The following is a 144,179-nucleotide window of genomic DNA, read 5'->3' as shown; positions in this document are numbered from 1 at the left end:
ACTTCTTTTTTGTTATATACAAAGAAACTGCCTTAATTTTTGCAGAAAAGCTGGGGATGTAGTGAGTATGTACATGTGTCTCTTGTATTTTATTTATGAATGATATTAAACACATTTTCACTCTTTCCAAAATCCTTCCTCATCAGAGAAATAAAAATACCAGGGATTCAATCAAACCCCAGGGTTATGTTTGAAAGCTTCATATGCAAATACATCCACATTGTGTATTTCTATATCAGCCTCCTTTCTAGTTCCCAATAGTCTCTTCCTTACCTTTCAGCTCTTTGTTTTTGTTATTTTTTTGTTTGATTTGTTATTTTCCACATGTGAGAGCAAACATGCTATACTGATCTTTTGTGTCTGGACTATGTTGCTTAACAGCATCTCCAGCTACTTCTATTTTCCTGAAATGACATAACTTTATTCTTCTCATGGCAAAATGACTCTATTATGTAGTCATCGTATGTTTACATCACAGATGCTCTCTAGCTAATTACGGTGACTAGTGCTATCAAAAGCACAGCGACTTATCTTTGTGTATGTTCTGACTTCACTTGAGTCACCTATTTGTTCTGAGGAGTGGAACAGCTGGACTACACGGCAATTCTAGTTATATGATAGTGTTTTTTTTTTTTGATAAGCTCACATAATTAATAATACAGACTAGGACAATGTACAATACTGGTGTATACATATAATTTATATTCTAGTGAATAAGAGAAAAGTAAGAAGAAAGACAGTTGCATCATGCAGCAATATATGGACAAGACACATACATCTTTCTTTTTTTTTATGCCCCCCGCCACATACATCTTTCTTAAATTCGGTAATAAGATATTTTGTAAAAATCTAAAAATTAAACGAATGAGAGAAGAGGATAAAATAACAACAGTAAGGATACTTGAAAAATTCACAAGGAATTATAGTATTAACTATCTAACTAAAAATACCTTTAATACACATAACTCAATATATAAATCCACACATATAAACAATATTTCCCATCTGGGCTGACAATGCTCCCGCTAAAATTCAAAGAACATTTAAAAAACCTTAGCAGCTGGCACAAAAAGCTATTTGAGTTGCTGTACAGGGCTGTCTAAGAAACTCCTAAAATAATATACACTATTTGTATTGTCTTTGACTGCTCCCCTAAAGGAGAAAGATGCTTACTACTGAAGACACCATGAACTCCAGACACAGATCCCAGTGGTCCTTTAGCTGGGACTGACCTGAGTGCCTTTTCCCTGAGTAGTAACATTCACGGAACCAGAAGGTGGCACAGGATTTCCAAAGAAGGGAAGTACCTACCAGTCCTACCCAGATATGACACCTATGAATCCCAACAGTGAACAGCCAGGCATGGTTACCCTAAGGATACAGGCGCATATAATTTGGCACATAGTAACCTATAGAGTGTGGGCACATATACCTTGGCAGTAACCAAGAACTCTCAAATTGGACTTAAGACTCACTCAACAAGAAGGAAACTAGACTTGGTACTGGAAACCTGACGAGTTACCCAGAGTTAGTGAAGTCATGGATCTTGGAGGAGAACCTACAACCACCATTTTACTAAGCCAGCATTATCCCTAACTGTATTCTACATTAGTTGTACTCATACACACAGATAAGTGGTCTTCGTTCCTCTTAAGGAAACTCCTCTTTGCAATAGAGAGTGACAGTTACAGAAACCAGAACCAATCAAAATGCAAAGTTGTTCAGCCTAGTCCCCACTGATTTATCTAAACAAACAAACAACAAAAAAAAAAACAAAAAACAAAACAAAAAATGACTCCTTGGGATCGAGGGTCATTTTTAGAAGAGGTGTTGGAAAGCTTAGAAGTGACAGGTTGGGCAAGTTTGCTGTGCGATATGTCTCCTGGTAACTTCAGAAGCTGTACACACAAAGCCTCACCAACAAGACCAGACAGCCTAATACAGGCTGAACACTGCTGACACCAATAGACATGCTAGTACAGACAGAGGAGAGTCCAAGAGGTGTGAAACGAGCACAAAGAACTAGCGCCAACTAAAGAATGCTGAGATCTGGAGAATAGTCCTCTCCAGAGAAAAGCACAACAATAGGTTATCTAATATCAAGTAGTTAGCCCTGAAAACATACACATGCAAGTACCATTATACAGACTGAACAGTAAGTATTTATGTTTAGATATACACATACAAACATACAGACACACACACAGTTTATATATATATATATATAAATTGTTACTATATATAGTATATATATATATAAATTGTTACTATATATATAGTATATATAGTATGTATATATATATACTATATATATATAGTAACAATTAACTGAGACTGTTTAGAGAAAGGAAATAGAGAAATAATGCAATTATATTATAATTATAAAGAAAATTTATGTTAAAAAATAAAGGAAAACAATTTTTGAAAAGTAGAGGAACAAAAAAGGAATTGCATTGAAATGATATCAATTCATGGTGAGAGATGGTGTATAATATATTTCCATCAATTTGCTGAGTTGCTAATAAATTTAAAAAAAAATTCCTTAAGATGATCTATTACTGATTTTGAAGATACACTCATGTATAAAATTTAAATATTTTTCTCCATTATATACTAAAATATACTACCCAGTTATATATGTATGCATCAGAACAACACAGGTAGCAGTGAAATTTCACTTAATTATGTAATCAATATTTCATATTCAATATGGAATAAAGTATTCTATGGTGTATAGTGTTGATTTCTGTACAAAAGTCCTCAAGAAAGCTTTTGTTCTTGCTCATGGTGGTTATAATTTTGTTCTTGCTGATTAAAAGCAAATCCCACTCTTTGCAGATTTGCTATTCTTATCAAGATACAAAATCCTTAAAATCATCAACCACACAGGGTCATGTTGCAGACTGTTTGCAAGATTATAGAAACTGTGAACTCTGTGCAGTCTTGGAGTGTGAATTTACGTGTGCTGTGGTTGCTATGGTAAGTAATTGTGAGTATTCTTTTTTCATATTCAATGAAAAGGAAGTTAAATAATGTGAAGAAGTACATAAAATGGTCACAGAAGAATATTAAAGTGCTGAGGCATAAAAGCATAGTTTGAATAGACATTGATTCACTAGGTTATTTTAACCTGAAGACTCTTTGATGGCTTAAAAAGGAATGAGCACCATGTCCAGCCTGACTATTTATTTAAAATATAGTGACAGCAGAAGTAGAAAAGGCACCTCAGATGTGGCTTCTCTTCAGAAACCTCAGAGTAAATATCCATAGCAGAACTAGTCAGAGAAAATGAAATCACAGAAAAATGAAGTCCTGAGATATAAAATATGACTACACCTTTAGAATGTTTCTAGTATAACCTCGCTTTGCAAAATTTCTTCAGATAATGTGTCACCTTCAATAGACTTTTCAAGGTGGATTTTAGCCCTCACTTACCAACTAATATCAATCCAGGACCATCATGGAGCTTCCAGATTGCAAGTCTCACTTGGCTGCGTGGCACCAATTATTTAGACATGGGCAAGGCCATCTTCTCGAGTGAAAATAGCTTTCTATTATTATGGTCCCATAAAAACAGGAGAGGACAAATGAAAGACAAAAGGGTTACCAGCACACGGTATAAGATGTGTGAAATGAAAATGTACATATGCTAGAGCAAATGACCTTCAAAAATCTTTTCAGTATCAACTTTGCTAATTGTTCCTTTATTTCTCATTATGTACCAGTCAATGTTAACAAGCTTAGATCTGTTTTCTCAACTAGAACTTAATTGTTTAAGTCTCAAGGTAACAAATTCATTGCATTTTGGAGGTAAATAAATAAAATGATTATTATCATGTCTCAGAAATAAGAATTGTAAACTAGGAAATACAGACTTAACCGAAAAGCAATTATGCACAATTTATTTGCAGGCAATTTGTAAGCAAAAACAACATGTTTGAAACTCCGTATTAGTAGGGGCTACAAGTGCCTCAAGAAAAATGATAACTAAAACAAAATGTGTTTAATCTCCTCATAATACTTAAAGGTATTTCCTCAAGTATAAAATTCATTAATTTTAACTGACAATGCTGAAAATATGAAAATATGTAATACAGAATAATATCTACAAATTTGAATGATTTATTTTAAAGTCATAAAAAATGTATAAATCTTATTTATATATGTGTGTGTGTTGCCTGCATGCAATGTATGTCCATCACATGTGTGACTGCTGTTGAGTACCCATGAAGGCCAGATGAGGGTGTCATTTCCCTTGGAACTGGAGTTATAGATGGTGTTAATGCCCTGTCACTTTTGGGACATGTACTTTAGTCCTTTCTTAACTACTAAACTATCCCTGTAGTACAGAAGAATTATGATTTACGGTGATGCTACAGAAAATTACAGGTGCTCCTGAAGCAGAAAATGATAGGAAAGCTTTTGCCATCATAAAAGAAATATGAAAAGAAAAGAAGAAAGAAAAAATTAGGTATCTTCACAAGATGGTTGGATAGAATCCATTAATTGTAGGGAAAGATGTTGATGTGATCTAGATAGTGGGAATGTTCTTTCTGGAAAGAACCTTCCTGAACTGTTGCAGTCATGAAGAAAAATAAAGATAAAATTTAGGGAATTTAATATGCAAAATGCAGAACAACAGTGCAAGATATGGCTTGGTACAATAAAGACTGAGGAGTTCCCCATTTGTGTTTTAAAGGGTCTCTGAGACCTTATTTACCTTAAATTGGCAAATATAATTTATCTGGCCCTTCATTTAGTCCCTTCCTGATAAATCTTGTTGTTATAAGTCATCTTCTAACCACTGATATAGAATTGCAAAAAAAGGAAGTCTTAGTTCCTTTATTAACTTTACAGTATACACTTAAAAAAAACCCATCACAGAAACAAAAGCAAGTACTTAAAGAAATAGAAATTATTTTTGAGCAAAAAATATGTTAGTGTTTGACATTTGCATTTGCGAACATGAAGCAAATCATCATTGCAAAGCCAAAAATAGGCTTCATCATTATAGTTTTAAATAGAGACATAATAAATTTCAAATTCATTGTCTATTAACTGGTTAGGGCCACTAATATTATTTGATTTTCATATCTCTATATGAAAGATATGAAAGATACATTCTTTAGTTACTAAATTTATATTGAACTCTCTCTTTCTCTCTCACTCGCTCTCTCTTTTTCTTGCTCCCTTCCTTTCTCCCTTCCTCCCTCTCTTCCATCCTTTCTTCATTTTTTCTTCTCTGTATCTTTCCTCTTCAAAGTCATATTCTCTGAAGAGACGCTGCAAGCTAATCTCCTGGTGCTCATACAGTCATTTCATGAAAGAAGGGGATAAGATGTGGTAAATGTGATTGATTGAAAGTGACAATCACTAAGAAACCATGTATATTTGATTTAGAGTGAAATACTTAAAAAGTGTTGGCATTTACATTCTCTTGGTAGGAAGACTTCATAAGAAGAGACATTTTATCCATTTCTGGAAACCACATATTTGTCAGTTAATTGGATCCACATTATGATGGATAGATGAAAGGCAATGAATGATTTAGCAACTCCTTGAAGCCAGGAATGCTATTCTTAGCTTTGTTTTTTTTCCCTTAACTATGCATACTTTTCTTTATGTTATTGGTGTACAAACATGGATTATTTCTGATTTTATGTATTTCTTTTTTGTTAGGATATCATAAATGCAGAGAAATGGACAGTTATCAAACGTATTTTGGTAGATTTTTAACATGCACACATTCTTCTACTAAACCAATATCAAGTGAGGTGATGATATTTTTTTGTTTTTGTTCTCATTTGATTTTATTATTTTTTTCAGATTTCTTTTTTCAAAACGCATGAGATGTGACTGTGGTGCAAAGACAACAGATACCTAACTTATTTATTCTTGGTGCCTGTAAATATTGATGCACATGAGATCATTTACATTTGTGTAGCAATTACCAAGATTTGGGAAAAGGTGTGAAGGCACTCAGAGTATAGATTTCAATATCACTAAGAAAGTGTGCATTTTTGATATAATATATTTTTATACCTCAGTAAATTTCAAAAGAAAGTTTTAGGGTCAATAAACAATGTTATAATGCCTCGTTCAACATGATAGAGTCCAAGTTGCTACATGCCCTACCCAAAATACATCTGTTTTTATCAAGTGTAACTCCTATTGGCCCTTCATTTTTTAATGAAGCAGTATAAATTTTTGGTAGCACTTAGTCAATAGTTGTAACAATGATGAATAAATTTTCCATGGTTTTATTAGTCAATATAATATATTCTTTTGTAATATGCTTATTTAATTATCTAGTTTACTTTTGTTTTTAACTCAGTAACATGTTCTCTGCTTGTTTTGATGCTATCATGACAGTTTTTCCACTTAGTGAAGATTAGGTTTACTATATAATTCCTGTTTACATATCTTTAATTAAATTCAATTTCTGAATGCTGTTTTTGATAACATTTTCTTTTATTTTATATGATATTTGACATACGTAATAAGCCTTTCTTTTGACTACCAGCTCCCAAATAATGACATAGAGACTTCTTATTAACTATGAAAGCTTTGCCTTAGTTTGTGCTTGTTCCCAAATAGCTGTAAAAACTTAAATTAGTCCATTTATATTAATTTATTTTCTGTCACATGGCTTGATACCTCTACTTTATACAGTATGTCCAATTTCCTCTACATCGCCCTGACAAATCTACTGCCTCAGATTCTTCCCAGAGTCCTTATTTCGGTCTAGAAGTGCTGCTTATCCTCTTCTGCCCAGCTATTGGCCATTTGACTCTTTATATCAGAAGATTTCTTAAGCATTTGAGGTAAAACAGTGACACATCTTCTTCACATAGTGTGATTAAATATCCTGCAATATTTCCCCCTTTTTGTCTAAATAAAAAAGAAAAGTTTTAACTCTAACACAGTAAAACTATATACATTAAGAACAATTATCAGGTAAAATCATATTCACAATATCCAGTCCATTTTTACTTAGAAATTTGGAGAAAGTACTCTACTATATATTCTATCTTAATGAGTCCAAAGTTCTGTACGTAAATCACTTTCTAACATTACTCATATTACCAGCCTAAAAATATCATTTAGACTTTACAACGTTTTCTTAGGTAAATAACTTAAGATTTTATGTATCTCAAACTTTATAAACTTTAAATCTCTTTTGTGAGATTCTTTTTTGAATTTGGTAACAAAGAAAATGTAAAACTATAACTATCTCACCTTCAACCACATCAACCACTAGTAGATATCTGAGAAGGATAAAATATTACCTGAATAAAAAGGAAGTGCAGAGCAAGCAATTGCCAAAACTGTAAAAATTACAGAGACAGCGGTCTGCCTGGACATTCACCCAATGTTCCTCTGCAACATCAGGGCATCCATCTTCAGCCTACTTGCCTAGAATATCTGACAGACTTTTTGGTGAAGCAGGAATTTTGAAGGACAGTTCTACCTTATCTTAGCAAAGTTCAACAGTCAACTTTGTTTGTTTCTTCCTTGTCCAATTTGGATTGCATACTGTCAGCAATTGAGGCAAGGGTAGTTTCTTGACAATGGGCTCCCTTTTTCAGATTTAAAGGAAACTTCACATGGAGAGTCTTTGATGCCCCTCACCACCTCTGAAGTAGATTAGTGCTGCCATATATCACTGTTATGAAAAGCCTTGTGTTATTAAAATATATTAAATGTCACAGTCTATAGCTCTCTAAAGTTCTTGAATACTATTTATCTGTTTAAAATATAACTCTTTTTTTTTTATTTTGGTTTTTCGAGACAGGGTTTCTCTGTATAGTTTTGCACCTTTCTGGAACTCGCTTTGGAGACCAGGCTAGCCTCGAACTCACAGAGATCCACCTGGCTCTGCCTCCCAAGTGCTGGGACTAAAGGCGTGCGCCACCACAGCCCAGCAAAATATAACTCTTTTTAACATTGAAACCACACCTAACTTGACTACAAGTTTGATTTTTATAGATGACTAACTACTAACCTGTATTTCTTTATCTTAAACAGTTCTTAGTAGTTGCTTTCAAGGACTAGACCTTTACATTTTATTTTTAAATGAGCTGCATAGGTATAATACTTTAAATAAGAGTAGAAATATATCTATAGTATGTTATAACAAAAATGGCCTTAAATTTGTATCAATATACAAAAATCCATACTAATATAAAATATTTGAGACTAGTAGATACTTTTAGTTTAAAAATAGATTCAATAATCAAATCCTTTATCCTATCATTCCTATAGCCTCCCTTTTTTCACTAAATAGGAGAGAAAGAAGGATAAAGGAAAGAAAAAGAAAGGCAGAAAATGAAAGAGACAGGGAGAAAGAGAGAGAGAGTAAGAAATACCTGAATCTAACCTCTATTGTTTATTTTCCTCTATAAGCATAACCAAGAACAACTTTCAACTTACTCCCTAAACAATGACAAACATTACTAACCTACAAAATGACAAAAAAAAATCACTCACCCCCTCTTGGGAATGTGGGTATCATGTTCTTAAAATTACTTCCTGTTGTCTGGGGGCAATGACATCTTTAGGGAACCCTGAGAAAATTGGGGGTAATGAACAAGTCCTGTGAGAGGTAGTTATATAATTTCTTGTCAAGTTTGTGTGTAATGGCAAAACGCAGGGATTAATTGAAGTCTTGGCTAAAATAGTCTTTGAGGCTGGATCATCTTAGCTAGTCACTCACTCTGAAGTTGTTCTGGATATGAATTTTTTAGGACATTGCAACAGAGGTATTTTGAGAGACTGGATCACCTGGGCTACTTGTGTTGTCTTCACTGGTGTTTGGCTCTTTTGTTCAGAAACATACAAACTTTTAAAGGGAAAATATATATCGCCATTAACACAAGTGTGGAATGTGTGGTGTGCAAAAATCAGCTAAAGATGATTTTCTGCTGTATGTTTGAGCAGGTAAAGACATGTGTCAACTTTGTAAGTCTGTTTGGACTTCATATCCAAACTGTAATGTTAATCTCCCTCCATGCTACATGAAAGGATGACATGTAACCATAAGTCGTAAATACTTTTAGCCAATAAGATTTATCAGGTATCATCCAGCCTCAGAGCTGTTCCCATGTAGAGGAATCGACATATACATCACCTGCCTTGTAGTTTTTCTTGGTTTCTTCCTTCATATTTGTAGCAAAGATATTCAGGAGGTCTCCCTCAGTCAAATATGATCTTTATTAATTTTAAAGGAGTCTATAGCCTTTCATTTCCTGTGCAAACAAAGGCATAACCTCTTCCCAAATGCAACACATTTCTTGACTTCCATTCTAAAGTTAAAACATTCTTAAAATATATAAGCTAGTTTAAGTCATCAGTTTATTCCACAATCCAATGTCTTTCAGTAGCTGTTGTTCTTTGTTCATCCATCCACATTTAAAAAAAAAAATTAAAGTTAATAAAGCACTATACAGGGTCCAAACATGCATCCTTATAATAATTGCCATCCTAATGTGGCTAGTTCTTTTTAAATTACTTCATTTCCTCTTTAAAAACTTTATTATTTTCAACTAGTTTTTTTTCTATGACTGTCTATATACATTTTATTTTATTTCTTCAGCAACTCAAGCATACTGTACCTGTTTAGGGGTTTTCTCTGGATGGACCGGTCTTTCTGCACACCATGGCTCAGGGAAATCTTTGCAAAAATGTTGCAAAGCCCTTTTGTAATTCTGCAGCCCCATTCTATGGCTCTGCTTAGGACATGGTACTGGCAGCTGTCTCTGTCTCCCTCCAGTAAGTGAGAGCTGAGCCTTACAACCATGAACACTGCCAGGAGACGCATTTACCTGCCTCAGCTCTGGAAAGTTGCTGGGCCAAGCTGCGCTAGGCATTTCTATGTAGTCTATTGCAGAGTATCATGCTGGCAGCTCATAGAGCCTACACTTGGATATACATGCCTTCATGTTGGATGACAAATGTAGTTGGACTTTCATTGGACTGCCAGCTTCCAAATAATGACATGGAGACTTCTTATTAATTATGAAAGCTTAGCCTTAGCTTAGTCTTATTCCCAGCTAGCTCTTAAAGCTTAGATTAATCTTTTTATTTTAATCTATATCCTGCCAAGTGGTTTGTTAACTCTCCTCAGTATTACATCAGCTTGCTCCACATCTTACTGATGAATCTCCTGCCACGCAGATTCTTCCCGGCATAACTATCTCTGCCCTTATTTCAACCTATCATCTCCTGGCTTGCTATTGGCCATACAGCTCTTTACTAATCCAATCAGAAGACGTCTTGGGCAGGTGAGGTGAAACAGCAACTGTGATGATATTTTGTGTATAATCTAACAAATAAAGCTTGCCTGAAGATCAGAGGGTGAAGCTAGTCACTAGTTAGCCACAGAGGCCAAGCAGTGGTGGCACATACCTTTATTCCCAGGACATGGGATTTCATGTCTTTGCTCCCAGTACTTGGAAGACACATGGGCCTTTAATCCCTGCTGTGGGATGGTCTGTATGTCAAGTGTGTTGCTGATTGGTCAGTAAATAAATCACTGATTGGCCATTGGCTAGGCAGGAAGTATAGGCGGGACAAGGAAAAGAATTCGGGGAAGTGGAAGGCTGAGAGAGGGACACTGCCAGCCGCCATCAGGACAAGGAAGATGTAAAGTACCGGTAAGCCACAAGCCACGTGGCAAAGTAAAGATTAATAGAAATGGGCTAAATATAAGAGTAAGAGCTAGACAATAACAGGCCTGAGCTAATGGCCAAGCAGTTTAAATAATGTAAGAGTCTGTGTGTTTATTTTATAAGTGGGCTCTGAGACTGGCCGGACTCTGGCCGGTGGCGGGAGTTGGAGAGAAATTCTCCAACAACAAATGGCGCCCAACGTGGGGCAAGAGTTTCCACCTAAAAACTTAGAAAAAAGATTCTAAAACGGACCTAAAAACAGCTTCCTAATTGTCTCTCTCAAATGAGCGGCAGCTGCCTGTTTGAGCTACTGGCGGGTTCCTGGCGTGCATGCTCGACCTGCAGTATGGCGGGAATGAGGCCTCTGCAAGTAGCACATTAAACTGTGTGGTGAATTTAGCCTTTGCTAGTACAAAACAAAAAAAGAGGTTTCTGGGCTACACGCTACTTTGGTAAAAGTGTAGACCCACTATTTCTGAGAGTTATGGCTCCCAGAGCTGGCGGAAAGCGGACCGCCGCCATGTTGGGAAGCTGAAGTGGGCGGAGCCAGCAGCCACTGCGCCGTTTCAGGCTTAGAAGGCTGCACTTTAAAACAATAGGCTCAAGCTAATATAAAAAAAAAGCCACGTAAAGATGACTACCACACAGAGAATCTGGATTATGTTCTCTTTGATATTCGTAACTGCAAAAAAACATTTGATTGTAAAAGCTGTTGAGTTATGCCAAAATGTATATTTTAAAGGTACCTTGACTTCAAAATTTGGATATAAGGATATGTTGCTTTGGAAAAGAGTCTCTGCTCTTGTTTCCACAGAAAGCCAGAGACTATGGATTTGTTCCAGATTAAGATACATCAGGTTTGACCAGCCAAGACCCCCTGAAAGGTCTCCAGTGACACCATGGCCCAGATGATTCAACATCCAAAATGGTTTCAAGGCAACTGGCTCAGACGATACAGCCTCATGGACTACTCCATGATCCTAAAATTTTCTTCGTGTCCCCATAAGATACAGCGCCCCCCTCCAGCAGGAAGTAGTAAGAGAAGCTACGCCCAAATTCCCAAATATACCAAGCTGGCTTTAAAGATGGAATTGGCTCACTCCCCCTCTAAACCCAGACATATTGCTCAAAAAAAAAAAATGGTTAAGAGATTCTTGTGTCCCAAATCAGAAGAGCCCTCTGGTGTGGGACAGAGAAAAAACAATATTTTTATTTAAATCAGGTTGATTATAAATACAATCTCTTTCTAAAACAAAAAGGGGGGTAGTTTAGATATGATAGGATGAAAGTAGATTAATGAACCTACTTTTAAAGAGTAACAACTTGTTTAAAATGTTTTACATTGCTATAGATTTTAGTTTATTGATACAAATTTAAACTTAATTTTGTTATACTGTATATATATTTCTATTCTTGTTTGAGGTATTATGTTTATGTAACTCATTTAAAATTATAATGGATAATTAAAAAATAGATTAATAATTAGTCGTCTATGATAATCATATTTGTAGCCATGTTAGTTAAGTCTTCTAGGTATACATAGTTATATTTCAGATAGATAGGTAGTCTTCAAACACTTCAAAGACCTACAGAATATGGCATTTAAAATGTTTTAAAAATTTAGACTTTCTGGACAGTGAGACATGTCTGCTCCTGACAGCACCGATTTACTTCAGAGAGGAGGATGGGCATCGAAGACACTCCATACGGAGTTTATCTTCACCTTGACAAAAATAGCCATTTGGGCAAGAAACTGTTCTTGCCTGGACTGTCTGATCAACTGGACATGCAGGACCCATACAAAGGTGACCACTGAACTTTGCTTGACAAAATGGTCCTTCAGGTTCCTGCTTTGCAGAGAAAACTGCCAGACATTCTACAGGACACAGAGAAAAGTGAATAAGAGACTCTAGGCCTGTGGGCTGAAGACAGATGTCCCAACTTTACGAGAGAACTTTGAATGACTGTCCAGGCTGCCAGCTGTCTCTGTCTACCCTACAAGACTCCTAAAAGTTGCTTATATCCTTCTCTCATTTCTCAGGCAGTATTATATCCTTCTGAGGTCTTTGATGTGGTTAAAGACTAGATACTTACAATTTTCCTTAGTTATAATAAAAGATAAGTTAGATATAAAACCTTAAACTCACAAATATAAGATAGATAGGATCTCTTCTTTAATATTGTAACTGTAATTCTTGCTTGATAATTGTTTTGTTATACGTAATTTTACTATGTTAAAGTTAAAACCTTCCTTTTTAAGAAAAGAAAAGGGGAAGTGCTGTGGGATGGTCTGTATGTCAAGTGTGTTGCTGATTGGTCAGTAAATAAATCACTGATTGGCCATTGGCTAGGCAGGAAGTATAGGCGGGACAAGGAAAAGAATTCGGGGAAGTGGAAGGCTGAGAGAGGGACACTGCCAGCCGCCATCAGGACAAGGAAGATGTAAAGTACCGGTAAGCCACAAGCCACGTGGCAAAGTAAAGATTAATAGAAATGGGCTAAATATAAGAGTAAGAGCTAGACAATAACAGGCCTGAGCTAATGGCCAAGCAGTTTAAATAATGTAAGAGTCTGTGTGTTTATTTTATAAGTGGGCTCTGAGACTGGCCGGACTTGGTGGCGGGAGTTGGAGAGAAATTCTCCAACAACAAATCCCAGCAGTAGAGAGGTTGAGACAGGAAGTGATATGGCTGGGCAGAGAAAGAAATATAAAGCAAGAGGAGAAAGGAGCTCAGTCTGTTCAACTGAGGAGTTAGTGAGGTGAGAGTTGGCTGTGGCTTGTTCCTTTGTCTCTCTGATCTTTCAGCATTTACTCTGATATCTGGCTCCAGGTATTTACTAAGACCAATTAGCATTCATGCTGAAGGTGACACATCTTCACCAAGTGTGATCGAATATACTGCATCAGACTTACATGTATTCTATAAAGACATCCCGCTTCTAGCCTCACTGCCATGTGAAACTACTAAATATTATTTTCAATTCTTGGTTCCAATTTGAATAAATATTTATGTTTGATGAGAAGCAGAGGTTGCTATTTGTCTTTTCTCTCCATATTCCAATATTTTAACTGAATTTCAACAAGAATATTATTCCATGTTGAATATTTTAGACTTTTACATTTTCTTATTACAAATTATTTTTGTTATTTTTAACCATGTGGTGCCCATACATTTGTATCTGTGTACTCACTCATATGTGCAGGTGAGTGCAGAGACCCAATGAAGACAGAGGCATATATTACATATGTTATACATATATGTGTATATATTTTGTTTTATTTATTTATAAATTCATTTGTTGTTAAATGACTTCTTCTATAACATTTTAGTTACATGAGAAAGATTTAGATTTCTTGATGTTCTATCTCAACAAATTTATAACTTTTACTCGAAAATAATAAATTTCATGTAATTGTTGATGCTTGAAAACAATGTGTGATCACATGAATAAGATAATAATGCTAAGATAATAAATTTATTCTATTAATTCTACCAAATACTAAAAAAAAATTACAAATTTCTAGAGATATTGTGAGGTCTTATATATTTATCTCACTATCCATGTGTTTTTATTTCTGTATTTCAAAGATATATTATTGCTACACAGACAAAAAAGACTTCAAATTAAACACTAATCTAGGTTGCAATTAAAAATGGACATTTTTATCTGTATTACTTCTTATGTAGAGGAACTCTAGGTCTTCTATTTATTAATTTTTGTGTTTTTAAAAAAGTATGTGTAATTTCCATTTTCTGTATATGATGAGCCATAAATAAGTTCAATAATTTTATATGCATTCAAAGTTGAATTGTATTGAATTATAAAAGATTATTTACTCCTAAAGGAGAGAGTATGTTCCAAAACTTTTGTGTCATGTTTAGTACACCATTTAAGACTTTACAAGTTCTCCAGTATGTTGAATAAGGAAGTGGTGTTCCCAGTCAGATTTCATCAAATATTATCAGAAAGTAAGGGATATTTTTTTTATCTAATCTCAAAGACATTCACTTACTGTACACCATTAGATGTATGCAGTATGTATAGGTTTAACATATCCTTATCTGTTAGTTAAAACACACTTCTCACATTTTCAAGCACATTTTAATAGTAATTTTGTATATTATACTTTTTTTGATTTTGTGTACTGTTGACAATGTAGTTGTTAATTTAGTGTGGTTTGGTTTTTAGTTCAAGCAGAAAGCATTCTTTTTACTATACTATTACATTATGAATATTATAATTAAAAGTGAAGTCTTAAGTGAAATATGTGTCTGTAGTAAAAGGCACTAAAATAAAGTTATATTATAATGAAAATCATAGTACAGTGGGTTAAATCTAGTAAATAATAAGATACAAGCCTTCATAAAATAAATTGTCTACATGTATTCAATAGGGTTCCAATAATAGACACATAGTTTGATTTCATTGATGCCAAACATGAACAAGAATATTAACAATTGTGGTCATAAATAACATTTTTCTATCAGACATATGATTCCATAAAAGAAGCTAATTATTTTGAAATTAATCAGCCAAAGCTGGTATTTTTAAACAATAGGAAATAACATCAAAATTTTAAAAATCTCTAACTTATAAGGCAGAATATATTTGTTCTCAATTGTTATGTATTTTGGTTAAAAAAATGAGACATATAGATGGCCGCCAATGAATTTTCTGTCATTACAAATAAGTTAATATCGTCCAGAGCTCATTAAAATGAGATGTACAGTGCCCTATGTGGAAAAGTTTCTATCATTGTAGAATAGGCAAAGTCACCTGTTCGGTTCACTTACTAAAAACCCTAGATAGTTTTACTTGAAGTGTGAATCTCTTGAATCCTGAGGTCTTTTTCAAACCTTTTATTTTGTGATCAAAATGTGTGAATATTCTTTTGAAAACATCATTAAAGGTTTGACTCTTCTATTGCATCAAAATAATAAATTACACTGAAATTAAAACAAAATGACAAAAATTGATTTCATTTTTAAAATATCATGTAAGTTATGTTGCTGCAGCAATTCTTCATAGACTTGCATTTTACAGTAAGGTCAGAATCATATTTGGTGCATGCCTATATGCACATCAGCAAACATTTCAAATGTGTGTTCTTTATATTATCCATTTTCTTGAAGTAAGAAAAATGTTGATTTCCAAAATGTGACCAAAATGCAGGGTTTAATGGTAATCACTTTTATTCTTCATGACTAACATTCACCTTCAAGATATTAATGTAAGCTTATAAAGCCTGGAACAGAAAGACAGATATCACAAGGTCTCATGTGCATGTGTTATCTAAAAGTTAATGTTATGAAAATAAAGAGTAGAATTATATGTATTTAATATCTTTGTTAGCTATACTCCTAATAATACTATTTTTGTCCTCTTTACAAAATTGTCAAAAAAAAATCTGCACTTCTTTTTTTCTGAGTTTTTTTAACCAAATTTTAGTTTTAAACAACAGAAAAAAAAGTTTCACTGCTCTTAGTAGCAATTTGAAGGTCATGATAATCTGTGAAGGTCAATTTGTTGAATCACAGTCCAATGCTTCTGCTATGAACTGAGATAAACGGAGTGTTTTACTGCAGCCTATTTCAATCGGGTTGCCTTGTGAATAATCAAGAAATACCTCACAAATACTTCTAGGTCCCACTACCCTAATCCAAAGGTGTGATAGTGTGCAGTCAACCATGGTGATTCAACTTGAAACTGTTATTATCAGACAAAAAACATGATGATCAGCTGAAAGGTGCCGAAACTTTTAAGGGGTCAACTACTCAACCAAATATATGCACTTTTGTTTGTGAATTGGCAAAATAGATAATTTATATTCTTCCACTGAATGCCTGGTGTCAAAGATGAATGGGCACACAAAGAACAGAAGGTAGCCACTCTGTCCCAGTGTTTTTAACTATCCTATTTTATTATCAATATATAAGAGCATTGGCTTTGTTTTTCTTATAGAAACTGTCTACTAGTTTCTCTAACTGAAAATAAAGCTGCATAACCCTTGCATCTAAGGAAAGCAGGACTACAACTCGTGAATTAAAAACAAAACAAACAAACAAGAACAGGAAGAGGAGGGAGAGGGAGATATGGAGTAATGTTATTTTGTATGGAAATGAAATAGCCCCCCAAAAATAAAATATTTGTTTATAAGGTTAGTGTGACTGATGTTCAGGTTCTATAGCTTCATATTTAAGAAGGACTATTTGTTTCACTTTTCTTAGAGACACTAAACTTGGGATAATTATTTATAATTTTGTAAAACAATTCAGTGTACTCAGGTCTCTATGATGTGGCAATTCTTCCCAGATTATTTTTCTCTGTTGGTTTAGCTATTCAGGACTAGAGCATCCACACTGAAGCTGATGGCCAACATTGTGAAATTATATTATCCTATGAAAATGGAAATAAATCATATAATTCTCTATTCTAATTTGTTCTATACAAAGACTATTAGATAATGCATAGACTCAAATATAAGTGAAGAATAAGGCAGTGTTTTGTCACAAATAGACTGCAAATTACATTTGGGGTGGAAGAAAATGTTCTATGTAAATGAGGCTGACTTCGAACCCATGCTCTTTCCACCTATCATGCTGTGGTAGGAATACATCACCATGTATGTACATTCAGTTGTGTTTAAGTAGATAGTGTGTTGCCTAATTTTTATCAACAAACTAGTTTATATGATATAAACTAGAGTCATCTGGGAAGACTGAGCCTCATTTAGACATTTAGAAAATGTCTCTAACAGATTATATTAGGCAACTCTGCAGGTTATTTTCTTAATTAATGATTAATAAGAAGTCCCAGTTCATAGGTTGCTGCTGCTGCTGGGCAAGTGGTCCTTGGGAGAACAAGAAAGAAAGCTGAGCTAGTCATGGATAGCGAGCCCATAAGCAACCTTCTTTTGTAGTGGATGCTTCAGTTATTTCCTCCTGGTTCTTGCCTTCATCTCTGCCTGCTTCCCTCAATGATGGACTGGGATTGGGACTTCTGAGCTGAAATAAATTATTTTTGAATCAGTGCATCTTTCAACCTTTATCAGAGAAGCTTCTTTTGCTGTGGTCCATGGAAATTAATACAAAGAATTACAACTGGTCACAGTATACAGCATAAGAATCAGGATAAAATTGAACACGCATCCCATATCCCTACCACTCCAACCCCAGTTAAGGCTCAGGCACTTCCTGGAAAGATTGTATGAGACAGAAATTCTGGAGGACTGCTTCAAAACAGTGCTTTCTGGACAGGACAGGGCCCTTGCACGCATAAACTCACAGTATAGCACCCATGAGACAACCACAGTATCAAGTCAATCAGAATCCCTTGATGCATGAGGGAAGAGATGATTAAATTCTACACCTAGCTAGGGAGATATTGGCAATTGATGGCTGCTGCGAATGGAAGAGGCAGTTTTCTTTAGGGATGAGGTGGCCGTTTGTTTCCCATGCTCCAGTCAATAGCGCTGTATCCATGCTCTTACTAGGTAGACTCATGTGTTCATAGAAAAGAAGTCCATGAACTTGGGAGGCAAATGTGGTGGTGAGGATATGAGAGAAACTGGAGAAGAGGCAGTGAGAGTTTATTTGCTCGAAACCTGTTATATACATGTACAAAATTTAAAAACAATAGTTAAAAAATAAAATCTTAACATGTAAATTAAGATAATCTGATAATCCTCATAGGCATGTTCAGAGACTCATCACCCACTTGAGAAGATTCTGTCATTGACATCATACCCATCTTAAAGGAAAAGCACGTGACGGGCTGTTATTTCATACTCAAGAGACAAACTCAAAACAAGCAAACAACAACAACAAAAGAAACGCTTGTATTTCCAGTTGACTAGGCCCTTACTTAGCTGTAATCCAAGTCACTATCACGGTACTTTTCCTATTAGCAACTGAACCACTTCTAGTCTAGTATAGCATTAGTAGAAAAATTTCCTCCCAATATATGCTTTAAAAAGAGTTGAACACAGCTTTTGCAAAGCAAAGGATGTGGAATAAGTTGTGAATTCCAATGTGAAGTTAAAAAAATAATTAGTAACATTATTAGCTTCATTTTCAATTTATGAAACTAAGAAATAAAACATAATACTTTCATTTATGAGAAATCATTAAGTATTTACAGAGGGGAATTAAAGTCCAAAACAACATTTTTTTTTCATGTTATAGTTTTCACATTGCATTATATCAGCTCTTACCACATAGAAAATACCTTAAACTTTTCCCTAGTTTCCTTATGATTCTTGAAATTCATTTTAATTCAACATCAAAGGGTATTTTATCCTCTGAGTTTTAAAAAGAACATGAAATAGATTCTATTCCTGTCTGGCCTCCCTAAGTTTAGCTTTCTCTTCTATTAAGTGATTAAAAAATAAATTTAAATAACAAAGAAGCATCAAGTAATTCATCTTTTAAACATGCCAAGGTTCTTTAACACTAAATTGCTTTTACTTATAGTTAGTTTCAACTACAAATTAACTTTGATTTATTTCTTTTCTTGTCTGTGGCTTTTGACTGGAACTAGTAACTGTGTTCTATGAATTCTAGTCCCAAACCTGCATCTGGCTATTCAGTAGAAACATCTCTGAGAGACACAAGAAACATGAAAAAAAGAAACAAGAATAATTCTTCCTTGTAAAGACTCTTTAATTAGAAAAGCCTAGTTCAAAAACAAATTATCTTTTTCATATTTTACTTTGAACTGGAAGTGATTAAAATTGAAACATATTCAATTCCTGTCCTTTTTCAGGCTAAAATGGAAATATGCTTTTTAAATATATTAAGGTGCATACATGCTGTTTGATTGACAAGTAATTTTATTTTTTTTTTTTTTTTGGTAATTCTGGTAGTGGTGGCACAAGTGGCCATAGGGTTTTATTTAGTGCTGTAGGTTGAATCCAGGGTGAACTCAGAGTTTACTGCTATTTATAAGCTAGCCATTCACTTTACCAATGAGCTTCAAAGCCAGCTGAATGGGAAAAAAAAGAAAAATAAAAAAGAAGGGAAAGGACATGACAGCTCCTAGGTAGGGTGGAGGAGAAAGTTTATTGTAGATAAAAGGGAGAGAATAAGCAACATCTGGGAGATTCCAAAATGGACATGACCAGACTGAGCTGGGCCATGTAGGGTGACAGGGAAGAATAGGGAGAAGGGAGCAAGGAGAACCAGGTACAGCAACCAGAAGGACAAAGAAACAAAATATGCAGGTAAGCAAAATGTCTGGATTCTGTAGGGAAGAGAACTTGGGAGAAGAACAGCCCAGCCCCTGGGCTGGAGAGCTCAGGGTGGAGGGAGGGGAGGGATATGCCAGCCAAACTCTGTAACTAATAGAGACTGGGAGATACTGAGAGAATCTGGAGGTTAGGTCTGCTTTGATATGTTAAGTTGGTACCTCAGCCCTATTTTTGCCCCCCACCCCTGGTTGAAACTTAACAGCAGCCTCTTAACAGGTATGACAGTGTTGTATTTTAGACATTTTCCTGTAACAGTTGTTACTAGCTGACCATTTCAACTTCCCAGAAAGAAGGTCAAAGTGAGACTTTGTAAATGTGGTTGAAATAAAAGTGGCTGGGTGGAAACATACATCTTTAACATGGCAATGGGAATGACCCTTGCCAAAAGGAAATGTATTCAGTGAAGCCCCTTGCCTGTGAGTCATTATCATCACAGATCTATTATCATGTTTCTATCACCCACAAACTTAGTACAAACCAATCATGTAGATTTACACATACATTTAAAGTCAGAAGTATATGTTGTATACTCTATAAACTGCTAATATACTGTGCCTCCTACAAGAAGCCTTAGGTCATCAACAAGAGTTCCCAGATGTCCATGTTAACCTTTTTAACAAAAGGACTTGTTATTAGCTGGAGGTCAGAGATTTTGAAGAAATCAGGTTTCAACAGTCAAGTTGAATGTTCTTAAATAATTTTTTAAACTTAAGTTGCAGATCTGAAATACATTTAGTATCTGCTTCCTCCAATCACCTCCTGCCTAAACAAGGCTTCTCTATCTCTTATTATGTCTTACCTATTACACTAAACTAATTAGGATCATTAAAAGTGTTCCTTTGGCACATTTTCTTTATCCATTCTTGGGTTGAGGGGCATCTAGGTTGTTTCCAGGTTTTGACTATTACAAATAATGCTGCTATGAATATATATATATATGAATATATATATAACTATATATATATAACTATATATATAACTATATATATAACTATATATATATATATATATATATATATATATATATATATATATATATAGTTGAGCATGTGTCCTTTTGGTATGATTGGGCATGCCTTGGGTGTATGCCCAAGAGTGGTATAGCTGGGTCTTGAGCTAGATTGATTCCCAATATTCTAAGGAACTGCCATACTGATTTCCAAAGTGGCTGTGCCAGTTTGCACTCCCACCAACAATGGAGGAGTGTTCCCCTTGCTCTGCATCCTCTCCAACATAAGATGTCCTCAGTGTTTTTTATTGTAGCCATTGTGATAGGTGTAAGATCTCAGAGTCATTTTGATTTGCATTTCCATGATGACTAAGGATGTTGAGCAATTCCTTAAATATCTTTCAGCCATTTGAGATTCTTCTGTTGAGAATTCTCTGTTTAGCTCTGTAGCCAATTTTTAAATTGGATTGTTCAACATTTTAATTTCTGGTTCCTTGAATTCTTTATATATTTCAGAGGTCAGCCCTCTATCAGATGTGGGGTTGGTGAAGATATTTTCCCATTATGTAGGCTGTTGTTTTGTCTTACTGACCGAGTCTTTGCCTTACAAAAGCTTCTCAGTTTCAGGAGGTCCCATTTATTAATTGTTGTTCTTGGTGTCTGTGCTACTGGTGTTATATTTAGGAAGTACAGGGTTGGGGATTTAGCTCAGTGGTAGAGCGCTTGCCTAACAAACGCAAGGCCCTGGGTTCAGTCCTCAGCTCCAAAAAAAGAAAAGAAAAGGAAGTGGTCTCTGGTGCCAATGTGTTCAGGACTACTTTCTCCTTTCTCTTCTATCAAGTTCAGTGTAACTTGATTTATGTTGATGTCTTTGATATACTTAGACTTGAGTTTTGTTCATAGTGACATATATGGATCTATTTGCAAACTTCTAAAAAAATAAAATCATGAAACTTGCAGGCAAATGGATGGAACTAGAAAATATCACCCTGAGTGAGGTAATCCAGACTCAGAAGGACAAACATGATATTTAAGCACTCATAAGTAGATACTAGATGTAAAGCAAAGGATAACCAGACTACAAACCATTGCTCCAGAGAAGCTAGATAACAAGGAGGACCCTAAGAGGAACTCATAGATAGCCCTGAGAAGGAGAAATAGATGAAATCTACATGAGCAAACTGGAAGTGGGGGGGCAATGGAAGGTAGGGGATGGAGCATGAGAACATACATAAAGGATGAGGATGTTCATGCTGGAACAGGGAAAGAATGGGAGAGCAAGGAAAGAGATACCATGATAGATGGAGACATCATGGGAATAGGGAGAAACAGAGTGCTAGGGAAGTTCCCAGGAATCCACAAGGATGACCCCACTTTAGACTACTAGCAATAGTGAAGAGGATGCCTGAACGGGCCTACTCTGGTAATCACATTAGTGAACGCCCTAACTGTCATCATAGAGCCTTCATTCAGTAGCTGATGGAAGCAGATGCAGAGATCCACAGCCAGGCTCCAGGCTGAGCTCCATGGGTCCAGTCAATGAGAGAGAGGAGGGATTCTATGAGCAAGGCACATCTAGACCATGATGGGGAAACATACAGAGATGCCACAAACTAGTAGGAACTCATGAACTGTGAACCAATAGCTGTGGAGCCCCCATGGGATTGGACTAGGCCATATGCATAGGCAAGACAGTTGTTTAGCTTGAACTGTTAAGGGTCCCCTGGCAGTGGGATTAGGATCTGTCCCTGGTGCAAGGGGCTTTTTGGAGGGACACCTTGGGTAGCCTTGGTGCTGGGGGAGTGGGTTGGTCCTGTCTCTATCAGGCTCTGCTGACTCTCCATGAGATGCCTTGCCTTGGAGAAGGTGGGAATGGGGGATGGGTTGGGGGAAAGGCTGGTGGGTGGGAGGAGGAAGGAGGGGGGATCTGTGGTTGGTATGTAAAATGAATAGAAACATTCTGATTAATAAAAAAAAGAGAAAAAAGGTGTTCCTTTGGGGTGTCCCTCTGACATTCTGGGAAATAAACAGGACTACCTAAACAAGTGCTGAATAAGTACAAGAGCACTATAAAGGATAGTGTGGGCAGGAGAAAGACCAGGGGATTTAGCACCCACACAAAGAACTCCAAGTAACTAAGAATGATGGAAGAGAAAGACAAACACACACACACACACACACACACACACAGAGAGAGAGAGAGAGAGAGAGAGAGAGAGAGAGAGAGAGAGAGAGAGAGAGAGAATAATCTTCAGGGAAGAGCAAATTAATTGTTTATCCAATAGCAAATGGTCAAGCCTAAGAACAGGAACTTTAGGAGTATACATGTAAATACAAATATGAATGTAACAAAAGTAATGAAAAGAGGCTTAATTCAGAAAGAGGGCAAGGATGGGTGTGTAGGAAGGTTTGGAGGGAGGAAATGGAAGGAGGGAATGATCTATATTTTAATTTCAAAGAGTATATATATATGTGTATATATATATATATATATATATATATATATATATATATATGGTTTTCCTTTTGCAATGGCTATGTTACAGATCTTCAAATGTAATAAAGGAAACTACGTCTTCTGCTCTTTCTACATTTAAGGTGCTAAGCTGTGAGAAATCACACTCAAGGAGATTGCTGCCACTGCTTATTTTTATATCCCCCTCACTGAATGAGCTGTTTGCATCTCTTGTCAGTCTTTTGGAGAGCTGTCTATCATCTCTCACTTATTCTTGAAAAGTGTCACTGGATTAAGGGAATTGGAGAAGGATTAATGTTTGATGTATCCTCTGTATTTCACTGTACAAAAAAAAAATGTTTATCCCAAGCTGATGTATGTACACATATTCTAGACCTTGTATCTTTTGTTACTTCTTCTAGATATTCTATCAATTTCAGCCTCTAAAATTTTAATTTTCAAATATAATTCCTACCTTTGAATACTAGCATTTTATGTTTGCCACTATTTTATTATCAAATCAAGTGTTTTGATAATTGGAAATTTACTACAATATTTCTCATAAAACAAGTTTGATTAATCACACAATATACATAGGAAATATGATTTAATTTTCTAAGTAAACATTCCACTCTCACATTTACAATAAAAATGAATGGGTCATTATAAAACACACCAAATAACAAACCCAAGTTGAATGATAGAGATTTGATCCTTAACCATTATTTCTCCATATCCTACATAAATATTTACTATTATTTATTACTTGAAAGTTTTAATTTTAGGTATCTTTTATGATATACATGTAAGTATGTATTTCAAAATATTAAGATCAATCTTAATTGTCTGTGGGTACTTTCTGCTTGTTGAATATTGACAATAAACTGTCCAATTTTATACCAGGTCATATTTTTCAATGATGTTTGACACTAAAACTTGTTAAACCTACTAACTCTTCATACATTCAAATAGTCTCCAGCATTTGCATATTAGTAGATTGATATATTAATGTGATATTATCAAGCTTTTATAATATGCATTCATATATGAAGTAGTAGTTCCTCAAATGTTACTATGCCTCCTCAAATTTCATTTCAATTCGATTTTCAAATTATTGCACAGAAATTTGATCAAGTCATGAAGAATATCTCTAACAGTGAACATGAAAGAAGTATTATTTTATTCTAAATTGAAAAACTATTAAAAAAAAACCTCACAGATTTGAAGACTCAAATTATACTTTAGCCATCAAAGAATCACAGAATGTTACATACAAAAGGACTTTTATAGATCTCTGCTTAAACTCTTTTCTTTTTAAACTGAGAAACAGAGGTAAAGTTAAGTTGCCGAAACCACACCAAAAACTGAGGAAAGGAGCAAAGATTCAACTTCTAATTCTCTTAGTACACAAAGTATCTTTCCTGACTGTAGACTTGGTTAAACTCTCAACGATTATTCAGTGTGCATTGGTTGGCTAACACAATAGTTCATAAAAACATTAGTAAAGTAATTTAATGTTTATTTAAATACTTCATCTTCAGTAGTTTAATGTGTGTTGAATAACATATAAAGAAAAATGGAAATTTCACTCCTATCAAAAATCGGAGCTTCCTGCCCAGGAACTCTGCTAGCCCTTAGTGCCAAGCCGGTTTTGCTCCTTTCTTTGAATGTGCTCAATGCTTCCTTCTAGACAGTCCCCACTTGTTTTGTCAACCACCTATGGCTAGAAACTCTTTCTACTTAGGAGCCATAATGATTACATGATAGAACTCAGGTAGGAGATTTTCACTTTCTTTCCTGCCTTCCATTACGATCTTAAAATCTGGGACACTATGTAAAGATAAGATCTGGATATGGAACAGAGAAATATACAGCCATTGCTGGTGGGAGTGCAAAATTGTACAGTCACTACAGAATTCAGTCTGGTGGTTTCTCTGGAAGCTAGAAATAGATTAGATCTCCCTCAATAACTAGTTGTACCACTCGGGCATATATCCAAAGGACTCTACATCCAACTACAGAAATACCTGCCTATCAATGTTCATTGCTACATCATTCCTCATAGTCAGACATTGGAAACAGCCTAGATGCCCATCAACAGATGAATAGATAATAAAAATTTGGTACATTTGCAAAATTCAGTTGTCAAAGAAAATAAAATTACAAAATTTTCAGATAAATGGATGGAGCTAGAAAAACTCATCCTGAGTGACATAACACAAGCCCCAAAAGACAGATACAGATGCTGTTTTTTAAGTATTTCATAGATATGCTGCAATCCACATAACCACAGAGGTTAGGAATAGAGTAAGAGATTAGAGAGGAGAGAGGATATCCCAAGAAGGAGAACATAGTTATGGCAATACAGGGGGAAGGGGGATACTAGAGTGATAGGACTAAATGGAAAAGATGATAGAAGAGACAGTTAAGGGAAGGTTTATGGGGAGGGACAACTAACATGAAGGACCATTTGAGGTACCATATGGATACTTCCTTCAGCAGAAGCTTCCTAAAATGTATACATACATAAAAGATATCTAAATGGTGTCCTCAAATAATAGGGGACACAATGTACCAGCTACGCATCTTTTGCCACCAAGTGAAACTTCTGGTAACAGAAATTGATTACACATAGTTGATTCAGTGGTCAAAGATGCTCCATAGAAACTTAATCTCAGGCCATTGCCCAGGATCTTGGTTGCTCTCCACAAACAGATGGTGAAGCCCTACTGCTGAAGGCAACACTTAGATATTGTATTGAAAATGGAGATATCAAATGGTGGTAATCACCCCTACTTTTCATAGTACTGAAAGGTATTCTGCTTGCTACAAGAGTTGATAGGTTAACACCATCTCAGCTAAAAACCCTGTGATCTGAAGTGATGACCTGCTTGCAAGATATGTTGATGCAATAATGTAACACATGTTGTGAGAGTGACCAACAACTCTATGACTGGATTTAAGGCCCATTCCATCAGAGGGAAGCCATGCTTGACACTGCTTGGGTGTCCAAGAACCTGAGACTGGATGGGTGATAGACCCGTAGGAAAACCATATACTATTGTTCCACTAAACAAAAATGACAGCTAACAACATTATGCTACACCCATGGATCAGGAGCTTGCTCAACCTTCATCAGAGAAGTTTCCTTTTCAGTAGATAAGTCTAACACAGAGACTCACAACTAGAAAAGGTACATACAGAGCGACAGATTTTGGAACATGCACACCTAAATGGAATGTCTTACTCAAACCCCTTTCCCTAGCTTTCAGGGAGCTATGAAGAAGAGGAGAAGGAAAGATTGTAAGAGCCAGAGGAGATAGATGATTTCAAGTAAACCGTGTCTTCTAAGGACTACAGGACTAAGGCACATATGAACTCATAAAGACTGTGGCATCATGCACAAGACCTGAACAAGTTCAAGCTAGATGGGTCCCCAGTGTTGAAAGGTGTAAGTTGGCATGCTTCTCATTGATAACCAAGAAGCTATCTCCAATTGGTGTTGTTTGCAAAGGAAAATATCAGTTCTATCAAACAAAGTCTCACTTTGTATATTAATGATAGGTAAATGTAGGTCCCATGTCCAGCAATTGATGACCAACACTAACTGAATTCAATCAAATTTTTATATATTTTTGCCTTATTACTATGCCTAGATATTTTTTATCTTACTGACATTTTACTGTATGTAATGATTTCAATTTTGTGTTTTAATGAGTTTTGTTTTTGTGTGTATTTCTCTGTGTGTGTTTCTTTTTAAAATTTTGCTTTCATTGTTGTTTGTTTTCTGGTTTCATTTTGTGTGTGTTTCTGTGTGTGTGCTTTTCTTAAAATTTTGTTTCTGCTGTGGTTTGTTTTCTAAAGCCAAATATAAAGAAAGGGCCTAGGTAAGAAGGCAGAGAGAATTTTGGAGCAAGAAAGTGATGATTAAACTATTTTAAAAAATTACTTTTTTTCAGTAAAAATAGATAAGCTACTTCTGGACTGACATTTTAAATCCATAAGAAAACAATTTTAACACAAATAAAACTGTTATGCAGAAAAATGAAATATGTAAATGGGTATGGATTTGAGGATGTGAGGTGTCAAACAGGAAGAAATGATAGATAAGGTAATTTTGAACCACACTTTTTTTCATGGATTTCCCAATCTAAAAGAACAGCTCAATAGACCAAAAGTAAAGCAGGAAGTAACTGGTCATGGCCTCTAATTGGAGAGATTTCTGGCACTCTCAGTATACTAGGATGTAACTGAAAGTTTTCCTGTGTCCTGCCCAGTCCTGTGGCTGCTCAGACCCAAATAAACACACAGAGGCTTATATTATTTTTAAACTATAGCCACAGCAGGCTTCCTGCTAGCTAGCTCTTATATCTTAAATTAATCCATTATTCTTATCTATGTTTAGCCATTTGGCTTGGTACCTTTTTCAGTTCTGCTTTGTCAACTTGCTTGCTCCGTGTCTGGCTGGTGACTCCTCACTCAGCCTTCTTCTTCCCAGAATTCTGCTCATCTCTCATCCTAACTATGCTTCCTGCCTGGTTACTGGCCAATCAGCATTTTATTTATCAACCAATTGGAGCAACACATATTCACAGCATACAGAAAGACATCCCATAGAACTCGGATAAAATGCATTATATTTGTTGGTAAAAATGAAGGCACACAGTAGTGAAAAATATCCCAATGTCTCACAAATGATATTTACTGTGATATAGTAAATTAATAACAATACAATAAAACTAGCTGCTAGATATCCAAAGATATCTCTGCTTCAATTCAGCTAAATATCTTTTTTTTTTTAAATTCAACCTTTTTGGCCAGAATAAAATTAAATTGTATAAAATAAAATCTATAGCAATTTAAAACAAGTTGCTCTTTGAAAATGTAGATTCAATAATCTACCCTTTCATCTTATCATATCTATAGCATATTCCCACTTTTTCTTTAGAAAGATATTGACTATGACCAATAACAATATGTAATCAATCTCTAACAAAGACAAATATCCATAATCCATATTCTGGGAATGTGGGCATAGTGTTCTAGGCTACTTCCTGCTCATTGAAGGTGATATATTCTTATGGGATCCTGAGAAAATTAAGAATTATGGTCAAGTCCTGACTGGAATAGTCTCTGACTCTGTATTCTCTGAGCCAGTTGCCTTAAAGATGTTCTGGATATTGGATCATCTGGAGACCTCTTAGAGGGTCTTCCTTGATCAAACCATATTAACCTGGAAGCAATAGGTTCTCATCTTCTGTGGAAACAAAAGCAGAACCTTTTTTAAAAAGCAACATATGCTTAGACATAAATTTTGAAATCAATATATCTTTAAAATATACATATTGATTTAACTCAGCAGCTTTTACAATCAAATGTCTCTCTGCAGTTAAAATCCCAAAGATAACATAATTCAGATTCTCTATGTAATATTCATCTTTATGTGGCTTACTATATTATTTTTACAGTCTCTTTAAAGACTGTATTTTTTAAAACTATTTATTTCTTTATATAACTGTCTATATTCATTTTATTCTCTCTTCCAAGCATGTGTACATTTTTACACATACAATAAACCATTTAAAGTCTTATTCCATCTGAATCTGTCTTATTGTCAGTCTATTGGTTTAAACTACAGTGTGACTAGGACTGAAATGGCAGCTTTGGCTGCTGACTCCACCCACCTAAGCTTTTCAACATGGTGGAACTAATTTACCTCCAGGTCAGGGGGATCCACGCTCATCACTGACTCTGTGAAGCAGCGCGTCTGTGCTTCTGTCCAGTAGCATGTAGTCCAAAAACCTTTTCTTCCTTTCCATTTTTTTTATTTTTTTGTCTTTACTAGCAAAAGCTATATCCACCACATACCATGCTGTGCAGCTTGCAGATGCCACTGTACACAGTGGCAAGAATCTGGCATGCTGCACTCAAGCCCATATACCATGAACCTGCCATACAGTAGCTCAAGTTTGCACACCACAGCATCTCTGTACCTTGGTGTCTCTATTTCTCAACCCACATGAGACATTAAGTACATAGCTGTTTTTGGCTTCATAATTGTGTGTTTAGAAGCCCCTTTTAAACTCTTTTAGGCCTATGGAAACTCAAGAGCCCCATGTTGGGGCCAAATGTAGCTGAAGTTTTGTATTGTCCCACCTGGCCTCACACAGTCCAGACAAATCTCTCTCACCCATGGTCCTGCAGCCACTTATAAAATAATCACACATAGGCTTAATATTATTTATAACTGCTTGGCCATTAGCTCAGGCTTATTACTAACTAGCTCTTACATTAAATTTAACCCATAATTCTTATTTATATTTAGCCACATGGCTTGGTACCTTTTCTCAGTTGTGCCATGTCATCTTGCTTCCTCTGTGTCTTGCTGGTGACTCCTCACTCTGCTCTTCCTCTTCCCAGAATTCTCCTCTTCTCCTTACTCCACCTATACTTCCTGCCTGGGTATTGGCCAATCAGCATTTTATTTATCAACCCATCAGAGCAACACAGCATACAGAAAGACATCCCACAGCACTAGGATAAAATGCATTATATTTGTTGGTATAAATGAAGGCATACAGTAGTGAAAAAATCCCAAGGGCTCACATGTGATACTTACTGTAGTATATTAAATGAATAAAAATACAATAAAACTAGCTACTTCCAAAAATAGTTCTGCTTCAATTCACCTGAATATCTTTTTTTTTTTTAAATTCAACCTGTCTGGCCAGAATAAAATTGAAGTGTGCCTAGAGATGGACCTACTTACTGAAACTGTAACCTTGTCTCTTTCAGTTTTCATGCAAACAGGAAATTCAATTATAAATCATGTTCAAAGAGAAAAAATGATGTAACAAATAATAAAAAAAACAGAAACTCCTTTATGGGTGTCTAGAGAAGTTAATGTGAATATAATACATATTTTAAGAAATTAAAGAATAGTATCAATAATTTAATGTAATAATAGAAAATTATAAAAAATGATATTATAATTTTATATTATAACAAAGAGATATGCATTCAGCATAGTATTTAGACAGAAACATTAGTGGACTAGAAATACCACTAATGACATGTTTAGGTTGACATCTAGAAAAATATCTACTAAGGAATACCTCCGAAGTACCAAGAGATGCAATAAGATTCAGTGTAACTACATAACTTACCTTTAACCAGAGCCAAGTGACCAAAGATCAAAGCTGATATGTGAAGTCATGAGAGCTAATAACTTTTAGGAGTGACATAAGAAAATAACAAATTCAAGAAAAGCTACAATTTTGGCAGGAAAAGTTTCAAGAAAGCAATTTTAGCTAATTTACCATTGCTATGATAAAACACCATGACCAAGGTAAGAAAAAGTTTTCTGTTCTTGTGTATGGTACCAGAGGGATAAAGACCTGTCATGGTAGGGAGAGAGGCAGAAGATGGCAGGTCTGGAGGCTGGAGCAGCAAGCTGAGAGCTTACACTTTGAGTCAGAAGCAAGAAATAGAGAGAGCAAAGTGGGATAGGGCAAGGCCTTAAGCTCTCAAAGCTCACCTTCAGTGACATATTTACTCCAGCAAGGTCATATTTCCCAAGCTTCCACACACAGTGTATATAATTAGAAACTGAGTATTCAATTATCTGAGCCCACAGAGAGGCATTACAACTGAATCCATCACATAAGACTATCCTTTAATAGCTAGTCTGAAAAAATATCTTTTTAAATAAAAATTTTAAAGCAGAAAAAACATAAAGACATGGTAACGTCAAATGGAAAACAAATCAAATTTTAAAACAATTAAATAAAAGCTAGTATTAGTTAAATTAAAACTATGAAGAACTAAATGAACTTCTACTATTTAGCATTTTTATGAGCACTTAACATTTATTTCCAATAATAAAGATATCACAAAATTTAACAGAAACTAGAAAGAAGAATAATTGTCTACATATCCACAATAATGTATGTCTTTAGGTAGAGAGAAATGGGATCAGATGAGAAAATGAACATATAAGAAGAATAAGATATATAGTTGCCTCTCAATAAATGTCCTCTACATGTAACAAAGATAAAATCTCTACATTCATATTCTCACAAAACTATAAGAAGTAAAATGGAGTAAACCTATTTCACATTTTTGTGTTACTGTAGAAGTATAATCTATGAGAAAAACAACAAATCCCATGTATTTTCACCTAACACAAAAGCATGAATAGCTATATTTCATCCACCATCAAAATAAGAGGATGTGTTTTATTAGTTAAGTAATGTGAACAAAAACATCTTTCAACAAAATTGACTCTTCCATGTGATTAACCAAAGGGGAAAATAGCCTTTAAAAAATGAAAATAGCCGGGCGGTGGTGGCACACGCCTTTAATCCCAGCACTCGGGAGGCAGAGCCAGGCGGATCTCTGTGAGTTCCAGGCCAGCCTGGGCTACCAAGTGAGTTCCAGGAAAGACGCAAAGCTACACAGAGAAACCCTGTCTCCAAAAAACCAAAAAAAAAAAAAAGAAAGAAAAGAAAATATAGAGGTATTTTATTTAGAAATTACATTTGTGATTTTTTTTCAGCTTTAGATGATTCTTAGAGCTGGGCAGTGGTTGTGCACACCTTTAATCCCAGCACTCAGGAGACAGAGGCAGGAGGATCTTTGTGAGTTCAAGGCCAGCCTGGGCTACAGAGTGAGTTCCAGGAAAGGAGCAAAGCTACACAGAGAAACCCTGTCTCAAAAACAAACAAACAAACAAGCAAAAAGAGATAACTCTTAGAAATAAGAATTTCAGGTTTTAAATAAACCTATTTCAGCAAATGAGCTAGTATAGTTCTTTGAAGAAACCCTTTTCCATTTCTAACCTAAACGGAGTAAGAACAAGTTCAAGGATTAAAGCATCTTGTCATAGTATAAGATGAACTTCATGAAATGTGAAAATCTTTTCCTTAAACACAGCTTAATTATTGCTCCTCTCAGTTAGCTTTGGATGGGGTAAGTGAGACTTTTCTTCAAGTACTCTTACACTGGCACTTACATTCAAGTTTAAATTCACACCTTCAATGATTTCCAGAGTTCTCTTTCATATAAACTGAATTCCAAAGTGACAAGTGTAACCACTAATTTCTTTGGAAATTGCTTTGGGAATGCTTAAAACCTTGTAAGCTTTATCATATAAAAATAACCTTTTTACATTACAATACTTAGGTCCAAGTGGATCAAAGACCTCAACATAAATCTAGTTACACTGAACCTGGTAGAAGAGAAAGTGGGAAAGATCCTTGAATCCATTGGCATGGGAAACAGCTTCCTGAATAGAACACCAATAGCACAGACACTGAGCTCAACAATTAATAAATGGGACCTAATAGAACTGAAAAGCTTTTGTAAGGCAAAGGACACTGTCAATAATAGAAAATGGCAGCCTACAGAATGGGAAAAGATTGCCACTAGCCCGACATCTGCCAAAGAACTAATCTTCAAAATATAGACATAAATCAAGAAACTAGACATCATAAAAACAAATAATCCAGTTGAAAAATGTGGTACAGATCTATGGGCATAGAAATACTATTTAGAAGGCACTTTGATGTTATTTCTGTTTAGCAAAATAATAGTAGTAGGATTGCCCTCTTGGCCTGTTAGTTCTTGTAAACACATGGTGGGTGATACATACCAGCAAGTTGCCAGTCAGGAGTCTCTTGCAAACTCCATGAACAGTACCAGAAATTGGTCCTGCTCCTTTTTCTGTTTCCTACCAGAACTCAATGGAAAGACCCTACTGTTAAAGATAAACACACACACACACACACACACACACACACACACACACACACACAGGTACACATGCGCACACACACACACACACACACACACACACACACACACACACACACAGAGGCACACTTTGATCCTGGGACATGAAAAGCCCAATTAGTACTGATTAGGAAGTTTCCTCCCTGATAGCTAGTTTTCATAGTTTTGGAAGGAGCTGTTTAGTTGGTTAGGGAATGTTTAAAAAATAGTGTTTCTTAGCTGCAAGCCCTGTGAATGCCTTGCAAGTACAGGCATACTCCATATTTGTCGTTGGAAAAGTTGCACAAATTTTAGGGGATAACCAGCTGCCTTCTGATTGGATTTAGGAACTTCTCTTCAAGACTTGTCACTTGCTTGGTACTGAAAATCTGGCCACTTTCCCATTCTTTATGTTATGTTTTAACACAAATTTGTTTTCATTGTTTTAGAGATATCAAAATTTCCAACTATATTTACTATGTGGTGTTTATTATTGTGTTCTATCTATAGTTTCCATTCTAAAGGTCATATCGATTCTTTCCTGAAAAATTTTTCTGCAATTTTGATCACCTCTATTTCTGACTGACCAAATATCTTTTAAGATCAAAGCAGGTTTTGATGTGTTCCTACACCGCTATTCAGTTGTTCTAACAAAACTTCAAAGAAGAACTTCCTTTTAACAGTGCATCATCTTCTGACTTTTTGAAAAAACTCTCAGTGGACCTTAAATTGTTGTATAGGTTAATATTCCATTAATGACCCTGCCCAGATGTTTTTTCTTGAAAAGCCATTAATTAAAACCTAAAGCAGTCCTTATTTTACATATAACAATTTGTTTTATATAGTTTATACATTAAATATGAATACAAATAAGATGATTTGATATTTTTAAGTTGTTTTATTCATTTTACATACCAACCACAGATCCCCCCCCTCTCATCCCTCCTCCTGCTCCCCTGACCCACCCCTCATCCCCTCCTCCAAAAGGATGAATTCTCCTATAGGGGGACATCTAAGCCTAGTACATTCAGTTGAAACTGGACCAAGCCCCTCCCCCTGCTTCAAAGGTGAGCAAGGTGTCCAACCACTGGTAATGGAATGCAAAAAGCCAGCTCATGCACCAGGAATAGATCCTGATCACACTGCTAGGACCCTTCAAACAGACCCAGCTACCCAACTGTCTCCTGTATGCAGAGGGTCTATTCCTGTCCCATGTAGGTTCCATAGCTGTTGGTCTAAAGTTCGTGTGTTCCTATGAGCTTGGTTCACTTGTCTCTATAGATTTCCCCATCATGATCTTGACCTCTCTTGCTCATATAATTCCTCTTCCCTCTCTTCACTGGACTCCCGGTGCTTGACCTGGTGCTTGGTTGTGGATCTCTGCATCTGCTTACATCAGTTACTGAATGAATTCTCTATGATGATAGGGTATTCACCAATCTGATTACCAGAGTAGCTAGTTCAGGTACACTCATGACTATTGCTAGTAGTCTATTCTGGGGTCATCTTTGTGGATTCCTTGGAATTCCCCTAGCACCAGTTTTCTCCCTTACCCCATAATGTCTCCCTCTATGAAGACATCTCTTTCATTGCTCTCCCACTCCGTCCCTCCCAAAGCTCATGATCTCATTCCCTCATTTTCTCATACCCCATACCTTCCCCTCTATTGCTCCCCTTATTCCCAGTTTACTCATGGAGATCTCATCTAGTTCTGCTTCCCAGGGTGATCCAAACGTCCCTCTTAGGGTACTCCTTGTTTCCTGGCTTCTCTGGAGCTGTGCATTGTAGTTTGATTATCCTTTGCTTTACATCTAGTATCCACTTATGAGTGAGTACATACCATGTTTGTCTTTGTAAGTCTGGCTTACCTCACTCAGGGTGATATTTTCTAGTTGATATTTTTTTAAACAGAACAAAAAATGAGGTTAAAACAACTACTTCCAAAACAAGTTTTAAAATAATTAACTTTCACAAAGTGGGTCGCTATGACAAATGTGTTTAGTGACTAGTCATATGTTATTTTTATTGTACTAATAGCCAGTGGAAATATAATGTAACCCCAACTTTCATGATTACTGTCTCAAAAACATAACTTTTATTGGATTGCCTTGTAATGCAAAAATAGTTTTTGCTATGTTAGTACCAAGAAAATTGAATTCTCTCTTTCTCTCTCTCTCTCTCTCTCTCTCTCTCTCTCTCTCTCTCTCTCTCTCTCTCTCTCTCTCTCACACACACACACACACACACACACACACATACACACACATCAATTAAAAAACCTGAGGCTTTTAAACTAGAAAAATAAATTAAACTTATGTTTTATTTCATGACTCATGTGTCCTTCTGCCTTTATTCTATCCGTCTTCTTCATCTAATAATTCTCTCTCCTAATGCATTTTCTATAACAATATGAAATTATTTCAAATATGAATCCTGTTTGTGAGCATAAATTTAAAATATAGAGAATTAGATAGCTGTTGTATTGATGAACACAAAAGAAACAAAGACTCTATATAGTATAGAATATTCAATAAAAGTAAGAAAGTTCATATAATATGTCCCTTCCAGGAAATACCCCATAGGAAGATAGGGTTCACTAATAAGCCTATATTTAAAATAAAAACATATAAAGTGACATGGAATTTCCATATATAAATATGTATAAATTATAGAATGCATTGAAAAGTAAAACAAGTATGTTAAATAAATATTATTGCTGGAATAAAAACACTTGGGAAGAAGTTAAAGAGTAAAAAGATTTAGGCAAAATGAACAGCAATGAACCTTGATTTTCAACAAATGTGATATTAGTAAAAGGGAATGTAGGAAAATTCTTAAAAGTATTGAGTGAAGAAATTCAGTTTTTGATAACACAGAAAAAGGGATTTTTAAGTGACATTAATTCTGTTTGTAATAAGACAATAGCCGAATTGTCTAAAATTGATAGTGTCTGCATAAGTAGATGACTTGAAGGAATTATGTGGTACGGCTTGGGATTTGTGCTATAAGAGGTCCAATTTCTACATTCTTCATCCTTCATGTGATCCTCTGTCTTTTACAAAATATGTCTTGAATTCAAATGCAATTACAATTATAGCACTACAAAGTTAAAGTAAGTGAAGTTGTGTTGCAGATGTTGTGGGTAGTTTTAATACTTGTAATACTAGATGGCATCTGTTGATGTGATGTGTGTGTTCAGAAGTGCTCTTATCATAGTTACTTGTGCATATTACTCTCACTTCAATTTTACATAATATATATTGCTCTAGTTATTATAAAAAAGATTCTTTTCCAATGTTATTCAATAATTAATTTCCCAAAATGCTAGGAGGGTTTGGTGAGATGGCAGTGGACAAAGGCACTTGTCAACCAGCATGATGACTTGGATTATATTCCCAGGAGCCACATGGTAAAAGAAGGTCTCTGACTCCAGAAGGTTGTCCTCTGAGCTTCTGAGACATGTGTGCTGGCATATACACATAGACATATATGAAAAATAAGCAAGCTAATAAATAGAAAATCCATGTACCTTAAAGTACTATGAAATTTGTGCAAAGAAGTTCATAAAGAGAAGGGTATTAAGCAGTTAATAATGGTTTAAACTTTTATTTATTCATCTTTTTCAAATTTTCATCCACATCAATTTTCGTCATGGTTTTGCACCATGAGTTATATGTCGAGTTCCTGTTTACTTTCTAGCATGCTACATACATCTGATATTCAATTGTGCAGCTGTTTGGGGGCTACTAGATACAATATTCAGCACAGGGACACCCATATGCATGCATGTGTTGCCAGCACCAGCAGATTGTAAAGTCTGTGCTTGGAAATTTACATTGGCCATAATTATTCTTCCGCCTGTATTAAACAAAAGTGTCTATCCTTAGAAACAAGATGAGGCCTCTAAATGTCGAAGATTGTGTATTAAGTACGTGTAACAGAAGAACAAGTACTATGAGTTTTTCTATACATACATTCGTAGAAATGACATCAGTTTGTTGAATTTCTTGGTTTTTAAAATAGAAGATAAACATGTCTATTATGACTTTTTATGTTTATCAGATTTATACTCTGACTCTTGCGTGTCTAGAAGGTCTTTGAAAGACGTTACCATGTTATTTTCATAATCCTTTTTTGGTCAGGGGGCCAGTGTTACTGAGCATCGCTGTCCTTCTCGAGGATGACAGTGCAGTCAAGTGAGAACTGACTTTGCTGGTTTGTCCCCACATGGCCACCTCAAGGGAGGGAAGGACTTACACTTTTCCTTTTGTCTGAAGTTACTTGTTTTACTTCATAGAGAAATATAAATTATTGAACACTGTAAGTGTCAAAGCAAGGCAAGTTTTTATTAACAATGTTTTTTTTGTAATTTATGAAAATATATATTCCAAGTTACGAAAATATATATTCCAAATTATCAGTAATCTCTTGAATTGAACTCAGTGAAAATATGCTCATAGGAATAACGTATTGATTGAATGATTCGTAATTTAAAAGCATCAAATTTTTGAAATGTTATAAAATTTAAAATGTTGCTCCATCTATCTTACACATATGCTCTGATCTTGAAATAACCACACACACAAAAAAAAATGCTGAAAGATGTGGGTAAACACAAGAATAGAAAAATAAAAATACTAACAATATGTAATGCAAGATTGGAAATGGAAGGTGCATTTTAAGATTTGAGAACAGAAAATGTTACATTTGGAACTTGAGTTTTAGTTCCACTGTGTCCCAAGCTCTGTACCAAACATCGTAGAGAATCCTTGTGTTCCTAATCCTTCTTTGATTCCCCTTTCTTGTCATATTCCCCTATGGTGTGGTTCCTTTGACCTATCTAATATAAGTTCATTATCACGATGGATAGTGGAACTTCCTATGTGATCATTTCCTTGACCTAAACTTACACCATCAATTTATAATGGGCTTAGCATTCCACTTTAGACTCCCATAACACTATGTATTTACCACTACTATATGATCAGTGCAGTCTCACATGACATTATAATTTATGTGTCTCCAGCTGGGGAGGAAAGTTTTTCTAACCAGTTGAACAGCTTGTTATACATAACTGACTATATTTTTTCAAAATCATTCAAGTCCTTCCTATAACTGTTTCACATTAATTTATTGTTTTAAAGTCATCAGCTAACTGTAGTAGATTGTATTAACTTGCAATGCATTGGAAGTTGATAAGACCATCTGCAAATATGATTTATCTCTAAAAAATATATTCAAAATTAAAATAGTTTAAGATCTAAGCACAACCATAATAATTAAAAATGCACTCAAAACAAGCGGTTTAATTCCAATTTTCTTTTTTTTTTTTTTTTTTACAAAATTGAGCAGATGCTTCCATTGTTTACACAATTTGTGTACTGGTAACACAGAGTTTATCTCACGTTATGAAGATATAATGTTGGGAGAGAATGTCCAAAGAAAAGACAATATTGAGTGAATGTATACCTCGCAGAGAGGCTCAGAGGAATGGCAAAGACTTCCTCTGGTCCAACTGTGAATGTTAACAGTGTGTGCAAGTATGAGTGTTTATGAACAATTGACCAGTATTGTGCAAGTTTTAACTTAGATTCTTCATGTGGGATATTTACAGCCTGAAAGTGCTGTCTACAGAGAACCCCTACTGAGACTGGCTAAACACACACCTTCACTGCACGTAATAAAAACAATAAAGTCCCCGGTTAATGTTCAGCTGGCGCAGCTCTATCAGAGCACTCAGCACGCCTGATTGCAGCTTTTCTGTATCAGTGTCTGTTTGTCTGCCTTTCCTTTGTCCCCTTGCTACATAGGCAGGTGATACATGATCCTAATCAGTCTTATTAAATAAAAACCAGGAGTCAAATATCAAGGGTGATTGTGGAAAAATCAGAGAAGCAGAGCAGCAGCCACTAGATAGACACTTCTTACCTTTTTGAAATCTCAGACCTAATGGGGTTAGTTCCTGTCTCTGTGAATCCTCAGACTGAATGGGCCAGGAGATCCTATCCCTACCTGCCCTATATTCCAGTTTCCACCTCGCTAGTGCTGAGCTTAAAGGCTTGAGCCTCCTGTGTGCTGGGAACAAAAGGATAAGATCCCAAGTGCTAGGATCAAAGGTGTGAGCCACCACCTCCTGGCTCCTTTTCTCTTTTAGATTGGTTCAATCTCATGTTGCATAGGGTGGCCTAGAACTCCTGATCCTCCTGCTTCTTCTTCCCAAGTGCTGGGATTAATGGTATGTGCCACCACTGCTAAGCTTCTATGGTTAACTAGTGGCTGGCTCCACCCTCTGATCTCCAGGCAAGATTTATTTGTAAGAACACAAAATATCATAAAACAGGCAGATTTCAAGGAACAAGCCATGTTGGGCACAGTAACACAGAAAAAGATTGTTGTGGCTGCTACGTAGAAGTTCCCCAGAGATACTATATTCCTTCCTAGAGGGAAGCTCACTGAGACAATGGATTCTCTAAAATGAAGTGAAAATATTTCACCATGCAGATAATGCCTTTAGAAACAGGATTTGAGAAGGGGTTAATTAGCAGATAAAACTGTAAAATGCTGGACATTACCATCATCATCTTAGAGTCCTAAAGGGCTTCTTGTGAGTCTTAAAACAATAGAGTGTAGAGACTTGGGTAGAGACTTGGGTAGAGATTGTGACCCTGAACATGTAGGAAGAAAGCATCACTTTTTCATGCATCACTTTCCCACTGCTCTCCTCTTCAGATTTAGTTGAATGGTATATTGTCTTTTACACTGTATCAGGAGGAATTATGTGTTGAAGTTTGAGTGCTCTAAGATTGAATCACTCTAGTTGAGGTTGTAGTGTTTTGTCTTTTCATAGCCACTAATTCATGGTCTTGAATCTTAAAATGTTTTCCACATAGGCACCATAAATTTCAGAGTGATAGATAACATATTATTGCAAAGCTGAAATCATAAAAAAATGTGCCATTGAATTTTGGGACTGAATGAATCATTATTTCTTTTTATTGAGTCAGGCACAAAGTTTACAATTCCATTTGTTGTCTTTCTGGTTGGCCCTGCTAGTAAAAAAGAATCAGGTAAACAAAATAATGACATTTTCGTTATATACATCAATTTGTCCACAAAATAAGTTTGGTATGTATGTTAAATCTTCTTCTATTTAGATTTTTTTAAAACTGCTTTTATTTGTTCAGATAAAAGTAATTTGAAATATACTTATTACTAATATTATATAAAAATCATTGAAACATACTGCTAATAGTAATTTATCAATTAAAATAAAACTTTCAGATGTACAAAATGAACTAGATTACTTAGCATATTCTCTCTCTAACATTCTCATCTTCTGTTTAAGTTTATTATTTATTTTGAAATGATAGTGTTTATTTGAAATAATAATTGGTGCCATTCAGATGCACAATATTTGAAGGAAGAAAATTTATATTTGCCTCAAAAGAATTGGTAAGAATGTACTGAAGAAAATGATAATTAATGACGATGAACTCAAGCCAAACTTTAATCTACCTAGAAGAAAAAATATGTCAACCTCTCAATACTTCCATTCTTAACTGACGTTATGTCCTCATCTAGGCCAGAAATGGGAATCCTCATACATCTTTTCCAATATTAGTTTACACGTGTAAACTTTGTAGTTGGCCATGAACTTAGATTTATAAGAAAGAATTTTGCAGTTCTTTGTTACACAAACCTACTGAGAGCATACAGGCCTGTTGGCTAGCCTGAGGATTTGTTGAACAGTTGCTCTGGCTTTAAAATTCGGACTTTTTGATTGCTGTTTGAAATGAGAACAGAAAGTGTCGAAGATACACAAAAGAATGATTATTTAAAGATCATTTCCAATTTGATATTTTTCATTATAAATTAAGGGAATGGACACAAGTTTCAAAAAAAAAATAGAAATTGTCTGGAGACATTTGGTATCATGACTTTTAAAACTATATGAAAGGTCTATATTTGTTTGTGTACTTCATGAACAAATAAAAAAATAATAACACTTTTGAGTACTATAATCATAATTGCTACAATAAATAACAAAAAAGATTCCTATTAAGAAAAACATCATGAAAGTTTTGAAAGTACTATCTACACAAAAGAAGGACATGAACATTTTTTGTTCATTATAGTTTCCAAACTCAAGATATTTCATATTTTGCAAATAAGTTTTAGGGGATATATATATGAAATCTTGGATTGCATATTAGGCAATAAATAAATAAGATTTGTTCAAAGGATATTGTTCAACAAAAGTGATTTACTCTACATGCAGAGAATGTGTACAGGCACTGCTATAAAAGTAGTATTTAATTGGCATGAAAACATTCCTTGCAGAACACTTGTGTGAACAAAAATGCTCACTTACATAAAAGTGAAATACAACATCTTAAATAAAATTCATAAACTGATACTGATATACTGCCATTTATATAATGGTAGTAAGTCACTCTGAAGTACATGCATGTATTTGTGTAGATAATTAGGTCTTTAAAATAATAAAAATACTCCCACTTGTCAATGACTGATGACAATATTCTTCCCTTGTTGATGTTATTTGTTGGTGGTTGTGGGCTGTGGCTGTGACTATTCAAAATATAATGCCATTACTGTGGTGGTTTGAAACGATACTTCTTGGCTCCTTCATAGTCCAGAATACTTACCAGGCATGTTTGCTTAGGAAATTAGGGAGCTAGGTTCTGGCCACTTTAGGTTCTCTACTACAAACTCAGCAATGGAATCAGCTTCCAAGTTTACTCAGGTTTTTGATAGAGTCTGGAGCCTTGGAGTCTGTTTTAGGATATTCTTGCTTGCTGACTATCGTGGAGGCTGATCCCCCAATCTCAGCTCTGTTCTTACACCCTTGATGTATCTTTCCTCCCCTTTTTGTTATAAAGAAATTTCACTCAACTAAATGTTTCCTGTCTTGAATTCGTATTGATTTTTACTGAATAGCTCAGTGTATAAAGTCACCCATAGCCAAACCTGGCTATTGCTATTGAGTTAATTTCCAGGACTCACATGGTAAAGGAGAGAATCAAATCCTTCAACTTATTTTCTGGCCTACACATATGCACTCCATTGAGTATGTACACACACACACACACACACACACAGAGACAGAGAGTCAAAATGAAACAGCAGCTCCTAGGGATAGGATAAACACAATGCTTAGTTCTTTATTACTTGTTATCAAATTCTTTATATTCTTCCAAAGTTATGTGATGCACTAATAAATGAGAAAACAAATATTTTTTTTATTGTGAGAATATATAAAAGTATAAGCATAGACTGGACTTGGGTTTTTCTAAATCAACTTCACATAAAGTTCTTAAACATAATAAAATAGAGGCTGGCTTATCTAAGATGTTAAGTAGTATTTATGTACTGTGTTTTATTTATGAAAATATTGAACTACAGTTTAAATTTAGTGAGTTAGCAATCCAAAGTAAAAATGATTACCTGTGTTTTGCTTACAGGAGAAAGTAAGAGTCTGTCATATTTAACGTTAAGTTTCATCGCCAGAATTAGAAATCAGGCTGTTTGTAGATGACAGATCCTTCTGCTATAACAAATATCTCATATAAAAATTTAAAATAACATCTAATAGATTGAGGCACTTCAAGGTGTCAGACTACCTATAATTCTCAATGTATGTTTTGTCTTATAGTTTTATGCCACTTTAAAAATATACCATAGTATCCAATGTATTATAAAATGACTCAAATGCTCAAATATTAACCACATTTTTTCGTGTACTTCAGTTAACTTAGAATGAAAAGCAACTTCACTATCAAATTACAGACCTAAAAGTATTAGTAAGAAGTAAGAAAAATTGCCTGTTATAATATTAAGAACGATGTATGCCTTCTGATCATTCATTCTGACACAGATCGTGTACCCTTCCCTCTGTAACTCTTTAATTTTTACTGAGGCACCAGCTGACATGTTGGCAAGAAATACAAATTTACTTTGTACTGTAAGAATATGATTCCCCCTCCCTTCTGTAATTTTAGTAATCCATAATCTTACCCATATCAGAATATAATACCTGTGCCCTTCAATTTAGACAATCCACTAATTTTGTAGTCAATTTTGCATGTGTATTGCTAAATCTGATGGTGATGGACGATGATGATGATGATGATGATGATGATGATGATGATGGAGTGGAAAAGAAATGTGAACTTAATTACAAAATTCATTAAACTTTTTAAACATGTAACAGAAATGTGTAAGTATGTTCTTGTGACTGTCTGAAACAGAATGATACAGCTGCAAGAGAAAGCTGAGAAATGGTATGTGAGCATGTGTACAAATGTATGTGTTTTGTAATGGAGAGAAGGCAGGGACACACACACATACATGGTAGGGGAGAAGAAAGGAGGAGAGATGGGAGAGAGACAGACAGAGACAGAGAGAGGAGGTTAGCAAAAAATCAAACTTTCATGACTTTGGAACGCCCACTATTGTATGAACTGCTACAGGAAATGGAGCTAGTCAGTTGTTGCAATGGCTCTTCAGCAGTGGTTTAGATCCTGCGATGATACCCCACCTGCCTCCATCACTTCACACCTCATTAACACCGCCACAGTGAACATAAACTCTTTATATTCCCAGGAAACATTAAGGCTCCAGTTTCCAATCTAAAGTCTTTAATGCACAGACATATGGCGGAGTACTGTGCTTATCTCACATGCAATGTCTCAGATTCTATCTTAATTTCCCCAAAATATTTCACCCCAGCCACCGTTATCTAGGATGGAGACTATAGTTTTCCTAGTGTGTTTATTGTCTCGCTTAGAATTTATTAACTCAGAAAATAAATAATTCTAAAGTTACTACAGAATTTTTGCTGCGATCATCTTCATCTCTGAAAAAAATGGATTCTTCCAAATGTATCCTTAGAATTTGTCAACTGTAGACACAGAGAATGCACTGGGCTCAAGGTACATGTTTTCCACCTTTTTAGTTAGTTAAAATGTTTGAGTGGAATATAAAAGTTTAATTATTTAGGACTTCAAAGTTTAATATCTGAAAAGCACTTTGTTTTAGCATTTACATTCATTTTTACCAGAATAAAAAAGAAATAAAAAATGTTTAGAATGCATAGGAAAAATAATGTTATCCTTGTACTTGTATGTTTTTGTTCTTGGGAGAGAAATTACTCTGTGATGAAAAGCTATGAGAGCATCTGGCTCCTTGGCAAGTCTAAGCTCCCGCTGGCAATCCAGAGACCCTGAGTGACTGTCAGATGATTGTGGTTCTATGGCTGCGCTCCATCTCAGCTCATCCACAGTTGTTGCCATCCTGTATATCAGCCTTACTCAGGTTCTATATAAAATGCATCCATCATTTATACATATACATTTAAACACACACACACACACACACACACACACACACACACACACACTACTTCTGATATTAAAAACCATAATCTTGCTAATCTTGTAAGTTACTTACATATATCAAAATAATTGAAAGAAAAATATATTTCCAACACCTCATATTTTATTATATACCCATAGCATTGACACTTCTAGGTAAGTTTTTATGTTTTGTCTGTATTCCCAACATAATTGATATCTTTTTTCTCATGTTTATTTGTTGTTGTGTTTGTTTGAGTTAGAATAGGAGTTGATCATCTGGGGATAATACTGTCCAAATAAGGTTATGTCCCACATTTCTCTAAGGACACCAGGTTTGGATTTTCTAATATGTACTTCAGGTTCTAAATCCCTGGACCAAGAAGAGCTTGACCTTCGAGCATGTATACCATTTGGAAATCACTGCAGGAACAGACTGCTGAAGCAAAGGCAAACAAACAGAGCTGGACTGCTGCCTCCTCATGTTCCGAATGCTCGGTCAGTGGGTAACTGCCAAGTCATGGTGAGTATTCTGATTTTATGCGTGGTAAGCAGCTGACATGAGAAGATGGTATATTCTAAATATTACTTAAAGTTTTGAGTCCTTTGTTGCCTTAATATGCATAGGAGATCTATAAAGCGGAACACATGCATGCAAAATTTAATTTAAAAAATGCTTTATTAAAATTATTTTTAAAATTCACTAACATTTGGTTTATATTGCCATGACTTTAAAATCCTAGTATATTCCTTTTTTAAAAAATAAACTTACAATTTTATGCATTTATTGTCTGTTTATTTCAGTAATCACCTCTGCGATAGTATCACTGTTTCTTTTCTTTCAGTTTCTTCTCTATAAAACATAATACTGAAGTAAAATGTTTAATGTTATTTCTTCTTGAGCTGCATACCTGATGCTAGAACTGCTCCATCAGCAGTAATTTGTAATGGGACTGAAATGATAGATATCGTTGAAGGAATGAAGATGTCATTTAATTTTAGTTTTGAAAACAAAATTTTGTGAAGGTTTTCAATCTTGCTAAATATACCAATCAATCAACTTCCTATAATAGTGTTTGGAGCAGTAAAAATGGAATTTGCCAGCATAATTTCTCTGACGGATTACAACATTATTTTGCTAAACTACCCAAATAGATAGCTAAACCTACTTCCTTGGATAGAGACATCAAAAATTAGGTAGTCATCAGATTATTTGGCTTAGTAATTTTCAATCTTAGTGGACTATCATATGCACAGTTGCTGTGGGATGGTCTGTATGTCAAGTGTGTTGCTGATTGGTCAGTAAATAAATCACTGATTGGCCATTGGCTAGGCAGGAAGTATAGGCAGGACAAGGAAAAGAATTCTGGGAAGTGGAAGGCTGAGAGAGAGACACTGCCAGCCGCCATGAGGACAAGGAAGATGTAAGGTACCAGTAAGCCATGAGCCATGTGGCAAAGTAAAGATTAATAGAAATGGGCTAAATATAAGAGTAAGAGCTAGACAATAACGGGCCTGAGCTAATGGCCAAGCAGTTTAAATAATGTAAGAGTCTGTGTGTTTATTTTATAAGTGGGCTCTGGGACTGGCGGGACTTGGTGGCGGGAGCTGGAGAGAAATTCTCCAGCTACACACAGTAATTGGTATAATTTTGAATCGTTTTCCTCCTCTGTGGCTATTCAACCCATGAGGTTAAGGGGTTCACTATGTTTGGTTCACTGTCTTCCCTCTGTTACATACAGAAGGTTTTGCTGAAAAAAATCTGATTAGATAAAAGCTAGGGGTGATTTATTTATAAATTTTTGAATTTACTTAAAGACTACATGATAAGGAACCAGTTTGCTGGACTTGGCATTTTAAAATAGAATTGAAGGTATCCTGCCATTCATGAGGAAGCCTGAGTCCTAACTGAAAATAAGGAAATGCTTCTGGTAGCATCTGGTTTGAGGGTTGGGATAATTACATCATTGTATAACCAGTATTGCAGGGTTATCATTTTTCTCTTTAAATCAATGATCTGTAATTATCTTAAAGAACTCTCCTCTGGACATGTGGTTCTTCTCCTAATTTGATATTAAACAAATGGAGTGTCCTATGGGTAAAATGTGAGATATTAATAGGAGTAACATTGGGTGAAGACTCTATAGTCTCTTACTTCATTTCCTTTTGAGTCTCTAAGCCTAAAATGGAGAGTAATCACTTTAGAATGAATTGAATCTCACTGCATTAGAGGAGATCCAGGCTTCTAGATGGCTTAGGAGATAAGAATTGTTGCATTTACTTGCAGTGTTATCCAATATAAACAGTGGGAGTGGTAAGTGTGTTGTGTTCCTTTACAGCAAAGATTGACATGCCTTTAAGATTGAATTAATCAAATTTTGTGGAAAATATATATCTTTGTATATTTAAACAAGGAACTTAATTTAGAAACTAGTAAAAATAATATGAGATCAAAGAAAGCAAATAACCATATTGATGTAATGTAGCAGTTAAAACTCTAGAATCAACTACAAGCTACCTGATTATGAAAGTGGAGGAAAGGCTTGGGAAACCAATTGGATACACTTGGAGACAAACACCTGCAAACTACTATCCAGATCTCCAAGAAGCAGCCAGTGTTCAGCTGATTCTGGCAACCAAAGAACTTATAAGAAAATAACTATAAACTTTTGATTTATTATCTCTGAGATAAAACGTAATCAGGATTGTCTAGGGAGCTGACAAATCAGAACCCACTTCTGCTAAGAACACAGTTATATATATATATATATATATATATATATATATATATATATATATAGCCAAACTAGCATGTTTTTAAAAGTACAAACTTTATGCTATCTATATGAAGATCAACAATAGGCAAAATGGATTTATGGCTGTACAAATGTTATCACAGGTTGCCTCAAGATGAATTGGTAAGTTACCTTCTGGAGCTAGGTACCAGAAAAATCTCTGGAGAGTAATATGTACTCAACTGAGAGTAATCCATGTATAATTTATACAGGTGTGCACACTTGCCACACACACCAAATACCATAATGGAGGCTGAGATCATTCTATAGTCTCACCATAATTTTGACTTTGGATTACTTCTAGGAGTTCAAATTTGTAGTCTTTCGGGTCAAATTTTTACAAAGATGCCAGATGGAGTTATTTAATCATAAACCTTGTCTACCCAAACCAAACAGTATTTATTTTCTTCACTATAGAATTTTATTATGCTGTCTTCTAATTGGTGTTTTCAATCTTGGTTTACCGTTTTCTTTACATTTCAGCATTCCCTAGGAGTACAACACATCATCTATTTGAACCATACAAACAGGAGAGGGCTGTAAGAACTGTATTCTCTGTGATGATCTTATCTGTATATTTGAGTAAATATGCAGATAAATATTTGAATACATATTACAAATTTGTATATACATAAATATAAATATATACAATTTGTATTTTTGTAATTTTAGCTCAGGATTCCATTTCTTTAACATACTTTCTCTACACCCTACAATGACTTAGAGGGCTGATGCTATTTTCATAGGGCTGTCTGTGTGGAAAACACACCACACAGCAAGGAAGTAAAGAGCAAGTTTCATTTTCATTTGTAGAGTTTCTACTGAATACATTCTTGTTACCAAACTAATGAGTAAATCTATTCCCTTTCACGGCTTAGACTCTTCCTGTCACTATGCACATCAAGTTAAGTAAAATTAAAAGTACTAAACTTATGTTTGCTATTCCCCTACACAATCCTTGGAATTCCTATTTAACACATTTTAAAAGGAGGGTGAGGGTGGCGGTGGTGTTACAGTACTTTATATGAGATACGGGCATAAAAGTGCTATCCTTAAACATGTTATACCAAAGGTTACTTTAAAACTGATCTTGTCCTTCAGCTTGAGGTGCACAAAGCTGTATTTCTAGCCCCAATGATTGCAATAAAATCCAGAAACATAAAAACAAATACTTAGATACCTTGGTTAGCAATCGTCTAATTTTTTTTTTTTTAATTTCATGTGGAGTGCAAAATCTTGCTTTGAAATCATCCTGCAAATGTGCACCACATGCATGATTCTACATTATAGAATGGTATGCCACCATTTGTTTAGTTCAACTTCAGCTGCCAAACAGAGGTGTAATGAACGATGCCTATCTCTGTCTTCACTCTTCACCAAGTCTATTACATATCCGTTGGCTTAAGGTACAAAGCCAGAATTCAGCTTCAGATCTCTGAGTCTCTAGCTCCTTCCTTTCTCCTAGTTGCAGTCTCCTTTAGAAGAGAATACAATCACCTTCCTCTGGGTTCTCTGCTTCAATACAAAACACAACTCTTCTGTAGGCAATTTAAGTAAAAAAAAATATTTTAAAGTGTTACTGTTGATTTTAAAATACAGGTGAAATGATTGTTTAAAGCAAGGAGGTTTGTGATTACAAGCCCTAATATATTTTTTTATTTTTTATTAAGAATTTTTTTTCATTCATTTCACACACCAAAGATCTCCCTCTTCCCTCCTCAATATTGATCAACTGTTGTTCTTCATCAGTCTACCTTTCAAGTCTCAGTACCTACATGTGGAAGATGAAAAGAGTGACAACTCCTTTAAAATTGCCAAAAACCTCAAAATAATTAAAATTCATGAATATAATATATTTATAATCATACATTTAAAATTTATAAATATATTATAGCATTAGTATGATTAGGTCATATATAAAAGAAAATTAATAAATTGAACATTTTGTTGCTTCCAATGTGAAATTCTGTGTTTGTTCACCTCTTCTAGGTTGCATCCTTTAATGCACTAATTTTTAAAACTGCCTCAGAAAAATATACAATCAGCAAAGCCAACATAGCCTAACGATCTACATGAACAACTTGAAAAACTCAAGAATCCCAGTTTTGAGTATTACTCTCTTTGTTGTCAAGTACTGCCTTAGAAGATATGTTCAGTACCTCTTCCAGAAGAAGTCTAACCTAGCCATTTGCTAAACTAATTATCGTTTGGCCTGTAGAAAATAATATAGTATGAGAGAAAAAGCAATTTTATAAAAGGGCTAGTGAACTGTGGCCTTGTGAAGTGCTAATGTGAAGTAGGACATTAGGACAGTCCAAATCCACAGTAGATGAATGTTTTAAAATACTTTCACTTGTCTATATAAGCTCGGTTTTAAATGGAGATGTCTGAAAATCTAAGAAGGATTCAAAGGACATAGTAGGATGTGTACGAAAGGAGAATTTTACCTACTATGGGAATGATGGAATAACATAAATTCACCTGTAAATGTTATAAAACTTAAGCATTCGTGCTAATACTACTGATGATATATCAAACATGTAATACAATGTAACTCCTGAATCTAGGAAACAGAAATGTCTACCCAGAATCTTTATATTCTAACATAGTTCTTTTCTTTCCTTTTTCTAGTTAAAATGAAATAAACTATCTGGAGAAAAAATTGAAACAAGAAGAATTAATGGGAGGGATATAACTGGGAACATGCAGAATAATTGGTATGCATTGAGAAAATCTTCCCTGAGCCTTAGATATAGGGATTCTGATGTAGGTGTATCAACTGAAAATGTGCACCCAATAGTCAGCTGTTCTATGTATTTTGACCAGGTATGGATTTCTGTGATGATCTCCATCTGCTATAAAAAGGAAGCTTCTTTGATGAATGGGGAGTGCTAGATTTATTTACCTCTGGATAGATGTGTATTTAGAACACAGTTAGGAATTATACTTATTTATTAACATGGCGGTACTGGAATTTCCTCCAGGCTTAATGACTTCAACAATCACAGGGAGTTGGTTAGTTTGTAGTTTACAGTACAAGTCTTAAACACCCTCTTATTTACTAGGGCTAAAGTAGTTATTGTTTACTCCTAAAATATAAGTGCCAATATACACCCTTTGGTATATCTGTTGGTACAGGTCATTGGTGTGATTTTATAGGTTTTACAGCTGGTCAAATAAGTTTTAGCTCAATTCTTCAATGTCGTGTGCCTTCACAATAAAAAAAAAAAAGTGAGGTACCTTCAGCAATATGGTTTTACCTTCAAGTTCTTGGAGGTAACCAATGGCAATTGTCTACATTGTTTTGCAGTCTCTTGGACACTGAACACTAACTGGAAGTGAGGTTTCCAATACCTTACACTGGGTATTTTGTTAAATAGTCCAGGACACTTGGGGAGAACATTGTCAACCCAAGTATCATAATTTAACTTAAACTATTTGTATATCATTGACACAAGTAATCACAGAAAATTTTCTTTTTTTCCATGAATTTCCTAGATATTCCCATGTTGTGAATCAAAATAAGCTATTACTCCACAATACCATCGAGGTATCATAAGAACATTTCAACATTCAAAAATCTTCTACAGAATAATTTGATAATATAATCTTATGAAAACTGTCATGTTTAAAGAAAAAAGTTAGAGTTGCAAATCAAATTCTAATGGGAAGGGTGAATTTTGAAATCCATTCCTGAAGGGATCCTCTGGAAAAATTACTTAAGATTAACCCTAAAGAAGGTTCTTTCTGCCAAAGATGGAAACAAGCTCAGAGACCCAGTGCAAGACATTATCTAGAGAGTAAGAGAGCTTGAAACAAAGCGCTAAATGGGATGTCTCCACCAAATCCCTCCCTTCTGATCTCAGGGAATCCTGCAGCAGAGGAGATGGAAGAGTATAAGAACCAGAGGGAATGAAGGACACCAAGAAAATAAGGCCCTCTAAATAAACCTGAACACAGCTCATAAGAACTCACAGGGACTGAAGCAGCATGCACAGTGCCTGAAAGGGTCTATGCCAAGTCCTCTGCATACATATTACAGTTTCCAATTTTGTTTTGTTTTTTATTTATGAAATTCTTTAGTGTGCAAACAAATGCATCTCTGATTCTTGTACCTCTCTAGACTATTTTTCTTCTGCTTGTTTGTTTAGTCCAATTCCTATATGATAGCTTATTTTATTTTATTATTATCCCTTAGAAGCCTGTTCATTTTCTAATGAGAGATAGACAAGGAGTGGATCCAGATAGAAGGTGAGAAGGAACTAGGAGGAGTGAAAGGAGGGATTACCGTAATTGGGATGTATTATGTGAGGAAAAAAATTGTTTTCACTAAAAAAAAAAAAAAGAAAAACACTACAAGATAAATGAACTAATATTATTTTAAAAAATAAATTCATAATTTTAAAGTTCAAAGATGGCAATATATTAATTTAATTTAAATTAGAAAGATCAATGTCTCTCTATTGAAGCTACTTTAAGACAACAAGTAAATAATAAATTACATAAATATTTCAGAGTTTCATTTGACTGTTACTTATTAAACTCCTACCCAGACATCGCCTTTGTAAAAGTGCGTCAATTCAGTCGCCTAGTAAAAATGTTAAAACCTCTTCTTTCAAGTGTTTTATGTTCTAGTAAAAGAAATGGTCTAGTTATATTTACAAATTTTAATAACAGTACAACCTGTGATGAAGTTATATGATATTTTTACCACAAACACAGAAAAACTTTATCACTGGGCTATGTTTTTGCTGTTCCTTAAATAGAATTAATGAGAATAAATCTTACATGAAAGAGCAGAAAAATTATAAGTTAAATAATTTCTAGTTATTTAAAATAATTATTTTAATACTATTTATTTGTACAATTAGAATATTTAAAGTTTTTAATATTTATATATTTAATTTATATTAAATTATATTTATTTTATATTTATATTTATATAATATATAAATATATAAATATATAAATATATTCATATTTGTTTTATATTTAAATATAAATTAATATATTAATTTATATTTAAATATAAAATGATTTTCTATGATAAAATTGTGTTGTTGAAACATTCATAATACTTTTTGAAGACTAACACAATAAATGATAGAGTAAATTTACTAACAGAAATGTATAGTTCATCATGCAATAATATTTACAATATGAACATTTTGGGCTGATCTTGCAGCAACTCATAGGGATTTTTTAAATCAATATCTATACAGCTAAATTTCATTCTAAGAATTATCAGAAATTAATATCTTTTAAGTTCCTTAACGTTTCTTTAGAATGTATCTTATCCTTATTGTCTCTAGTTCTTTGTGTTGGGTGGAGGTGTCATGGACTTCTCCCATCCCCCCAGCATGGCTGCTGTTCTTGTTCAGCTTGTGGTATTATTAAGAATAATAAATTATTTTATTGTTTTAACAGTTTTCTTTTTTCTCTTCATTTAAATTTCTCTCAAATGAAGACACAATACTCAGAATCTGTTGTTTCAATTCAAATATCTCTTCCCTGAGGTATTTTCATACATAATTGAAAGAACCATATATATTTATAGAAAAATCAACTTCATCATTTTTATTAAAAAATAAAATAACTAAGTAATTTACTGTTTTTAAATGCAAATTGTGAACTTTCAGCACGGCTCTTCAAAGAAAAAAACACCCTTTAATACTGTGTGTACAAATGAGTAACAATTCAACCTACACAAATAAACTTATACCTAAACTGAATTATCAGACCAAACAGTCTTAAAAATTAATCCATTATTCCATTATGCCCTTGGCTTTTGAACATAAAGTAGATATATTTTCTAAAAGAGAAATTTCAGAAAAGCGAGGCCAAATTCAATGTATATATGCATCCAGGAAACATTATTTATCTATCTCAGTCTTTTAGCTAGATCACTCTCAACTACTGATCTGGTGAAGAAGAAGTTACTGTAGCCAACAAAATTAACTCAGCCAAATTAAAGAACATGGCTGAAAATTTCAGGCTTGACACTTTCACAAACCATCATTTTGGTATAAAAAGTTATAAATACGTTCATATGTCCTAGATGTTAACTGTGTTTAACAGGCAAAGTTTACTCAAGGTCTTCCAAGGTGAAGCAGAGATCCTTCATTGTCAGTGAAAAGATACCTAAAATAGATGCCATGGCTCAAATCCACTGGAGATGAAAGAGGAAAATTAAACTGCAATAGAGAAATCAGAATCTCAAGTGGAATGGGGAAACTGTAGCTGATCCTGTAGGTCAGGAGCATTCATTTAAGTCCCTAACATCGGTGGTCTCAATTCCTTAACCAGTTTTCTAAAATAGCATCAGAGTCGCTCCCTGGCTCTTTTACTGTGACTCTTTCCTCTCTCTAACTCTAATTAATTTTACACACAATCTCTGGATTAATCTCTTTCAGGTCCTTTCTTTAGACTAATGTTCAAAAATCTACAATGGCTATCCTTAGAAGAAGATTTAATCTTCTGTTTCTTTCAGACACTCTGCAAAGTCTTTACCTCTCCTGCAGGATCGTTTCCCATTACTTGAAAATATGGCTCTTCTGTGACACTGAACTGGATTGATGATTTTGAGAAATAAAGTCTTTGGCAACTATGAGAACACTGTTCTAATTTCATTCTTCCTAAAAGTATTATTATTATTTCTTTGAATGACAGTTTAAATTTGGATTCATGGAGAGTGAGTTGTTTTTCTACCCTGACTTACAGAGTTCTGTTTGCTGTAAGTAATTTCCAATATAGGAAGCTACTGTGATGTTTATCATGAACATTCATTTTCAGTGAGATTTAAAGCATCAATTAGATCGCTCCATGGAACCATATACCACACTTTATATTTCTGTGTTTTATAATGACTAGAACTGGGATAGATGAATGTATTCTATTTAATAACATACAAAATAATAAATAAAAAATGAGTGATGTTAATAATGAAAAGCATTATTTAGTTTCTTAAGTAGATTAATCTAAGGGGGCTTAAAACAATATAAATCCATGTGCTTTAAACTCTAGGTACTCAAGTGTCTGAAATCTAGGTGTCCATAAATCCATAGTCCTTTAGAGTAAAATATATCATTATTGTAACTCAAAATACTCTACTATCTACCTCTTTTGATTATGGCATTCACATATATATCTATGTCTTCGCATCCTCTTCTCGATTTCACAAAGCATATTGGACTAATGGCTTGTGCTACTTTGTGTTAATTTAATGTACTCTATCTCTAGTATGCTAGCATCCAAATAAGGTCAGATAAATATAATTAACAACACCATAAGACCTCTACCTTGTTTTTAACAGGTATCTTCTGTGACCTTTATGCATGACAAGAAAATATAATTATTTAATCTTACTTTGGAAGTGTCCATTCAGTAAAGTAACAATAAAAACTTTGAAGTGTTTTCATTCATGACAAAATATTTTGAGATAATAATGAAATAGAAAAGTGGGTGATTGAAAAAATATGACAAATCTAACCTCTGTGTGAGACTTTATGAGCATTTGTCAGTAGTATAAAATAATAGGTTTCATGAACATATTTTTATAAAAGCAGAGAATGTACTTAGTGGTAATTATGCCCCCTGTTATCCTTTCTCCCCCAAAAGATTTCACAACCTTCTCCAGAGAGTTTCATGTCCCACAAGTCCCTCTGTTATTTCAATGTCCTCTCTGTCGTGTTTTGAAAAGTTATTTATCAGCTAATACAGTTTTATCGTGTCTTCTGCAACTAAAACAATTCTATTCTTCTCTAGTATTGAATGAGACTCCATTGTGTATACATAGCATATTTCTTGATTTATTAATGCACTGATGTTTGCCTATGCTACTGCAATAACATGTTCAATAATCATGTTTGATTACAGTGAAGAGCAGCACAATAGATATTTGTATGTAGGCATCTCCATAGTAAGTTAATATTGGTTCTTTGGATATATAAACCCATAAATCATACACCTAGTTTACATGGTACCTCTATTTGGAAATATTCAAGACCCTCCTGTGCTGACTAGTTTTATGTTAACTTGATACAAGCTAGAGTTGTTTGGGAGGAGGGAACTTCAATTGAGAAAATGTTCTCACCAAAATGGCCCATGGGAGATAATAAGGGACATTTTCGTGATTGATGATTGATGTGAGAGTGCTCAGCTCCCTCTGGGCAGTGCAATCCCTAGGCTGGTGATCCTAGGTGCCATAAAAAAGCAGGCTGAGCAGGGTAGAGCAAACAAATCAATAAGAATCATTTTTCCATGGCTTCTTTTTCAATTCCTGCCTCTAGGTTCCTGCCTTGAGTTCTGAACTGAACACTCCCCAGTGATGAAGTGTTGTCTTGAGTTCTAAGCTGAGATAAACACTTTCCTCTACATGTTGCATTTGGTGAGTGTTTCATCACAGCACTGTAAACTCTACCTAAACAGAAATTGGTACCACAAAATGGTATATTGCTGTGCCAACCTGACCACATTTTGAGGGAGAGTTTTGGAAGTAATTTGGAATTTGGGGCTGTGAAAACTTAATGAACTATTGTAGTGAGAGGGAGGGCACAAGAATACTGAAAGAGGCACAGAAAAAGGAGGCCTGGTGTTGGGAGCCATGCGGCCTAGTTTTAGACTAGGATATGAGTGTTTGTCCAATGAGTCTCCAGGTGAGGCAAAGCCCATGGGGACAGTCTGACTCTGTAAGGACCAGTGGACTTTGAGAAAGCACACAATACTGCTGGGACCACAACGTCTGCACACTCTCTTCTCTCTCACTGTGTCAATTACACATTGGGATAGATGTGGTCATTCCTGGGAACCCCATGTTTTTTCCTTGGATATTTTCCCCAAAAATTCTTTGTGAGCTGATGTTTCTCATCCTTCTTGTCTGAGGATGCCAGCTGTCTGTCACTCTAGACCCCAGAAGCTGTCCTGATTCAGTGCTGACTGGATCAGAGGTAATTCACCTCTATTTCTCTAAATATGCTTTGTTAAATTTTGAATGATATTGTTGTTCTTGAAAATGTTGTTTCTATGTTTATCACCTTCTACTTCTGTAAAGCCTGGATGTACCTGGCTCTGTATTTGGCCATTTAGCAAAATGATAAGTGTCATTTTTGGTTTAAAAGATATTTTGATGTAAACGTTGGGAAAAAAAAACATATATGACATATTTGTTTTTGCTGGAGGTTAAGCAGGAGAGTGGGAAAAACATGTCTATTAGTATGGAAGAACATGCTTGTTTTTGAAGTATAAATAAAGATGGCTTGAGTTATTCAGGGCTGACCACTTGTGTGAAACTCACCTGGTAGTCAGACAATTCATTTCCTTGCACTGAGGCTCCTTCCCCATCTCAGGACCTGAACTCAGGCTGCGATAAGACCACAGAAGCCAGGCTAGTTACATTTCAGAAAGTAGCAGAGACGCTATCAAAGCCACTTATGTGATATTTTGGATTAACAACAGGTAGTTTTGGTCAAATGGAGTTGAAGAATCACCTATTACTAACAAGAGACCAGTTTCTTGGAAGACAAATCTTCTGGGACATGTTTCCACAGGGTCAGTACAGAGAAGCTGTGTTTCAGGGCATACAAGAGCTGACCGAACTGAGTACCATGTAAGTTTCATAGGTGGTGCTGGTTTTGAAAACATGGAAAGGTCAAGGAGAGCAGCTAAGGCTTGGTGCTCTAAGAAACCATCTAGGAGCCATTTGTGAAGATTCAGCCTCATTTGTAGTACAAGCTCCTAAAGAGGTAATGGAGAGAAGGTGAAGGTTGGCATCATGTGTCAGGGCTAGAGTCTCTGAAAAAAAAGGCCTAGAAGAGTATAATGGTAAAAGTACAGCACAGTTGCAGTGAAGACCCCAGTATTTTGATCATGCCAGTACCATAAGGTGACTACCAAGGAAAGCAACAGCCTTGGAGAGGTGCCAGCCTGTGCCCATGAGACAAGCCACATGTGCTACAGAGGGCAGAGTCAGAGAAGTGTCGTCCGAGGCCCTGTGGAGCATAGAGCATTATGACTGGACCCCAGACATCAAACGCCAAGCCATTTATTCCATGCAACATCAGTTTTGGTTTGGTTTGACTATAACTCTGCCATGATTCTTCCACTTTGGAGTAAGAAAGTATTCAACTTTTTCCTCCTAATTTTCAGGGGCCCTTAGTTAAGACACTTTGGAATTTTAGGTAGACTTTGGATATTTTAGAACAACAATTTAGATAATTTAGAGGAATTGAACTTCGGGGGAGGCTTTGGATATTTTCAATGTTTTAAAAACACTGAAATTTTAAAGCATTTGGAATTTAAACGCATACAGGTCTTTTAAAATTTGGAATATCTCATGCTATGATATTAAATTTAACATGTTATTCCTGAAGAAAAATAGGATTAGAAAGGTTGTAGTTGAACAGTGATATAGTGATATGTTTTGTGTCAAGTACACAAAGAGTCAATTGTACTGACTAGTTTTATGTCACTTGACACAAGCTAGCGTCTTGTGAAGACAGAACCTCAACAGAGAAATTGCTTCCACCTGATTGGCCTTTGAACAAGCCTGTTCTGAATTTTCTTGATGAAGCATTGAAGTGGGAGGGCACTAATGACTCTGGACAGTGCTACTCCTGGACTGTTACTTCTGTTTGCTATATGCAAGCAGGCTGAAGAAAGCTAAGAGGAGCAAGCCAGTAACAGTGTTCCTCCAAGGCCTCTGCTTCAGGTCCTGCCTAATGGTTCCTGCCTTGGATTCCTGCTCTTAGTTCCTTCCCTCAATGATGTAGCAGCCTTAGTTGTAAGTTGAAATAAATCCTTTCACCTCCATTTTGCTAATGGTCAGTATTTAATCACAGCAATAGAAAACTTTACTAAGACACTTCCCTACACAATTCCTACAATGGCTTGACTAATTCCCACCAGAAGCAGAGAAAGCTCCCTTTTTCTCATTTCCTCATCATTATTTGTTGTTTTCAGTTTCCATTCTTTAGGGAGTGGCATGAAATCTCTGTAGTTTGACTTATTTCTCTAATGAATAAAGATCCTGTATATTTTAACGCGCATATTGGCCATTTGTACTTCACTCTTAAAGCATATGATCATTGTCCTCTCTACATTTATCACTCATAGTATTTGGGTCTTATTTTGTTTTTGTTTTTTACATACTTTGGGTATCAATCACTTGTCATGTAAATTGATTGCAAAGATATTCTCCTGTTCTTTGGCTCATTTATTTACTATAATAATTATTTCTTTTGTTATGCAGAAACTTTTTAACTTGATTCAATCTCATTGGTCAATTCTTCAGTTTTCCTGTACTAGTAATGCCCTATTCAGAAAATTATCACTCTAAGTGTTTTACCTAAGTAGTTCATATATTCCTGCTGAATTCTGAGTTGATTTCTGTCTAGCATGGGAGACAAGGATCCAGTCTCTTTCTTTAATATGTGATTTTTTTTCCTAGAAAATTTACTAAGAGTTTGGCCCTTTCTCGTTTTTGTTTGTTTGTTTGTTTGTTTGTTTTGTTTCTTTTTTAATTTTTAATATATACTTTGGCATCATTGTTGAAAATTAAATAGCTCTAGAAGATTAGTCAATGTTGTTTCTTGTAATTAGATTCTTCAGAGGCAGTAGTGACAAAGGAATTTTGCCATGATACCATTCACAGGCTTCCTTTAATCTTTTATTGACCTTCATTCAGATTAAAAGCAGATTCATGACTTTGCTACAGAGAAAAATTTCAGGACAAGCCAGTAAGCATAAGAGTTAGAATGCAGTAAAGGGTGTTTGGAGTCAGATTTTAAGTACAAGCATTAAGAGAGAGAAGTACTTGGGAAGAAAGGAAGGTATAATTAAGAATGTTAATTCTGTCAAGGAAAGTCCCAGTAACTTATCTACAGTATTCATGTATACTGATCGTAGTAGCTTCTGAACTAACTTCTCAAAGTGTGGCTAAGGAACCTATAGACAGAGTAGCAGTATGCACTGGCTAGGATAACAGCTGATAAGGTAGAAATTCAATGCATGGGAGTAGCAGGAGAGTAAGATATTAAGTGATTTGCTGCAAAAAAGAAGAAGAAGAGAAGAAGAAGAAGAAGAAGAAGAAGAAGAAGAAGAAGAAGAAGAAGAAGAAGAAAAGAAAGAAAGAAAGAAAGAAAGAAAGAAATTCTATCGATAACCCTTAATATTTATTGTGAGTCTGAATTCAGTCAGTCTACATAGTTGAGTTACAGGACAGCCAGAGCTATGTAGAGAGATCCCATCATTAAAATGAAATTAGCAATATCAAGTAAATCTGATATACAAAATAAATGGCAAATAAAATGTCAACAAACAGACATTGGCAAAACAAATGTATGCAAATTTTTTTCAAAAGGCTTAAAGCCATCTGTTATTTTTATTTGAATTGTACAATTCAGTAATTTTTAAATACAAGTTATCTACATTTTCTGATAGACTTTAGGACTGCAGAGAAATACAAAGTGTCATTTTGAAATAAATCTGGAAAAAAGATGAAATAATACAGAGATTAGCATGACCTTTGCCCCTAAATACATCCAAATTAGTAATGTCTTATGAATGTTCCATGCACATAAAAATATTACGTAAGCTGGTCCTTGGGGATTTATTAAATAACGTATGGCTCTTTGGGACATCACCCTAGAGCATAACTTTATCACCCCAAGTGGTATAACTTTCTTTAAACTACATATATGTGTGTACATACCCATATGTATACTTTACACTTCTTTGTTTCTATGATTACTCAAGTTTATATAGTCACATCTGAAGATTTGTCCAGCTGGGTGGTGGTGGTTGGCGGCGGCGGCGGCGGCGGCGGCGGCGGCGCATGTCTTTAATCCCAACACTCGGGAGGCAGAGCCAGGGGGATCTCAGTGAGTTCAAGGCCAACCTGGTCTACAGAGTGAGGTCCAGGACAGGCTCCAAAGCTACAGAGAAACCCCGTCTCAGGGGAAAAAATAATTGTCCCATTTGTCAATTGTCGGTATTAATTCCAGATCGAATGTTGTCTTATTCAGAAAGTCCTTTCTGACACCCATATCTTTTAGATAATTGTCTGGGATTTCTTTTAGCATTTTCATTGTTTTAAGTTTCGTATTGAGATCTTTGATCCAGAAAAGCACTGTAAGAAATAGTGATGTAGCTTAGGGGAAGAACAACTTGCCTACCTCTCAGAAATCATGGGTCCAGTTCCCAGCAATGCAAATAAGTACAGAAAACTTATAAATGAAAACAAACTACAACATACTGGTAAAATGCAATATGTATTCTCTGTGATTTTAACAAACGGACACTATTATCAAAACCAATGGAAATCAAAATGTGTGTATTTAGTATCAATAAAGGATCAGAGTTAAATACTTTCTAAGTGATAACATATAGAATTTGATTTTAAATTCATAGTTTTACAAAGGATCTATAGGTGCCCTATTATGAGAACTGTAATCTCACTCATAAATTACCTGCTAGATGACTTGAGAAAGAAATTCACCACTGACTTAGATAAAATACAGAGGCATAGTGAAACTGACATTGAATCTATGGATTTTATATTTTTTTACATTTATGTATCAATATGTGTTTCTTTTATAATTTTTTAAGTAGTACCTGTAATATTATCCATCAAATGTTGTTTGTTTAAGGGAAATTGGTAAACAAAGGAACTGAAATAGAAACTAAGCTCGTACTTGCTTCATTTATACTCTTTAAACATCTTGTCTATTTTCTAGTGTTTCAACCCTTTGTTCAATGTGCTAATATTTTCCTCTTTTAATATAGATTTACCTGGACATCCAGATATTTGATGAAGAAAATAAAAAAAAAGTTTGTAAAATCTTATCTGTGATGAAGTAGGCATTTCTTGACTTTCTCCTTTGTATAAATGAATCTTAAGAACTAGATACTAAGTGCCAGTAGGCATTTCTTGACTTTCTCCTTTGTATAAATGAATCTTAAGAACTAGATACTAAGTGCCAGCTATTTTTAAATTAGAGTTCCTCCTTACTCTCCACTAGGGAGAAATGTCACCTTATTCCATGATCCAAATGACACAACAGTGTCCAACTTACTAGAGCATCAGATCCAGTAGGATGAAACTACCTGGCTTTCAGGGTGTTTCAACTTACTCAGCTGTGAATAGTTGCCAAGAAATCTAAAGACAAAGCAGAGAAAACAATGATTGATTAAGCCCAGTGGGTAGCACATTTTTAGAAAATTAAACAAAACTGTATGTTTATATTAACAATATACATGCAGCAGACTTCCAACTGCTCATCTTTTCATCTCCATTGAAGTGTAGTAAATATCCAAAGGTTTTCATTCATTTTAGATATTCAGTCCAGTGAACTGAAAGAAGCAAGCATTCACCCATCATCAAAATCAATGTGTAGAATACCACGAACATAGCAATCCTGGCTTCAGCTTTTGACCCCATGTGTCCAGTCCACTGCCAAACAAAAAAGTAATTCACCAGCAGGCATATGATTGTTTTGCCTTTCTAGATATTCAAATGAATTTCTCACCAAATTTTGAGTATGTAGTCTTAGTGATTATTTTCTTTTATAGATGCCTAACAATGTGCTATTAGAAAAATTTGAATTATGACTTCTAAGTGCTTTCTGGGTGACTCAGAAATAACACTAACCACCATGACAGAATACCTTAGTTCTACTTTTGCTGCCAGATCTGTGTTAATATGCCATACTTCTTTCTCCTGAGCAATAAAAGTACCATTTTGCCATTCTCAGGGCTGCTGTTATGAGGTAATGAACATGTATCAAGTGCTTTCTAAGATGTGACCTACAGCATAAGTGAATTTTTAAAAGGCTATGATGATTAAGAAAAGGGCGAGAAAGATGGTAAGAGCCAGAGCTAGTGGAAATTTACAGCAAAACAACATTTGCCAGACATGATAGGCATGTGACAGCATGTATATGGCCTACAAAGATCTGCAGCAAAGTCTAGTATGGATGAGGGCAAGTCTCATATAGCTCCACACCTAACTGAGAAGCTACCGCAGTTGATGGCTACAGAGTAGAAAGTGTCAGTTTTCTTCAGAAATGTGATCTCTAAGATGCTATCCACACTCAATAGTCTTAGACTCATACCTAAACAAGTCACACTAATTGGACTCATCAGGGATAACAAAATGAGCGTATTTTGTTATTGGGAGGGAAAAGAGCAAGGTAACCAAGAGAGAAATAGGAAGGGAAGGGATAAGGGAAGATTTTACTTTTTAAAAAAAGTTGTATGTTATGCATATATAATAAATTAATTTGAATCAATTAAAATATTTTAGAAGTTATCCCCCGCCCATCAAAAAAACTTCTGCATAATCCAGTGAGCTCCTTTCTGATATCCTTTCTAGTCAATAATCACCCACATCTATTGGTGGAAGTATTAAGGCAACTCCACAGAGTTAAAAGGGAGGTTTATTTTGGGGTAACTTACAAGTAAAGGGATAGGTTACAGGATCTGGGAGAGGTGACATGCAGGCCAGTGGTGATCTCTGGAGAACTCTGCTTGGTTTACCACCCAAAATCCAGTGTTACTAGGAACCAAGAAAGCCTGCACATCCAGATCTCTGGTCTTAAGCGCTCCCCTCCAGGCCCCGCCTCAGGGGCAGGCCATAGGTAGGCAAAACATTTACTGGAAGCCTCGCTGGGGATAGTACTTCCAGGTCAAAGCTGGAACAGCTACCCACTACACACATCAATAACCTGAAGTGAAAATATTGAGGGTCCTATTACCTCAGTGTAATCTTGGCTATTCTTTCAAATATGAATAAATATTTTTTGGTGCGGGAGTGGGGGTATTTTCAGAGATGTTCCTAAACATGAGTAAAGATCTACTGAAACAAAACAAAGAAATCCTAAAATCCAGACATTAGATTTTTAACTACAAAGAAGAGTGTTGAATGAATTATAAAAATGTGAGTTTGATAGGGAAACGTGTAGCTAGAATTTTTTAATATGAAGAAAAATGTGCCCTTTCCTGATGAAGAAACTAATGTATAGCTTTATACTTTAGAAGCTTTAGTGACTTCTAAAAATTTATTCATCATTACTGTGATGGCCATTCTTGGCTGTCAAATGTATTACATCTAGAATTATCTAAACTACAAGCTATGGTTACACCTGTGAGGGATATTTCTTGGTTGAATCATTTTGGGTGGGAAACCCATCTCAAACCTGGGCCATGCCTTCTGGTGGCAAACTATATAAGAGGACACGGAGGAAACAACTTCTTTTGTGTTTGCTTTCTTGCCCTTGCTTTTGCTGGCGATTTTCTACCTTCAAGGGTGGAAGAGCTCACTTCTTCAAGATTGCAATGTATATTGAAGACCAACTGAGAAAACCAGAGTCATAGACCAAGAAACTATTGGACTCTTTGAACGGATGTAGAAGTAATGTCATTGTTGGAATAGTTGGATCACAATCAGGAAGATACATACTCTAATAAGTCCCATACATGCATACATACATATTTACTTACATCTATGTATGTATGATGTGTGTGTGTGTGTGTGTGTGTGTGTGTGTGTGTGTATTCTATCAATTCTGTTTCTCAAGAGAATCCTAATACATCTACCTACATTTATCTAGAGTTTATTTTTCACAAGTTATATTACTTGGCCATTTAAAGTCATTATATATTGTAACTCTCTAGTTTATTTTTCTTACTTTCTTTAACATTATTGAGGGGCAATTGTTTTAAAGAAGAAGGAAAAACTCAAAAGGTCCAAATAAGATCAATTTCAAACCCCTGGGTAGTGTGTGTGTGTGTGTTTGGTTTTTTAATACCTTCATTTTTTTACTTGACATCCAGAGTAAGCTGGCTATATGCCTATGTTCAGAGTACCCCCAGTCACCTACTTTCTTGAGAGCCTAGCACTCTACCCTTCCTTATCTCCTTAGAAAATAGAAATAAGTTAATAAATAAAAATGTGAAAAGTCTGAAGATGTCTAAAATGAGAGAGGAAGCTGACAGAGGAAGGCTCAAGCTGAAAATGGAGGGTAGCCTGTGAAACAAGAAGGCATAAAGCATGTAAAAATCTACAAAGAAGAAAACAGGGAACACTAGGAAAGGATTTGGTTAATGAGGCCAGTGTTCACCAATTAGAGGGAAATACACATGGGATGTCTAGAAAAATGTAACCAGTGTGAAATGCAGATTGAATAACTTCTTATTACATAAATTATACCTATATTTAAAACACTTTTTATAATACTGCTGACATAAAAAATAATAAATATTTTAAGAACATGATTTATGACATAAATTATACCGTCTTATAATGAAGTATTCACTGACTAATATTTGCTTAACTTTAGAGAATGTCATACATACTCACTGAAGAATCAAAATTACATATATAATTTGTCAAATTCATCAATAGATTGAGCATGATTTAAAACAAAGTCCTACAAGACCATTTTGTAGAAATCTATAGATCTACTCAATTCAGTTCATGAAAAAGTAAAAGAACCACAATTTGCCAAGAACAACTTAAAATGAAAAAGTTATCTCTGAATTTAGGATTTTCTATCAAGCCACGGTAGGACAGAGAGGTATTAGTGACATGACGGTAATAATACAGGTATATGAAAAATTAGACTTTACTCAAAATGGCAGTGAATTCCATTAATGAAGTATATTGTTGAAACAATCATGCATTCATGAGCAAGGAAAGTAATAGTATTAATGGAAAATCTGAAATTACAAACCTCTGTTCATACTCTAAGGTAAGATGACCCTTTCCTAGCTAGGACACAAACAGCTATTTCAAAGGTAATATTTTTTTAAAAAACTAAAATAATCACTAATACATAAAGTACATAAAATGATAATCTACTATAACAAGTATATTTAAAATTGCAGTTGCAAAAATGTTCACTATAGTCATTAGAGAAATGTACATTTAAATCACAGGGCTATTTCACAGTATTCTTATAAAAGAAGTTAAGAAGAAGAAAAATACACAGAAATAGACTACAAATGCCTATAGAGTGACTCAAAATGTAATAAATCTCCAACACAGATGTGAAGCTATGCAATTGATTTAAATGATGTAATCTAATCTAAGAAAAACATATGCAATTTGTTTTCTCTCATCTGCAGATTCTAGCTTTCAAGTTTTGCATATGTGTTTTTACTTTGTGGAGAAAGTGAATAGTTTGTGAAAACAGAACAGGGACCATGAGAAATCCAAAAGATTTTCAGAAGAAAGATGGGCAGAGTAGTAGAATACATACGATATAAAGTTGGGAAGGAGAATACTGGGTTCAAGTTGAGGGGGCTGGGCAGAGAGTACAGAGCAAGGCAGCTGAAGTATGTAAGAATAAAAAAAAATACATACTAACATAGAATTTGATAGCCAGTTACAGTAGTATGTCTTTAAACCTAGCACTCCAGAGTCTGAGGCAGGTGAGTGAATCTGTGTGAGTATGAGGCCAGCTTGATCTATATTCCAGGATTGTAGGCTATATACAGATGAGAAAGAGAGAGAGAGAAACAGAGAGACAGAGACAGAGACAGAGACAGAGACAGAGAGAAGGTGGTAGGGACAAGAGAAAGGAAAGGAAAAAAAGAGGGAATTTAAACAAATACTGCTCAGAAATATAAATGGGAATGGGGAAGATTCGCTATTTTAAAGAAAGAAAAAAATGCAAGAAAGACATCCACTACACTGTATACTAATTAAAAAATCTAAATCCTCAGGCTTCCATGGACACATACACTCTCATGCACACACACATACACACACACAAACATACTTCAACACACATGTACATAATTTAAAATCAAAAGTAATTATTTTTGAAACATAAGCCAAAAAAACTAAAAGTCCCTTATAAAACAAAACATTTATTAAAAATTATAAACAAACAAAGACTTAGATATGTCCTTTCCAAGAATACTTTATACAATTTATACAAATTGTTATATTCATAATTTCAAAGCATGAACAATAATTAAATCCATTAATTAGACAACTATATAATGGATAAATAAATATTGTTAGTATTTTTAATGCCCACAGTCTAGGACACTGCTTGGCATAAATATGAATGAACTATTATCCCCACTATGATTGTGACATCTGAAAGGAACAAAAAATGACACATTGTGACATGCTTCATATGGTTCCACTTACTACCCAATTATTTTTGGAAAATGCCAACTATAGGAACAGAAGTCAGATGGATTTCTAGAAGCAGTGATGGCAGTGAAGCATTTGATAATAAAGGAACACAAGGAATATGTTCTAGACAGAAACACTCTGTATGGTCATCTGATGGTGATGTGCTTATGTGTTCCTCAGACTACATAGAGCGCACAGCTCAGATGAATATATTTAATTCTTTTTATATTATACTCCAATGAACATGAAAACACAAAATGTACAAATCAGTGTCTGAATAATCCTCATTACTTGTACTCCTGCATGTTTTTGTTTTTCTCTTGTTCTTTTCTTTTCCTTGTCATTCATTTTTGCTCTTTGTCACCTTTTTTATTGGCATATGCAGGGCTCATAGTAGTCTACTCTGTGCAGGCAATATTCTACTTTGCTGCTTTGAGTCTCACTACAAGCTGTATTTTAACTTGTAATCTAGTTCAACATAGGCTTGACCTCTCAACATTCATACTACACACTCTGGTATGCTATGATTGCAGATATGCACCATCATGACCTTCATGGATGATGGCTTTTAAACACCTTGTACTGTAGACTGCAAACATAGTTCCTATGCTGCAATCAAAGAGAGTATAAAATCTCAGGTCACTTCTGTCATAACTTGGAAATGACACCCTATCATTTACCATCATAAAGTACATGTAAGTATGTGTGTGTGTTTGTGTGTGTGTGTGTGTGTGTGTGTGTGTGTGTGTGTGTGTGTGTGTATGTGCAAAATACAGCTTAGCCTAAATTCTAGAAGTTAGGGAAATATACTCTGCCTCTTTAGTGGGATTAGAATAATTTATGTAGTCAAGATTCTGAGCAAGTATATCATCAATGTACACATTCTATTCCTTTATTTGGACTAACATGGCAGTAGGAAAGAAGGAAAGAGGGAAGGAGACAGAGACAGAGAGACAGCATTCTGACAAACTGTAATTCAAAGATGTCTGAATTAACCCTTGAATGTGTGCTTCTGAATGATGAGAGATTCATGCAAGTAGTTTTAATTTCAAGTTATATTACTATTTTGAAACTTTATAGAATAGGAAATATTTCATACAGATGGTCTATATTTATATGAATTAACTGCAACAAATTATTGTTCTGAAAGAACATGAGATGAATCTACATGAATCATGAGACCATGTAGAGTAGCACTTAAGAGTACATTAGAAAGAAATTTATCCATGTGTAATGTTTTATACCAAGGGAAAACCTTGTTCCTACTATGGTGCTGAAAATTGAAACCAAAATGCTACACACACTAGGCAAGGGGACCATTACTGAGCTATATCCCTTACCCTTGTTTTTTTAAATTAGGTAACATATAAGGTAAATTTAAGAACATATTTACACTAAATTTCTGCAGGCAAAAATAACCTTAAGCAATTTATACATTTTGTATGTTTTAATCTTTGTAATAAAGTTACTGGCATACCCAATGACCTATGTATCACCAATGAGAATTATTAGTATTAGAGATGTAAGCAACTTTGTAAGATAATGTCTTCGATAATGCACAGCTGGAGCTTGGTCTTTGATACTGTAACTTCAGATTAAAGCACGTTTAAATCCATCATACATGAAAGATTATTTCAATGAGCTATACCAAGGAACAATGCTATGTGGTGACAGTGAAAATATAGCACTGTGACACAGAATAGGAAGCAGTTATGATGCACAATGTAGTGTAGTAGTTAGTTAATTGACTGAAGTTTGGTGGAGATGACATTGTGACACCATAATATCTATCTTCTCCGAGGATAAAGAAGTGTTTTGTATACTGATTTCCCACCCTCATTGGATAATCCTAGAGTCTAAAAAGTATTCAAGCCCTTCACTTCAGGTTGACTCACTTATAAATTACTAGAGTTCTTTTCAGCACCACAAATTGCAGTTACTTGAAAAAGACCCTGTTGTAGAATATTATTTTAAGGTGTGTTACTTTTGTTTGTGTTGTTTTTGTTGAAACCTGTGAAGTTGTTTATTGTGCCTGTGTAAAACACCTGATGGCCTAATAAAGAACTGTCCAATAGCAAGGGAGGAGAAAACATAGGCTGGATTGGCAGGAAGCAAGACTACATGGAAGGAGAAATCTGAGAGGAGAGATGTAGCAGCCAGAGAAGGAAGTGGACTCCAGGGACCAGCCACCCAGCCACACAGCAAGCCACGGAGTACGAGTAAGATTTACAGAAGTAAGAGAATGGGAAAGATCCAGGAGAAAAATGTAAATGGAATAAGTTAAGTTAAGAAAAGCTGGCTATCAACTAAGCCAAGCTAAGGCCAGGCGTTCATAATTAAGAATAAGCCTCCATGTGTGATTTTTTTGAAAGTTGGGTGGCAGCCCCTCACCAAAAGAGAAAGGAGTAAAATATCAACAACAACAAAACCCCCAAACAATAGACAGTATGGCTGTATCAAAACTACTAAAGCCAAAGATCATCTCCTCAAATTTTCCAGGTAGTAGGATCCAGATGTCGTAAGTGCAAAGATGACTAAATGGTTACTGAAGTTAATAATAAAAAACTAAGCAAAAATGAAAGCTTCCTTGTCAATATAATTTTGTGGCTTATTTAAAAACAAAAGTCTGCTGGAGGGGTCAAGGACACCAGAAGAACACTGCCAACAAAATCAGCTAAGGAGAGCTCATAACACTCACAGAGTCTGAAGTGACAACCATAGAGCTGGCATGGGCCTGTGGTTGGCCCTCTGCATTCATTCTGTTTTTCTTTAGCTTGGAGTATTTTGGACTCCTAACAGTAGGAGTGGGGGTGTCTTGGACTCTTTTGCTTTTTCTTGTGACCCTTTTCCTCTTACTGGTTCCCTTGCCCAGCCTTCAGAGCAGGGGGACTAGTCTCAATGCATCTTGTGATTCCCTGGGAATCGTGTTCTTTTCTTAAGGGAAACAGAAGATCAGTGGATTTGGGGGAGAAGGGAGGTTGGCAAATGGCTGGGAGGAAGAGAAGGAGGGGAGACTGTACTCAGATGTATTATATTAGAGAAGAATAAAGAAAAAAAGAAGAAAAATAGATATACATATAAACATTTCTGAAAAAAAAGTCATGGAATAGGTATTGTAGCACAAACCTATAATGAGTACAAAGCCATACTGGGGCATAGTGAATCCCAAGCTGGGGGGCAGGGTGGGGGCTTTAATTAATTAATTAATTAAACAGATAACTAAATACTATAAGCCATGATACAAAAACATATTGGAAAAAATTGGCATTGCTAAGTTTAAAAGAGACATATCTTTTTCTGTCTTTTTAAAGTCCATTATTCAATATGCTAATGATTTCAATCTAAAAATAATTAGGATGTTTATTATTTCTCTTATGCAATCTTTAAGCCAAAGAGCACAGACAATTCGTTACCAGAAAGAAATGGGAAAATCGTTTTTTCCTTCAGGCAAGTGGTTTCTTGAACTCCAGAAATACAATAGGTCGTAAGTTTATGGGTAGACAAAAAGATATAATATTATCCAAAGGTTTATGTTTTATTATTTTTTAAAAAAACTGAAATCAAAAGAGGTTACTGTTAACTGAAAGAAAATTGATTGATTCCTACACCTTTTAAGTCTTAAAATAGCATTTAATGTAAAATATGTTTTACACATCCAAAATATCCTGTGTTCATCATTTAATACTAAGGCCCATTGTCAACTTCTACTAATAACTATGTCTTAGAAATATACGGTGGTTTCTATATTATAGGAATCTTACTCAGGTACATGATATGAAGGGTTGTTATAAATGTAGGTATCAATTACATATACTGCAAAGCTTACATTCTATGTACGTTACTTTTGTTAATATGGTGTCTCTTTTGATTTGTAAGATGTTTAGCAACAACTTCAACCCTTATTTATTGGATATCCTCAATTTAAATTATAGATTATGTAATATGCAATGGTATATATTATCAGCTAATATAGAAAACTTGTGCAGAATTTGGAGATCCACATGACATAGTTTTAAAGATTGCAGGAAGGAACTGAAAAAATCTTCATTTTTAAATTATTCAAAATACACAGTTTTGAATGTATTGAAGAAACTAGAAAGGAGAATATTTTCTACAAATTTTCTCTCTCTCTTTCTGAAAGATTTGTTTTTCTATTTTATTATTGTATGTGTGCATATTTGTTTCTGTATTAAACACATATGTAAGAATGCGAAGAAGCAAGAATAGGGTGTCATTTCTCTTGGAGCTGGAATTATATGCTGTTTTGAGCTCTCTAGAGTGGGGCCTTCTGGAATAAGAGCAAACACTCTTACCCACTGGGCTATCTCTCCTGCCCCTTAGTCTTTCTCATGAGATTCTAGTGCCCAGTATAGACTGGTTCCTACTCTTTTAAGGGGGAAGACATGGTGCGGAGCAGTAACCCAGATTAACATTTTCTCCCAATACAACATCTCTCCCGTTAAGAGAAAACGCTAGGCACTATGTTTTTCAGAATGCACAGAATGTTTTTGAGGGAGAGATTTGACTATATTTAAAGTACACTGTCCTCTTCAAACACTAAAGCGGTTCCATGATGCACTAAAGTTCCTTTAACCACAGGCAAATAGAAAAGTCCCAGGTACTACATCTTGCTTGAAAAAGATGGGTGCATTTAGTGTGGTTTTGTTTACCCTCAATTTTAAAGTAGCAAATCCCGAGAGAATGAAAATAAAATATCTTGTTTTCCTCTTTTTGAAAATAAGAATATAAAAAAAGTAGTATGCAATACTTTGAAAAATCTTCTGTTTTCACTTGGTTGATATTCCCTAGAAAATAATTGCTTGAAGAAGAAAATTATCAAAAAGTCATTCAAAGTATTCACAAAAACCCTTTCGTTTTTAAAGGACAGATAACAATACAGGAGAACGGCTTTATTAAATCTATCAATCAACAAGCTAAAAGCCACAGCTGTGGTCCTCGCACCGCCTGCCCAAAGGCACTCAAAAGTATCAAATGGCTTCATGTTCTCAGTAAAATCCGGATGAAGTCCTAGCTGCATCATTTGAGAGGGCATTTACATGTATCTTTCTGTACCTTTAGTTTGTTCCTCATTAGCTTTTGAGACTGCAGCAGACACATATTCCTAATAAAAATTAGTTTCCAGCAGTAAAAAGTGTTTACATCTTGCTTTTTAGCTTTCACATTAAAAGACTCAATAAAAAAAAAAATTCAGAAATTGTTGTTGTTCTCAAATTACACATCATACGGAAACATTGCTCCATTTGTGAATAGGCTGCTAACAATGAGTGCAAAAAAAAAAGGGGGGTTTGTCTTGTAATGGGTTATTAGCTTTGTATCAGATATGCATCTGTTTAGGAGCAACTTTAAAATTTACTGTTTTATTTTTTGTTTTATTTTTAATTTTTTTGAAATATCTGTTTTCATTTTTTAATTTATTTTTTTAATTTTATAATTTAATTTGACTTTACATATCAGCCATGGATTCCCCTGTCCTCCCTCCTCTTGCCCCCCCCTTCCTCAAAACCCACCTCCCATTCTCATCTCCTCCAGGGCAAGGACTCCCCCTGGGGATTCAGCTCAGCCTGGTAGATTCAGTCCAGGCAGGTCCACTCCCCTCCTCCCTTCACCCAGGCTGAGCAAAGTGTCCCTGCATAGGTCCCAGGCTCCAAACAGCCAGCTCATGCACTAAAGACAGGTCCTGGGCCCCCTAGAGCAAACTAGGCATGGGGAGGGGCTAATGAAGGGCAAGGGTCGAGGGAAAGAGAGCTTAGGGGAGCCAGAGATCCCAGCTGGATCAAGAACAGAGAGGGAGAATAAGAAAAGAGACACCATGATAAATGAGGAGTCTATGGAAATAGGAAGAAACAAAGTGCTAGAGAGGTCCCCAGAAATCCACAAAGATATTTCCAAAATAGACTACTGGCAATGGCCGAGAGAAAGCCCAAACTGACCTGCTCTGGTGATCAGATGGCCAAACACCCTAACTGTCGTGGTAGAACTCTCATCCAATGACTGACTGTCCAGGAGTCCAATCGGCTAGAAAGAGGAGGAACTGTATGAGCGAGAATTGTTGAGATCATGATTGGAAAAAGCACAGCAACAAATAGCCAAACTATTGGAAACATATGAACTATGAACCAATAGCTGAGGAGCCCCAACTGGATCAGGCCCATGGATAAGTGAGAGAGTCGATTAAATTTACTGTTTTAAATACTACAGATATGCTGAAAGTCTGTAGCAATAGGTGGTAAGCAAAAATTTACATATAAATTACTTATTACCTGCCATAATGAAGTTAAGGCAAGCCACATATTTATGACACCATATGATACATAAAACATTTATAAACATACACGTATGTTTTAAATTTGTTGATAGAAAACTTAGTACTTCATAAAGTAATAATAACTACATAATACAAACTGATGTAGCCACTAAATAGCCTCCAACCCGAGCAATTCCAGGTACATTACTTAAAATACATTCTTCACCAACTTCTATTATTTCTCTGCTTGTAAACAAATCTCATCTCTTCATTATACATAAATGTTTTAATCCTCTTAAAGTGTTTAATTATCATCTCCATCATGGATATTAAGAATCATAACAGAAATTCAAGTAAATTTGTAGAAATTTAGTAAATATTAATAGCTAACATAATTTGTAGCATGGAGTAAGCAATTAAAATATTTGAAGTTAAACATGTCACAGATGAGAACATTTTTTGAAATGTTCATGACTTTAAATAATATTACTAAATTTCAAATTGTCTTTTTTTATCAGAATCTGCAAGCATAAGTTCAATGTAGAGAAAAGAAAAAAAAATAAATTCATACAGCATTTCTGTTCTAGGTATCAGAGTAAATCTTAATGACATGTTTCCTTCTTTGTTTCATACACATAAATAATGGGTTAAGTACATCAAATATAAGGACCTCTTAAGATAGCTCAGTGACTAATAGATTGTACTTCTCTTACAGAACACCCAAGTTCAGTTATTAGCACACATATGGAAGGGATCACAGCCACCTCTGGTTTTGGCTTTGGCACATCTGATGCCCATGTCTGGCTTCCACAAACATATGCATGTACACAAGTATTCACACAGCCACATAACCACAATGCACACACACACACACACACACACACACACACACACACATACGTACACACACTTAAAATAAATCTTTAAAAATATATCAGACATGAATATATACAATAAGAATGAAAGTGAGACAGTCTGGTTGTCCTGGTAAAAGCAATATAGATGATGTTGTTTTGTATCTACCAAAAACATAGAATTCAAGATATCTAGAAAAATATGAATACTTGACAAAAACTACCACATAAAATATGGAAAAGATTTGCCCCTATCCTCAGAGTCACAGAACTGGAAGAGTTTTAAAAAAAAGGTTTTTTTTTTAATTTAATTTTATTTTATTTTACAATATAATTTAATTCTATATACCAGCCACGGATTCCCTTGTTCTCCCCCCCCCCCGCCCCCCTCCCCTCCCCTCCAGCTCACCCCCCATTCCCATCTCCTCCAGAGCAAAGACTCCCCCGAGGATTGAGATCAACCTGGTAGACAGTCCAGGCAGGTCCAGTCCCTTCCTCCCAGGCTGAGACAAGCGACCCTGTATAAGCCCCAGGTTTCAAACAGCCAACTCATGCAATGAGCACAGGACCCGGTCCCACTGCCTGAAGTAAAAAAAAAAAAAAAAAAAAAAAAAATTGGGTCCAAGATGTATGTTTGTACAATGATATGGTACTAAGTGGAAAAAAATATATAGAAAATTTAGCATGAACTAAAATAATTCCACATAGTTTTGGATGGTAAAAATACATTCTTTAAGGATAATTGTATAATCTACTGTATATATTTACATTTCCATCAATGAATGCATCAAATGATTTGACACTCAAACACAAGAAAAAAATCAAAATCTTATGTGATAATTCACCAATTCAGCACAGAACAAACAATAAGGTAACTGCAAAAAGGTCATTTTATGCAAAATAAATAAAGAATAAAATTGATATGGAATCTATAACAAGAATCTTTTAACTAATCAAAAATTTTCTTTATTAATCAAAGTTTTTAATGAATTTAAGTACGTATGTAAAAAAGAGAGCTACTCAAGCTAAGAATTATAAAAACCCAAGGGAGTCATGAATTTGAAAAAGAGTCATCAAAAATGAACTTTGTAAGTAAGGAGAGTGCTAAGAATAAGCTCTACAGTATACTATAGAAATCATGTCTTTTATGGTGACACTAGGTTGAGTAGGTGTAAGAACAGATAAGAGTTACAGAAGGAAAGATGGACATGCCATGGGACCAAACAACAATAAACAGAGTGTACTGACATGCTCTACTGATTAATAAAGTTAAGACTACCACCACAAATATGATAGAATAACCAGCAATGGACTCACTGATTATAATAAAGGAAAAGTAAAACAAGACGAGATACAGCAAACAGTTGTTTTCACACCTTGGAAAGTAGGTAGTGAAAGACAGTTTCCTCAGAGAATAAAAACAGCCCACATACTACAATGAACCCTGCCGTCTTGCTGGAGGCGTATTAGGAATTTTGATTAGGAAAGAAAAGCAGTAACAGAACAGGGCAGTCTTTCTCTGCTCATCAGGTCAAAGAGGCTGAAATGTGAGAAACACAATGCAGGATAGAAGGAACACACTTGAGAGTCCTGTGAGTCAAAGAAATTCAGTGAAAATCGGAAAAGCCTGATGGGAACTCATTGTATCAAATCTGGTGATGCATCACCATAGATAAGTTGCTGTAGTTCCATCTTGACATTCTCTTCAAGGGCCCATGCGTAGGAGCGTAGTTCCCAGAACGGCACTTTTAGGAGGTGTTGGAAACAGCGAGAGGGAGAATTAGTGATTGGTGATCTTTAAATATGGTTTTGTGTAGCCTGAGTTATAAGTATTTCGTGTGTGTGATTACACATATGTTTTCAGATTTTTCTCTAGTTAAATGAAGAAAATTATTCATGTTGTTCATAAGAATTGTGTGCAGTCTGTATACTACTTAACATTATTTAATCTTAAATACATGAACAAAAAATTTCTTCAGAAATGTTATATCCACCTTATATTAATATAGTATTATAAGATGTATATCACACAGATATATCTATTTACATTTATTGCTATTTTATTTTTAAAGTATTTCAATTGTAATGGTTTTCTTAACTTTATAGCATGCAGTTGTTATTTAAATATAACACTACTACTATTTTCAACATCTGCGTTGAATTCATTTATTGTATTTAATATTTTACCTTAAGATTTAAAGCATTTGTGCACGCCTTTAATCCCAGCACACGGGGAAAAAAAAGATTTAAGGCATTTTTTAACATAAAATTTTGTTTTTATTTGAACAAATAGACATATTCCTCTGTAAATCATGATGGGAAACTGAGTTTTCCATGTAGAAGAATCAAGCTAGAACCCTAATTTTCAGCAATTACAGAAAAATCAGAGTTTGGAATTAAAGATGAATACAAAACTTCCACCATGAAACTCCTAAAAGATAACTTGAGAAGATGGGATAAATCACTCTGGACAATGGAACTGGGAAGGATCTGTGAACCAGAAGTCTAAAGAACAGACGACACTGATAACAGCAGCAACAAAACATGTGGGATCACAAGCAAGTAATGACTCTGTACACAAGAAAAGAAACAACAGAGTCAAGAATCAACCTATATCGGAAAAAAACATATCGGCAAAGCATGCATCTGTTATACTGAGGTAATTATAGTATTTTGGGAGATCCAAGTAAACATTAGATGTGAAATAAACCATTTAAGAGACGAAAGTGTGGCTCAGCTGGTTTTAGCACTTGAAGCCATAGGTTTGATCTCTCATTTACCATAAAAACTGAGTTTGGAAACTTACACCTGCATCCTAGCAGTCAGGAGGTGGAGGTAAGAGAACCAAGTCCTTGGCCAGCCTCAACTGCGTAGCAGGTTTGAAGCCAGCCTTGGCTACATGGGACCCTGTCTTTAATATATTACACACACACACACACACACACACACACACACACACACACACACACACACATTATATTTGATATGTATCAAAATAATCTGGTTAAATAATGAGCTTAGACTTAAAGACACATTTGTCAATGTACAAACAGGGGCTGGAGAGATGGCTTAATGATTAGAACATGTATTATTCTTACAAAGGATTGATTTTGAGCTTGATTCTAGCACCCATGTCAGATGTCTCTCAACTGTCAGTAACTTCAGCTCCAGTACATATGACAGTAGCTAGGAAAAGCAAACAGCCTAAATGTCCTGCAACTGAGAAATGGATAGTGGAAATTTGGTCCCTAGACACAATGGAATCCTAGTCATCTGTGAAGAAAAATGAAATTTGGAGGAAAAAAATTAATTAGAAAATACTGTAAAGAGTGAGGTAACACAGACCCAGGAAGGACAATACCACATGTGCTCTTTTATTGGTGGATCCTAGCTCCATATCTTTAGATCTGAATATATAACCCAAAAGTATCCCCAAAAGACAAGGAAATGGAAAGGAACCAGGGTAGGGAGGAAGTCTGGAGAGGTAGAGAGTAGAACACAGGTGCTGTGAAAATGTAAATGAGAAAAAGTTGGGATGGGATTATTGTATTGCAAATAAAATGCTGCCTTGAAATCATTCACCTGATAAAAACTCTAAGACACTAACACACCTAAAGCACATTGCACTCAAACATAACAAAGAGCACATGGTGTTGCCATCACTCTTGGCCATTTGTCTTTTCTTTGAGTATCAGCAACCAAACCTTTATCCTTTGAATGACATAAGCTAGACACTTTAGATATACAAGGGCACTAACAAAACATCCAAAAATATATAGGTAATTCATTAGTCTAAGGTAAAGAAGCATCACATTGTCCATATCAAAGCTTTAAAAACGTTTTATAAAACCTCACCACCAAAGAAATAAAGAAAAGCCCTGTGGATGCCAAAATAAACATTTGAGGGTTTTTTTTTTTTAAGATAATGCAGAAAATACAATTGTTTTATTGCTCTGTTACTATATTTCTAATTGTGTTCATAATGTGTGTTTGTTTCCAGTGTCTCCTTGTGTGTGAACAAGTATGCCCACAGGCACAGAGGATAGAGAAGGATGTCAGGTGCCCTCCTTTATCATTTTCAATCTCACTCCCTAGTAATAGGATCTCCTACTGTATCTTGAACTTGTAGATTTGTGCTCGGCTGCATTGCAGCAACCCACAGCTATGTTCCTGACCATGCACTGCTCTGTGAATACTGAGGTTATGTGAGTGTGTGCATGCCTAGCTATGATGGTGCTGGGGATCTGAACTCAGGTCTTCAAGCTTGTGCAGCACATTCTCTTACCCACTAAGCTAGCTTCCCAATCAGGATTCAGATACTATACAAACTTCTAACAAGAAATCGTGCTAAATGTGTGCTTCAGCAGACAGATAAGATTCAAGCTCAGCCACAACAAAGACTACCTCTTAAATGTCCACAAAATTTCAGTGGCGAGTCAAAAATTGCATTTCTGCATGATTGTACAGGATGCTCAATTGAGTTATTCAGCCTTTATATTAGTTTGCATATAAAAGAGGGAATTTGAAGTTATCATGAGAATATATTCAGCAAATAATTAGCCAGAGACAAAACAGATGAATATATTTTCTTATGCTAATAGCATCCTTGGATAGAAGATGCACAAAATTCTCAGAGAATGTATTCAGTGTACATTAAGATTTCATGAATGTGAGCTTGTCTAGTGTAGTGAAATCTCCAAGAAGGGAAGTTTATAAACTTATGACTTACACATAACTATTCAACATTAATTTGATTGAATAACTATAATGGATACCTATGAGAAAATATAGTGTTAATGATATCCATAAAAATGACTAGTTTGCAGTCCTGTGGAATTTATGAATTTGCTCTTTGCATAATGTGAAAAAGAGGGCATGAACCTTTTTAGCTTGAATAAATAGGAAGCATGATGGGGGGCAAGTGGACATGCTCCTCAAGGAGATGCCTCCCATTTACCCAGTTATGAGAGAAGTGTATTCATAAATAACCACAATTTAATCACAGTAGAAGACAGTGAAGCTGATTAAGAATAATTTAATTTTTTGAAGAATATGCATTTTAATTGATAATAAATAGAAAATATGCAAGATATAAACATGAAAAAAATAAATATAAAACACAGTCAAACAGTAAAATAATACAGGAAAGTAATATCAAAACAAGTATTTAAAAATGATTCATGTGTGTGTGCTCAGTTTAAATGAGGCTACCAAAACTCCAACTAGATACAAGATGTTACCAAATAAAACTCCCAGGGATGGGTTACATCTTTTTAAATTGTTGACAAATAGGTACCCATAAACCCACAGAACATTACAGGTTATTGCCAATGCTATTGGTTACTTTTCACAAGCTGATGATAAAACACAGTTGCTGAATATAACACATACTTATGTCATAGAACATAGAGACTTGTCAAAGCACCAACAAGACAAAAATCAAAGAATGGAGAAGGGAAAATATTCTCACCATTAGTCAATAATGTATTTGCAGTTGATAGCAGCTGCGGGAGGGAAAGTTAACTGTCTTCATTGGAGTTATCATGTGTTTATCAACCACACTCCAGTAGAGGTTCCATACTAAAGATCACTATCAGTCAACACAAATTGGACCTTATTTCCTAAATAGAGAGAAGGAACATGAAGTTGAGTGGGTTTGGGAATAGAAGCAAGTCACTGCTGCGCTGGGACAAGTAGGGAGACTGGAAAGAGGAAAAATTAAAACATGTTACAAGATATTCTCAAAGAGTAAAGAGCCTTGTAAATGAACAAATAAGTTACATATGTATTTATGGAATATAGTAATAGAAATTCAATCAAAATTGTTTTGAAAGATTTATTTTCATTTTGATCCATGCATATAAGTATGTGTGTATGAGTCTGTGAGTGCATACCATATGTCTGTGTGTGTGTATCACATGTGTCCAAGTACCCTCAGAGCCCAGAAGAGGGTGAGGGATTCTCTGGAACTGGAATTACCAGCAATTGTGAGCTTAGTGCTGGAAACATAACTAGCATCCTCATGAGGAGCAGCAAGTACTCTTAAATTCTGAGCCATCCAGCAGCACAGATTTATTTTTAAATACATACATGTGCTTGTGGATACTTATAGAGGAGGAATATATTTGTTTTTCTGAAGCTGGACTTAGAGTTGGTTGTGAGCTACCAAATGTGGCTAGTGAGAACTGAACTATATTCCTCTACAAGAGCCGTTTGTGCTCTTAGACATTGAGTGCTCTCTGCAGCTCTCATTCTGCCTCTTCTAATAGGATATTTAAGAGTGAAAAAATGAATTATTTGGCAACTGAATTGATCTCAGTTAGAAACCTTTTAATGCATACCTACAAACAATAGATTGAGTCAAACATTCTCTTTATTACTTTATGATTTTTTTAAATGACATTCTAGTGACATATTTAAACATGGAAGAAAATCATGATCTGTTATAGAAGAAAAGAAATAACCTTGAAATCAAAATCTGTCTTTTCCCTTTGTATACAGCTAATTTTAGTTCCTTCTTAACAATTTACAACTTGTTGAATTTAATGAAATGACCACTTGGCATAATATTTTTTGCAATCTTGTAGAAATTGAGAGAAGCAAATTTGGTTTGCAGTGGAATGGGCAATGAACAGTTTAGGAAGAAAATCAAATTGATTGACTAGTGTGGAATGCAAAAACAAAACTGACCTCTTCAAAGTTCTTGTTGATGAATTGTAGAATGCGTGCAATGAGTCTATGGTTTAGGGACATAGGACAGTGGTAGAATTCTAGGATACTACACACAAAGCTGTGACTTCAATGTGTATAAACAAAATTCTATATAAAAATGAAAATATATGCATAATTAGAAGTTTAAAGATAGAATATCTCTAATTTAGATGTAAATAAAATGTCATTACCTTCTGTGAAATTGGCCCCCACACTGCTTAATTACTTAGTTCAAAACATCATTTGGAAAGACATTTACAGATACAATCATGTTTTGAGATTACATAGCTTCATAACAAAGTAATATGAAAGTCGGGGATTTTTACGTTTTAATGTTTTGTTTTTGCATAATTTTCTCTTAAACAAAATTTTCACAAGAAAATATTGTTATATTATTTAAAGTCTCTATGCAAATTTAATATTATTTGTGAAGTTTTCTTTGACTAGCATAAATTTATTTTGTGTCTAATAATCTTACATCCAAGATGATGTTTATATATCAATTTGAAAATTAACTTTCCCCATCAATCAGCCCAAATAGTGCCTATATAAATCAATACAGTGATTTCTTCAAAAAAATTCTTTTTTTTTGAAAAGCAGATATTTGTGTTTCCATTGATGAAATAGCCTCTTGCACAAAGCTTTAAATCACTAAAAATAAATTGTTCCTCAGCCTAAATGATCAAGAATCTAAATACGTTTGACATACACAAGACTGAAAATCCAGACATTTTAAGAACCTATGTGGAAAACTACCAAATTCCACACAATCATGTGATCATATGATAATTATTGAAGAAGTGTCTCTATTTTATGTTGTTTATGTGACAGACTGGTTTTTCCCTGCTACTCTGATTACTTTAATTCATAAACCAATTTTGTCATAATTGTAGTCTCTAAGAATAAGAAATGGACACTACAGACAGGAGAGAATAGATACACTGGGAGAAGAGATATTCCATTAAAACAGACTTCAGAGCTATGGAGGCTTGGGAGATCTCCTCCAAGCCTATCAAGAAAAGGGCCAGGCAATGGTGGCACATACTATTAATCCCAGGACTTGGGAGGCAGAGCCAGGCGAATCTCTGTGAATTCAAGGCCAGCCTAGCCTGATCTACAGAACAAGATCCAGGACAGGCACCAAAACTACACAGAGAAACCCTGTCCTGGGTCGGGGGGGAATTTAAAAAAAAAATGAAAAGGAGGTACAGAACTCAGTAGTAGAAGTAGGTTGTACATTAAAACTTCTACCAGAGATATGTAACAAACTCCTAAACATTCAGAGTGTTCAGACAGGGTAAATACATCATCCCAAAATTCTTGCATGTCACTGTATGGGACAGGGTGGCTACCTGGCTTATTGTCCTTGAAAGGTGAAATCAAGTAATTGATATGACTACTGGCCTTTGAAACTTGGGAGCCTCTTAAAAACTGACTTCAGACTGCTGGAAGTATTCACTTCCTTAAAGTTATGTGTCCAGGTGCCTGTTCTCAATTCTTCACATTTTACTCCCAGTTTATTCCAACTGCTGATTTCATCCACTTTGAATATCTTATGAGGAATGCCTGTAATTTCAGTGTTCCAAAGCCAGAGGCAGGTAGATTTAAAGCTGGGACCAGCTGCACAGACAACCTGTTTCTTAGAGTCACTGGGGCCAAGTCTCTTCATATCTACTGATTCTTTCTGAACTAAAGTACAAGGAATGTACGAGGAGACAAGAACATTTTAGAGGTTTCAGGCTCATCATCAAAATAGTCAATTCAATGTTTGTTTTAATTCTATGTATTTGGATAACTTCAAGAAAGATCTGGTGTCATCTTTTTAATAAACATTTTTATATTTTCTTCTATTATAATATTCTTCATATAGCTCAAATATTTTGGCTTATTTTTATATTTTAACACATAAAGGAATAGGTCAGGTTTTGTTTCAGTTTTAAGACAAATTCAATATGGATTATAATTTTATGGGTATAATTTTATTTATAATTTTAAAAAATAAGTTTGTTATTATGAAAGTTTTCTTTTTCTTTTTGATATTCTAATATTATTAGATCATATTTCCTTTCCCAATCTTCCCCCAAACCCTCCTGTATACCATCTTTCTTTTATTAATCATTGTTACTTGCATACATGTATGTCTATGTACATACATATATACCTAGATATAACCTACTTAGTCTATATAATATTACTTGTATGCATGTTTTCCAGGCTGGCCATTTTTATGGGGTGACCTATTGGTGTCCTAGGAAGATTATTTCTTCCACTCTCAGCATTCCTTAGTTGTCTGAACCTTGGTGGTAACCAAGAGCTCTCTAATTTAATGAAAAAGGAAATCATGAAAAAGGAAATCATTCCTCATTCTAACATTCTAGACAACTACTCAGGGCTAGTGAAGCCATGAATCTTGGAGGAGATCCTACAGCCACTACTATATCAATGCAGCATAATCCCTAACTCTAAATGTTTATCCCTAAACGCACAGGTAAATTTGTTATGTAGAATTCTCAGTTTTTCTAGAAAATTTAAGTATGGAAGCATATCCTTGCTGGGCGGTGGTGGCACACACCTTTAATCCCAGCACTAGGGAGGCAGAGCCAGGCAGTACTATGTGAGTTTGAGATCAGCCTGGTCTACAGAATGAGATCCAGGACAGGCACCAAAGCTACAAAGAGAAACCCTGTCTCGAAAAACCAAAAAAAAAAAAAAAAAAAAAAAATTATCCTCAATGTTGTATGAACTAGGAAGGTAAGACCTATTTAAGATAAACAAGTTAAATTATGAAAATAACCCAATGTTAGCAAAAGCACTCAGAAGTGGGGATAAACAAACTACTTTTAATAAGAGCAGGTAGTGCTATTTTAAGATTGGAGCACAGAGAGACAACATGAAATATTGTATATAAGCACTTAGTAAACTCAATAAAAAAAATTCCACATGTCTTCCTTTCAAGAAAGTCCAATTTGGTTAACTCTTTAATCGGAATTTTACTTAACTTTCTTTTTCTAGAGAAGATCTCAAATATTCCAAGTGTGGCTGTCAACTTTCTAAGAATTCATGGCTGGTTTTAACGTGTTTATCCTCCTACCTCTACTCCCCCAAATGTTGAGATTACAGGTGCATGCTGTTCCAACAGATAGTTAGTTTCTACGTGATAACAAGCTATTTTATCAAAAAGTTACGTAGATTAAAAAGATTTTGCATGCTGAGGATGGCCATATGCCATTTGTAATTCTAGAAGTTAGAAGTCAAAATCAGAAGGTTAGGGAAAACAACTTCAACAACAATAATATTGAAGCCAGCCTGGATGTCTCAAAACAAATAAAAAGTACAGGTTACTGGCTACATATGAACAGATATAAGTGAAACTTAGCTTGTACCAAATAATACGCAAGTATTCTTTTACAATGTTCAACAACTCTTATTCTTGCTCTCTGTCTCTCTATTCCTCACCCTTTCTCTGTCTCTGTCTTTGTCTCTATCTGCCTCTGCTTGTCTCTCTTTTTTATTTCTCTTCTCTATCTCTCCCCACATAACCAGATCTACACAATTACAACCAAATTAATTTTCTAGATTTCATTAATCATTTTGCACAGTCATCCAGTTTTCTTTTATGTAATCATGAATCTATAGAAGAGTAGTTACTGAGTTAGAGATAAAAATAACTTATTATATGTGTACATACAACACATTGCTAATGATGTTTGTTAGTTCTATTATTAGTCAATGTATCATAGTCTGTAAAACTGGTATTAGCATCTAAAGGTTATGAAGTTCTTATTTTGTTGGTATTACACAAGGAAAGTTTGTGATTTTAAAAAAGATAGTCTGTTGACTTGTTTTTTTTTTTAATAAAAGTTCTAAAATATCAGTTCTTGAGCTTTTAACAGTTTTCTGTGAAGCAGAAGTCATCTACCCATTGAACATTTGGGACTGGAGGAAAGCCTACATGGGAAGAGCACCCTTTCTGGTTTGAGCTCTTAAATATTTTCACAAAATGACTTATTCACCAATTGTTCCCCGTTCTATTGAGAGTGTATTTTTATGGTGCAGCTTCTGTAATGACTTGAAAGGACTAAATTATGGTCTGCTCACCTTAAACCCAAGTGGGTGGTTAAATATCTTTCATGTAAAGTAAACACTAAAGGTTAATGGAAACTTGTACCCTTAAAAGTAGACAGAAAAAACAGACTTTTATTCTTCATTTTTCCAATGTAGTATTTATGATTACTCTTTTTGACAAACTAGTATTTCATAAACACTTTCAAATAATATTGTATGGATTCCTAGACAACTTCTTGAGAAAAACCTTTTAACCTTTGGCCCAAGAAGTTTTCTAGGGCTGAAATGCTTTCAGATCTCACTTCAGTTGTCAGTGTGGTGAAGGGCAAAGGGCGGGTGAGGTGGGGGACTTGGCATGTTTTAGAACTTCCACTATTGAATGAAGGATAGTCTTAAGAGAAGAAACTAGAATCCTGCATGAGTCCTATATATCAGCTCACCCTTGGAGAGGCACTTGGAAGAAACCAGACTTCCCTGTAAGATGGTTCCTATGTGCTGTCACCTTAACACAACTTCTGTCAATTTAGGTATAAAAGGAGATGTGGGGAGGGGAGCAGAGAGGATGGGACAAGTCAATGTACAGGAATATATAACCATACTGAAGATCAAAGAAGGTTTTCTTTCAGTCATGAGACATAGGCATTTTTTATGTTGGGAACATGCAAACTCACCTCTATTCATTTTACTTTTCTTTAGACAAGGTCCATGACATTGAGGTTGGCCTCTAACCTACTATGTAGCTGAGGTTGGCCTTGAATTCTTGACCATTTTCCTGCCTCTCCCTCTCAAGTTCTGGGATAAAGTACACCTGCCAAAAATCTGTTTAAAATGACATTTATTAAAGGTCCTAATGACATACTTTTTACAGATATAAATTTCTGAGGAAGAGGGGATTAGAAATGAAAGGAATATAAGTTATTATTTCTTTAGTTCCAAACAAATAATCCTGAGTTGTCTTTCCTTGGAGATCACCAGTTACCAAGAAGTGTCTTGATTGAATTGATTTCAGGGCCCTAAATGACTGCTTTGAATATGACGAAAATTTTTCATTGCAGGATAACAATCATATTTTCTCACCAGCATGGTAGAACAGTATACTGGCATGAGGAGAAATGGCTGGTAGCAGACAAGCATTCCTATGTAGTGCAAATACAGAATGGTCTCAAGGCTGCTGCTTGGTGAGTATCCTTAAAGAGCTCTCATCTGCTGTTGATTTTCTTCTTTTGGAAAAGCAACCATGATGCAATTGTATGATAAAGTGCTGACTGTATGTTCATTTGTAATTATAGCTTTTCACATGATCTGTTAGGTAAATAAAATGTTTTAGTGTTATAATATGAGGAAATAATAAAAAGAAAAAAGTAAAAAATTCATTTCAATTATTTAATGAAAATGTTTTATTGTTAATATTATTATGATATATTACATTTTATGTAATTTATGTTATATTATATTATATTATATATTACAATGGTACATATAGCCCTATTTGAATTCAGAATCAAGTAACAATAGTTAAAATTATAGATTTTTATAAATTATTTGAATACCTGAGTTCTATTTCATAGAATTCTAGAAGCCAAAATTAAAGACATGATACTATTCAAAATGTCTAATAAAATATCCACTAAGATATATAGAGATTGTAATTATTTTAGTTTGATTCTTCTACCTCTGTAAGTGTATGAAACATGTGATACTATTAGCTTAATAGTTTCTGAGAACATTGTTCTTTTTTATTCAAGTTGTATAAATGTTCATTTTCTGATAAATTAAATACTCAGTCCTATCATTTTAATTCATGTAGCATAGTAAGATTTCTGATTATGTGTATTTGCAACATTATCAAGAATTCTGAATATATATTTCAAGATTAGAGACATGTAAATTACATCCTGAGGGCTAAGTCCCATGATGCCTTGCTTTTATAAATCAAGTTCCTCACCATTCTTTGACCATTTTTTTTGTCTACAGTGTTTTTCCTCTTACAAAGCAAAATCAAGCATTTATTAGGGACAGATTTTATCCTGAAAAGACGTAGAACATATACAATTTGATCACTTGTAGAAAACACTGATGGATCTTGGTTGTTTTAAATAAATATATTTCCAAATTATTATGCCTAGCGGTTCACATGTTAATAATTAGAAAGCATATAGCAAAGAGAAATCAAATAAAATGATGTTAAGTCATAGAGCAGTCAAAGACTCTATTACTGAAGGGAACACTTTACAGTGCTTCCTTGGTATTAACAAACTGCTGTCTTAGGTACAATAAGCAGCTGATTTATTAAAAGTGACTGGTGCAGTCAATATCTGAAATGAAACAGCTAGTTTCATCTTGTCCAATTTTTACATTACTCTTCATTTTCCCTGAGAACTACATCGCAGAAACACTTTTAGTAAAGCACTTCCTTGTAAAATGATCAGTTGTATCTGTCACCAGGAAGAAATGCATTCTCCTGCTTTATTACAGCCATCTGCATCCTTCATTTTCTTTTAATTCAGTCACTGGAGCCCTAATGATTGCAGCCATTTCAGGAGATGCCATCAATTACAGCAAGGAGCTCGTTCAGAAGTGAAAGATGAGCTCCATTCTCTGTTGCTTAGAGGTCAGTGATCATTCCCCAACCTCTTCCCAGTGAACAAATAGGACAGGAAGTTGCACAGGCGCCTTTCATTTTTCTCAACTCTGTTTCTTTATGACTTTTTGTAGACCTTGGTTATAATAACTTCATATGTTTGATTCTGGCAGCCCTAGAAAAAGCCTGACCCAACCATTCTCCTTGTGTCCACCATAATAAGTTCAATCATATTTAATGCTGACTTCTACAAGGGATATTTGGAAGAATGGATATTGGAAAGATGTTATTTCAATATTCTTTAAAAGAAGTGGACTTTGTGGTATATATTCAAATGATTATAAAATAGTTATTTTCATTGATAAACATTATAACATAGAAGCAATTATTATTGAACAATTAATAGCTGTTGTATTCTTGTACTACAATAGCATAATATTAGAATGATTATATTTGCATTCCTTGAATAAGCATTATTAATCTATTTTTAATTTTATTACATTAATTTATTGATTTAATATTCAATGTGTATGTGTGGGGCATGAATGTGCCAGCATTCAGATGACACCCTGAGAGAATCTGTTCTCTTCTTTCATCATGTGGGTCCAAGGGATGCAACTCAGATTGTCAGGCTTGACGTCAGCTGCCTTGCCCTACTAAGCCATTACATTTGTCTAGCATTTTTCATAAGATAATAGAATTTAATTTTTATTATTCTATTTAGTGGTTAAAGGACTCAAAAATACCATATAATCCTGTATAAAATCCTAAATACAACATTAATACTACACTTATACATAACCACCCAAACCGAAAATCAGAAAGATTGCTTCCAATGAATGACAAATGGATAAACGAACTGTGATGCTTGTGCATAGGAGAATATTCCTTCTAAGATATTTAGTAAGATACTGAGCTATAAAAAATATGAACAGAGCTTAAATGCATGCCAGTAAGTGAGCCATTTTGAAAGTACCACTTACTGAATTATTCCAAGTATATGATATTTTGTAAGGGGAATAATGAAAGAGATGGAAAAAAATCAATGATTGCCAAGCATTATAGTCTGAGAGACTGAAGAACTGAGCAGGTAAAGCCATTCAAATTTCATGACACTGAAATTAGTCTGCATAAAATTTTATTGGTCCTTAAATAAGAACTTATCTTTTTTCATGTTTTTCCTTTTATTTCAAATAGATATTTTCCCTCACATAGTATCTCCTCTAACTTATGCTTCCCCTCTGCCTACTCATCCTAGATCTCCCCATGTCGGCTCCCATTAGAACTCAGTCCCCTTTCTGTCTTTCATTAGAAAACAAATCTGTGTCTAAAGGACATAAAATAAAATATAATAAGATAAAACAAAAACTGGTATATCAGAACAGTACAAAACATACAAACACAAGGAAAAGAGCCCAAAAGAAGGAAGAAGAAACAGCTGTCAGTCATTTGTGCACTCAGGAATCCTATAGAAACAATAAACTGGAAGCCATAATGTATCTGCAAAGAACCTGTAGCAAAAAGAGATAATAAGAATATATAAATAAAACAAATTTAAACTTAAAATGAAGATAAAATTAGAAGAAGAAGAAGAAAACAAGATGAAAATTACATACATGACATGGGAGATAAGGAATTTGCTGATACATCGTTGAGTTTCTTTTCTGTTGGCCATCTACTATTGGACAAAGAGCCTACCCGTAAGAGTAGTTTGTTTCCCCCAGTGAGACTTCTTTGGAAGTAATTAAACTTTCATTTGCAAGTAGTTATCAATTGAAGATTGTTTCTGTGTTAGGGAAGGGGGCATATGTCCACTTACCATTTCAGCTCTAGGACTCCCTCTGGTGCAGATCAGTGAAGTCCATGGGCATGTTGTCTCAGTCTCTGTGAATTCATATGTGCATTGATACTGTTATTTAGAGGAGTGTGTGTGTGTGTGTGTGTGTGTGTGTGTGTGTGCGCGCGCGCATGTGTGTTTCCTCAATCCTCTCTGGCTCTTACAATTCTTTTTGTTTCCTCTTCCTTTTGGTTCCCTGATCCCTGAGGGGAGGGATTTGATAGAAACTTTCCTTTAGGGATGACTATTGCAAGGTCTCTCATACTCTGAGATTTAATGTCTGTCTGTGCATCTCTGTATTTGTTCCTATCTGCTGTAGAAGGAAACTTCGCTGAAGATGGCTGAAGGGGCACTAATCTATGAGTATAGCAGAATGCCATTACAAGTCATTTTATTGCTACATGTTATGTTTAGAACAGGGCATTTTGTTTTATCCTAGGAACCTGGGCTATCTAATCTCAGGTTCTTGGTCAACCAAGGAGTGTACAGGTTCCATCTCTAGGAGTGGGCCTTCAACCAAATCTGATACTGATTCATTTGTCACACAAGCTTTGTCTTTGATACTGTTTCTGTATCTTTTAAGCAGGACGCCATTGTAGATAAAAAATAATTTGTGATTGGACTGGTGTTTGCATTTCTCCTTTGGCAGCATGCAGAGCACCTTACTGTACCAAAGATTCCAGAACATTGGGGGTAAAGGCTCTATGTAGATACCAGCTTAACTTCTCACTGCTCAATGAGTTCTGTAGGTGTTGTCTGCAGTAATGTGGCCTTCCTGGCAGTTTATGGAGCTCAGCATATAGTCTTGACAATAGTCTGACTTGTTTGGGTATTCCTGTGGGACCCCTTTGACAAACAACTCAATTAGATATAACACAATCCTGGTGCTGGAAGCTTCATTTGGTAATAAGACATGGCCATTCAGGAATATGTGTCTCCCATTATTTGGTGATTGTATTTAGATCACACACACACACACACACATATGTATATATGTATGTATGATACTTCTACTGTATGAGGTTTCTATACTGTCCCTCAGATGGCTATTAATTTTATCTGTCATATTCTGTTTCTCATCCCACTTTTCCCTACATCTCTCCACTTGATCCTTTTGTACCAGTCCTCATCCATCAACCCATAGCTATCAATGCTATCTATTCTATTTCCTTTTTGCGGGGGAAGGGGCGCTTTTTGAGACAGGGTTTCTCTATGTAGCTTTGCACCTTTCCTGGATCTCGCTCTGTAGAGGAGGCAGGCCTCAAACTCACAGAGATCTGCCTGGCTCTGCCTCCCGAGTGCTGGGATTAAAGGCGTGCGCCACCATCGCCAGGCCTATTTCCTTTTCTTGATGAGAACTATCTGCCAGAAACAGCAACACTCATCCCTCAGGCCTCTACTTTGTATCTAACCTCCACAGCTCTATGGACTATAGCTTAGTTATCATTGACTTACCAACTAATATCCACAAATAACAGAATACATACCATATTTGTCTTCCTGGCTCTTAGTTACCTCAGTCAGGATGAATTTTTCTAATTTCTTCCATTTATTTGCAAATTTTGTGATTTCATTTTGTTGTTGTTGTTGTTTGTTTGTTTGTTTGTTTGTTTTAGTGGCTGAGTAATATTCCATTGTGTAAAAGCACCAAATCCTCTTTATCCATTCATGTGTTGAGTGGCATTTACTTGCTCTCAGTTCCTGGCTGTTATGAATAGAGCAGGATTAAACATAGTTGAACAAGTGTCTCTATGTGGTAGGATGAAGAGTCCTTTGGGTATATGCCCAAAAGTGGAATAGCTGGATCTTGAGGTAGATTGATTCCCAGCTTCCTAGGGAAACACCTCACTTATTTCCATTGTGACTATACAGGTTTAGAATACCAGCAATGGATGAGTGTTCCCTTACTCCATATCTTCTTAGCATGAGCTGTCACTATTTTTAAGTGATCTTAGCCATTCTGAAAGGTGTAAGAAGTAATCTCAAAGTAGTTTTGATTTGCTTTCCCTGATGGCTACAAATGTTGAACATTCCTTTGAGTGTTTCTAAGTCATTTGAGATTCCTCTTTTGAGAATTCTCTGCTAGATCCATATCCCATATTTCAATTGTGTTATTTTCTTGATATGCGTTTTTAACCTTTCTAGAGCTTTATTAGGAGAGAGAGAGGGGGAGAGAGAGAGAGAGAGAGAGAGAGAGAGAGAGAGAGAGAGAGAGAGAGAGAGAGAGAGAGAGAGACTGCGTGGAAGACAGAGGAAATACAGGGAGAGAGAGAGTATGGAAAGAGCAATATGCCGGTTTTTAAGTTCTATATATATTTTAGATATGAGCCCTCTATTGGCTGTGTAGCTGATAAAATTATGTTCCCATTCTGTAGGCTGCCACTTTGTCCAAGTGACAGTGTCCTTTACCATATAGATGATTTTCAGTTTCATGAGGTCTCATTTATGAATTACTGCTCTTAGTGCCTGTGATAACAGTGTTCAGTGCAGGAAGTTGTTTCTTGTGCCACTTTTTCTTCTGTTAGGTTAAGTGTGTTTGATTTTTATGTTGAGATATTTGATCCATTTGGAGTTGAGTTTTATACAAAGTATTAAATGTAGGTCTATTTGGATTCTTCTATGTCCAGTTAGACCAACACCATTTGATGATGATACTCTTTTTCAGTGTGTATTTCTGGCATCTTTATACAAAATTATGGATTCATAAGTGCATTGATTTTTGTTTGGGCCTTCAATTTGATTCCATTGATCAAAATGTCTGTGTTTTGTTTTGGTGATTGTGTGTGTGTGTGTGCGCATGCGCGCATGTGCACGTGCAAATGTCACCCTGTTTTTATCATTATGTCTGTGTGGTACAACCTGAAAACAAGGCTGGAGATACCATCAACAGTTCGTTTACTATTCAGAATTGTGTAATTCTAAATGTTTTAGGGGTTTTTGTGTTTGAAGAGTTTTTGTGGTTTTGAGGCTAAAAATTGTCCTTTCAAGGCCTCTGAAGAATTGTGTTGGAATTTTGATGGGGATTGTACTGAATCTGAAGATTGCTTTTGGTAGGATGGTCATTATTATTATATTAATTCTACTAATTCACAGGATTGGGAGATCTTCCCGTCTTCTGATATCTTCTTCAATATCTTGAAGTTTTTGTGATAGAAATCTTTCACTTGCTTGGTGAGAGTTACCCAGGGATATTTTACATGATTTGAGGCTATTGTAAAAGGTGTCATTTTATTGATTTCTTTCTTGGTCTATTTGTCATTTGTATACAGGAGGGTTACTGATTTTTGTGAGTTAACTTTTTATCTAGCTACTTTGATGAAAGTTTTTGTTCAGCTGTAGGAGTTTCCTGGTGGAATTTTTAGGGTCACTTATGTGTACTATCACATCATCTTCAAATAAAAATACTTTGGCTTCTTTCTTTGCAATTTTGTATTCTTTTGATTTCCTTAGCTTTCTTATTGCTCTGATTAAGAATTTAAGTATTTTATTCAATAGGAATGGTGAAAGTGGACAGTCTTGAGGACTGAGTAGCCTGCCAGTTCCCAGGGAATGCGTACTGCGATTGGGGACTAGGATAAAGTAATGAGTGAGGAGGGGATTTGGAGAAGAGAGTGTGTCATGCTGATTTTATGTGATTCATTGGCAATGTGGGCAGGAAGGAAGGGAAAGTCACATCAGATGGTCTGTGAGAGCTGAGGATAAGACTGGTTGCTTGCATTTGTAGGATAAAAGGGAGAGGAAATAGTCAGCAGTTAGTCTACCTGTTTCCTAATGTAAAACATTTAATTGTAAATACCTGTAGAATTTTACACCACAAAGTGACTCTTTTAGATGTAAATCAAGAAAAGCAACATTTCGTGGGATCTCAATATGGAATAAAAACTCTGACAGCACATAGGCATATGGTGGGTGTATAAAATAATGTTAATGATGTGGGTTGAGATTAATGATACCCAATTATATAATTTTGCAAATGAGTCATCTATAAAGCACAATAACAGAAACTACACATAAGCACTACTCTCACAGTTCATAATGTTACTTCCATATGAGATTCCAGATAACAGTTTTCATAGTCCCATTTACACATGAGTATTATAACTCCTGTAAATACTTAAGCAAATAAATGGTGGACTTGGGGTCAGGCTTCTCAAATTAGATAGGAAATTTATAAAATAAAAATCAAGTTATAGTGGTGAGAATAATCCATGTGGTAGAGAACTAAAGATGAGCAATACATGAACTGTGCAGTATAATGTAAACATTGATGGCCAAGTAAGAAATAATCGGCATGGATAAAATGCATATGTTTTTATAAATAACTTTTCCCATTCCTCAGATACAAGGTATTTGAGTTAATAATAACAGAGAGAGGAACCAACTAGAGAGAAAGGAAGGAGGTTAATAGAGAAGTAGAAGGAGAGACAAATAATATCAAGGTTGTTTGACAAAGCCTCAAGGAATCACATTATTTTACACTTACCAAAAATTACATATGCATTTTTGAATTCATATTTCTTAAGACAAGTAATACCACTTGATCTGGCAGTCCTCCTCTAATAACCATAGACTAATAGAACTCCAGAGAAACATTACAAACCTCTTTCCAAATGGATGGTCAGGGCATTGGTCTAAGTAACTCCCCTAATAACATAGAATAGTGATGTAGCCTTTGGTTGCGTCTCAGAGGTTGAAGGTAAGACTATCCTACAGTAGACACTGAACACATAGCACACAGAACATGGATGATTTGAAGAAGACCTAACATGAAAGCCTTCTTCCTGTGGTCCAGGTTCCATGATACAAGAAAATAGTATGGAAGCTGCCAAAAGAAAGAAGCAATTAATAGTTCAATCCAACTTCAACACATGTGAATCATGGTGACCAGCAATATAATATATTCATAAAGATGCTAAAAGTGGTACTGGCATAGTAACAAATAGCTACCTAACTGGACTTAAGACCTATTCAGTAGGAGGGAAATCATGCCTTGTACTAGGAATCTAGCCAACTTCCAAGTGCTGGTGATTTCATGGACATTAGAAAAGAATCTACTATCACTTCTTTGCTAGACCAGCATAATTCCTTGCTACATTCTAAATTTTACATTTATGCCCACAGACATATGTAGCAGATTGAGACTGTCATAGAAACCATAACTGGACACAGTGCAGAAATCAACTGCTCATGTGAGCTAGATTGAACAGATCATGAGAGCAAAACCCAATGAATGTGTCAAGATCATTACTGTGGGAGTGACTTCCGGTTATGTAAAAGTGTCCTTCATTCTTTTTTCTTTCCACTGGCTCATCTATGTTTCTCCTGGTCTAATGTGGAGGCCCTCACCAGACATGAACACAATGCCTTGTAGTTAGTTCCCAGTACCCAGAATTGTAACTTGAACTAATTTCTTTAAAAATGACCTAGTCAGCAGCATTCTGGTACAGCAAAAGACAATGGGCTAATGTAATACTACTTACTGAGGTGTTGTCTTTCTGTTATTTAATACTGTCTCTTGGTTTCCAATAGAGTATGTATCAAATCAATTATAGCTCTATTCAACTTTCAATTTGATAATTTCACAACCTCTGGCATTTCTGCATCTGATTCTTACTTTGTCTCTGTCACCTTAGCCTGTGCTTTTTATGTTTTGGAATTGTTGTTGTTGTTGAAAGCAGGACATTGTACTAGGTAACAGAACCCGAATAATATAGACCTATAGTATGAAGTTTTATATTAACCTGTCTGAGAATGAGTCTATTTTACTATTTGATACATGTATAGAAGTCTGATTTTAAAGCATGTATCTATGTCTTTCTTTGTATCACCCACTTTACTTTGAGCATCACACATTTTTGTATTAAAAGAATTTTAGGATTAACATTTTGCTGAATTGTAATCTTTGGTAATTAAACAGAGAACCTATTAATGCAGTTGTAAAACATGGTGTGAGGAGAACTTCTTTAACCTGCTTAGTATTTCTTAGACTATCAGGGACTCTATCTCCATGAGTGACTCCAGGGTACTAGTTTACCAGTGCCTAGGGCTTTTGTTGGTTTATTTTGTCTTTTGAGGATTTTGTAGATTTTGTTTTCTTCTTTCCTTCTTTCCTTCCTTCCTTCCTTCCTTCCTTTCTTCCTTTCTTCCTTCCCTCCTTCCTTCTTTCCTTCTTTCCTTCCATGTGTTGTTACATGAATTTGGAGATACTGAGAGTTGATTTCCTGTTCTACATAGATGACAAGGGATTAGGTATTTTTCTTATCTTAACTGGCCCAGTCTTGGGAAAACCTCACTCGGTGTCTTCTAAAACAATGTCCCTTTAGTAACCATTTTGTGAAGAAGAGTAAGAGGCTCAGAATTTGTTCCCACGCACAAGCAAAAACATCACTGACTAGTAACTTACAGTCACTAATGAATGTGGATCCTGTGATAGCATCTTCTGTTGCTGCTGAAAACAAAAAGATAATATTATTCTCAGATCTTCACTGTGAGAACCTAGTAAAGCTGTTGGAAGTAAAACATGTAGACATTAAAAAAAAAAAACCTGTGATTTTTCTCAGTCTTATTCTGTTCGTTCTGTGTTCAGCAATTCGTCAGCTGTATTATTCCTTTCACTCTTATCTGGCTGTGACATTGGTTTATCTTCCTAGCCTTCTCTTCTGATCAGCCATGTTTCCACACATCAGTCTAACTGTATCTCCACCATCAGACACAATACTGTTCTGTGACATCTGTTCTCAAGTAGACCTGAGCACAGCTGTCAATCTTTGGTTTGTTCTTTGTGTCTTACAATGAGGATATGAGTCTTGATCCTGAGCTCTGTCCATGCTGAACTCCATATCCATTTAATGAGTACATCAAGAGGAAATAGATGAATATGCACAGATGGATGAAAGAAAGTATTAATATTAATAAAAAGTGATACATTACAGATGAACCCTGTATAAAAAGCACGGCAGACTGGGAGGAGGGGACTGGACTTACCTGGACTGAGTCCACCAGGTTGATCTCAGTCTGTGGGGAAGGCTTTGCCCTGGAGGAGATTGGAATGGGGGGCGGGCTAGGGGGAAGGTGAAGGGGGCGGGAGGGGGGAGAACAAGGGAATCTGTGGCTGATATGTAGAACTTAATTGTATTGCAAAATAAAAATTAAAAAAAAAAGCACGGCAGAGCTTTGTCTAGTTGATACGGTGATTTAAAACTCTAAACACTAAGTATATGTATATAAGATAAAGTTATGTGAAGTTTCTAGTCTCATTTTGATAAATATTTCTGAAAAATGTGCACATACTCACTCTAAAATGTCAATAGTCAACACTTGTTTGGGCAAAAGATACTTAATTTTTATTGAAATTTTAACTTTGTTCTTTTTATAAAATAGGAAATGTGAGTAAAAATAAAATATTCAAATTATTATAACAATTTGTTTAGAACAAGTTTAGTTAAAGATATTTATTTCATACCTTACATATGTGAAAAATTGAACTAACTAGGAAACAAGGAAGCAGGAAGGATTTACTTGCTCTATGGAGCTATTTGTCTTTTGAAATATCAGAGATACTCTGGAAATTGATGAAATTGTGAGAAAAGAAGATAATGCTGCTTCTATATACTTCTCTGAGAAAGATCAATTGTGCTGAAGTACTTTTACTTACTTAGAAGATTAACTAACAGAAGTGATATAGTCTACTTATTTTGAACATTTTTTTCTCCTCAGTGTTTTATGTGTGGAATACATATGTGTGTGTGTATACACACACACACATATAATATATATATATATATATATATATATATATATATATATATATATATATATATTTGAGAGGTGTGTGTGTGTGTGTGTGTGTGTGTGTGTGTGTGTGTATGCACAGACTCAGTATCTTTATTGTGTTACCTAGAAGGCAAGTCTCACTTCAAAAGGAGTGTGTGTGGTTATCCATTGTGAGACAGATATGACTATGGCCTGAGAACATGGACTTAGGTTGCACTGAATAACAGGTTCCAATGTGAAATAAACATATTATGGGCTTTACAGTCACAGAACAGAAACCATAAAGTCATGGCATTTCAGTGCACAGTGATGAGAATATCAAGTAGGTGGAATACAGCAGTTCACTGAAAACCATTTTGGAAGCTATCTGATTAAATTCTTAGTTTTGAGATTGGTGGGAGCTAGTGTTCTGTTAAGCGAGTGCCCCCCAAATCTGTCATCTATTAGTATTAGGTCAAGTACAGAGGTGGGAAATGGATACTACTACCTTAGAATTATTCTCCCCGTTTTCTTGATAAAATACTATAACCAGAGCAATTTAAGGGGAATAGGGTTTATTTTTGTTCACAATTCAAGGTACTATCCATCACATGGGGAAGCCACGACAGCAGGACCTTGAGAAAGCTGTTCACATAGCATCCATATTTAGAGAAGAGAGAGTGATGAATGCATGCATGTTAGTGTTCAGATCACTTTTTCCAAGTTAAACAGTCTAGGATCCCCCACCTAGGAAATGATCCTACCACAGACAATATGTCTTTCTACCTCAATCAATATAGTCCAGATGAACTTCGATAGGCAAAGACCATTCTCCCAGGCAATTCTAAAATCTACCAATTTGACAATTAGCACTAACTATCACAATCCTTAAGGAGACCAAAGAGAGGCAACATAATTTGACTCTAGATCTGTAACATTCTTGTTCTTCAAATCATGAAGTTGTGATCAGTAGGCTGGGCTTATAGAAATTTAACAAGCATCATTACCCTACCCCCATGCCATGGAACTAGGGTTCATAGTTTTTATGTTATTTGTTTGAGTTTTGAAATATAAACTAAAATATTAAGATGAGTAATACTATCAAACAGAGAATATTAGCTATATTAAAATTAATAATGCTTTATATTGTAAGAGAAAAACATAGCTCTTTGGTTATATGAGTTTATTCTATAGGGATTTTTCTCAATTTACTACTAGTAATAATTTCTTAAAGTGTTTTATATTAATAATTAATTGATTTTATTAATATTTTACTATTATATGTTCCACATGCTGTAGAAGTGGAAATGAAAAGTAAGGACTATTCAAATAATGAATGTGTTTCAAGATGGAGGCAAGGGAAGAAAGCAAAATGTTTATTTTTGGTTCACACAATGAGTCCCAGACATGCTGCTGCTTCCAGAGTGATTGCTAGTAAAGAAATGAATTAGGTTAGAACTCCAGCTGACTAGGTGGGTGCTATATTCTGCACTTCCAGAGCACAGGCTACATCTATAATAAATGACTTTAATTTAAATGTGATTTCTAACAAAAATAATCTTACTATTTTGACCTTACAGTAGATTTTTTAGGGTAACAATTATTTCTGGTAATTTAAAACTTTGAACCTGTTAGTGTAAACTTATTTTCTATTTAACATAATGAATATGAAACACTTAAATTGGGCAGAGTCAGAGGTATATTTTCTCTCTCTCTCTCTCTCTCTCTCTCTCTCTCTCTCTCTCTCTCTCTCCCTCTCTCTTTCTCTCCTCTGTTTCTGCTTCTGTCTCTGTCTCTCTCTTAACAAGTTAGATATTTGGGGACATAAATTTAAATTATGATCAACTCTTTAAAAAATACTGATTGTCAACCAAATGCTGAGAAAAATAAAGTTTAATAATTAATATACCATGCCTTCAGATAGCATGTGGTTGAAAACTGATGACAATGCTCATTATAAAAAAAATGAAGGAAAAAAAAGAGTCTTACATGAGAAATCACTAGTTCACCCACAGAAAGTATAGATAGCTTTAGGAGAGGACATGGAGGGTGCCAGAATTTGTCAAGCTCTTTGATTAGAGGTGACTATAATGGTGGCTGCTGTATTTCTGTGGTTAGATAAAAATTTTCAAGAAAGCTTGAAGAATTGCTATATGATTTCGGCATAAATATATAGAAAAATGACTAATATAAATTGACAAATGATCCTTTACATAAAATAATGAATGAATAAAGTCAGAAGAAAGTATCACATGAAGTTATGTTACTAAGTACATGAGCTGAACCAATATAGCAATGTTAATTTATTTGGGGGGACTATAAAAACATATTTGTAATTTCCAGCATTTTGTTTGTTGTTTGTTTTTTGTTGGGCCAGGAGTGTGACACAGGGTGTTGCATAGCTATATGGCCAAGCCCTTGCTGTTTTTGTTGTATCTATTTTTCTTGTCTCCTTGAATGATACCATAAAGAGAGTCATCTCAAATACTTGCAAACAAAAGATTACTGCAGAGACTAAATAGTGCGCCATTTTCTTAATGAGAAGAGAAACGTAAACAAAACTAATGGCCCGAGTACATTTATGACATATCCCTACGTAAATTCCCTGTGTCTCTCTACTTATTTCAAAATTAAATGTTTAAAAACTTCCCCATATACAACTACTCAAGGACTCATGCCTTCACCTACACATTTCTAATTAGAAGAGCTGTAGATTCTGATGTTCTGCCATCATTAAGTGTAGCTGTAAAAGGCATTAGCCAATTTTCAAGCGTCATTAAGACCTTTAGTAATTTGTCTTCTAACCATGCAGTTTTTGTATAATTACTCATTTATTTCTATAGAAGTAGAGAGCATGACTAGAATTTTGTATGAAAAAGCAGGCTAGGGAACTTTCTGAGGGTCTCTATTCAAATAAGCTTCACCTTTGACATGGAGAGCACATTTAATTTGGGTAACATAGGTAACCTAAATAGTTGAATAATGATCAAAACACATTCAAATGACTATTAGACCATAATTTTCCATTTATTCTAAACACACTGTAAGTAGTGGGGAAGTAGGAGAGTCCATAGAAAATAAACCAAAAAACATGAAATACAAGCTCTTTGCCTTCGAGAAGATGTGGAATATTTGAGGAAGAGAGACTATGCAATAAATGTGGCATTTTCAAGGGAGAAAAGAAATGAGAATAGAGGAGTTCAGCTCTTTTCTCCAGATAGAGAGATGCATTGTAAGCCTCTTTCCTATAGAGTTACCATGAGCTGCCCTTATTCTCCCGGCCACACCATCATTATTTTTATCTTGCTGGAAAGTCTATGCAGGACCAAAAGAATCACTGGTTAGCCAGCAAGAGAGGATTTGATACTATCTGAACATTAAATTAAAATCCATGAGCTCTCAGCTGCAAATGGTTTACTGTCACAGAGTATACACAGTGAGTTGCAATCCAATTGGGCCTAACAAACAATTTTAATATTATAACTCAATTAACAGGAAATTTTGAATGGATGATATAGAATAAAATAGTATAATATGATAAATGAAAAATATGCCTACTATAAGTTAATTAGGTTAAATCAACATACCTATGAATATGAAGTACTAACAATAGAGCTATGTAACTGTAGATTCGTGAAATGTAGAGAGCTCTTTCAGCCTAGTCACATCATTTTTAAATTCGTGAAATAGGCAAGAGGAGAAATAGTTTTAGATGAAATAGCTTTTATGCTTGAGGAAGGATTAATCAACAGGAAGCCTCAGATTGTCTGACATGCTCTGGGAAGGAAAGTTGACTTGACTTACAACACTAGTGCAAGCTTCTAAAAAGGAGATGCACAAACCAAGGCCCGTGGTATCTACCCGTTCCAGACTGTAGGGGAACTGGCTTGCAGATACACTCTCCCATACCCAAAGTTTCCTCCCTGTCCTCCCTACACCATACTTCAGTGGTTCTGATTAAAGAGATGCCTACCTTCTTCCTCTCTTTCCACATTGTCTCCATTAGTACCTGTGTGTTTTCTTATTCATAGATATAAGATGGAAATATACCTCCATGTCTCCTATGATTCTGAGTAGCAAACATTTTCTTTTGTCTCCTAAGTTCCCATATTGTGACCTTTGGGTCATACTAATGACATTAATTATTTGTGAAATTGATAGATTAAAATTATAGATTTAAATATAAGGTTAATATCTTAGTGGCTCTTATTTCAAATTTGGTGTTTCAACAAGATAATAGATTATGCTAAGTGTAGATGAAGTGTAGAAAGAACTAGAGATCAGATTTTTTTTTTTTGACATTTTGATACTAAAACATAGGAAGATGCTGCTTTTTTTATTGGAAAAGTAAAGATTTCTCAGTGGAAAATATAGCAAGGACTTGAAGATAAGAGAAGTCCACACTTTCTAGGAAGCAGAAGGTGGGCGTTGCAATTCAAATTTCATGCTAATTCCCATTGATCAACCTATTTAAATGGTAATGAGGCATAACTTGTGCTTCTTGGCCAAGTGTTTGAAACTCTGTACTGAGGGTGTCTGTCAGCCAGAGAAATTACTGCTGCTTACTAGAAGAGCTGTGTCTGCTTCTTAGGGATGCGATTGTAAAAGTGAATTAACTCTAAGCCCTCTGATCTTGTACAGGATGGTGCTATCAAGAGTTCTTAGAATGGAGGAACATATAATAGCCACCATCCTTCTACTGTCATCATTAGACTTGTAGGCATACATTTCTCATTAACCTAGAAAGAAGAGGCTCCACCTCTCCACCTTAACTGCCTCTTTTGTGGTGTGGATGAATGGCTGACATCATTCACCATTCTTAGTAGAGGATGACAAAGTCTGATATCTTCTTGTGTTCTAAAAATTTTTAATAATACCACATGGATACAAAATACTGATTTGAGCCAAAAAAATAAAATTAAAAGTAATTGTTTGGAAAATTAAATGCTGTTTATAATAGAAGGTTATAGTCAAAGACATAAACACATTTAACAGATGGTGGAAAACGATGCTTGCCAGTCCAAAAAAAAAAAAAAAAAAAAAAAGGCACCAAGACAGGGAACATCAGGAGTAATTTCCTTAGGCTAGAGGAATAAGGAATACTTAAAGCAGACTGTACTATGAGAAAGAAGTGTTGGAAACTAGAATTTGGGAACTGAGAAATAGCAAACTTGAAAATGAGAGGGTAACATGTGATAGCAAAAGGAAGGAACCAGATTACAGGATTTCAAATTGAATTGTAGATTCAAATGAATGGTGCCTGGTATACAGAGTGTTTCTGAACTATTAAGAGGACATATTCAAAATAATTATTCTCAGTTAATGATTAATAGGTAGAATATATAACATGATATTTGTAAGCTTGTTTGTTCCAGTATTTTATTATAATTTATAATTGCAGAATGTTGCTATTAGTACTCGGATGTACTATAATAGAGAATAAAATGAACTTCGTTTTTATTTATCTGCTTTTAAAATATCTACTCTCAGACAGAACATTATGTTTTTAATATTTAATACACATAGTATTTAACATTTAACATTCAAAATATTCAGCAAATCCATATATTAAAATGTATTTCCCAATCCATAAGAGAAAATGTTATTAACTAGTTTTGAAATAAAAAATAATAATGATTTTCTAATGGCAATCAGGGGTCAACTTTACTGTTAGAAGTGATAAGAAAAATGTTATAGATTAGAAAATTAGCTATTATGACTGTGCAGAGCCCAACAATATCAAAATACATCTTAAAATTATGAAATCTTTTAGCTAATTATTATCCAGGTATACATATAGCACATTTTTTCCTTTCTTACTCCTGAATTAAGGATTTAACCTATAACTCTTTCTATGAATTTTTCTATCTATTATAAAGGTTTGAAGTGGCTTTCTTAGAAGCACAGTCTCCATGTTAAAATACAGTGGACATTTTAGGCAAATGTTCAGTTATGTCTTTTGTGTTTTACATATTTAAGTAAACCATAGAAAGCAAAATTTATGCATGTGAGACTTCGATGTGTGTGTGCATGTTCATGTGAGTAGGTGTAATTTCATCTGTGGAAGTAGACAAGCATGTGCAGGTGTCATATGTATGTTATATAAGTAATTTTCTGAATCACTCCTCTCATTATCAATGAGGACATACAACTCTCCCTTCAAAGTGAATAAGACATAGTTTATTCTGCAGACAAACTCAAGTGAGTGTGGTCTTAGGATACAGATTTATGTCACTCCAAATTCCATGTTATAATGTGACAGCAGTTTTCATGAAACTTTTATAGGAATAAAACAAAGAAAGTCATAAACCAAGACATTTTTTGAAATCTATTGGAAACATCAGAGAGGTCATTAGAGCAAGATGGGGGAAGCTCTCTTCCAAGCCTCAGATAGATACCTCAGACTCCATTCTTAGCTTTTGGGTTGGTAAAAGCTAGTGGTCTGCTAAGTTAATAGATTTCAAATATTTTTTTAGCTATTAGTCATAAAATCTTCACTCAGACACAGTCTTGGGCAAACAATAGCTCTTTAGGGGGTTAAATGTAGCCAGAGATAAGGTAATTAGTCCATGGAAATGCAACATTCTGACCTCTTCATAACAAGTCACTTCAATTCAGTCTGTAGATACAGCTTTTTCCCAGGAATTCTCTTTACATCCTCAGCCCTGTTATGTGATTATTTTTATGAGGATATTTTTGCACAAAAATACAGAAAGATACATTCCCATTAAGCACCAAATGGTTTCTTAAGAGTGTCCTTTGGTTGGAAACTTCCATTTTGTACATCTGTGTTATCATGAGAGCTTCTCAATCTCCTTAACAATCCCTGTGGAGAAACATGTATCTGCTCATGGGAGCACATTTTAAGAATCCTTCTTCTGTGGTATTTGTCAACTCTTGGGCTCAGCTCTTTAATGTCTATCAATTTAGTTCTTCTTTATTCTATTTGGACTCAATAATGCTAGAGAGCCCAGGATAAAATAAATAGAGCATCTTTCTCATTGAATCCATGTGTGTAATTTTAGTTTTCTAACATTTGCCTTGTTAGAATTTTAAAATGGGGGAGGGGGAGTGCTTTGCCAAGAAAGACATAGTTAAGCGTAATTTTTAAAGAAAACATTGTAACTCTCATGGCATTATTAAATGAACACCTGGTTTTATTCAACTCATTAAATAACAGGAAAGCCAATGGCTACTTTTAATGAACACTCACACACATATTTAAAGAACCAGGTATTCATGAGCAATTTACTGAAGGATGACTAAAAGAAAAATAGTGTATCAGACACAACATTCCTTAATCTCCTAACCTTATGCGGTTTTCTTTACCAAAACTTGGTCTTGAATCTTTTCTAAACAAAAATATACAGACTTATTTTTTTCTGCACAATTATAAAATAGCTTTATCAACGATAACTGAACTTCTTACCACAAAGAAGTATCCCATAGGATCTGCCTATTTCCACATTCCAGACGTTTTTTCTCAACTCCAGTTCTTCTCATTTAGAGACTTTTTATTTTATCTTTTTCATTCTCTACTGGATTGTGTGTCCCTTTGTGACATTTTGCTGTTGACACCACAGGTGAGGCTGTGGTGTTTTATCAAGATTTTTTTTCTCAGAAACTAGAATTGGGATGAGAATTATTAAGGTAATTGTGTTACCATACCTTCAGTCTCTTGCATTGGGCCTCTCCATGGGAATATAAAACTAAAGACCAAAATCAATTCCTCAGCATTTTCCTCTATATTTTCAACAAAACCATAACATTTAGTTCACATAAACCACGTTATATGTACAACATTATTAAAGGATCACTATTTTCCCTGGAAATCTGAGAAACACAAGCTTTATATATCACATTTATTAACAAAATCAGTCATAGTCATAGAGATTATAACATTCAGGCAGGTTATCCAATTGCAGGTAAAATTCTAATATAAATTTATTTCTATTAAATTCATCACATTTTGGTGGTGGGAAAAGGGCAGAAGATAGAGTGGAGGTAGACCTAGGACCAGAGCACTGAAGACTGTGAACTTTCCTTAGTAACTTGCTCAGCAGGGCTCTGTCTTCTCTCCTTTATATCCACAGTGTACCATGGTATCTTTCTCCAAACCCAGTTGATGTAACTTACCGTGTTGAGACATGAAGTGTTCCTTCTTGTCAGTTATAATTACCTCCCAAACATTATAACTCAAGGAGACTCAGTAATGAGTAGATTATAATACTATTAAATGAAGTTTGTCATAGATTTCTCTGGAGACATATTCTAACAATTTCTGAATCTCAAAGTTGACTTTTTTTTTCTTTTAGGTAGCTGAATATATTATACATTAACAATGGTTTGCATTCTCCAAATCCTTATAACAATTTTAATATATTTTCTGTTGTCTTTTCTAAGAGACACTGACCATCAAGGATGAATATATTATCAAAAGAAATTACTATTTATGCTAAGTTCTGGATTCAAATTTATGCTTGTGTGTCTGTAGCAGATGAACCAAAGCAAATTTTAGTTCAAACAACATCATCATGTAGATTATCTCATGTCAAATTATTTTAAATACTTCAGACTAAAACAAACTTGATTAGAAATACGGTGTAATTTTTGTTTGATATAGACATAATTTCAAAAAAATTATTATAATTTTATTTCTTAAGTTTTAAATATAATGAAAATATTTACCAAATTTAATACTAAAAAGAAGCAACATGTCTAAGATAAATGTATAAATATTCAATTCAAATATAGCCTAATCTTAAATTCTATCATGAAGGTAAGTTTAAATTCTAATTTCTATGTGTCAAAAATTGTATAACATTTTTACCATGTGGTATATATATGACTGGTCATATGTTTAATCATATATACAGTTTTTATATATAATTAAAAAATGTATATGTGATATATACATATACATCTCATGTCCATTGCTTAATCAAGAAAACAGTTCCTGTGAGATTATGTCCTTAGGTAATTTGACATTTGTGTATGCATTTGACTTATGCACATAACTATGATGTCACTAAGCAACATATTCCTAGGGCACTGTATTCATAGATGTGGTTCATCATTAAATAATTGTTCATATGAGAAACTTACCTAGAAATGGGAAGCTTTAAAAAAATTCAAGTTCTCCATCCATGGATTTAACTAATTTTGACAAAACCCAGCAAATTATGTGTCCAAATCAATACATTCATACACATTCTATGCAGATTATTTTGAAAAGCAAAGAATACATCCTTCATATGATAGATAGATAGATAGATAGATAGATAAATAGATAGATAGATAGATGATAGATAGATAGATAGATAGATAGATAGATAGATAGATAGATCATATATTTCTCACAAAATGTAGGCTTCCTGATTTTTATGAGAGCCAACCATGTGTTACATGTACCCATTGCTATTCTGCTCTTGATGTAGGCTAAGCAAAAGCTAGTGATGTTATAGCTACACTAATTTCTATGTATATTATTACTTATGAGTTTAAGTAATATACAAATGACTCTCAAGTCAGGTGGGAAATAATTATAATGACAGGACTACAGTGCATTTTAACATGTATATTTTTTATTTATTTTTGAGCTCATTGTTTTTGTTTTTCATTAAAATTTTTATTTCCTGTATTTGATCATATTCTTTACTTTCCTGAAGCTCTTTTAAGTTCTTCTCGCTTCCCTACCTACACAACTTCATATTCTTTCTTTCTTTTTTACTATGACTCAAAAAATAAGCACAAAAAGAAAATGGATATCAAATCGAATGAAAATTCAATAATGCTAAAAATGCCAAAATAATAACAACAAAACAAATGTGGCCAACAGAAACATGACTATGTGTAACCCATTCCCACCACGAGAAGCTTCATTTATTGATGAGAGATGTCCATTTGGAGCTGCATCTCCCTGTTATTGTTATTTAACAATTTCATTTAGGTTTCTGTGGAGGCCCACAAAGGTTTCCTAGTGTGATTTGAGCTTGCTTCACCCAGCAAGGCTGCATTAGAGAATTGCTTGACCACATGTATGATTACCAGAAGATTGGAAGGGTCTACACTTGGCTGTACTAAGGGAGGTCTTTTGCCCCACCCCTTGGCATTCCTATAAAAGGCCCTTTAGAAGAGACAGACGGGCCAGTGGATAATGATCTAGGCCCTCCTGAGGCTATCCTTGTTTCTGTTTCTCTCCCCTCTATTTTTCTATCAAATATTTCTCACTCCTCTCTCCTAAAGAGTACCTTGTGGAAAAAGTGGGAGTGGGCCTCCCACAGACCAATGGGTAGGCCTCCCACAGTTCTTCTTCATACTTGTATATATTTTGGTAAGTTTCTACTGTATTGTTTCCATATGACCACTCAAATTACCCTTAGATTTACGTATTCCTTCCTCAAGATCTTTTTTCTCCCCCTCTCAGTTTGATCCTCCTGTCCAATCTACTTTATTATACATCCATTGCAATAAATTCTATTTACCTTTCCCAGAGAGATCCACTCTTCCCCCCACCCCTAATTCCCTACTAGGTAACTAACCTCTGTGGTTATGTGAATTATAGCCTGATTATCAAAGACTTAATACTTCATATCCTTATATAAGTAAATATATAATATATACCTTTTGTTCAGTATCTGGATTACCATACTCATGATGACATTTTTTCAGCTTGATCTATTTACCTGCTAATTTAATGATTTTTTAAAAGGCTATGTAAGATTCCATTGGGTAAATGTAGCATATTTTCTTTATCCATTCATCCATTGACTAACATACAGACTGTTTACAATTTCTGTTATGAATAAAGCAATGAACATGGCTAAGCAAGTGCCCTTGTGGAAGGATGGAGGATCCTTTGGGTATATGCCCAGGGGTGGTATAGCTGGATCATGAGGTGGATCATGGGAAGTTGCCATATTGATTTCTACAGTGGCTGTATATGTTTGTATATGTTTACATTCCCATCAGCAATGGATGAATGTTCCCTATACTCCACATCCTTGTCAGCACAGGCTGTCACTTTTTATTATCCCTGCTATTCTGAAAGTTGTATCATAAAGTCATAAAATAGTTTCAGTTTGTGTTTTTCTGATGGCTAAGTGTATTAAACAGTTCTTTAAGTGTTTCTCAGCTAATTGAGTTTCCTCTTTTGAAGATATTCTGTACTTTCCCGTGAGTTCAAGCCCACTCTGTACTTTCTCTTCTATCTTAGTTACCGTATCTGGTCTTATGTTGAAACCTTTAATCCATTTAGAGATGACTTTTCCGCAGGTGATAGATATTAATCAAATTTTATTCTTCTACATGCAAATATCCAGTTTGACTAACAACATTTGTTGAAGATATGTCACTTCTTCAGTTATATTTTTGGCATTTTATTAAGAAATCAAGTGTCCTTAGTTGTGGATTCATGTCTGGTCCTTCAGTTTGATTCCATTGATTGACAAATCTGATGTAATGCTATTGTCAGGCTATTTTATTTATAATTCTATAATACAACTTGAAATCTGAGATGGTGATACCTTAAACTGTCTTTTATTATTCAGGATTGTTTAGCCATGCTGGATTTTTGTGTTTTCACGTGAATGGGAAGTTCATTGGTTTTTTTGGTTTGTTTGTTTTGTTCACTTTGTTTGTTTTGTTTTGTTTTGTTTTTCAATTTTTGTGAAGAATTGTGCTGGTATTTTGATGGGAACCCATGAGCACTGAGGATCTTCCCATTTTTTGTTGCCTTCTACAATGTTTCTCATCAGTGTCTTAAAGTTTCATTATATAAGTAAGTCTTTTACTTCTTTGGTCAGATTTATGCAAAGATATTTTGTTTCAGGCTATTGTGAAAGGTAGTATTTCCACAATATCTTTCTCATTATATTTGTGATTTATGTGTACAAAGGCTACTGATTTTTGTGCATTAATTTTGTATGCTACTACTTTTCTTAAATGAATATTTCCAGGTGGAGTTTTCAAGTTCTTTTGTGTCTCAAATCATATCATCTTCAAATAAAGATAATAAAGATACTTTAACTTATTTCTTTTGTATGTGTATCTCCTTAATCTCTATCATTTGTCTCCTTCCTCTAGATAAGACTTCAACTACTATATTGAATAGGTATGAAATGGGGAAAATAGATATCCTTGTTTTTTTTTCTTAATTTTAGTGGAAATGGTTTGTTTTGTCTCAGTTTGCAATGATGTTGTCATGAACTTACTATAAATTGCCTTGAGATTTGTCCTTTTATGCTTAGTTTGCAGGACTTTTATAATGAAAGAGGGTTGGATTTTATTAAAGGCATTTTATTTATTTAATGAAATGAACATAGTTTTGTCTTTCATTCTGTTTATGTGGTAGATTATGTTTATTGATTTATGTGTTTGGAACCATCCCTGTATCTCTGGGTTAAGGCCAATTTGATCAAGACAGAAATCATTTTGATCTTTTCTTGAATTTGGTTTGCAAATATTTTATTAAGAATATATGCATACGTGCTTATAAAGGATGTTTGTCTGTATTAGTCTTTTTCTTGTGTCTTTGTGTGGTTTTGATATCACAATGTAAGTGGCTTCATAAAAAGAATTACGACATGTTTATTTTTTGTTTTGAAGAATAATTTGAAGAAAATTGGTATTAGTTATTTTTTAGAAGGTCTGGAAAAATTCTTCTTTGAAGTTCTGATAGATTCCTCATAAGGTCTGTCTGGCCATAGGCTTTTTTTCGCTGGGAAATTTTTTAATTGCTGCTTATATTTTACTGTGGATTATGGATCTGTTTAAATTTTATTTTATTTTGATTTAACTTTAATGGATCGTAGAATGGCTAAGATTAATAAGACAAGTGACGGCTCATGTTCTCAAGGATGTGGAGCTAGGGGAACACTCCTCCACTGCTGGTGAGGGTGCAAATTTTTACACCTATATAAAACAATACGATGGTTCCTTAGAAAACTAGGAATCAGTTTACCTCAAGACCCAGCTATAGCACTCTTGGACATACCCAAAGAGCACTTCATCCTATCACAAAGATACTTACTCAAGTATGTTTATAGTGGCTTTATTTGTAACAGCAAGAAACTGCAAACAACCTAAATGTCCCTCAACAGAATAAAGGTTATACAAAATGTGGTCAAATTATGCAATGAAGTATTACTCAACTGTTAAAAAAAAAAGTGACATCATGAAATTTTCAAGGAAATGGATGGAACTAGAAAAAAATCATCTTGAATGAGGTAACCCACACTCAGATAGACAAGCATGATTAGTACCTAAACCAATCATCATCAGAGAGGCTTCCTCGGGCAGTTGATGAAGATGGCAGAGATCCCTGAGGAAATTCAGAGACCCACAGACAACATTAGGCAGAGAGAGCCCAAACTGGAGATCTGTCAGGTCACTCCCCTTGGATATCAGGGAACCCTACAGAAGACAAAGAAGAAGAATTATAGGAGATGGAGGGATCAAAGACGCCAGAAGAACACAGCCCACAGAATCAAATAAACCAGTTTCAAAATAAATAAATAAATAATTCAATATCAAATATCAGTGCGCTCATATATATATATATATTATATATATATATACATATATGTGTATATATATATACATAATTGCTCTGTATTACAAACCATTGGGGAAGTATAGATATCATCCATGTCATTTAGAATGTCTACTATCAGCAATGAATGTAAAATAAATGGTGTAGAGAAAAGGGAGCTTCCATTTTCTGCAAATGAGAAGGAAATAAGTACAAAATGTTGAAGAACTATAAAGAAGAAGGGCCTGTGAAAACCAAAGAGATCTACTACATGGCCTATCTCCTAAGTATTTAGCAAAAAAGAAATTAAATGAATACTCTGTACAGATATCTGTATTCTCATCTTCATTGAAGCAGATCCCCAATAACTAAACTAGGGTTTCTGTCAATGCATAAATGCATAAGAATATATATTAACAAAATGAAAATACTATTTGATCATAGCAATGAATTAAATACTGTTATTTGTCTTTTTCAATGAAATGAATGCAACTTAAGACACCTTTGTTAATGAACCAGAAAACCAGGAACAGAAAGACAAATGCTGCATGTTCTCTTTGATATGTAGAAGCTAAAAAGAACTGACTTGAATAAAAAAATAGTGATTATGGATGCTGGGAAGCAAGATAGATAAAGCAGATTAAATGAACTTAGATTTAATAAGTACACTCTGTATGCATGTTACAAAGTATCACACTGGATTCTATTTATATGTATATTTAATACAATAAAAAAATTGGTCCTCTGAGAAGCATATTGCAAATATATTACTGGATAAATTCAGTGTTTGTAAGTGTAACATAAGAACCTCAGTAGGCCAAAGACATGTCAGAGCATGATGAATGTGTAACCACAGTGAAGCACAAAACAAAGAAGAAGTATCAGAATCTCAGACAGCCATGGTGTAGCTTTAAGAAATTTTTGGCTAGCTGGATAGACAGACCTCAAGCCATCACCTTCTGTAAAAGGAGCCCTGTGCTTTGCAGAAATGGATGTTTCCTACTACTTCATGCTCAATAGTTCTTCCTCAGGAACAGATGACAAGCATAGGCTCAGCCTGAGGACAATGCGAGGATGAGACCTGCTATGTCACACTCACTGCCATAGCAGAGATTAAGCAGGGCATATGTGTGAGTCCCACATCACAGAGTTCTGCTTTTGAACTTCACTGTCAGGATTACACATTTCTCTGATCCCATAAGTGTCGTTGTTCTAGGAGGAAACATGGAGGGTGTTTCGGTTTTACTGTAGGCTCCTTATGTGTGGTAACTGCTAATGGTATGAACTGTAGCATGAAATCACTGAGTAATAGGCATGCTTTCTTTGTTTGTGCCTTACTCAGATCTCACCAACACTGTCATCTGTTAGAATAGTCAGTGTAGTGTTGCAAGAGGTAGAAATAGTGCCTCAAATTCCCAAGTAGGCTTTACTGTGTGATAGGCTTCCATATTGGTAATAAAGAATTCAAGATGAAACAGGTTTCTTTACTGTGGGACAGTTTCGTGGCTCAGCCTGAGCAACAAGCCCTGAAAATATCACTGAAGTAGCAGGTTTTGGGCCCTTTGACTCTTTGCCTCCCGTGATATATGGTGCATCTGGCTCATTGAGATTGCTACTGACTAAGATTGTCATTTTGCTCCTCCTATCTGATCATCATGAGGTCATTGACATGATAAATCTTTAAAATATTCTGTGGAATCCCCTGGAAGTTTGTAACAGAAGTTATAACAGAGATTTGAGATAATTAACATATCCCTGAAGCAAAATTTAAGATGAATATTATTTATGCTACAATGAGGACATGAATTGTTTAACCCTCTTTTATTAACAGAAGTTAAAGGAAGCCATTCTCCAAGATAATGCCTACCCAAAACTTGCCTAAGGCCTTATCAATCTGCTCTATTAATGATTCTCATGTGGAAATGTGCTCATGACAAGAGTAAGCTTAAGCAGTAAGCCACTTTCCATATGTAGCTGATTTTCTGCAAAGGCTAACTACTGAATTAAATAGAAATACGATAAGGCTGCTTTCCCTGAACACTTTAGATGTTCCTTGATAATGATGATGTTTAGTACTTGGGGTATAATGCTGTCCTTGGTCCTGTTTTAGCTGGTGATAGGACAGTATTTGAACAGATTACAAATGGTCTTCCCAACTGTCATGTATCTTACTCCTTACAATCTAAGCACATAACATTCCATCAGCCAAGTAAAGTGCAATTTTGGATGTAAACTATTAAACAGGTAAGACAGATTGGGTAATCTGATTTTGACCTTAACTAGTAACCCATTTATTTCTTTGCCATGCCCATGTATCCATGAATTCATATGGTCAACTATGGGTCAAAGGTTATTATTAACAATTTACACTCAGTCTCTTTCCAATTGTCATCAAATGTGTGAACACTTCTATCTCATTGTATTGTGGCATGACAGGGAGAATCTCTACAAAATATATTTTATGGTGTTTCATTGCCTGTTGTAGAATATTATTTTAAGGTGTGTTACTTTTTGTTTATGCTCTGGGACATTTGTTAAATGGTGCAAAGATGTGTTGCATTTGTTTGTGTTGTACTTGTTTAACTCTGTGAAGCTATGTTATTTTGTCTGTCTAAAACACCTGATGGTCTAATATAGAACTGAATGACCAGTAGCAAGACAGGAGAAAGGATAGGCAGGGCTGGCAGGCAGAGAGAGAATAAATAGAAGGAGAAATCAAAAAGCAAAGGAGGAAAGAGCAAGAGAACAAGGAGAGAAGGAGGCCAGGGGCCAGCCACCCAGCCACACAGTTAGCCACAGAGTAAGAGTAAAGTAAGATATACAGAAGTAAGAAAAGGAAAAGGCCCAGAGGCAAAAGGTAGATGGGATAAGTTAAAAAAAAGGTGGCAAGAAACAAGTCAAGATAAGGCCATGCATTTGTAAGTAATAATAAGACTCTGTGAGTGATTTATTTGGGAGCTGGGTGACAGCAAAGAGCTAAAAGAGTAAAAAATAACCAGCAACAGTTGTCCTTTTTTTGTGGTGCTGCTCAGAGACTCAGTGACTGAGCTATAAATATACATATTAATAAACGCTTGGGAACTTAGGAAGTGATTATGGTATTGATTTAACCCATTTGTCATTTACTTTTTTTAAGTATAGAAGTCAATCATCACCCTTTTGATCTTTCCATCTACTTTGACCCCTGGAGGTGTCCTGCTTTCCTAGCAAAAAGGAAAGGAAAGGGCATGACTGTTCCTAGGTATAGTGGAGGAGAAAGTTAATTGTAGATAAAAGAGAGGGCATAGGCAGAGGCAGAGACATCTGAGAGAGTCCAGAGTGGACATGACCAGACTGAGTTGGGCCATATGGGAAGAGGAGAAGGAGAAATAAGGTGCAGCAGCCAGGAGGCCAAAGGTACAAAAGAGGTGGGTAACCAAAATATCTGGATTATATAGTGAAGATCCTCTGGGGTAAGAGCAGCTTAACCCCTGGGCTGGAGAGTTCGGGGTAGAAGGCAAGGTATGCTAGCCATACCTTGTAACAGGTAGGGTCTGAAGGATGCTGGGAGATCCTGGAGGAGAGATCTGCTTTGGTATGTGAAACAGGCACCTCAGCCATTAGTATTGGGTTTGAAACTTAACACTTCCAACACACGATGGCACTGAAGATGCATTACCACTCCAAAAGGGAGGAAAAGGAACAGAGTGGATAAATACTGGACCAAAGCAGTCTGAAACTCAGAAGAGCAAACTGCGAATTCTGCATCTTTATATCTGATATTAACACATTCTTTATATCTTCAACTCTTGTCAGCTTTCTTGACTGCAACATACTTCCCTCTCTTGGGCTGGTTGCACCCCTATTTGTCAGCCTTCCTTTGAAGGTATTCCATGACTCTGGCATCTCCAACATCTTGTGTTTTCCAAGTAAATCCAGGCTTTACCTTCTTAGCTTCACTCATATCCTCTTCAGGCCTCCATGCTAGGACGCTCCTTTCATACACCTTGTTTCACTGGGTTTCCGTACCTTTGGCAGGGTTTTCCACAAACCACTTCTTATATCTTTGACTCTAAAGATAGAACCATCAGTTTCAAGTTGCTACATCCCACTGCTTGCTAGGGCTGGAACTTGACCCCCTCATTCTATCACATGTGCATCATATTTCTGTTGTTGATGGTCCCCTTCACTGTACGAGCTTTCCTTTAGTTCTTTTTCACAAAGTGGAAGTTCAGCTGGGTAGAATTTTGCCCTGAGGTCACCACTACTTTTCTTCCATTTGTCATCATGCTGTGCTTTAGAATTTTATCTTCTTGAGCACTTGATGTAGCTACAATACAATTCCTCGTTGCCTTAGTTGAGGCTACTATTGCTTTGATGAAACTCCATGACCAAAGCAACTTGGAGAGTAAATAATTCCTTTGGCTTATGCTTCTATATCACACGTTTTCATCAGAGGAAATCAGAACAGGAACTCAGATGGAGCAGGAACCCAGAGGCAGGATCTGATGCAGAGGCCATGGAGAGGTGTTTCTTATTGGCTTGCTTTCCATGACTTGCTCAGCCTGCTTTCTTATAGAACACAGAAACATCAACCTAGGGATAATACCACCACAATATGATGGTCCCTCTTCCATAAATTTCTAATAAAGAAAATGCCTCAAATCTCGATCTTTAGAAGCATTTTTTCAACTAGGGTATCCTCCTTTCTGATAACTCTAATTTGTGTGTCAAGTTGTCATAAGACAAGCCAGACATTGATCCTCCTTTTCTCCTCAAACTGTACATTTTGTATTTTTCCTTTCTCAACTTATTTCTTTTCATTATAGATCTACATAAGAGTAATTAATAATAACCACACAACAGAGTCAATACTAAGCTATCTTGAAATCTCCTCTGCCAAAACTATTAATTCATACCTTTTTAATTTAGGCTCAGATAGATGGTTTAAGACATGGGCAAAAAGCATGCACATTTTTTGAAAAAAAATCACAAGAATGGTCTCTAGGCCACTTACTAATAGTATTCCCCCTGGAACTTCCTGAACTGGGCTCCCATTGTTCAAGTCACCCTCAGAGGGTCTCTTGCATCCTCCGACTAGAATAGTTCATTAAATAGTGATTAAAGTGTTTATATGGTTTCTGAGTCCAAAATCCCCAAGTCTTCCATTTTCCTAAAAAAAAAAAAAAAAAACATGGTCATGCCTGTCACAGCAATACCCCATTTCTAGTACAAACTTCTATTATAATCACTACTGTATTGCTGTGAAGAAACACTATAACTATGGCAACTCGTATCAAGGAAAGCCTTTAATTGAGAGCTTGCTTGAAGTTTTAGATGTTTAGTCCATGGTTTTCCTGGCAGAAAGGAATTGCAGCAGGTGTGGCACAGGTGAAGAAGTTGAAAGCTACATTCTCATACATGGACAAAGAGAGAGAGGAGAGAGAGAGAGAGAGACTCAGAAAAATGGTGGAAGAGGTGGTAGAAAGATTGTAAGAACCACGGGACCAAGAAGTCTTCTGTGAGATATATCATCTAAAAATGACAAGGAAACTTTGTCCATTATACTTCAATAATATGATTGCTTACACATGACTAGAACTCTTACAATATTAGTAGACATGCTAACACAGATGCAGATAATCTCATGATTTGACAAAGAACCAAGGCAACTGATGACTAAGGCCCCACAATAACCATTCTACGTGGACAATAATAATACCACTAAGATGACAAATATCACCCGAAGATGAGCTTTGGACTACAAGCTGCTTGGAAGTCTTGGAAGAAAGAATTGTCGCCTTCAAGGCACTTTTGAAAATTTCAAAGATATTGTCCTGTGGTGAGCACACACCCCGGTTATGCAGGAAGAATAATCACTCTTGATTCAGACTTGGTATAACACTCATTTATTCACACAATAATATTACAATACAATAAAGCAATATTTATCCAGTCTTCCAAGTAGAAGCAGAAATACCTCTCTAGGTGTACAGGTCCAGACTCCCCATGTCTGTTCCTCTGGATCTTGGGTCAGACTTCCTGTGGTCAACCTCGTCTGTATTGAGGACAGGATCTTTCATCCCTGGCAGAGGAGAGTCGTCTAGAGGGAGGATCTGACGAGGTCTGTAGTCGTCTCAAGGCTTCATCTTTTATACTCCCTTCTGTGTAGGTTTCTAGTCTTATCACTACTTCCACACATAGTTTATCACTACTTTCACTTATGGTTTATTTACTTCATTCTATTGCTTATCACTCCTGACCAGGTTTGTTCACCCTAGGTCTTACATGTTCCTTACAGTCCTTTTACTTTCTGAGTAGCTACCAAAAAGAGCATCTTAAAAATACTGATAAAATATTTTCTGATTCCAAGTAACAAAACCATTAACAACCATATATCCACCTTATATATGGAACTCTGCACCTCATCTGCTTCTTTTCACTCATAATTTGGCAATTGGTCTTCTTTCCAACACATACCTTGTAAACTAGTGTTTTGAATCTCTCTCAGTACTGTGTTACTCCAGATTTAAAAGAAATGAGCATACCAAGGAAACAGGGAGCAAACTCAACTCTTAAAGAAAGTAGTAAGCATGTAGCTAGAAGGTTTTCATACTACAGCATACCCTTAAGAAATATTTACTCATGGCAGTGGGATCCAGAAGGCGGGCATTTTTGAGAAGAGATCCATATCTTTCAGGAATAGATATTTGTCAAGTCCTAGGAAATATAGCTATATCATTTGTTACCCAGTTTCTGCATAATGCCAAAGTGCAGGGCTTATCTGAAGTCCTTATTAGAGTAGTCTGTGAAGATGAATCATCTCAGCTAGCCATCTCAAAATTGTTCTGAGCAGTTTGTAGTTGAAAGCTGATTGTTGGGTGATGTTTTTCATCTTAGTGGTATTATTATTGTCCACGTAGAATGGTTATTGTGGGTCCCCATCATCTTTCTGGAGACTTCAGATTTGCTGTTAGGCCTGGTCATGATTCCCTGCAGAAAAGTGATAGAGACTCAAACACAAAAACATGTATAGGCAGCTAAATGAAGCCTTTTTTTACACAACAAAAAATATAATATGAAATGATCATTTGAACATTGATTATATCTAACATTTATTTTTAGAATAAAATATTTGAAACTAGGCTACACTAAACTGATCAAATTCTGGTACTGATTTAAAACTCAATAAGTGCTAAATCATGACATTGCCCGCTAATATTTGTTTTTTAAATTAATATTTTTATTTTGTGTTTTAGGTGTTTTGCCTACATGTGTATGTCTGTGTACCACATGCATATCTGATGTCTAAGAAGGCAAAAAAGAAGGCAGGGAACCCCCTATTACTGTATTTACTACATATGGCTGTGAGCTACAATTTGGATGTTAGGAAATAAACCTGGGTCCTATGGCAGAGTAAGTGTTGCTCTAACCTGTTGAGCTATCTCTGTTGTGGACTATTACTTTTAAAAGGCAAAGATGTGTTACACTTGTTTATGCTGCATTTGTTTAATAATGTAAAGGTATGTTGCTATGCCTACCTAAGGTACCTGATTGGTCTAATAAAAAAAGCTGAATGGCCTATAACTAGACAGTAGAGTGATAGGTGAGGCTGGCAGGCAGAGAGAATGAATAGAATAAGGAATCTAGGCTCAAGAGAATGAGAGGAGAGAAAAAATGAGGAAAAAAGAGAGGGAGACACCTGGGAATATCCAGCCATGCAGCCATCAGCCAGTCAGACATGGAGTAGGACATACACAATGAAAGGAAGGTGAAAAGCTCCAAGTCAAAATGTAGATGAAGAGAAACAGGTTAATTTAAGTTATAAGAGCTAGTGGGACAAGCTTTCACAACTACCAATAAGTCCGTGTCATGATTTGGGAGCTGGATAGTGGCCCAAAAGAAGGCCTGCTACACATCTCTCCAGCCTCATCACCAGTGATTTTTTTTTTGAATTTATATTGCTCCATATTGTTTGGAAGAGAGGATGGAGAAAACTGAAACTTGTTCAAGCTCTACGCCATGGTGCAGAGCAGTATCTACTTGGAAAATGAATGCATTCAAGAACCACATTTGTGCTCTTTCTGCTCAGGTGATAGAACTGTGTTTTCCAGGAATGCTTTAATTTAAACCAGGCACTTTCTTCTCTACCTTTCCCCATTTTTTTCTTTCCTTTCAAACTCATATCCTTCTCTTTCTCCTCCTTTATGTTCCTCTTCCTCCTCATCTTTTTCCCCCTCCTTTCTTCCTTCTCATCCAATTCCTTTTGTTTTTTTACTTCATCCTCTGCCTTTTCTCCCCCCACATGTTCTCTTCCTTTTTTTTCTAGTATGGCATGTATCTCAGACAGTTATATTGTATATTGTATTGATAATCAAGCTCTATAATTAATTTTATATAGGTATTCAAATTTCATATGAATATTGAGTAAAAGAAAAAGTTATTATTAAACAGCATCTAGAATAAAGAAGAAATTTCAAGAGAGAAAATATTTTAGTCTTCTTTTAATCAAATAATTTTTATTATTAATTTTTTTATTTACTTTACATACCAACAAGTTTCCCCTCCCTCCTCTCCTCCCACTCTCTATCCAAACCTCCTTTCTCTCCCCCATCCATTCCTCAGAAAGGGAAAGACCTCCCATGGGAGTCAACAAAGCATGACATATCAAGTTGAGGTAGGAACAAGCTCCTCCCCACTGCATCAGGATTGATCTAGGCATCCCAGAATGGGGAATAGGTTCCAAAAGGACAGCTCATGTGTCAAGAACAGATCCTGGTAAAACTGCTAGGGTCCTCACAAACAGACCAAGGTACACAACTGTCACCCACATGCAGAAGGCCTAGGTCCATCACAAACAGGCTCCCTAGCTATTGGTCTAGAGTCTGTATGCTGCCACAAGCTCTGATCAGCTGTTTATGTGGGTTTCCCTGGCATGATCTTGACCCACCTTGCTTATATAATCCCCCTCCCTCTCTTCATCTGGATTCCTAGAGCTCTGCCTAGTACTTGGCTGTAGATCTCTGCATCTGTTTCCCTCAGTTACTGGACGAAGGCTCTATGATGACAATTAGGGTAGTCACCAATCTGATTACAGGAGAAAACCAGTTCAGGCACCCTTCCCACTACTGCTAGATGTCTTACCTAGGGGTCATGCTTGTGGATTCTTGAGAGTTTCCCTGGTAACAGGTTTATCCCTAACCCCGTAATGGCTCCCTCTATCAAGATATCTCATTCTTCTCTCCCTCTCCATTCCTCCCCCAACTCGACCATCCCAATCTCTCCTGTTCCTATCCCTAATCCCCTCCCCTTTACCCCTGATTTTCCAGAAAAATATGATCACCAAGAAAGTTAAACATAAATATTCATCTTGATGGAATTGAACCATTCCAAAGAAGGTATAAACTGGTTGTAATACGATTTCCTTGACGTGATAGAATGTACTTTCCTTCTAGCCAATCACTGAAGTCTAGACTAGAAGTTTTTGGTAGTTGTTTCATTTATTTAATTTTTCCCTTTTATTGAAAATAGATTTTTTTTCTCACACAATATATCCTGATTACAGTTTCCCCTCCCTCTATAGCTTCTAGTTCCTCCCTCCTTCCCTCCCATCTGGATCAAACTCCCTTCTGTCTCCAATTAGAATACAAACAGCCTTCTAACGGAAAATAGTAAAAGAAAAATATAATAAGAGGAAACAAAAGCTACACATTATAATTGGACAAAAAGAAAAAAAAAAAGGAAAAGAGCCTGAGAGTAGGCATAAGAATTGAGTCATCTATTAGCACACTCAGGAGTCCCATGAGAACACTAAAATTGAATGCATAACATATATGCAAAGGACCAACAGAGTAAAAAGAGAAAAGAAAAAATATAATTAAAATAACAAGGTAAAATTTAAAGAACAAAATAAACAAAAGCCCTGGCATGACATTAAGAGACCAGAAACCTCCTCCAAAGACATTGCTGAGTTCAGTAAACTAGTTTTTAAGAATAGTGGGTGTGTCAGGAGAAGGAATATCCCACCGCAGAATTATGAGATGAATTCAAAAGGTAGTGGAGAGGCCAAGGTTTTATGACATTGATTTTGACAGGTTCGTTAGTATTAACTGTGTCATTCACTTCTGTTTTCCTTGTCTTGAGACAGAGCCTCACCATGTAGCCCTGGCTGACCTGTGCGACCCAGGGTGTCCTCAAACTCATAGAAATCCTTCTACTGCTATCCAACTGCTGTGATTAGAAGAGCTAACTGAAAATGAATGGGGCTAAGACTCTTGTGCCTTCTCTTGGGCTCTTTTCTTTGTTTGTTTGTTCTGATGAACTCTGATGTAATGTTTTTTTAATCTTATTATATTATTATATTATATTATTTTGTTATATTTTTTAAAAAATGAAGCCCCTAGCATAAAGGTTAATAACTAAACTGTCATATCTGCTGTTAGAGAGAAAAATCAGTTTTCTCCAACAGAGTGACACGAGGTATATCAGTCACTCCAAGACAGGCTTATGTTCAGGAGTAGTTGACCAACATATAATGGACTTCACAATTATTTGTTTGCTTTTAGTTGTTTACAGTGTGATGGGTTTTTGTTTGCTGGCTTTCCCTTTAGGTGTTCTTTTATTTTGCTTTCTTGACTTGGGTGTCTGTATTGTTATATTGGGTTGTTGTTTGTTTTATTGAGAAAGCACTAAATTCTGGGGGGAGGGTTATGGAGGGGAGAGGATATGGAAGGACAAAGGGGAGGGGAAGAATTTGATCAAAATATATTTTAAATTATTTTAAATAATAAAAATATAATAAAGTCTTTTCTTAAAAAAGAAAGAGAAAGTGGCTCAAAAAAAAGCCAGATATAATAGTGACTTTTGATGCATGGATAGCTAAGAATTATAGATTAACAAAGGGTTTACATTTATGCCAGTGAAAACTGGAAATTTGAGAAGCAGAAACCATTTCAAGCTATCTCAGGTACACCTTTATATTCTCAAGCTGATAACTAATGGGAGAGGATGGTATTGACCAGAGAAGATGGTCTAATGGTGGTGGTGGGACAATATTGTAAATATGATTTTTAGACATATTTTGGTTACCTATGCTGTTGAATGATCAAAACCACAAATGCGTTAAGTCCTAGTCAGTCTGAAGAACAAATTGAAATTTGAGTTTCACATTTTTTCACTTTCATTATTTTTAGTGTGACTCATATAAGAAAGATTAGAGAGAAAATAAGGTGGTCCTCAAACCTAAAGTAATGACCAATTTCTAAAATGTGAATGAATTGAAGTTGCTCTTTGGTATCTCTCACTACAAAAGTTTTTTTTTTTATTCTAGATATAAAAAATAGTCTCATATTTAGTAGATATGATACATAAATAGTATTCCCTCATATGCAATATTATTGGTAAAATTACACTTTTTATTAGAATATATATAATAATTTCCAAGGAAATCGATTTAGAATAAAGAAAATTGATTGTCATTGTGAAAGACTACTACTACTTCCTTCTTAAGATGAGGATCTTCCACTTAGTGTACTCTAGTAAGTAATGAAAAATTAATGACTCTAAGCAGCATGGACTTGTAGCCATGACTGGCAATGAACAGGGGTGACTAATGTGAAAATAGATTACTTTGCATTTCAAATCCAAAGATATTAGCCCCATATAATTTTTCTTATTACAGAAGCTCATTATTAGCTTTTCATTTATGATGGTAATCTTGCCAGTTACTCAGTTTGCCTTCTGGATACCTTTCAGTACATAAATCCAAGAAAACATTAACAATTCACAGGCTGCTACAATTGTAAACAATATAATTTTTGCTTTTTAGAACTTACACACTTGGGGCAGAGAAAATAAACCACCAAAGAGTCCACATTGTATTTTTCCTGAAAGTGCATTGGTGTCACCATTCAGGAGGTGATAATGGCTATGTACTGCTGACTTAGAATTTTTAGTTTCATTTAATTACTATGATATTTTAATAAAGAATAACTAGTTTAATTTTAAAACCAAACATTACCTTCACCAGCAGCTTACTTTTTCTCTGTCTTTTCCAACTACATTAAAATACTTAGTTTTCTACTATCACCACTTAAAGCATGAACTGGCCTCACCCCTATTACATGAAAAAGAGGACTCAGAACTATGGGCCTTCAGTTGTATTGTGAAATGACCTCTGTCTTTTCTAATACTGAACTCTCCCTGTGATATTTCAGCAGATGAATAGCAAGTTAATTTTAGTAATTTAGTCATAAATTCAGAGTTAAAATAATTGTTCCATAAATTTCCTTATTGTGTGGTGCGAAACTAATAAATACACCACATCCAAGATGCTTTAGGTTACTTTCTAAAAATGAGACTTTTCAACTCTATAGCCTTAAAATTGATAGCTGTAATTCTCCACTTGCCTTGTAACCCTGATGGAGCTGATAGAAGCATGATGCTCCTTGAAAGTAGAAGTGCTATGCTTAAATTAAGTCCGTGGTGGTGCAGAAGAAGTCATATATTTAAGTGAAACTGATTCTTGGGTGAATAAGATATCTTGACATGTCAATAGAATATGAAACTCAATTTCACAAGATTTTTCTAGTGCCAAAGGAGATTTAAGTAGAGCTATCATTTTTGGTCTTAACAAAAAAGATACGTCTTTATAGACCTCTACATTTCTTGGTGTAAAATTTAATTTTAACATTCCTCATATACTCAATCATAGTTTAAGCTTGCAGAAGAACCTACCTATATTTTACTATTGGTTTGCTTTCTGTTTCCCCATTAAGAAACTCCTTAAACTTCCAATTATTCAATTGTTACTCCCTCCATCCCATTTAAGATGCTCCCTGTTAAACAGTGATCACAGATCTGAAACGATCAGAAAAAAAAATAGGGCTTGAAGCTTGTTTTATATTTGAGCCACATTACCTTAAAAAGAGCAAGAAGCAGGTCTATAGTCATGAAATATGAGTTAGAATCAAATCTAGCTAAGCAAAGATAAGGCTATTTTTATTTAGCATCTCCAAAGAGCATATAAAAAAAATCAATAAAAAGATAGCCAAGGCTAAACTTTAAAAGTTCTAAACAATACTTTAAAGGTTATTAAAAAACAAGAATCATAAAATAAATTCAACTTTTGATTGTCATTGTTATAGAAGCACTACTTTGTTCTATAATCAGTTCATAAATCACTATGCTTTTGTGCAATTTGAAATGGTACTTCAAACTTTTTCAGTACCTTTTATTTTTAATTTTTCATGATAACTCTCAAGCACCTTCAGCTAAGTGCCGTTCTTTCACTGGTTACTCCCTGGAAGTGGCTCCATTGCCCAAACTAAATCTTAGATGTTGTCTTCCTATTTTTAATTATAACAATATTCAAACACACCTTCCCTCAAAGTGTTCAGTAATGAACTTCCAGGTAATCAAATTAATATGCGTACCAACTATCAGGCATTCTTGAAGTAGAAACAAATCAAGTACATACTGTTTAAATGGAGTAGTTGCATTACAGAGAATAGAAATTCTCGATATCACATGAAGAAATCAAACTTCAATCAAATGATAGGAATCCACTTAATTGGCAGTTAATAAAGGCTCATACATTGTCCTATCACATCGCAAGATAGGACATGTGATTCATTCCTTAATGAATTTCTTGGTACCACCCATCATTGCATTTTCTATAAATCTGTTAAGATTCTTTATATCTGTCTTCTGTCTGTCTGTCTGTCTGTCTATATGCTTAACTATCTTTCTGTATCTATGTCTAGATAGTCAGACAGATGGACAGCCTGATGGGTTATAAACAAAGAGACAGACGGATGGGTGGATGGATGAATGGATGGATGGATAGATAAATAGGTAGATAGATAATATAACAAATTTTTGGAAATAAATGAATAAAGTTTTAAAAGAAATAAATTCTGCTAGGGCCATCTGAGTGGTAGTGTTGGTTAACATTATCTTTATTCTTTACATTCACTTGAAGTTTGTTAGTTCAATGCTTTAGATTAAAATGGCCCCTATTAAGCTCCATGTTCTAGCAGGAATCATGTTGAGTGGTTATACTGAATCATGTCCCTCTGGATTACATGGCTTTTCCCTGCTGCTACATTTGATCACCCTTTGCAAGGAAGTATATCAATAGTTTAAACTTTAAACTACACTGCTATTTGTGATATGTGTTCAGAAAATAAAATAATTATAACTGATAATCAAGTCGACTGCATTGTTTATTTATAAGGCAGTCCTCTGGTAACATTTTCATGCACAAGGGATCCTAGGTCTATTTCACACATCTCTCCCCATGGAAACTTTGTCATGCTGTAATTGGCTGGTAGTCATGAGTAACCCTGAAAGCCAGGGAACTTAATGTGATGATATGCAAGCAGTCTGTAAACACAGTACAATGTGCTATGTTGTGCTGTGGTTTTTACTATCAAGTGCTTAGGAAGGGGGATTTTTAAAAGCTTGTGTTTCTTTAATATTTTAAATCCCTATTATGGTCAAGTTATGGCATTTTGGAAGACTCAGCAAAGGAAGAGAAACATTTCACAATAACAATGAATATTGGCTTCATGAAGAGGAATGATATGAGCAAATTGTTATGAACAGTTCACTTCTCAAAGGGACTATGAACACTTATGTTGCCTTCCAATTGTCTATTTCATTTCCACGTTTCCATTTTTATATGGCTCCTCAGCAGATTATGATGCCATAAGCCTAGCTGCATTTTATAGCTCATCTTTGTAGCATCTGAAATTCTTGGCTTCCAGGTATAATGCAATATACAACACAGCATGAATTTGTATGGCACTGAGGGCATGTGCACATCACAAGACTGTGCATACTCACAAAAATGCTGGAAATAGTTTTCATTCCCATGTACTTTTTCATGTCCACATTATGTATGGCTAGTTAAGCACACCTTCATTTATTGCATGTGCTTAGTATCTTAGTTAGAGTTGAGTTTATATTAACTTGACTTGTCATAGAAGATTCAGAACACATTGTCAGGCGGTGGTGGCGCACGCCTTTAATCCCAGCACTCGGGAGGCAGAGGCAAGCAGACCTTTGTGAGTTCAAGGCCAGCCTGGTCTACAGAGCGAGATCCAAGAAAGACGCAAAGCTACACAAAGAAACCCTGTCTCGAAAAACCAAAATAAATAAAGAAATAAGTAAGTAAGTAAACACTTCTTTATTTAAAAAAAATGTGATCCTAGTTCCATCCTTGGCAATATAGTACTTTGTCCTTTGGTTTGGACTGCAGCCATTATGCTATAAATTTTGGAGAATAATGATGCTAAATAGTAATTTCCTGCCAACTATATAAATTGATAGATATGGCTGAATACAAGATGAAGCACAAAAGTCTTTATTCTAAAGATATGCAAATGCAGCAAGAGCCACTCAGATGTACACTGTATGAGAGTTACAGTCTTTCTTCTAGACTGAAATACACACATTCTCTTTTAAAACCAATAACTTATCATGCCCACACCTAAAAGCAGATGCATATATTAGGTAGATACTATGGGTTGCCACATACACTATTGGTCTAATTAGCTTAGTTCACAAATAGACAGTAGTGTTACTTAAACACTTATTCTGGAAAATGCTGTCAGTTGCAACTTGACATGTACAAAATCAATCTATTTCACTCTCCTATTTTCTGTTTTCTCTCTCTCTCTCTCTCTCTCTCTCTCTCTCTCTCTCTCTCTCTCTTTCTCCCCCTTCCTACCTCTCTCCTTTTTCCTTTTCTTTCTTTATTCCTCTCCATTTTTTTTCTTTTTGAATCAGACGTGAAATTCAGATGATAAAGTTAAATTTTGTAAAGTGTAATATTTGGTGTTATTTTAAAACATGCAAAATCTTCAACAGTCATTTACATCTAGCTTCCCCCACAGAGAATACCCAGAGACTCTTAAACATGGAATTATACTTATTTCCCACTGGTCCATTGGGATTACTAATTTATTTTCTGTCTCCACTTATTTATTTGAAATATTTCACACAATTGGAATAAATACAACATATAACTTCATATCTGGCTTCCTTCCTTGAAATATCTTTGTGTGAGTTGTTCATATACTCATCTCATTGTAAGTGTAATTTCTCTATTGCTTGAGTCTTATTTTACTCCTACCAGTAATTTTGTTTGTTTGTTTGTTTGTTTGTTTGTTTTTCGAGACAGGGTTTCTCTGTATAGCTTTGTGCCTTTCCTGGATCTCGCTCTGTAGGCCAGGCTGGCCTCGAACTCACAAAGATCCTCTTGCCTCTGCCTCCCCAGTGCTAGGATTAAAGGCGTGTGCCACCACCACCTGGCTCCTATCAGTAATTTAATAAAGGTCTGTATCTTTCCTTCAGCTTTATTTCTTCCCCACAAATTAATATGAAAATTTATGGTTAAATTGGTCCATAAGATGAAAATAGATGCTTTTATTATTAATCAAATGATATGTACTGGAGAATTTGATCAGTCAATGGATTATTGTAAGGTAAGATTTTCTTCTTTGAGGCAATATTGATAACCAGCTACTCAAACTTGTGGTCAAGGACAATAATGAGACGATACCATGTATGCTTTAGAAACATGAATGGATGGAAACAGGAATGCAATGCACAGAGTGTAGTTTGCATCCCTAACTCTGGTTGACACTTTGTTTTTTGAGTATTCTTTCAGATTATTTTCTTCTCTAACTTGATTTTTGGTCCACTCTCTGCTAAACATTTCCCATTTCAGTTCCCCTCAGAGCCTTTAGGGGAGATTGAAAGTAGCATTAAAGCTGGTTATGCCCCATAGTCAAGGCAAATTTTGTTTACAAGATGCTCCATGTTACAGCGTTTGCATTGTCTAAATAACAGGCAATAAAGTCTGTCAGCTGGAAACCTCCCCTTGTTGTAATGAGTAGATGATTTCAGTCACTGTCTTCTGTGAAACAGAATTTCAAGGGCAATCTGCTTTCAATGCTCAGAAAGCTATCTCAAGCCTATATGTATATATATATTAAATTAATGGGCACATTCACACAAATGTGTTTGACAATGTAATGGTTATTAAAATTTTGTGAAAAGCCTCTGCAGCTGGGAATTGAACATTTATTTGTGGGACAAATTACTATACATTTTTTAATGAGGATAGATTTTTCCGTGTTTCTGGTTTCAAATGCATGGTGAAATGATATCTGTAGAAAACAATTTGGGGCTCAGATATTCTGATACAGCTTTAACTAATAACGGATTTGAAGTGAACCTAAAGGAATTTTTTAAATGTGAAGCTATAGGTAGAATGAAAGAGAGAATGATGAAAATAATATAGGTTATAAAAATGCTGGATAGATATTAATTTGAGATAAGGACTAGAAATCTGAAAATAGGTGAGGACGCAGGAAACAGAAGATATCTAAAACTGTATGACACAGGTTAACCCAATTCTCCGCTTAATAGCTGAAAATTAAGAAAAAGTGATTTTATATTTACTAGAGATGATTACAGTCAGAGAGTTGTTCAGTGAGATAGCCAAGAAGCATAGGAATTATAATTAATTATAATCCAAGAGTAAAAAGATGTAATTCTAAATGAGGCTATGGGAATAGAGTAAAGTAAAAAAAAAAGAAAGGAAGTTAGAGCTGACATTTAATATTAATGAGAGCCGCCTCAGCTCTTCATTGTGATCATTATCTGATTTGTATAGAGATGCATTTTTTCATTTAAAAGATGAGTAAATTGAGAGATTTAATGGGCTACTCAATTAATATATAGAAGTGAATTTTTTTAACTTGGGTTCATTTCACTCCAAGGCATATATTTCCTTTGACTGTTTATGAATTTTTATGGAAAAAATTATAAAATCAGGCTTCTACATGATAATAAGGCAAATGTAGCTCATAAATCATAGTCTCCCATCCAAAGAAGATGAGAAAAACCCACTATTCAAGTGCATAACCAAACACTAGCAGTAAAGATAGTAACAGCCCATAGTAAATTTTGAGTTAATATGAATATTATAGGCAAGTCCTTATTACTTGTTGATTTCATAACCTAAACTTGGCCATGGGCCTGTAACTTCTTTGCTTTGGCTGTCTGAACACAGAGACTTCATTATCCTGGAAGCTGCCCAGTTACTCTCCTGGCTGTCTACAATTCTGCAGGTTCATATTCACATGAAGTTCAAATGTTTTAGCTAATTCTTAAAACCCAAAAGTTAGGGGCAAAATGTGTTTCAATATATTTTTTAAAATCTTGAATTATTTGAAAGTACCTTCTTTCTCTTCTTGATTAAATCATTTTACTCAACTGTCTTGCATTTCCACTCTTCTATTATCTTCTTACATCTCAGGGTTTGTCCTTTGAATTGGCCTCTTTACTGATTCACTGCACATTCTTGTGTAGCAAGAACATCTAAGTTGAAAATCAGAAATAGAAAGGCTATCAAGTCCAAAGCATTTTACAAATTCCACACGCAATATTTGACCTTACATAACCAGTACAGTTAAAACACAGATACATTAAAGTATTGTATACAAACAAAATCACCTTCAGGGTATACACAAAGAGTATATTAAACAAAACAAACTTCATTCTTAGCCTTGGTTATCATCCCCAAAGTGTATGAAAATATGAATAAAGTTTTACAATGAGGAAGAAGGATCAGAAGTTCAAAGTCATCCTTCACTGCATAGCAGAGTAGAGGCAAGCCTAAAACACAAAAACAAGCAGGTAAAAAGTAACCATTAAAATTTCAATAAAATTGAATAAAAAACAAATCCATATCTAAATCAATTTTGGTCCCAGACATTTTAGATAAGGGTCACTCGATCTGTGTCAGAGGCTTGCAGAAGTTTCCAAGATTTTCTTTTTAAAGACTATTATTCTTAGCATACTTCTATAGAACTACAGTTTTCTTTAATGAGTTAAAATATATCTTTAAGTGGAAAAATGTGAAAATAGCAAATGTTTCCTTCTGTAAACATTTAAACATGTAAAATAAGACTTAGTGAAAAAATTACATCTAATAATGATGAGCTTGATTTCAAAAATAAATGATATTATCTTAATTGATTATTGTTTTCTTTAGATTTTCTCTTGAATATTTTTCTCCTTGTAGTGAACTTCTCTATTAGTCTGGCAATGAGAAAAGAAAGAACCTGGTAAATGTTCCACCTAACAAGATCTCCCCACTGTCAAGATGATCATTTACATACAAGAATCAACACCTGAAATGTTCTTGTGAGAACCCTATGTTTCAAGTTTCAAAGGATATATTTTCCCCATTTGTTGTGCTATTCAGATTTCTCTGAGGTTGTAGTTAAAAGATGAATAGTCTAATAAAGTTTTTTTGTCATATGAAATCCTGCTACTTGATTACAGTAAAGCAGATATGTATTTTAAAAAAGCACTTGGAAGATGTACACATTATTTAAATGAATACAGAAATGCAATGAGATTATTTCTTATGATTACATATGTAATTAATACTTGATATGTTTGAAGGTCATAATTTAGTATATACAAGGGTAAGAATACTGTCACTTATATTATAGTACTAGGATAAGTTGATGTAACAAAATCTCAGGATATATAAGCCCAGTAAAATTGAGACATAGGGAATCTTTTGTAATCTTATGACACCACTAGTCAAAATAAAGTCATATGAGAATATTTATGACATAAATATTAACAGAAAAAAGTAAATGACCTTCAATATCTAGACAATTGATCATCAGTATTGCCACACCAAACAAAGAAAATATAGATCTAAGTAATTTTAGACACTATCACTGTTTTTAGTGTGCAAAGAGAGTTTTAAACACATGCACCATTGTGCAGTCTCTCCCTTTACTTTCCTTCATATCCATTCATATCCATTTCAACTGCAGGAAGCATTGTTTGAGGTTTTTGTTTTGTTTTAAACTTGACTGCTAATCTGGCATTTTGATTAATACTATTTCTTTATCAGAAATGGCCTTGTTTATTCTTAGGATTAACCACTATTTACTGGAGCCCTGTGCACTGACCGAATTTTGAATCTGCAAGGACTGAGAGACAGCCAGCTTTTGAGTGCTGAAAGACACACACAGTTCTTTTTCAATAAATATTTGCTAGGTAAATGTAAAATATCACCAGCATATTATCATTATTCATCTTTGTCCTTGAATGATGGATGGAAGTTTGTGACTCTGCCAATTTATCAACGTTTTAAAAGTAGGAGTCCTGAAAAAGATGGCACCTTGGTGAGATCATCCAGCAAGCATATGCACTCATACACTCACATATACCAAATTGAACCACTATTCATTTACCAAAGGACATTCACAACAGCGAAGAGAGCTAGGTAAAATATCACAGTGCCTCTTTGTAGTGTAGAAATGAGAAGACACATTGAATTATTCAGAAAGAAATAATCATCCTCCTTACCACCACTTCTCAAAGTCCCAGTAACCTAGCACATAGACATCTCCTCCTTTGGTGAGAGAGAGGGAAACAAGTATAGAAAACAAGTATAGGCTTTACCCTCAAAACTCATGGTTAGGTGCCCAACATAAAAGTCTATATGAGCCGGGCCTCCTGTCCTTGCATTCCAGGTGATAACTGTGGACTGATTGGCTGGAATCACGTTAGCTAGAAAGCAAAGCAGTTGCTTCTGTCCAAGGTTCTCCCTCCTGGGAATCTGGACAGAAAAGCTGGCAAATAATCTTGTCTCACAGATCAGTGTCGGGTCCACTGTGGAAAGCCCAGTACCCAGTAGAAAGTGAAGTCTCCTTACCTAGTGTACTGCTAATAGTTGTTACCTTAAGACTTGCCCAACAGCACATAGTTCTGTGCACCTGCATGAAACAAGTTTTGACACATATCCATCTCTGCCTTCTGCAGGTCATTAGCCATTCCTCAAGACCATGGAAAAGACATAGCTGTGAGACTCTTGTCCTTTACAGCTTAATGTCACCTTTGAAAGACAAACACCATTTCTTCCATTTATTCCTCAATGTCAGTCAACACAAGTTTTCAGGCTACTGTTTGTGGATAAACTTCTACATATACACTGGTGTGAAGTAGAAATGGGCACTCTGCTTGTAAAGATTGACATTTTTGCCTGGATGTCTGTCAGATATGGTGCAAATTTGGGTGTATCAGTGAGATTCTGCAGCTTTTTTTTTTCTCTTGTATATTAGTTTCATGTACAAATGAGCATAGCTTAAGCTACCTTCACCAACACTACACAAGCAGACAATATGGTTTGGAGAAAGATAATTCTTTGTGGCAGTTTGTGACCAGTGTGGCAGTTTGAATGAATGACCCTCATAAGTTTGAATGCTTGGTTCCCAGTTGGTGGTACTGTTAGAAAGGATTAAGAACTGTGGCCTTGTTGGAGTAGGTATGGCCTTGTTGGAGGAAGTGTGTCACTGAGTTTGGCCTTCGAAATTTTAAGAAACCCATACCATGTCCAGTGTCACTCGCTCTGTCTACTGCCTGTGGGTCAGGATGCAGCGCTCTGCTTCTTCTCCAGCACCATGCCTGCCTGTCTACTGCCATGCTCCCCATCATGCTGATAAAGGACTAACCCACTGAAACTGTAACCAAGCCCCCAGTTAAATGCTTTTTTAAAATAAAATTTTCCTCCGTCATGGTGTCTCTTCAGAATAATAAAATAGTGACTAACACAACTAGGAATTCAGTAACTGGGAGGTGAAAGAAACCCAACTTAGGGAAGATTCTAATGGCCTGTGGAATGGTTCCCAGAGCAGAAAAAAAAAATTGCATTACCACAGTCTATCAAATTCTACTCTGGCCAATATTCTATAACAAGAAGCAGTGAGCTTGATCTACAAATCTCCCTTAGCAATTATCAGCTCTCAACAATGTGGGCTTTGGTCTTAGACTAGTGCTTTGTTGGATTTGGCAGATCGTAAGTTGACATTGTGACTCACCTTAGAATTGAAAGAGACAGGCATAGCTTAGGAGTCTGGAGCTGGTCCATCTTCTATTACACCCAGAGGTGATCGTAACTCTGCATTTTCTAGACTAGATTAATTGCCAAGAATGTGTATGCGTCTGCACCACTCACATAGAAGAAGTATCAGGCAAGATTTCCCTTTCTAGGTGACCTGCTGTTTCGTTTTGAACAATACACCATATAGTTTTAACAAGTGTGGGTTAGGACTGGCCTTTAGTGCAGAAAAATGACAATGTAGCAAAAGTAAACTTCAAGGCCTGGACTTGGATGCCATTCAGCACTTTAACAGTAGAAACGACTGGTTACTTAGGGATAAAATTAACAAGAAACTTAGAATTTCTGTAAAACGGATATAAAAAAGCTGTATTAGGAAAAGCAGGATGGACACATAGTCATTTAAAAACCAGATGACATCATAGCCACAGAATCAAGAGCTTTGGGAGACCTTGGCTTCAATTGGATGGACAATCTAAAACTTGGGTGTCCTAAAAGGTACAAGTTGGATGGTAGAGATCAGACACCAAGGAAAGTATTGGGTGGATCTATGCAATAGACTACCCAAGTTAAAGAGAAACAAATAGGTGTAGGTAATTGCACTGTAAAGTGACTGTCAAGGATAATGTATTGTGCATTTCCAAGGGGTAGAAAAGAAGCTATTGAGAGCTTTACTACAGATATGTTACATGTTTGAAAAAAAATTGATATTTTAAGATAATTTAACCTCACACAAAGTATAACTGTGTGAGAATATTACATGATATTCCATAATACCACATTAGCATGTATGTCTTTTATGCTTTGATATATCATTTATATTTAAACTTAACAGTAAGTGTATTTCATCACTTGGAATTAGAAGAGCTCCTAGAAGCAAATAATTTTCATGGATAATTTTCCCCTTGCACTGTCATTCATATCTGCACATATATATGTATTTTTTCCTCTGAGGCAAGGTCTGGCTTCAAACTCATTGTATAGCCTATATTGGTCATGAACTCTTGATCTTTCTGCCTCTACTTCAGAAGTGCTGGAACTGTAGTCCTGCTTTGTCATTCCTAGTGCGCACACGCGCACGCGCGCGCGCACACACACACACACACACACACACACTAATATATATATATATATATATATATATATATATATATGTAATATAACATATATGTTATATTCCACAACATTTGAATAATATCTTAAGAAAACTGCAAGGCTAAAATATTGAATGTCAATATAATTTATAATTGAATTAATTTACTTGGACTGGTTAGTTTAATCATCGCCTAGGGAACACACTGTAAAGTCTTAACAACATGATTCATTTTATTTTCCTGGACAACAAGCCTTCATTTCCCCTCCTTTCCCAACACACATCTATCTTTCTCGTTAGAATGTGAAACCAGTACAATATTGAATCCATGCCTGTTTGGTAAACAAAGCACTCTGTAAGCCTTGAGTGAAGCAGAAGTTCAATAATTTCAGAAATGATGAATAGTTTACATTTCATACAACAAAGGGAATTGGTCAGGAGGACCTGCTGGGAAGACCCTCAAGTCCTTGAGAGGAGATATTTAAATCTGTATTCAAGAAGACATGCTTATCAGAGAAGAGACTAACGATCATTTGGAATGTTTATATCATGGAACAAAAGGCACTAGGTTACTTTGCTAACAGAGCCAGAATGGAAAATTTGGCCACAGAGTCCAGGATCCTTGGTGCTGGCTTTATGTAGACAGACTACTTATTCACTCTTATCATTCAATAACTTCTTACTAATTCTCATTAGGCTTGCGTGTTTCTGGTTGTGGTGATATATCCGATCATGAGTGCTTCCATAAATGTAGACTGAACAATATTTAATACATGAGTCAATAAATAGTACAAACATTAAAAAAACCACAGCTACCTTCCCCCAAAATACAGTATTAGAGCTTCTTGGGTTATATAGATCTTTTAACCTGACTTGTCCTATTATGTAAAAAATGATATGAGAAGCCTCAGATGGTTGCCTTCAATCCCAGAACAAAGAAATAAAGCAGTTATATCACCACTTTGAACCAAGTCTGATCTAAATAGTATATTTCTGGTCAACCTGAATTATACACACTTTATGTTGAAAATAAAAAAAAATCCACATATATAATGGGTTTTCAATAAATACTTTTAGAGGTACTTTTTTTTCCCTAACCCTGCTCACCTAACCAATTTTCTGTATGACCTTGAAGAAATTGTGTCATTTTTGTGTCTCAGTTTCTAAGTAGGTAGATAATCTGTCTTCATTATATGATGGGGCTTATTGAGAAAACACACGTATTTAGTCAACTGTGGAAATATTTTAGGACAATTACTAGGGTAAACATACAAAGTATAAAGTACTATTTTATTAGAAGTCTTACTACTACTTTCATAATTATATTTTAGTAATTTCAGCATAAAGAGTAATTTTGAAGGAAAATTATAATGTGACTCTGATTTTAGCTTCAAATAACAAGTAATATCCTAATACTTGTGACTCATGAACCCACTTGAAAACTCTTGCTTTGAGGCTTTGATGGAATTCCCATGTGTGCCACTTACAGTCTACATGACGATGTCTTCCTAATACTTTTCCAGCTAAGATATCCAGTCTAATTTAAGATTTTATAAAAGAAATTAAACCTTGTATTATATCGATACATGTTCTACTGCTGCAACTAAACAGAAGGATGGGTCATGAGTGGAAGATAATGCTTTTTCACTCTTCACTATTTTAGAAAGTGATGATAATATCTGGTGAGATGGAGCAGTGGGGAAAGGCACTTGCACACAAAACTGATAACCTGAGTGCAATCTCGGTATCCCACAGTGGAAGGTGAGAACCAAATCCTGGAGGGTATCTCTTACCTTCACATGCAGTGTGGTACCTATATGCCTGTACTCTTTATACAGCCATCACATATGAATTCACACAGCAATAATAGTCTAATAATAATAAGTTTAAAAGGGAAATTATGTTGACTATACAATATAGCAACTCCACAATTTTTATGTAAACTTTTACCATGATGGAGACTGATTTAATTATAATATCAAGCAATACACAAAAATGGAACAAAGTTCCTTTAAAGAGGCTTTGCTATGTACCTGGAAGACCACAAATTATTTGAACTGTTAAATTATTTAATCACTTAGATGCCGTTACTTAGAAAACAGTTTCATCTGGGCTGTACAGATAAGGAACACATGAAACAGGGAAAGTTTAAATTCCACTAAGATCAAAGACTTACTTAGTGGATGGTGTGTTTCATAACAAAAGGACAGATATAAGTGATGATCAGACCCCAGATCCTCATTTTGACCCAGCATTGGCTAAAAGCAGTGACTATTCCTAAATCTGTCAGACAGCAAAAGCTGTGCATAAAGATTCACTGATTTGTAATTTTTTAATAAATAGTTTGCCCAATTTTTGAGATATATAGAAGTGAAAATGTGGTTATACAATCATTATGTACATTCTGTCATTTTATGAAATGACTAATTGAACAGATTTATTATTTATTTTCTGTATTTTTAATATCTATGTTCAGACTTTCTAACAAGTTCAAATTCATAAAACAACAGCATGGTGCTGACAAATGTCTGTTTCTTTCCATGTTTCTTTGCTCTTATTCACTGGTCAGAAGAACTCTGGATTAAAATAGCAAATGTAAACAGCACACCAAACTTCCATCTTACCAAAACCCTCATTATCACAGACTCTTAGTGGCACTTTTCAGGATGTAACTTTTTTATTTATAAAATTCTTGTATTTTAAGAACTTATATGGATCAGAATTATCATCCATCAATGCTGAAAAAGCTCATAAATGTAGATGAATAATTAACTAGTTATATTCAGGGCATCATGATGCTTCACTCATTCACCCAATGAAATAGAAAATCAAAAGTGGGTAACATGAAAGATCTAGCAATGTGGAGAACATGAAAAATATGTATGAGTGAAAACACCGACTATTAAACCAGAACTTGTGGCAGCTAAATTCTTTCCAACCATCATTAACTCATATTTCAAAAAAAAGGAATGACAAGTTTGATAAAGAGAGTAAAATTGATAGAATTTTAGTGTCAAAATTTTAACTTACTTTTTAAGAATAAAATGACATCAATGTAGATTTCTAGCATGAAATTTTATACAAAGAACCTTGGTGAGATATTCTGAAATTAGGAACCATTTACCATTAACTGCAGTTTTTATGTATGAGTTTCCCATGTGGTGACAGCTAACAGTAAGTACAGGTAAAGACTAATTATTTTTACTTGATTGTACCTAAGAAAATTTAAAAGCTAAGGGAGAATTTGAAAATGTTCCTTCCATTTCTTTCTTTCCGGCTATCTAGAAAATTGAGAGGTGAGTAGGTAAAGTGGTTGCTTGATTTAAATCCATTTAGGAAATGCTTAAGATCAAATTCGCTATTTCCTAAGCAAGAGTATTCATTTTTTTATCTGTGTGTCTATGTGTGTGTGTGAGTGTGAGTGTGAGTGTGTGTGTGTGTGTGTGTGTGTGTGTGTGTGTGTGTGTACCTATTTGTGGTGTTTCATGTACACAGGTGTGTGTGTATTTAGGGCAGAGGTCTTAATTAGGTATCTTCCTGAATTACTCTTCAAATTATTTTTTGAAACAGGTTTATCACTGTACCTGAGATGTCCTTATTCAGGTATACCAGAAGGCCACCAAACCCCAGGTACCCTCCCATCTCTGCCTTCCAGTGCTGGGATTGGATGTGTGTGCTGCCATGGCTCCTTGTGCATGCTGAAGATACACTTAGGTACTCATTCATATGAAGTACGTAATTTATTTATTGAACCACCTTCCTAGACCCTGTGTTTAAATGTTTAAAACATATCCACTAGCATTTTGGTGTGGCATATTACATTTTGCAAGAATAAATAGCTCTAAGAAAATATAAATACACGTATGAAAGTTTTCCTATTTATGCCTCCATCTAATTGTATTGCTTGTAGTTTATATAAACTAGATACTTTTGTTCAGAGAGGCTTCTATTTACAAACATCTGTCTATATGTATAAATAAGAGATAACATTATTTTTTGATATAAGATCTCACTGTGTAGTCCTGGCTGGTCTGGAACTCTCAATGTAAACCAGGCTATCGTAGCACGACCCTCCCTTTCCTCTGGCTCCCTAGGGCTGGGATAAAAGGTGTGTGCCACCATGCCCAATAACAATATTGTTTCTAACTTTAACTCTACTTACTCAATTTTGTTTATTTTCCTCAGTTCTCAACTTCCTTGCTTTTTTGAGTGCCTCACAGAAAGCCTTAAAAAATAAACGTATCTATTCTTTATTTTACCTGTTTTACATGACGGGGTAAGTCTGTTGATGCTGTGCTGTAATATACGTCATGGGTTATTCCACTGCAGTGTGAGGAGAGCCTTTGTTTTTTCTCACAGCTACCTTACTTACGCCAGCATGTAAGCAATGACATTCGTGTAATTCCCAATCTCATACTAATATGTAAAATGGGATATAATCAAGCTTTCTGTGCTTTATCATTTCTATGTTTCATCACTTGAAACATCAATGTGTATCCATAGGATAAATCTTCACAACTAGAATAGCTGATTGAAATGTATGTGCATTTGTGATTTTGTCATCTACCTAGGTTGCACAACTAATTTATGAGAATATCTTTTTCTCCAGAAGAGCAGAATTGACACAGTTCATCATTTACAGATTACATAGTCTTTAAGGTGGAATGCTTCAGTGATGTTTTAATACAGCTTTACAAAAAGTAAGGTGAAGTTATTATATGTTTACAGGCATTTATTCTTTCTATTACTGTTCAGTTTCTGTTTTAAAATAACATATCTTTTATTCAGTTTAGTTATTCTCTTATATATTGCATGATTTCTTACATATTAGAAAGAATGACACCTTGTATTTGGACACGGAGTTGGAATATTTTTCCATTTTGTCACTTTTCTTTTAAATTCTTTCTGATTGCATCAATTCTTTCTTTTATTTTCAATTGGTCTGACATATAGTACAACTTATATAATAATCTTAATTTCTAATCTAGTCATCAACTCATTTGTCAGAAAAAACATTAAATTATCCTATAATCCTGCTAATTTCAATGGCCATCTTTTCAAATTCTCTCATGAGTCATTGGACTTATTTTTATCTAATTTCTCCTTGTGTCTTCTACAATCTTACATGTCATCAATAGACTGATATAATAACTGGAAAGTATGTTTGTTACGTGAATACACACACTCTTATCTTTCTAAACAATTTCTCTAGTTGACTTTATGTATATATATATATGTATAATTTCTGTTTGGTATGCTAAGCAATAAAATAAAATTAATATTCTGCTGTTTAGAATGGTTATTGTTATAATATTCAATTACTAATTAGCTACAACATTTATTTTTGATACTTTATAACCAAGAGAATTATTTTCTCTCCTCTTACTTGAAACTTCATTTGTTCCATGTATGGTGGCAGATTCTGAAAGCTGAGAACTCACATCTTGAAGGTCAGGAATGAAGCAGAAAGAGTAAAAACTTGGAGTGGTGTGAGCATTTTGCTCTCAAAGTCAACCCTTAGTGACTTTCTACCTCCAACAAGACCATACATCTTACACCTCCCCAAATAATGCCATGTGAGGCCGCTAGGAGTGATATTCATTTAAATCACTGGCTTGGCTAACACAAACAAGTTCATATGCTATGCTAGTGAAATATAACCTACCTCTATAAAGAACCTCAAAATGTTGCCTCTAATCTTCTGGTGAGATTAACTCAAAGTTTGGGAGCATATAATCTTCTGGTGAGATTAACTCAAAGCTTTGGATGCTGGAAAAAGTAGGAGACAGGCAAATGGAAAGCAGAACGATGGCATTCTACTGTAACCATTTATATACTAATTTCTGCACTCTTGGTGAAAACACCCAGAAAGGACAGCCTTCAATCAGGCATCCAGTACTTATTTAGTATTGGTCTTAAATAACAATGTGTTTCATCTGATTCTTTTTCTTTCTTCAATAAGATTAAAACTATCTCCTTGAAGTATGTTTTTTCAGGTACAGTTCTTATTAAGAATGAAAGGAAAATTTGCCAAACACAGTTTTGTTTTGTTTTGTTTTGTTTTTTAACAGTGTTCTTCATCTTTGTTCACTGCAGTCTTGCTGGGTGATCATCTCAATTTGACAGACACTTTGGTGTCTGGTTGGTGCTTATGTACTAAAACATTCTGAAGACGAGAGAACTTTTGCTATTTGTCCAGACACTGCATCCATCCCGATTGCTCAATCTGAAAATTGAGGTTGATGGTTTCTCATTATCTTCTGCCTCCTCAGAGGCAGTCAGATTGATATTCAAAGAATATCAAAGTTAACTTCTCAAAGCTGATGTGAGTGAACATTAGACTTACTGTGATAAATACAATCACCCTGGTGTTACTGAGTGATTCACTGGGAGCACGTCTGGTTTATTTGATATGACTGAATATTGAAACATTCTGTTATTCCTTTGTACCAAATAAAACATGTGGCTGATCTAACTTGTAAGCCTTATTTTTCTAGTTTCCAAGTGGGCAAACAATTTGAACACTGAGCACCTCATTCAGAAGCAGCATTTTTCAGCGTTTTCTCTCCAGAAATGGAAAAACGAACATTTTTATAAACCACCATCTCCTACCCAATACTCAGATGCAGAGCATTCCTGTCTTTCCTCGAATAGGAATGGCAACATGTAAAGGAAAACATATGAATGAATTACCATTGGATCAGGGTGTGACACAGAGCTTTAACACACAGGCCCTGGCCCACGTTTGGCAGGCTGCTTTTCCTCTGGTTCTATTTTCTTAGACTTCACTATTGTTTGGACTGCTTGGTTTACACTTCCCTCTGGTGTTCCCGCTGTGTCCTGCCAGTGCCTGGGCAGAATGGGTTTCCTCCCTTGTCTTCAGTTGATATCTTTAGAGGATGTACAGCACCTCTGGTTGTATAGATTAAGAGGTTTGGCTGCTGAATCCTGGTTGTGACAGATTCAGCTTTGTGTTTTGAGATCAAGATGAGTGAAACATCACATACCTCCTGCGAAGTATCTTTCCCTTCTGGTTTGGTTTTGCAGTGTGGATCCTACAAGTGAACACCAGTGCTCTGTAGTGGGTATCTGTTCCAGCATTGACCTTGAAACACTGCCCCTAGAGTGATGGCAAGTAACTGCCACACCTGCCTAAGACCTACCCCTGAGGCTGACCTACCCCTGCGGCATGGCTGAGATGGACCCCCTTAAGACTCGAGGTGCACACGTGCTTGCTCTCTCTTCTGGATACCTCGTGGTTCTGGAATCTGGACTGGAGACCAAGCTGGAATTGTCTCCTGGATGGTACCTCATCTCTCCTGAATCCTGTAACCCATCCCTATTGGCTGTAAATTATCTTAGGGGGGAAAAAAAAACCTCTCTTGATTACCAGATAAATTATGTGCAATTAAATACTGAAATAGTGCTCAGCTTATCATTTGGGGGTACTAATAGATAGATGCACTCAGGAAAGTTTGGTTGCCGCATGTCTTATACAGGATAAAATTTTTACCGCATAGCTTAATGCCACTATCTCAATCTTGACTAGATGCTGGAAAATTTCTTTCTGATGAAAATACCATTTGGACTTTTCTCTGACATGTGCACAGTTTGTTTTTCCCTTGGGAATCCCTCTTTAGGGGATCCCTGACCTAGGAGAAATAGGTACATAGATATGATCAGATGAGAGACGGAGAAGGCTATACAACAATTCATACAAAATAACAGAAAAAAGCTTTTTGTTTTTGTTGTTTTATTTTTTTTTATTTTTGCATTAAAAAAATCCTCAGCAAAGAGCATCTCACTTCATCAAGACAACCAGAAGGTGGGAGCTGTCTAGAGCATATGTATTCCAATATTAGTTTGATTATAAATGAGAGAAACAGTCTTGGAGGCTGAGTCCTTAAATATGTTGGTTTAGATGTTATTGTGTTAGCCCCAGAGGGTTGACTCTGCTCCAACTTATGTGCATTCCTGAGGTTCAAGTGTGCATGGACAGCACAGATTAGGCTCCAAGTGTTTGATGTTTTTCTGTTGGCCCTGCAGTCAGTACCCTGGCCACTCAGGCCACCGGCTTGGCAGGGCTAATGTCCCAGGGACCTGGCTCTGCCACAGTGACCAAATTAATCCATAGGTTTAAATTAAGTCTCTATCTTTGTATTTATGTATTTATTTATAATACTTGAGAGTCAGAGGCTGAGGTGAACACCTCCTAGCTCAGAGAGGTTGAGTAGCAACTAGCTGACCTTGCTTTTTGGCAAGAGACACTGCAAAAGACATATCTATTCCCTTATCCAGAACCAAAAGAGAGCTCAAACTCTAGCCCCTGCGCTTTCCTTCCTGTATGTCTTCTCTGGCCAAATTGCTGGCTTCTCTGTGGCCAGTTACAATCAGCTAGTCACTGCCTCTGCTCCCTTATTCGAGGCTTACTTACCTTTATTGGCAAGTCTCAGGAGTTTCAGATCAAAATTTTCCACAACATGTCTTCAGAGTAACAAAGAAGAAAATGAAAGAAAATAACACAAACTTGGCTTCGGATGGGGAGTGATGAGGTAAGCAAGGATCTGAGAGGAACTGGGAGAGGGGTATTCTATATGAAAACCCAGACAGTGAGGAGTTCTCAAAGAACAAATACAATACACTTTGGGGGCCTATTTGATTTTACTTTATAAGAACAATCTTTTCTTTTAAATTTTAAGGTAATATAGTTTCATAATTTTTCACTTCATTTTCCTCTTTCCAAATTGTCTCATATATCCCTCCTTGCTCTATTTCAAATTCACAGCCTTTTATTTCATTAATTGTTGTTACATGCACATATGTGTGCATATATATATATACACACTCACATATGCACACACGCACACACACACATACGCACACACACACACATGTGTGTGTGTTCGTATATGTATGTATGTATGTATATATAAAATTTTCCCGAATAGAACATACTCAGTGTGTATAAGGCTACTTGTATTGATCTTTTCAGGGCTGACCATTTGGTATGGGATGGCCAACTGGTGTGCTGTTCCCTGAGAAGTGCTACTTCTTCCACTCTCTGCATTCTTTAGTTGCCTGTAGTTCTTCATGTAGGGTTGAGGCATCTCTGTCTTCTACTTTAGCATATCTATTTTTGTTGTTTTTATTCAGCTTACGTTTAGGCAGTCTCATTGGCGAGGCTTTATGAGTGTAACTTCTGATAGTATTAGGAGATGTCATCTCAGAGAAAGCTCCCAGACCATCTGACTTTTGCAATCTTCCTATCCCCTCTTCTGAAATGTTTATCCTTACGTGTGGGAATTGTTTTGAACACGTACCAATAGATTGGGTTCTACAACTCTGCATTTTAATTGGTTATTCCCTTCTGTAGCAAAGAGAGGTTTCCTCAATGAAGGGTGAGGACTACTTGATAAAAATAGCATGTGGGAGTCTTAGCTGGGATCATCTTTGTGGATTCCTGAGAGTTTCCCTGGTATCAGGTTTCTCCCCAAGCCCATAAAGCTCCCCCATCAAGTTATCTCTTTCATTGCTCTCCCTCTTCATCCCTCTCCCAACTCACCTATCCCAATCATGTTCCCATCCTCTATCCTGTCCCCTTTAAGGGCCCCCTCCACTCCCAGTATACCCAAGAGATCTCATCTATTTCCCTTCCCAGGGCACTCTATGAGTCCTTCTTAGGGTCCTCCTTGTTACCTAGCTTCTCTAAGGCTGTGGATTGTAGCCTGGTTGCAGTGGAGAGGGTACCTGAACTGGCCTTCTCCTGTAATCTGATTGGTGACTACCCTAATTGTCCTCATAGAACCTTCATCCAGCAACTATTGGAAGAAGATGCAGAGATCCACAACCAAGCACTGGTCCAAGCAATGACAGTCAATTTGAAGAAAGGGAGGAGGGATTATATAAGGAAGGGAGGACAAGATCTTGATGGGAAAACCCACAGAGATAGATGACTCAAGCTCCTGGGAGCTCTCAGACCAATAGCTAGGAATCCTCATGGAACCAACCTAAGCCCTCTGCATGTGCGTAATAGTTGTGTGGCTTGGTTTCTTTGTGTGGCCTCTAGAAGTGGGACCAAGATCTATCCCTGGTGCATGAGCCGGCTTTTTGGAACCTATTCCCTATGGTGGGATGCCTTGCTCAGCTTTGCTGTAGGGGGAATGAGCTTGGTTCTGCCTCAACTTGGTATGCCATGCTTTATTGACTCCCATGAGAGACCTTACACTTTCTGATGAATGGATAAGGTGAGTAGAATGTAGGGGGGGAACAGGATGAGAGAATGGAGGGGAAACTGTGGTTGATGCATAAAATAAATTTTAAAAAATTAATAAAAAATAGCATATGGGAGGGAGGAATTATGATGATGGTCAGAATAGCATAGCAGAGAAACTAACAGCTGTAAATGTTAAAGAAATAAATTGTAGAATTATTAAGAAGCATTGAACTTTGTTCTAAGGCAATAAAAAAATGTTCCTTAAGGGTAAGACTCATCCATGAAGGCACTAGCTTGTAACATGTAAATTAATTTGAAAAAACACTAAACTGAGAATGTCACTGATGGAGTCCATGCTTAAAAACAACTACACAGGGAAGTGTTGGGTTTTTTTCACCCACATTTACTTCCAGATACACAGAGACCACTACAAAAAAAAATGGTAGAAGGCAGCAAGAATATGTTTACATCTGGTAGTAGAATTTAGCAATATCATCCACAGGTGCTAGTTTGGCAGTCATGATCAATACAAGCCATGCAGGGTCAAAAAGTCATGTGCTAAGGTTCTAGAGTGCCATGGAGGCCAGGGCATATATTACAGGATACATTCCCTAGCAAGAGAACCTAAGAAGCCATGGAGTGAAACTATGAATGTGAGTTTAAATTTCACTGGAGACTCTAAGATGTTAGGAACATCAGGACTGTGAGACATCTGCTAAAAAAAAGATATATGCATGGAGTGAAGCCTGCTGAGAGAAAGCCTATTTGCAACTATCTCCAAAGATTTGAAGTGCACACAGTGCCAACAAGAACTTCACAAGCTAGCCAGGAGGCTACATAACTTGGTGTTTGCCCTGTTAAGATTGCCGTCTTGTTTTTTGTTTTTGTTTTTGTTTTTTGTTGTTTTGTTTTGTATTTTTGTTTTGATTTTTCTGTATCGTTATTCCTCTCT

This window comes from Peromyscus eremicus, chromosome 13 (assembly GCF_949786415.1).
Source record: "Peromyscus eremicus chromosome 13, PerEre_H2_v1, whole genome shotgun sequence".
Lineage (NCBI taxonomy): Eukaryota > Metazoa > Chordata > Mammalia > Rodentia > Cricetidae > Peromyscus > Peromyscus eremicus.
The sequence above is the reverse complement of the archived record's forward strand: the minus strand, read 5'-3'. Positions refer to the sequence as shown.